Source organism: Stegodyphus dumicola, chromosome X1, assembly GCF_044657685.1.
Source record: "Stegodyphus dumicola isolate Sdum_Otavi_A_Nest chromosome X1, ASM4465768v1".
NCBI classification, from domain to species: Eukaryota; Metazoa; Arthropoda; class Arachnida; order Araneae; family Eresidae; genus Stegodyphus; species Stegodyphus dumicola.
In genome coordinates, this window is record NC_140780.1 from 120,455,529 (window position 1) to 120,577,794 (window position 122,266).

Here is a 122,266-nt window from a genome sequence, read left to right on the forward strand (position 1 = left end):
TTATAAGAATTTTTTTTTACCTCAATGATGCTTAATAAATATTTATTAATACTATATGAAAGGCTATTTTTAAAATTATAGATGATATTATTCAAATTTTTAACTTTTAAAGAATTTCTTTATTTTTCCTCTTTTTTTTAAAAATATTTGCAAAAGTAACTTTTTGCCTTCGCCGTGTTCGTAAAGTCTGCTACTTTTACTTTAACTTCATTTAAATTTAATTGTCTAAAGCTGAGAAAAGTTCGTTTGATGTTTATTTTCACAAAGTTGATAAACAAGACGTTGACACATTCAGTCATGTCCCAGCTTTAAAAAACATATATATATAAACATAAATTTTTACATTAATCCTCTTAGAAAGAATGTTTTAAGTAGTAGTTTTCTCTCGTGTTGTAATATTAGATTACATAAAAAACGTCTTCTTTAATATAGAAATTTTTAGGCTTACAAACTCTAAATAATATGATTAAGATTTTTTGCACCCGATATAATAATTGGGCCACTCGGTGGTACAGGATAAGCGAAGGCTGGAGTGGTTTATTTCTTTTTCATTTAACAAAAACCTTTTAATTCAAATACTTATCCTTTGGACTTTGGTTTAAACTTTATTTATAGTTAAAATGTCTAGAAGCTGTCTTCAGCTGAAACGCATTTAATGCAATTGATATTTTAAAAAATTTGATAAGAATGCAAAATTTATGGAAGTGTAACAGTCTAAAAATCTTAATTTTCTTGTGTCAGCACTGAACCCCCCCCGGGGGGGTGTTGACTCAGGCGAACGCCTGGGAAGTACTGGTTAGGATCTATACCTAGGCAGTCTCAACCTGAGGGCTCTCAGGATAGAGTAAGGCTTGGCAGGGACTGTACTGGTACTGCCTTGTCTGCTTTTGCTCTGTGGGGTTACAACATGCAGATTGATCCAAGGGCGGGGCGGTATTAATCCTGTTTGGCACCCTCGAGGTTGCATTACGTCAGGAGTCGTCTCGTTCCAACAGCGTTGTCAGCACTGAAAACAAATGTAGAACGAAAGAAGGAAAAGGGGGAGCAAAAATTTAAAAGGGAATCTACTTCAAGGAAGCTGGGTGTTCCAAGAGAAAACACTTGGACGTGTACACCAGCAAATAGCAGTAATTGAGTTTGTGCTAACGAAAAAGACAGAAACGATATCATTGCAGATTAAAGTGAAGAGCGACTGGTTTTCGACTATACGGTTGTATAAATTTAAATTAGTTTATAGAACATCATGTGGTATCATAAACGGAGCATCCCATGATTTCTCAGTCGAATTATTTAAAGATTCCGGAATTTATCCAGTGACGTAAATAGATATCAGCTAAAGACGTTTTCCCTCTTGATGAAACCAGTCTTTCCTTTCATCTCAGCCTTCAAAATGCTTAGCCTGTAAAGACTGATAAAGGATCTGACAAATACTGATGAAAGGGATTGATTTGGATTATTAAGTTACGACAAAGCCGGGCTATCTGCCTTAAAGGAGGGATGCCTTCGTGAAGAACTTTCTAAGCGAAATCAGCTCATATACACGTTACACATGAGAAAAACCACGAAAACGCCCCTGCAAGCAGCACGTTCGCCGGGATTCAAACCCCGCAGCGAACTACCAGTATTCAGCGACTTTACTGCTCAGCCACTTGTGGGCCCTTTTGAAATGGAAGGCAATAAATTTATTTAAAATTAATGTCAGAAATACCAAGACGTTTCGAAAAATTGGATACATTTTAATATACTTGCAGAATGCCTTTGAAAAAAGAGCAAGCCATTAAGAAGAAAAAAATAAATTGCATAAAATTTAGTACGCTTTTAATTAAAATTTTTTAAATTTTATATGGTATTTGATTCTTGCGATTTCAAAAATAAAATATTTGACTAAAATATGAATAACATTTTAAGAAATTAAATGTAGGATGGTAAAGTTGTGTAAAGCAATGGGCACAATTATAAAACTATTTAAAGCAATGTATGCAAGTCATCCTAAATTAAAATGTCGAATATACATCTCTCTCATTTATATAGTATCTTTTCTGAACGGAACATTGAAAGGTGTGTTAACTGTGCTTTACTGTATTTTCTCTTTTAATATATGTAGTTTTCAAACGCATCGCAGTCTGGGTCACAAAGTATTCTTCCGAAAGAAACGCTATTCAAATAAATAAAATCAAATTCTGGAAAATTTATATTAATAAATATATTTCAAATGTGCAGTTCGAATGAATGAGTAGAACATTTTAAAATAATAATCTGAAGAGACAATGCAACACAAAAAATTAAAATAAAAGTCTAAAAATTCAAAAATTACCTAAAATAATAACTATGACTAAAAAATATAGTATAAAGAAAACTATTTGAAAAAAAAAATAATAAACGATACACTTTTATTTAAACTACGCAGTTCGAATGAGTAAATATAAATTTTTAAATGAGTTATTTGAAAGAAACCATGAAGCTTAAACAATTAAAATGAAATTCGAAAAAGGAAAAATAATAACATAAAAATATATTATAAAGAACATTATTTGAAAGAAAGAACGATGTAACTTTTTTTCCTCTCACGCACAATGTAAAAAAGAAAAATAGGTTGCCATATATTAAGAAGTTCGCCAAGTGAACTATTTTTGGCGCAAACAGAAAAAAAAGATCGAAATATGTAAACAAAATTGTTATGTTATTTCAGAAAAAGTCCGCTTTTGTGTCAAAATACCTATGCTAGAATAGTTCTATATATAAATCTAATATATATCCTGAGTGGCGCTTTAGAGATCTGAAAAACGCAATTTGAATTTTGACAATCGCCCCAGTAGAACGAGAAATATAGAATTGTCCCCCCCTTTTTTTTTCGCAGTTTACGTATACAAGCACACGCACACTCACTCTGCAAAATAATGAAATCAGAAATAAAAAGAAAAATCAGAGAACCCGAGAACACATTAAGGAGCGAAAATGAAATATTATTATTAATCCTCTCTGCATTTGTATAAATTATTCACGTCAGTTCCAGTAGCTACTTTTAATTTATTTAATTTGCTAATGAAATAATTAAATTTATTTTGTGTACTTTCTCAATTGCCATGTAAGTACTAAATACTTATAGGCTTTTATGAATTACATTTGTGACATATTGTACCATAAAATTTCTTTCTGGGTCTCAAATGTTTTCTATTATTACTAAGAGAAATTGTTATTTAAGATTGAGCTATTTCACCCTCCTCGCCACCTCTTCAAGAATACCAAAATAAATATTTCAAAAATACATAAACAAATAAAATGGTGATACGATCTCTCAGATTTCGTATGAAGTTTGATCAGTGATCGTATTACTCTTGTTCATGTTATATTTTGAGTTGGTTCAGCCGTTTTTGTGAAAGCTTTTCATATAGAATGTTGCATTTAGTTAAGCAAGAAAACTAATTAAACACTCTTTAACACCCACAGTTTCAGTTCATTTTGGTCTCTTGTAAGGATGATAGTCTTGTACCGATATTTTTAATACTGATATCTGTTTATGATTTCAGAATCACTAGTTACTATTAGAGGTGGTAGTCTTGGGAACATATCACTAGAAGAAGGTTCACTGCACTGATTCGAAAACGGATTCTTCCATAAATGTGTTTCACTAAATGGGTTTGACAGTGTGTGTTGAATGTATAATAAATATACAATATAACAGATATATTTCTATAACGGAATAAAACATTTTAGATCGAACTATGGGCTTCGAACAAATTGCCCAGTAATTGTGCTGGAAATTATGGCGCATTTTAACTCAGAAATGAATATTTGAGGAAAGAAATATTATAAAAATATGTTGTAAAAATACAATATTTTAGCTTAATTAATTAGTTAATTATATTTTTGACTTGTATAAAGTTTTTCTTTACATTTATTCTATTACTCAGAGAGATGGGCATTTAATTTAGATCCATTTCCTGTAAGATGCCAAATATAATGGGGTTTAAGGATAAAAAGGGAGGATCATAACGATTTGCGCGAAACCATCTTGGAAAATCTGCTTCTTAGATGACCTTAATTAGCCACAGCTGGGTCAACATCTTATCATTAACTCCTTACTTGACATTTGAAATTAACATACTTCATCCAAGAGGACATTAAACTGAAAAATTAAATTAAATTTTAAAAGAATATAAACGTTCAAGGGAAATTATGGTTCACGAATAAATAGAAAAATTCTTGCCTTGTTCAGCTGAAGAGACTGACTTTTAAAATGAATCAGATGACTCATTTGAAAGTTAATTAACAGTTGTTTCGGGAAATAATGATTGGGGGGGGGACGCTCGGAGCCTCAATCATGTGTCACAAAAACATTATGAAAAAAGCAGTACAATTAAAGCGTGTTAAAAGAGGTGATTAAAAAAATCAAAGCGTATCTTGGGATTGGTTCCAAATGATATTAAGTGGATGAAAATTTAAATCATTTTGGTTTTCCAAGAAAGAGAAGACGTTAGGAAAATATAGGTAGCATTCACGTCACGTGTCAAGAAAAGAAGACTTTATAAGGAAAATGGTTAGCATTCACGTTAGGTATGAAGAAAAAGACGGTGATTTAAACTTACGTCGAGCTAGCAGTGTTTAACAGATTTACCTCTCAGCCACCGGCGGTCTTACGTTTCAGAAATTTCTGAAATAATATTCAGTTCTCTAATCGTAATTGGTGTAAAAAAGATTACGACTTTGGTCATTATTTTACTATAACTGATTTGAACTTCCAATTCAGTCTGGTAATCGGCGTATTTAATGCTACGTAAAGTAGTATTGCTTCTATCGGGCTAAAATGACTAAACTATGAAGCATCTTTCTACAGTAAATTATTTCCCAGAATTTCCTGTATTCTGACCTAATTTTTCAAGAATTAAATTTCCGTTAGTTATATTAAAGTTTTTAAGTTTACATGTAACGACAGCCAAAATATGTAATGGCAAAATAGCAATTTTCGAAATACAGTGTTTGGTTTACAAAGAATTATGGGTGCAATATGCATCCCACAATTTTGAATCTTAGCCCATCTTCAAACAATGGACGATACGGCGATCCGGGAGGCGCGTGGAAACTAGCGCAAGAAAGAAGTGCGAAAAAGGAAGCGTAGTTGGATTGCAGCCTTATTTATAGTAACATTTTTCGTTAATCCGATTGGCTAAGAAGTACACGCAGTGCAGAAGGTTAAGATTATATAATGTGGAATTATTTTTCAAATATGACACAGTTTCGAAAAAGTTACTAGTTTTGTTTAGAATAGAAGAGGAAGTAACGATATTAAAAAGAAGAAGTAAAGGGTTATTGCAGATTTAAAGTATAATTCAAAGTTATATATTTTTTTATCTTACATACACACACATATATGTGATGATTTTACGGATGGGCACAGGAATGACGAAGCGCGGCATCAGAGTCCGGGCGTTGTTTGGCTGAGTGGAATACATCAGAATGATGACATAGAAGGATTTTGATTTTGATTGCACATCTTTATTCAATTCAAATGGCAGATCATTTTCTTTTAGATGAAATTCTCCTAATTACGTATAAAATAGTGTTTTAACTAAATAAGATGAAATTTAGACTTTTGATGTCATAATTATTCTAACAAAGGGGAAGAAAAATGGACAGAGTAGCTCAGAGTCTTGCAGCAGCGATAGGATGCAGTCTGACTAAAAATGGCACGTACTCGGTATTTATACTAGCGGTTACATAACATGCCAGAATGTTCTCGAAAGTACTGGTCGAGGGAAAAGATCCTGAAATTGCGGAAAGTTAATTAGAGGACTTTATAAGCAACTGCCAAAGCAACACTTCCATGTAAGTATTAAATACGGACTTATAGGTTTCTATGAATTACATTTATGCCATATTGTACCATAAAATTTCTTTCTGGGTCTCAAACGTTTTCTATTATTATTAAGAAAAACTGTTATTTAAGATTGAGCTATTTCACCGTCCTCGCCACCTCTTCAAGAATACAAAAATAAATATTTAAAAAATACATAGGTAAATAAATAAATGGGCGATCCGATCTCTCAGATTTCGTATGAAGTTTGATCAGTGATCGTATTACTCTTGTTCATGTTATATTTTAAGTTGATTCAGCCGATTTTGTGAAATCTTTTCATGTAGAATATTGCAGTAGTCGAAATAAAACCCTATTCTGAAATTTCTGAGGAACATCGTAAATGCTTCGAATTACCATCGGACGACCGTTAGAAAGCTGTTGAACTTCTTTTGATTCAGGAAAAATTTCAACTATGCGAAACTGAGGAGAAAAAGCCCATCCGTCGATTCAATTATTTTTAATACTAATGAAAATTGTTTTCTAAAATGGACTTTGTTAGATTTAAAACTGAGATTGAATCCAAAAGAGTGACATAAGTATTTTAAAACTATACCATGACTTTGACCTTCAAATTGTATGATAAATATTTTCTGTATCATAAACTGTAATTATACGGGCAATAAACGTGACTAAGTAACCTTGCTGATATCTAGGTGCTAGATTTAAAGCAGCAAACTATTAAATTTGGGACAGAAATGAAAGATTTTGCGTCCAATGGACTCGGAAATCTTAGTTTCGTTTTACCCTTTTGCTCATCTGGGACAGCATAAGTGAGATGGTTTGGTTTATGTGATTGTGGCAAAACATTCGAAGGCTGTCTGCCTAAGGGCAGGGATGCCTTCGTGGAGAACATTCTAAGAGAAACTGGTTCGTATATACGTTACAGATGAGGAAAACCACGAAAACGCCCATGCAGCCAGCTCTTTCGCGGGATTCGAATCTCTGACTGAACTACCAGTGTTCAGCGACTTTACCACTCGACCTCCAGTTGGGCGCACAGGTAAGGAAGTAAAACAGTTAACATTTGAAAAGTATGTTTTCATTTGCTGTGATTTTCCTACAAATGTTATTTGTTATGAAACATGGATGCTACCTTTGTAAAGGTAGCATCCATGTTTCCTTCTTTTGAATTTTGTGTACGTCTGATCTAAAGATGCCAAATGACCAAACTATCAAACCGAAAGTCCACTTTTTGATTCATTGTTTCAACTGAAACTTTGGTCTATAACGCAGCGTAAAGAGATATTTAATCTTTTATAATAATCTTATATTTATCTAAAAAGCAAAGTTTTATTTTATGCTTATCTTCTTTTATTGTTTCTGAATATGCAACATTGTAGTGAAAAGGTTTAACTAATGAGCTATATTTGTTCTTTTATAATGGATTGGATTGGATTATTTAGTTATGGCAAAGCATACGAGGGCTATCTGCCTAAAGGGAGAGATGCCTTCGTGGAGGACTTTCTAAGGGAAACTGGCTCGTATACACGTTACACATGGGGAAAAACACGAAAACGCCCATGCAGCCAGCCCGTTCGCGGAATTCGAACCTCGGACAGAACTACCAGTATTCAGCGTCTTTACCGCTCGGCCGCTGGTGAGCTCTTTTATAATGAGATGATAATGATATATGAAGTTAGTTGCCTATAACTTAATCATCAGTTCTGTAAAAAAATTAGATTAAATAGTAATGCGAACTAAAAAGAATAACTGTCGTGCTTCACCATTTCCATCACGCTGACCCTTAACCGATTGGTTATACTCCGCAAAATACTAATATTTTCGTCTTTGAGTTAAATTCTACCAGCAATATGAATGTCGGTATGATTGTTTTTATGATGTTGATGATGATATACCGTGAGTGTAAGATTTATATATATATATATATATATATATATATATATAATTCTTCTTGGCGTCACATTTTCGTAGGAACTGGATTAATTGGCCATAATTTAAGTAACAGAATGGTCCGGTAGAAATTACAAAATGCACTTTGTAAAGGTTTTCTAGACATATATTCGTATTTTACAAAATCTGCATATGTGATACTTAGTGACAGTTTCTATAAAATAACACAATGATTTCTCATAGCGTAGGTTTACTGCATAGAACAGACCTTTATTTTCCTCCACAAATATAACTCTACCCGACATTGAAAATGCAACACCAAGAAGGAGTGGCCCGGAAATTATGCAAATTTCAGGGTTGACGCACGTTACCGAGTTATGCGAACGATGTGAAATGTGCAGTTCTCCAGCGTACGTTGAAGAAGATATAAGGGAAAAATCGTACGGAATATTAAATTTTCATGTCCTTATTTCTGCTAGGGAAATCATTGTAGAAAATTTGTTCTTGTCTCAGAGGACGCGTGTACTAGCAGAGAACGCCAGGCCGTCGTCAACGGAGACAGTTCCAGCAGACAGGCGTTTTTACGAAGGGCATGGTGATAGGACTGAAAAAGGCAGGTTGGTCCATACGGCAAATCTCAGCTGACAAACAACTGGGCACGTCCATTGTGCAACGGCTGTGGCGATGACGGTTGGAGCAAGGAAATGGGGCAAGTTTGTGGGGTGCTGGTACTGCCAGAGTGACGTTACCACGCGGGGATCGACGCATCCGCCTACACTCGGTGACGCACCAGCTAGCCACTTCTACCTCCATTCTGCAGCATGTTCAAGACATCCTGGAAGTTTCCAAATCGATCAGAACCATTTTCCATCGATTGGTGGCTAGTAGCCTGCAACCTTGGCGTCCGTTAAGAAGACTGCCATTGACCCCACATTATAGACGTTGACATCTGCAATGGTGCCAGGCTCGAGCGATGTGGATGACGGAATGGCAACGGGCCGTGTTCTCAGATGAGTCACGCTTCTATTTCTCAAATGATAGTCGCCGCGTACGAGTGTGGCATCGATGTGGAGACAGGTCCAATCCGGCAGCAGCTGTGGAATGCCGTACCGCACGACAACGCAGCATCATGGTTTGGGGCTCAATTGCGTATAATTCCAAGTCACCTCTACTTCGTATTCAGGACACTATGACGGCCCAACGACGGTCGAATGATGTGCTGCGGCCAGTTACATTCCCCTACGTTCAGGGTGTGCCCACTGGACTTTATCAGTAGAATAACGTCCGACCACTCACTACTCACATCAGCCAATGTGCTTTGAAAGGTGTACAGATGCTTCCCTGGACACTTTTTTCTCCTGATCTCGCACTAATAGAACACATTTGGGATGTGATTGGACATTATTTGCAGACCCTGCCATTGCCGCGTTCGGAAGACGAACTGTGGCAAATGGTTGATAAGGAATAAAGAGCCATTTCTCAGAACACCATCTGTAGTCTCATTCTCTATGTACCTAGATGTACTGCTTCTTGTATTGCCGTCTAAGGTGGTGCTACAACCTATTGATCCGCTCTGTATTATGCATATCATTTCGAAATACAGATAACTTATTGTTCGTTGCTATCTCTCTGTGTTTACCGAGCGTGATCACTCTCTGTTCACTCCTTCTTGGTGTTACATTTTCAATATCGGGCAATGTGCTTCCAGATGGGGAAAAGCAGTTTATCGAGTAGCAGTGCTGAAAAGTAATTTAATAATGAAAGTGTCCGTGGTATCATTTATGAGCAATATATATTTATGTAATTTTCTTAACCTATTAGTTTTTAGAATTTTTACTCCATATTCAGTGTTATACAGTGCCATATTTTCTTTTCTCTTTTATCATTTTGCTAACAATATATAATGTAAATTTTAATACAGGTTTGCTTTATGAATACAGGCAACACAAGGTTTTGAATAGAGGACCTAATTTTTACAGCCAGAGCCTATGAAACCTAATTATAATTTTTTTTGTTGTATACGGCACTGCTACTTGCCATTTAAAGAAAATGTAAACTTACTTGAACAAATTGGGTTCTGATAAAAGAAACTGATTGTTGAATATAACTGTAACAAATTATCAGAGAATTATTATGATTGGTGAAATAAATATGACATAGTCAACAGCACTTGAGGAATGCCTGCTTAAGGGTAGGGATGATTTCATAAAAAACTGACTCGTATTTTTGTATTACATAATAGAATTCATGCAGTTTCTATGAACCAAATCTTCAGATCGTTGGGAATCGACCTTGGGAAAACATCGCCATTCGGTTGTTAGTCGGATTTAAAGAACCATGAAAAATGAACCTGATCGTAACACAGACAACATAATCTTAAATTTTAAAATTGACACCTGAAGTAATTCCTAACCTAAACAATGTTTTTTTACTTCGCTGCTCTTATAATTTGAAAGCTGCATTTTCGTAATGTAAAATTTATTTGATATGTGGAATAAATTTCAGAAGTTGAAGTAATTTTAAATTTTGTGCAACTTATTAGTTCAGGCTGTGTCTGTATTTCGACTTAAAACACTTTCTATTTTCTCGATAAGAAAGTTAAATAATTAGTATTTGATTGAGAGTTAAATGCAATATTATTTACATGGAGCAATGCCCTGCTTTACTCATTTTCCATGAATAATTTTTCAAAAGTAGCATCCGTTTTTCCATGAACGTTTTCACTGTACAAAATTTCAAGAGCCACAGTTATTCAAAATTTCAAGAACTGATTTATTTTAATAAATGGAAACCAAACCTGTAACATCAGTGAATTTCCCAAATGCTGCTGCAGGTAAGGTGAGAGTGGTTTTTCCAAAGTGGTTTTTCCCAAAATAAATCTAAGCAAATACTTTACAAACTGGTGTGACTACGGTTCAAAAGCGTTCCAAGTTCCACCGTGTTCTTATATTAATATTTGGCTGAATGCTGGAAACGAATAACTGCTGCAAATCTTATTCTGCTCTAAATATTTTCATAGAAAAAGGATCTAAGAATATACTTGACGTAGGATTATCTCATGCTTCCTTGAAAGTCAGTTCTCGCATAAACAGATTATTTTAAGTGGATAATCAGAAGATTACTTCGCATGATCTGAGCTGAATGGAAACACGTATTAACTACACATACGTAATCATACCATTTAGCTCGGGGAGAAACAAAGCATTTTGGCTATCTTGGCACTTAGCAGTAAGGCTGTTTCTAGCATCTTCTCTTGTCAAATTACGTCACTATTATTTGCTGAGAGGGTTTTGGGAAATGTCTCAAAATTTAAATAAAATCGTAGGATTGAAAATTCCAGTTTACAATTCGAGATTTCCATAAGATCATCATGTATAACTTACAGACAACTTCGAATATAAATATTAGGCTATTTCTTTGAATTTTCTACCTAGTTTCTTTGTTCCTCCTTAGATCTGTACTGATAAGTTTGCGTGTACTTCAAGTGAATTATAAGCATAACATTTTCAATAAACTGCGTACCAATTTGGGTGCTAAATGCGATAAAAGTTTGTTATAAAAAGTTCTTGTAGCAAATCATCAGAATAGTATTTACTTCGGTATACCTTAATGTGGTGTTTTGTCTCAATAACATGCAGGGTTTAGGTGCGCAGTTGTATAATAAAATATTTCCCTATTATTTAAGATTTGATAATTTTTAATTTTCGAAAGCATTAATTATTTGCAGGATATAAGTTTTTGTTGTAGTTTATATCCTTTTCTAAATCATGTGAAAGTGCAAATGTGTTCCATTTTATGACGTATTAATAACGACATTCGATTAAAAGTGACTAAGAACTCTTAAATGTAATCATGCTGTAGACGTTTATACCGTATTGCATATTTCATGGCTATTTTAACCTCTATCGTGTCTTTTTACGAGTATGATGCTTATCATACGTGAAATGTTGAAGCTGATTTCGATACTTTCGACTCATTTCTAAATTCTTTACCGATTACTAATTACATCTTTGTTTTATTTTCTGCAGATCGTATTGAAATGGTGTTTTCTTGCATTCGCAGACATTTCTAAACTACGTAAAACATTACAACTATAAAAACTTTATTCATTACAAAAATTTGAGACATTTGTTATCACGCAGAAAGCTTGTTGTGGTCTTCGGCATAATAGCAACTTTAGGTTTTCCGCAGAAAACTCTGTTAGTCATTTTTCTTGGGCTGTAAGAAGTATAAAATAGAATTTTAGCCAAAAAATGCATTAAAAACTCAACTAAAAAATTCAATTCTCATAGTTAAACAACAAATTATGTTAAGTTGCAACGTTTTCCTTCATGACAGAATATATTCTTTAACGTTGTTAAACAGAATAAGGATTGATAAAATCTTTGTTTAATAATTAGCTTCCATTAACAATAAGTGCGCTATTAGTTACATTCTTTTGTCGCAAGTGAGCAGACATCGATGAATTTTGCTGAAAGTGAAGCATTCAAAATTATGCCAAAAAATGGCGTTTTTAACACGTTTCTCGTCAAGTTTTAATCAAACACGAATTATCATGAGCAAATAATTAGATTGAATTTTGTATCTCAATTGCTGGTGATTCGTAAATTAAAATATGGGCCAATTTTTGCATTATAATTTCAGTTATTATTATATGTAATGTAAGGAAAGTTTTACTTACGACTTTTCAATAACGTTCATTGGTACAACAGAAATATATTCCACATACAACTTTGGCTTAAAGAGGAGTTTAAGTGGGTTTAGTGACGATGAATACCATTGCAAAGTGACGCTTTGAATATCTCCTAATTCTTTATCAGTTGTTACAAGGTATTGATAGCGTGATCCTAGAACTAAGTCAGCAGCTCTGCAAAGAAATTTAAAAAAATTACATTTGCTTTAGTGAAAGACTAAATGGTAAAGAAAATATAGTATTTTTCTACCTATGCTGAAGTTTTATGTCTTGAATTTTAATAATGATTTAGATTACAGGGATAGTCATCAAAAGCTGTAATGCAAGTTTTAATTTGATTAATTTCTTTCAAGTAGTTCCGTAATGCCAAACGTTTAATTAAAAAAAAAATCCCGAATTTTTGTTCAAGTTTTCTTCAAAATGTAACCATCGTTCAAAGTAGAAACCTATACATACCAAGCTGATCCAGAAAATAAAGTACCGTTTGCGGGTCTTCCCTGCACATCTGACATCAAGAAGGTCGCGCATGCTTAGTTACATCGTTCATCTCGAGAACGAACTAGCCTAGGCATTTTATTTGCTTACGTTAACGTTTGAAGTCACTGTTTGTAGGCAATCATTTTTAAAACAATCGTCGGCCCTCCAGCTGTGTCATAACAGCCGTTATCAAGTTTTTGAATGCTAGAAATGTTTGATCTTGTGAAATTTATCGTCAGATAAGTGAAACTTATTGAGAAATTAATCACTTGGTTTGCCAAATGAAGTTAATCTACTGCTAAATGTTGTCTGTATTTCGAGTCCACAGTTTTAAAGCACTGTCAAACGTACTAGTATATGTTTTATATAGTAATCTAGGGAATAGTCTTTTAATAGGTTGCTATTTACCGATTATAAATCTGTATATCTTTTTTGGAATCTTGGTGTCACTGTTTAATACCAGAGCCACAATATTGCTTTAAAATATTGCATTATGTATAAGCATTTGAGGAGAATTCTTTTAATTACTTAATTGATAATTTTAGCAATTGCAATACAAAAGTTTAAGATAGAACGTTTTAGCAAGATTATGTAATTGCTTTTATCGCAAGTTTGTGCTTAAAGTGTTGCGATAGACTACATGTAATTTAGTAGTTCCCTTTGCCATTATTTCATATCTTGATTATGAAGTAAGATCTGCAAGATAATTGAAACTTTCATCTTATGCATATAATTATTCACATTCAAAGTTTAATGAAAAAGTGATAAATATGCTGCTGAAGGTTAATAAAGAAAGTGAATATTCCAGCTCAGCTGTACATTGTTATTTTTAAATGAAATTTGTCAAATAAAAGTTAAAAGCACATTTTATTACTCTCTTAATCAAAACTTGCCAATCGCAGTTAAAATTTCAGATATTTTCTGCGTGCTCTCCTACTTGTTTCACATGGAAAATATAGTGCGTGATGTGGTTCATTTTCTGCATGTTTTATATAAAAACGTATAAAATAATTTTTATTTTACCTTATCATTAGTGTTATTTAGAACCTGACTTGAGAGATGATCAAACCTCTAATGGCAAAAATGTTTTGTTTTCTACTCATTTGAAAGAAAGGATAGGGAAACTTGTTTGTCTGTTAGAAAATACACTACCCGATATTGAAAATGCAACACCAAGAAGGCGTGGCTCGAAAATTATGCAAATTTAAGAATAGACGCACGTCCCCGAGTTATGCGAACGATGTGAAATGCGCGGCTCTCCAGCGCACTTTGAAGTAGCTATAAGAGAAAGAACGTAAAAAATCTTCGATTTTCGTGCCGTTACTTCTACTAGGGAAATCATCGTAAAAAATTGTTCTTGCCTCAGAGGATGCATGTAATAGCAGATAATGCCAGGCCGTCGTCAACGGAAACAGTTACAGCAGACAAGCGTTTTTACGAGGGGCATGGTGATCGGATTGAGAAGGGCAGGTTGGTTCATACGGCAAAACTCAGCTGACACATGTTCACAATGCAACGTGTTCACATGTTCACAATGCAACGCGTTCACATGTTAACAATGCAACGTGTTCACATGTTCATAATGCAACGTGTTCACAATGCGACATGTTCACAATGCAACGGCTCTGACGATGATGGCTGGAACAAGGAAATATGGCAAGTTCATGCGGTGCCGATACACAAACGTCAACACGTGCGGATCGACGCAACCATCGACAAGCGGTGACGCACTCGCTAGCCACTTCTACCTCCATTCTGCAGCATGTTCAAGACATCCTGGATGTTCCCAAATCGACCAGAACCATTTGGTGGCCGTCTATTGGTGGCTAGTGGCCTGCACCTTTGGCGTCCGTTAAGAAGGCTGCCATTGACCCCACATTATAAACGCCAACGTCTGCAAAGCCGGGATCGAGCGATGTGGATGACAGAATGGCAATCGTTCGTGTTCTCAGATGAATCGCGCTTCTGTTTCTCTAGTGATAGTCGCCGCGTACGAGTGTGGCGTCGATTTAGAGACAGGTCCAATTCAGCAGCAACTGTGGGGTGCCTCACCGCGCTACAAAACGGCATCATGGTTCAGGGGGCAATTGCATACAATTCCAGGTGACTTCTAGTTCGTATTTAAAGCACTGTGGCGACCTAGCGATACATGGATAATACTCTCCTACCTTCAGAGGGTGCCCAGTGCCCCTTATCAGCAGGATAACGCCCGATCACACATTTCTCGCATCAGCCAACGTGCTCTGCAAGGTGTACACGATGCTTCCCTGGACAGATTCACTGCTGAACCCTCACAAATCAAACACATTTTGGATGTGATTGGACGCCATTTGATGACTCTGCCGTTGCCGCATTCAGAAGATGAATTGTGGCGACTGTTTGGCAGGGAACAGAGAGCCATTCCTCAGGATACCATCTGTTGGATGTAAATTTAATATTTGCATTTCTTTTGCCTTATTTATTTTCTCAGTATTTAATTTTATGTTATGATAATAGTTTCCTTGAACTAAAAAGCATCAACTTTGTATAAAACTTTATTGCTATTTTGAAACATAAAATATTTAAGAGAAAAATTGGCTGCAGCGCAATGCGGCTATTCTACTGAAATATAAACATGAACAACGGTTGCCATTCACACAAACGTAATAGTAAAATAAAGCATGTTGCCAGTAACAAGATTATTGTAAATCATAACATAAAATTAAACAGTGAGAAAATAAATAAAGAAAAAAAGAAATGCAAATATTAAGTATACATCCAACACCATCCATAGTCTCACTGACTCTGTACCTGGACGTGTTGCTTCGTATATCCCCGTCCTAGGTGGTCTTACAACCTGCTGAGCCGACACTATTCTCGCTCTGTATTAAGCCGACACTATTCTCGCTCTGTATTAAGCCGACACTATTCTCGCTCTGTATATCATTTCGAAGGAAAGATCTTTTATTGTTCATTGTTGTCTCTCTCTGTTTATCGAGTTTCACTACTTCCTTGACACTTCTTCTTGGCGTTGCATTTTCAAGGTCGGGTTTTGTATGTTTCTGAGCGTTGAAAAAAATATGCAGAAACTCAGGAAACGAAGCCTTTGGATAAATAAAATAAGAATTTTCCTTTTAGTCTTATCCATCGTGATAGGAATTTCGCTTGCTTTATGCAGGTTTGGCTGCTGATGTGAAAATAGTTAGCGGGTCTGGAATGAGGGTGTGAGAAAGTGCAGTTTTGAAAAAAAACATCTTTTCGTTTATTTTTATTTCCAGCTTTTTGGGCATTGCTTTTATATTTGTTAGTAGACTAATAGTCCAATTACTGGAGATTTTAAGGCAAAACGAAGCAGCTCAGTTAGTTCTTCAGTAACCGTTCTCCAATAATCGAGTTCTCGAACGTAATGATCTACAATATTTTAACTCATTTAATAAACATTCGGTCTACGTAGCCTACTTTTAGTGAGAGCCTCTCTTTGTGAATTGAACTTTGTCTCCCACCGAGCGCTTGGAGGTATACTTGGAAATTAGATTTATTTGGCACGCGTTAGATTGCAATCGTTATTGTATTACTTATTTCTCCTCCTTGGGATGGTTAGGTTTTCCAGACTGGTCAGTGTTGTAGTGACATTAGGATTTACTTTGGAAGCAAGAGAGATTGAAAAATGTGCAATACCTTCGCCGGATATCGAACCGCGGACCTCTGGAATACGTTCCCAGCGGGCAGACCACTACACCATAAAGGCATGCCAAGAAGGCGGGAGAAATAACTTATATACTCCACCTTTTAAAGAGCGACTGGGGTTTTAAAGGACCCAATCGCCAAATTCTGTGTGGGGAGAATAATTATCCACCACCCTTTTAGTTCGAGTGCCACTTAGAGAGACATTAGGATTTTTTTGGAAGTAAGAGAGATTGAAAAATGTGCAACGCCTTCGCCAGGATTCGAGCCGCGAACCTCTGGAATACTCGTCCAGCGTGCTGATCACCACACCACGAAGGCATGCCAAGAAGGCGGGAGAAATACCTTATAGTGTTTCAAGCTGTTTCTTGACCAAGGAAAGATAATTTTATTAGCTGCTCAGTTAAGTGTCCATTTTGATTAATACCTAAGAAACGGCATAAATAGTGTAAAAATTTGCTGAAAAATGAGGATAAGGATAAAAGTAAAGGGGGGAGGAGCAAATTGGAGTGGATGGTCAAATTGACATGGTTTCGTTTTGACATGAGTAAAGAAACAGTTGAAAAAGGGAAAAAAGTCAGAGGCGACGAGATGAAAGATAAAAATAAAATAGAAGTGAGAATACATGTGAGGTATAGGAGAACTATTCAAAGGATTAATTATTCTTGTTGATGTGAAAAAGACTGATATTGATGATTTCTTTAAGAAAGAGAGGTTGGAGTGTCTGTCAAATGGAGTTGAAAGTGAAGGAAGCAATTGACGATCTCTAGCGCTTGCTGTAAACTGCTTGGCGGATACAAATACTACACCCACTGTCTCTGTGTTGGGATCATCCTATCTTCCGCAATTTAAGAAGAGACTGTGGGTCATATGGTTCTGTACTGTGGTCTCAAATATGAAAGAGATCTTGAGCAACTGGAACCGAGCGTTTTGTGTGTAGTATTATCTTTATCTTTACTTTTTTGTAGACTGTTAATCATTGGTGGACGAAGGAGTGACCCAAGTCTACTACAACTTAAAGAAAAGACTACCTTTCATTGAGCATCTACGTTTCGATTCCAATTTTAGATGTTTCTGTGCGGCTGACTCTTGCCAAAACTGGGAATCTACTCCAAGGATTTTATTGTTTTATGTGATGTTTTACCTTGACAGTTCCGTTAAGCATCCTGTAGCCTCTTGGAACTGAAGTTTGTAATTGTAGGCATTGTAATGATTCACAAAAAGGCAAATGGTCCATTTCTAATTTATCGAATTTCTAGATAGCTTACAAATTAAATGCTTTTTTCACTCAAAATTTCAGTTCGAATAAGAGAATTTACCAAGAATTGAAATAGCTGAGCTAGAAAAAAGTAAACTTGACAGCGGTTTATTTGAGTTTTAGTAGTGGATTCTTCCCGGCTACCATAATTCCCTTTCTTGTACGATATCTAGTATCTATCGATGTAATACGATATCTAGTTGCAAATGGCCGTTTTTCATGGTGGAGTAGAAAATAACTTGAGCAGTCGCTCGATTCCGGATGCAGGGCTTTTAGTTGCCGTAAATCATCTTTCTCGTAAACGGGAAAAAATCTACTCTTTATTTACCTCTTAATTTTTCAGCAGTTAAAAAAAAGTAGCCGGCCATTACAATTCAAAAACAGTAGTGTGGGTTAACTTTTTTTGGGAGACTGGGATATATATTTCCCATGCGTTCACTATATTAAATAAGGCTCAAAGAAATTTAATTCGCTAGAGATTTAAAATTTGCTGTTTAATGCGGAACATGCAATGATCGACAGATACTGTTAATTTGTTTTTCGGGTCCCTGCTGATTGAATAATAGACTAAATAGCTTCAATACATTAAAAACCAGTCTCTATAGCCCACAAAATACGCGAAAATGTTAAGGAACTTGAGCCGCCTTTAGAGCACAGATTTAGCTCCAATGATTATTATGAAACTGAATCTCCTCCAAACTGAAATCTGACCTTCGCGGAAAGAGATTGAATGATGATGATGATCGTGTGAAAAACAGCAGTTATGGCACATTTTGAGAACAAGCCTTCTGATTATTTTTTCAGAAGCACAGATTAGCTCCTTAAACTACGTGTAAGATGTATCGAGGTAAAAGAAGATCATACTGAAAAATAAATTATTAAAATTTTCTCTGTGCCTTTTAAAAGTGTACCCGATTGTAAAGCTTTGGTTCTACAGATGTTCTACTTTAGGTTATATATATATTATATATATTACTACTTAAATTCATATATGTAATACGAATATGTGAATACATGTATGTATGTACGTGTTTGTTTATATATTTTTTTACGATAACTGACTAGAACGCATTCAGATTTGCAAAAGTTAAACGATATCAGACTTAAAAACTTTTTTTTCGGAAGAAGTGTCAACAAAAAGTTAAAGGCCCATTCTAAGTTAAAGAGAAAGTACTATACAGCCTTAGAACAAGTTTTGGACGTACAGGCCCAATTTGACCAGGCATTTTTTTCACCCATGTAAAGTAATTCAGCCCTAGAAACTTTGTGTCATAAGATCTTAAGTGTGGTATAAGTGTAATACTTTCATCTCGCAATTGTCTGTTTAAAAATTCCGTGATACAGCGTTTGGGTCTCGCTGAATTGTTTAGTACTAGATAAAATTGCATTGTTTAGTACTTTAGATTTGCTATGTGTGGAATACCACCATTTCTTTGCAAAGAGGAAAACCTAAACGATATTTATGCTGCTACAGAACCAAAAGTGTAATGTATGTTTAAAAGTTATTGAACTAAAAAATAATACCTTCATTTCACAACTCGGTTTTCTATATCTGACTGAAAAGTTAGCTTCCTAACTTTAAGATGTGAGTTCGATCGAGCACAGGTTGAAGGATTCCTATGCCCCTGAATTAATATTAGAATACCGAGTAAGATATTAACGGTTGTGAGTATAGTGTCTGTGTAATATAGGTGGCATTTAAACACCTGTTAAGCCAAAAATCCTTTTGAGATGTTGATCGTGGAAGAAGAGGTTTCTAGAACCTTGGACACTGTTCTGCACGGGCCACCTTGTTGAAATTAGTAGCTTATATTTAGTAATTCACATTAACAGTATAGAATGACTAAATTTCAAAAACGCCAAAATAGTCTTTCGAATTAAATGATAAAATATCTTCTGTTTTAATTCTTTATTTTTATTTTGATCTGATGGATTTAAAATCCAGAAATCTGGCAAACGCTTTGCCTAGAAATTCAACTTTAGAAGAACCTATATGTAATGCCAAAAATATCTTCAGTGTTACAGTTTGTTACAGCATTAGACATAGGTTATATTTACTTACTTATCCTGGACGTGAAATATTTCATCTTGCTTCGATCCAAAAAGAGCGACATCTATAGTACCCTTTACATCTTTGTCTGAAGTTTTAGGTTTAAGGAATTTAATGGAGATTTGGTAATGGTATACTGCAGATAAAAGAAGAAAAATAACAAACAGTTACTCACTTATGGCAAAATATTTAAGAATATATTATTCCCCAAATTTAGACCAAAAACAATGCACTAGTGAGACATCTTAAAACAATGCTGAGACTTATGATTGGAAAGCATAATGTAATTTAAAAGTTATTTTGAAGGACATTTATCATTATATACAATTTTATATTATTTATGCCAGTTATTCTCGTATGAAAAATTCGAAGAAAGGGGAAAGAGTGGAGTTAAGAATTAATCAAACTAATTAATGAATTTCTTCATGTAACAAAAGTTTCCTAAATATAAATGGATTAAGCAATTAAAAATATGAATTTGAATAGAAAATATTTAAATTTAATTTGACACTAAAATATATAACCTGCATTTTGAAATTTGGTTTCAATATCATTGTATATAGACTTTGTTTATGTCATCAAATAATTATTAATATCGTAATGAAAATTCCAAACTACTTGCACCTGCCTTTAAAACTTTTTCCGACACGCTACTTTTTAAAGTTGGAATTTCGATAAAAATAGGTAGGCAGTCTAATTAGACCTAGATGAGTGCACAAGTAAAATTTTGTGAAGATAACACTTATCGTTTTAATTCTGTGGGTGTGCCCAAAGGGCGCACACTGATTGAATAGAGCTTCGAAAAGAGTGCTGAAACGAGCATTGCTGGGAAATGCGTAAAAGAGTAAGAGATTTTGCCTACAATTAAAAAACACTAGATTCTGAATACCGTAGCAGATTTAACATTACCTAGGGTGTGCCACGGGAAGACCTGCTACTCTACAGCCCCATAAAAGGCTCTTTTTTGGTTATATTATGATTACATGCGTATGAATGAAAAAAAAAAACGTAACTTGGGTATATGATATTTACATTGTTTGCATTTCATATTTACACTTCAGTCTACTTTTTTCGTGGTGGTACTTTTCGAAGAAAGTGATACCACCTTTGAAAAAGCATAACCCAATATTGTATGTTTTGCACATGTACCGGGATCCGTATCAGATTCACTATCTGAAGCAATTCGTGTAGCACTTTCAATGCTTCAGAAATGGTCAGACCTCTCCTATCCGTTTTGAAAATGATTAAAAATCCGAAAAAATGAACTAATATTATATCTACAATTAGAAAATATAAACTGTAAAATAAAATTAAATATACGTCTACAACTCAAAACTACTAAAAGCAGCTCTAGCGAAACTTTGAACGAAAGCGAAAGAGAAAAAGAGAACTGCTCTAGGAAAAAACCAAACAACTAAACTGATAAAATTACCCTTGACCTTCAGAAAATCACCCCAAGAATTTGTTAGTTAATAGCCAAACGTCCCCTCCCCCCCCCCCCCGAAAAAAAAAGAGAGAGAAAAGAAGAAAGAGAAAACCAGGAAATGTGTGTGTGTGTATTTAATTACGGCAAAGCACACCAGGGCTATCTGCCTAGGGGAAGGGATGCCTTCGTGGAGGACTTTCTAAGGGAAACTGGCTCGTTTACACGTTACACATGGGGAAAACCACGAAAACACCCATGCAGCCAGCCCGTTTGCGGGAATCGAACCTCGGACCGAACTACCACTGTTCAGCGACTTTACCCCTCGGCCGCTGGTGGGCCTGAAAACCAGGAAATGAAACACAGATGTGGACTCACATTTCTGTTGTCCATGAACTGACCGATGAGATACGGAGAAACAAAGAATATAGTCTCTCAGTTGTCCTAGAGTCTTGGTGTGCCCCGTCTGGGCACACCTCGGGTTCGCTGTTCGATTTTAGGCAAGATTTCAATGTAAAGAATTAAAACTAATATAGAATAAGGAGATTAGCATACAGCCAAAAAATAACATAGAAATTTCTTTTCAAACAATTCCTTTTATACTCTAAAATTCTTTGAAAAATGAGGGTCTTAAAAAACTAAACATGGCTAAAATATATGGACTGGTTTGAGTTGAGCTACCATCTCCTATGAATAAAGAAGGTTCAGAGTAACCTATAGTAACTTCGAAATTCTTTTTCATTCAATTTTTCTGTGCGTACAGAAGGACATTTTTAGGTGTGCCCTAACTGGGCACACCGTACCGCAAAGGGTTAAAGAAACTTATGAAAAGTTATATGCTGTTCAGTTCAAAAGTTTTAATTAGAAAAGAATTTCATTTAAATGCTGAAAGATGTATCAATAAAACCTTAATTTAACCCGCGAGAGCGCGCGTCGGGCCTCTCTTTGGTGAAATTTTTCGACCTTCTCAGTAGCTGTGTTTAAGGTCATGTACTTGTCATTCACAAGCCTTTTCGGAATTTAACCCTTCATCTTATCTCAGAAACTGCGTAACCGGGCTTCCCAGGCCCGAGGCGAGCGCTCGCATTGTCATTTAAAACTGTGGAAGAGATCAGGCAGTTGCAAAAAGGTCTTGCTATTTGAGTAATGACGATGAAATGAAGAGCCTACAGAAACTGTTAGCCGAAGTGTTGACTGATAAAGATACGATTAATGAAGAGGACTAAGAAATAGTTGGTGAAGAACAGTTTAGTGATCCCCAATCGAATTCTGAAGAGGCATTAGACTCAAGCGATGAATCTAGTAATGAATTATGTAATTTTGTGTCCGTCAGCGAATTGTTATCATGTCAAATATAATGTGACAAAATGGAATAAAAAAAGAACCAAGACTTTATGTGAGAACTTTTGCTCACAACATTGTGAGAAAATTGCTCGGGAATGTTTGTGAAGCAAAATTTGTGTCCTCCCCTATGAATTCTTTTCAACTGCTTATGGATAAAATAATAGTAAAAATTCTAGTAGATTGTGCGAACATTTATATCGAATCCATTGCCGTCAAATTTGGAAGATAGAGAGATGCTCGATCCACAAATACTACAGAAATCAGAACATTTATTTGTCTTCTTTACTTTGGAGGACTCCACAAGGCTTCTCACGTAAATGTTCTCTACCTTTGGGTGACTGACGGAACAGTGCTTGACATTTTTCATCGAACAATGTCTAACAAACGTTTGTTATTTCTAATGAGATGTTTATTTGATGACATAAGAGATCGCCTTTCTAGAAGGGAAATTAATAAAATGGGTCCGATAATATATGCCTTTGAAAAGTTCGTTGAAAGTTGCAAATAAGTTTACAGTCTTGGCGTAACGGACCGAAAATCACAAATTTACTGCGCTATGTGCGAGAAAAATGTTTGTGGTAAACACAGCACGAATATTTGCAAAATAATCTGAAATGTTTTATTTTGAAATTATTGCTGTAAAAATTTAATATTGCATAAATTAATACTAAATTTCATTTGCGCTCGAAATCAGTTTAATTTTTGTTGTTAATAATAAATAATTTCAGTCTTAAAATTGTTTAAAATACAATTTTATTAGACTTATTAAATTAAAAGTATATTTTTACATTTTATACACTCTGGTTTTATTATTTAAATGTTTTTCTTCAATTACACAAGCAATTTAATTTTTGTTTTGTTAAGAAATAACGCTTCGGGCCTGCGGAGCCCGACGCGGGTCCTCGCGTAGCTAAAAGTAGCACGCGTCTTCGCGGTTTAAAATCAGTTGAAGTAACGATCTTCCATTGTTTACAGAAAATACGTAAAGATATTAATGTTGCGTGATTATTTTGTAAATAGTTTTCTATAAATCTTGAACTATCATGTACTGATACAGCATAAAAGTAGTTGGTTAACTAATTAAACAAAACACATTAGGCTTATTTCTTTGGCAGGAGAGAGACTTTTGTGGAGAAATTTCTACGAAAAACTAGTTAGTATTTATTTGACCAATGGGGAAAACTACAAAAGCTTTCATGCAGCCAGGCGTTCAAGTACCATGAGCTGAACTGCTAGTGTTTTGTTGTTTTGATATTGGAGATAATTTTTTAAACTTAGAAAAACCTTTGAGTTTCTGAATTGTGTTTAAAGAATTAGTTTCGAAACAGTTATAAATATAAGGAATCCAAGAGTTAAAAATCGTATTTTCAGGGTGTCGATTTGCATTCTGATCAGTTAAAGAAAATATTTTTATTCAAATTTCGCATTCTTAACACATTAAAAAATATTTAATTAATTGCACAGTTATTAAAATTTGAATAGATAATATTACGATTTGGAAACTATCTTCCGATTGCATCATTAGTGTTTGATGGAGAAAATTTTTAATAACTAATAAATTGAAAATTATCACATTTAAAAACTTACGAAGGAAAGGGGCTTTTCCAGAAGTCTTAAGGTAATAGGCTCGCTGAACTTTGTCATTTTTGAAAGATTTATACTCATCCGCTCTCATACCCATGATGGCACATTTTTTAGTGTCTGGTCCACACTCTGCGCATTTACCTTGAAGAAACGTTTCCCAGTTTGAGCACTGATACCCTACTGGCACAATTTTTCTGTAGTTTATAGTGTAGTACATAAAGTCCAGCGCTCTTTGATGGTTACAACTTGCAAATCTTCTGATACCTGAAAATATATTTGTATTAGTTGAATTTTAAGCTTAAGAAGTAGATTAGTTATGGATTTTTAATTACCATCGCAGAAGACTTGTTTATTATTAAATTTTTTAAGGGGGTTTAAAAACATTGTGTTTTAAAAATTATAAGGCATTTCTCTCGCCTTCTTAGCATGCCTTCGTGGTGTGGTAGTCTGTACGCTAGGTGCGTATTACAGAGGTCCATGGTTCAATTCCCTGCGAAGGTGTTGCTAATTTTTCCTCTCTCCGGGCTTACCAATTAACCTAATGACTCTACAGTGGCGCTTAAACTAAAAAGTGTGGTGGAGGATGATTCTCCGCACCTATGATTTGGCGATTGGGTCCCCTAAAAACGCCAGTCGCCCTTTAAAAGGGAAAGCATATAAGGTATTTCTTCCGCCTTCTTAGCATGCCTTCGTGGTGGTGGTCTACACGTTGGGCGCGTATTCCAGAGGTCCGCGGTTCGATTCCCGGCGAAAACGTTTGCTCATTTTTCAAGTCTCCTGCTTCCAAAATACCTAATGTCTCTACAAAATGAATAATGCGAACTCATTTCCATCTAATATCTCTAAATTATGATATGTTGTCAGTTCACTGAAATCCGCAATTTAAGTAGCAAAAGCCAGTTATATAAGCCACTCCCTACAAACGTATTCCCACGAATTTGGATAAAATTCAGTGCAGAGCTATTTCAGTTCCTGAAGGGTCAATATAACAGTAAAAAATAATAATGCAAGGTCATAGTTTTGCGATATACAAATTTTTGAAGATATGCCTCAATCATGAAATAGCAGATTTATGTAGAAAAAGAGGCCCAGTTGTTACTAGTGTACCGTCCGTGTAAAAAAAAAGGGAGCATCAAGTATATACGCGAATTACAGTTGCCATCCAGAAATTTATATGTAACTTGCAATTTTCAGTTTTTTTGGGAGATTTTAAACATTATTTGGGAAAAAGTATTTGTTTACGTAATTTTGAATATCAAGGGAGACAACAGAAACTGAAGTTTGATTTCCGTAAAAATGCTTACTTTTTAAAAGCATTTCTTATATTTAGACGATTACAACCTCTGAAATTTTCAGTTTCATTTTTGCAGAGAACGTTTATATCGATATTTAAAGCTTAGTTCAATTAAGAAATGCTGATATTTATGTTTCTGATGGAAAAAGAAGAACCAGATGGAGATAGATGAAAATTTTGATATCAAGCAATATGCAGATTAATCAGAAATTAATGTAATAGATTGCATAAAACTTCAGAATACCAATTTAAAACCTAGTTAAGGATTTGTCAAATGTTGCAGTTAAAGAAATTGTTTGGAACAGAACCAGAATTAGAAACAGAACTCAATTCATACCTTCAACTAATCCATCAGTTATAAAACTTTTAAATTTGTCTACTTTGCAGCCTGGTTGCTTCCTTCCATTATTTGGGAAAAAGTCTACATGTCCGACCATGTGGCTCATTCCAAATCCTGTGAATTGAAATAAATAATGTTTTATAATACAGATGAAAATTGCAAGAAAATTTATATTAAAGCTAATTGAAAAATTTATACATTTGTTGTAAAGTGCTTAGAGTTATTACTAAGATTTAATTTCAATAAATATGCTGCATTAGACACAATTAATTTTTAGAACGTACGGCGGAGGGATATTTTTCAACTTTTTAAAAATTATTCCCTACGCCAGTGCTTATATCCTAGTATTCAAATTAAGGGCTTTTATTGATACTCGTAAATGCAAATCGAGATTAGTAAAGACCAGTAAAGATAAAAAATTATAATATTTTGTTTCTTATTATGTGTTTGACTGCATTTTAGGGTTTTGTGGTTAATGACCTTTTAACAGACATTTAAGAGCGCATTAAGTTTCAGTAGGGTTATTCCTAGTTCTGTGACACATTTTAGTACATTAGCCCACGCTATGTAATACACCATAATTCTGTGACACTAATAAACTGCGCAACTTATACCAGACTTCTTTATGCTAAAATAGATAAAAATTCTTCATAATTTTACTTTGCATGTTACACAAATGCTTCTCGTGTTCACCTTTGTTGACGCGGTGGCAGTATATATTACGCCAAGCCAGAACCACAGTACTAATGACATGGTTGCAAAAATATTGGAGATCAGCGGAGGACAGAGGAAAATGCCCCTGGGATTAAATCCATGGCAAATGTTCATTGAGGTGCTCTGCAAAAGTTTCCATTAATCATCTTTGCGGTGAGCTGGACAACTGTCTTGTCGAAAGTAGTGATTACTATTTCCATTCAACTGTGGCATCAGCCAGCTTTCAATATGTTCAAGTAAATCCTTCCAATGGTGCGTTAATGCCTGCCGTTCCGTTCTTGCAAAGGCCGACACACTAAACACTTACGAAATACAGGAGGGGGTGAAAAAAGAAAAATAATATTGCGTTTATTTCAGGTGAAAAATTTAGGCTCTGGTTGTGACTTTACATGAAATAAATATTTAGAATGTGTCATAGATTTATGAATAACCCTGTATTTTATGTGAAACTTTAGGTTTCCTCTTTGCTGCTATGAAAAACCGAAGTATGTGTTCAAGTACAAGAATAGCTAGCACGCGCAATTATGTTCACCGTGTAATGCTTTTATTCTCAGCCAAAAACCTCTAACTTACACAAAAATTCTGCTATCGACAATGAAAGAAATTGTAGTTGCGATGGCTTCTTTTTAAAAATCGCACTACAATAATTTGAACAATTTATTACGATTTTTTCAGCCTTTGAGAGAAACAAGCGACAGCATAGAAAGTAATTTGTTTTAAAATTAGTGTGAGTAAAGCTACTTATGATCGTATTCCAAGATACATTTAATTTGGTTAGTTATACAGGTAGTTCACAGAAGTTGATAAAAGGCTTTTCTGCTTAGAGGAAGAGGGAATTCCTCTCTCGAGGAGTGAATTTCATAGTTTCAGAGAAATAATGGTCAGCCTTCTATTTACTTGCTATCTGTTTAGTTTATGAATATAAAAAATTGCATTCATTCAAGTTCTGGTATTTATCAACATTTTCTACATATTTTCTTGTTTAATTTATAAAGCGCATTAAGAAATAACCTAAATTTAAATAAGCGTATATATATATATATATATATTTTTTTTTTAGTTTTCGAAAGCAGGAGGGTAAGAATAATCGTCAAGCAATATGCCAAAAATGGCTGACAACCACAGACTTAGAGGATACTCTACCATGATTTATTCTCTTTCAGTGCAAGTTCTGTTGCACTGACAATTTTAGTTGTAGAGCGTTTGGTTGGAGCTTCTGTTGTACTGAGAGCGCAGTCTGGTTGTGGCGCGTCGAGCAGGAGCTGCAGTATAACTTGGGAGCTAGTGCATTTAGTTACTTTCTGAGATAGATAATGGTATTCATGACACTTTCGGACGAGAAAGAGTGCAGCTAAGATTATTTTAACGAAATTAAAACATAAAAATTACAGTGAACTTCGAATCTGTTGGTTTTGCTTAGTTACAAAATTTCAAATCTGACTCTCGAGAACTCAGAGGCAAGGCGATGGCTCTGTCACTCCCAGTCAGAAGTACTGGTCCAAATTTATGCTCTCAAATGAGTAGCAAAATGACGGGTTGTTTTATCTTTTTGGAAGACGAGTCCTGCTAGTACATGAAGGATGACCCAGTGCCAATTAAGCATTTTTAGAAACATAATCTTCTCTACAATAAAGAAAGCGCCTATGACTTTATCGATGGTAATATTGTAACAACAGAAACCTCGTTCAGTCTTACTCGCTTCATGTAGAATATAAGACACTCAAGCATTACATCAACTGGATACTCTTGAGACATGAGCGATGCTTTTATTGCTGAACATCAACTTCCGAAGAAAATAATTGCCGAAGTTTTACTAGTACTTCGAATGCGAACTGATCATTATGCTTTAGCTGTTGTATCAGTTAGATTTTGAAAGCATAAGTATCTAATGTTTCAGAACGACATTGTTCTCTGTTGACTTTGGGATTGAGAAGTCTCTACTTTCGCAACGAATAGACTTACTTGTGCTTACATGGTCCACAAATGTTTTCCTCTTGCCCCTTTTCCAATCGATTTCTTCTTTTCTAATGAATCCATTTCCAAAAGTTTCTTATGCGATGCTGTAATTATTCTTTGTCTCTGGAGATTATATTTTGTATTTCAGTTGAAATATCCTCTATGCAACCATGGCATGTTTAAATTCGACTAACCAATAGCAGCGATTCATCTCTTAGTCTGAGGGCTGTGATGTATGCAATTTTTTAAGCTCTTAAAAGGTTAAGTTTTAGGTGCGAAAAAAGTGTTTTGTGAGATAAGTTATATATAAAACGAAAGCTTATTGTAAGAGGAATACAGCGGAGTACTTTCTGAATACTTTCAGAGCGGTTAGAAGATTTTTGAAGGAATTATCAGAGAGACGAGATTGTAAATTAGACAGCTTGATTTGAAGCAGTGTTACAATTGTGAAAATTTAGTCAACGTAATGGTATGTCTATAAAATTCAAAATACTGTAAAATTGGTGCAGTGAAATATAATAATTTTATAATAGACTTATACGAAAATTTTTTCTAAATTTAATCATATTAATTTTATGAGAAAATATTTATAACAACTAAAGATATAACAATTTTTGTTAATTTTCATAGATAAATTTTCATTTAGAATATAATAGAAGCCATTATTTATAAAGCGCATGGTATAGTTTCAACTTAAAACCACATGCAATAAATATTTAACTGGTTTAATAATAAAATATAAATATTATCTTAAAAATAAATATATTTCATAATTATAAATTAAACTAGATAATAGAAGTAGTTAAACTAGAATTAAACTTATATTTAGTTAAATCCTTGATATTATATTTAGTTAAATCCTTGATATCTCTACTAATATAATATACGCATTATCTTGCGAAGTACAAGCCATAAAGCAAGATGGCACGTCGTAATAACACGGAGCCAAAGAGGCAAATATGCCCTGACAGCTAAGAGCAATCAGCCAGCGCTCCAGCATCAGAGCAGGATATTTCACAGATGCCAAATAAGGACGTTCCAGCAAAAGAGCAGGTCATCTTACAAGTGCCAAATAAAGACATTCCGACAACAGATGACACTGTTAGTGTGCAGGAAGGGCTAGATTATGTCGCTGATCTTGACGGCTTGGTAGTCACATACGAAATATCCAAAAAAGCATGTAAAAATCTCAAAAATCATTTTCTGAAAGTTCTCAACCTCATTACGGATAAAAACTGTAGAACAGCCAAACTAGAAGGTGAGCTTGAGCAGACCAAAAACATTGAAGACTACGTAAGAGGGATAGTAGTAACGGGAAAACCAATATAGCCAGCATAGCAAAATGAGGACGTTCTACTTCTAGAGCAAGAACTCAAAACAGTAATAAACAAGAACAAGAACACGTTACCATTGTCTATCCCAATAAGGAACTAATATCCGAGGAAGTTCGAGAAAAAGAGGAGTTAGATTTATTCGAAGAAGTCATTCGGGAAAACAAACAGTTAAAAACCATAGTTGAGACCAAACGACCGCAGAAAATAAACCCAAAGATAGTTATGTATAATTTTAATAAAGATCTAGACAAGAAGGATCTACAAAATAAATTAGTTTACCAGAATAAAGATCTGGAAAACGCAAATACTGAGATTCTCTTTTCAATGAAAAGAATATTTAGGAAACACTGGGTATCCTCCATTGACTCCTATTTCTTTCAAAGCAATAATGATAAATAAGGAACTAAACGTCCAATGGACCAAGAAAAATGTTAGAGAATTCCTCCAAATTACGCAGTGTTACAAATATAGGACATAACCACTCCACCAAAAGCTTTACAAAAAATGTGAAGTGTACAGGCTACGGATCTGAGGGCCATCAGAAAAAGTTTGCAAAAAGGGATCCATAATATGTATAAATTGTTACAAAATAAATGTGAAATTTAATTGCAGGGTTAAACGCCCGTCATGACAGTAGTGACAGAAAATGTACATGCTACTTACGAGAGTTACAAAAATACAAACAAAGAATAAATTATAAATACACATACTTCAGATAAAACTACAGCACTCTCGGGGTGCAACTACATACTTAAGAGAACATTTAGAACAAAATAAAGATATAAAAATAGCATGCATGCAGGAACCATACGTAAGAAACAATCATCTACAAGGATTCCCCACAAGATTCAGAAAATTCTACGCAACACAGAACGCCAAAGCGGCAATCATACTTACATCACATCAGAAATCGAAGGAAACCAGCCTTTTCTGAACATTACTGTATACTGCTCTCTATCACAGGTAACTGAGCCTACATTGCCCTCACTAGAGAGCTTAATCACAACAAATGACTCTATCTCAGTTATAATTAGCGGAGACTTAACGGGAAACATCCAGTTTGGGATCCTACCGAGCCAAACTCAAGAGGCCTCAAGATATGTGAACTACTAGCAGCCATGAGTTTATCAGGTTCAATGTTTCTTCTAACCTTCTTCGGAAACATACAATGACCTGACTAGAACAGAGAGCTTACTAAAGCTATGTTCCCAAATTGTAGTAAGTAGACAGGATACAGACGAAGGGTATACAAAACCCTTTATTTTTTCTTTATATACAATGACTTCCGTACTTCGGAATACAATGACCCTCCACTCGGGGTCTAACTTAAAAGATATCAAAATAAAACTAAACTCTAATTTAACTTTAGAATAAGATTGGCCTTATAATAACAGAAAGCGTATGTAGCACAGAGACTGTGAACACTACAATACGTTTAATTTATCAAGAGGATTAAAACCTCTGGCCTGGAAGGCAAAGTAGCAACTGCGTAACTTCTAAGGTAAGCGGCCTGCTTCGAACTCACGGCTTCCTCTCTCCTGCTTGGCAAAAAGGCCACACTTAAATACTTGGCGTTCGCCAGACAACTTTGCATAAACTCCTTCACGCTTATAATTCTGGCCGGAAGTAGAAAATAAGAAGTGATAGTAAAGATTTAAAATAAAATAAACGTTAGTAAAACTTAAGATCCTTACAAGTTTAACAGTCATTAACAATCCAGATAGCCCTTCTACCTTCTCTGGTTCCAAAGGTACATCGCGGGTTGATCTCACTTTAATTCGCAAAGAAAATCCAATCGAGATTTCAAACTGAAAGTCCTGGAGAAAGCAAACCTCAGTGACCATAATTACGTCCAATATGACATCGATAATGTGGACTTACAGAGCAAAAACACCAACAAACTGAAACTGAATCATATAGACTGGATGACATTCAGGGGAAAACTCGCAGAACACTATTCTGCAGTTTCACTACCACATACCATCACGGAAATAAACACATAGAGATCACAACGAAACTCATACATGAAAATTATAAGCGCCTAAGAAAGTCGGTAATTCAAATAAGAACAACAAGCATTATAGAAGAACCCCATGATGGATTCAGGATCTCATGATTACAAGAAAAAAGGTACGAGCACTAAGGCGGTACTATCGCGCCTCAGGAAATATGCTCACCAAAAACAGAGTCATCTACAATAGGGAACGAGCTATCTATAGACAAAAGATCTTAGAGGCCAAAAGAGCCTCCTGGGACAAATTCTGGGAGATCTCTTCTCTGCTGGGGTCCTTTCATCAAGGACAAAAGCCTAGGACCCCATACAATTAAGCTCAATACTCAAACCAAATGGTTCAACCACAATTTCAGTTGAAGACACTATTAGAGAAATTCTCAAATATCACATTCCCGACGGCACTAGGGGCGAAAACACCCAACGTCACAGGGAGATAAGGAGATCAGCAAGCAGCCCTCTAAACACGCCAAATGATCCCCTCTTCACTATCACAGAAATTCGAAAGATCATAGGAACTATCAAAAGAGGCAAAGCCGCAGTCCTGGACAAACTCAATATAGACTTCGTCGAAGAGTTAAGAATCGCAAATGAAGACCGCCTAATATATTGTTTCAGTGCGTGTCTTCAAAAAGGCTACTCTCCAGACACCTGGAAGAATGGCGAGCTTGTTCTTATCAAGAAAGAGGGCAAGACATTAAGCATCCGAACGCATATAGACCTGTTTGTCGCCTTTCCAACCCAGGAAAAGTCCTAGATAAACTAATAACCAGACATCTCAAATTCCGTCTGGAGAAAATCCACCTTATGATCAAAGCGCAATACGGCTTTATGATGGGAAAAGAGCACCATTGACGTGCTTCACAGGCTACAAGAAGAAATACAACACAGCAAGCAGCGATGTCTCCACAAGTGTATTATCTCCTTAGGCGCGGCCTCGGCTATCAACCAACTCTGGTGGCAAGCCCTTAGGGACTAACTCAGACATCTTCAATGTCCTAAGAACCTCTTTCGGATCATAGGCAGTTATCTTCCCAATCGTAAAATCACTTACCAGCGAGATGGGGTCAATGTCACTCACGACTATCACAAAGGCGTCCCCAAGGGTCCAACATCAGCCCAAATTTTGTGCAATCTCATTGAGAACACTGCCCTAGGTCTAGATTTCGAAGGAAACGCTCAAATCCAGCCTACGCCGACGAATATTTCCTAATTATTCAAGAAAAAAAAAACAAACCGAAAGCGGAAAAGTCTCTTATCACTGACTGGAGCCTTAAACTCAAGTTTAAATTCAGCATTGATAAAGCAAAATTAATAACCTTTCAAAAGGGTAATAAACTTATAAATAGCCCTCCCCGGATAAAATGGCAGGGCCAAGCTCTAAAAAATGAAGATACTTTAAAATACCTAGGATTCTTACTTCATAGAAAACTCATCTAGGTACCACACTTAACGATGATACGCGATAAAATATGCAATCTTATCAATAGCTTAAATCGCATCGTCACAAATACATGGAACCTAAAAGGGAAACTTCTGAAAGAACTCTATTTGAGGGGCTTTGAAAGGAGGATCCCTTACGGTTGCCCCATCTGGATGACTAGCACGGTAACCACAACAATACAGAAATTCACTCAGCAGGGTTCAGACCTTAGCGACCTCGGTTTTCCAGGCTGAATCCTTCCCTCAAAAGAAGGCAGCTCTCTGGGAAGACAACACCAATTTTCCATCCATTAGCTTCTACAGGTCAGCACGAGCGTCCTACAGACCGTGAACAAGAATGGCACGCACGCCTTCCACATCTCCTCATTAAGTGAAATGCTTATTACCCTGTCTTCTTCCAGACAAGTGTCTCTATGCTGGGTGCAAAGTCATCAACGTACCCAAGGTAAAGAAAGGGCCGACTATTTAGCTAAAGAAGCCACAAGTCACCCTTCCAGACACAAGATCTTCTTCCCCTTCATGTAAATCTGCTCGATTGGACGACTAAGACACCGATCGACACACCTACTCCATCTTTCTTGTGGTCTCGACTAAGAGGCTCGAAACAGACTTCTATCTAAAACAAGCTTTTACAAATCACGGAAGATTTCCCGCCTTCCTCAGCAGGTTCTGCGTCAAAACGTCAAATGAGCCTGTGGTCTCTCAGCTTCTTCAGCAGGCGTTTCACATTACATTAACGACTGTCCACTTACTTCTTCCATCAGAGCCTCCCTTCTTCAGCTCCAGGAATCGCATAGCCTCAAAGACCTTCTTCAGGATCACTGCGATCACTGCGGACAGCGAGGCGTCAGAACCAATAGAGAATAATTCTATTCTAAGTGAAACATAATCATAGCAGATAACCAGGTCTAGGCACCTGAAGAAATGTAAAGGCAGCAAGGGTCCATTCATGCATATATGTAAATGTCTCTAAACTAACTCATTTTGCTAGCACCCAAAAAATGTAATCAGCTAATGTTGAATCTGTTTATTAATAATAAGGTTGAAAAGATAAACAACCAAAAGAGGTTGCTGTTGCAACGATCAGGTTGACATGGATGACCTGTAGTGCCCACTGAGAGGTGAAGCAGGCAAAATAATAAATAAATAAATAACCAATAACAGTACTGCACTTTTGCTGATCGATGGATGAATTTTAACAGACGACTGATTTGCTGGAAAAAGTGTTCACGTGAATCAGGGAGGAATAGCAGAGCTTTTGCTCGTGCTTTGGTAAAATTTTAGCTTTCCTCTATCAAGTACTACAAGTAGCATTTTTGCAAATGTATAACAGTGATTTATGATGATCTTTTTACTGTTATTTCTGTCCCGGTCAGACTGTGATCATGTGTATGCTTAAATTAGATGATGGTAAGTGATGTAGGTAAGAGTAAATAAATACTCTTAGATAGTAAATGATGTAGATAAGAGTAAATAAATACCGATAAACTTGATATTTGTAGCATCTGAATGAATAACATCTACATATTGAGCATCTGTTGGATCCAGTCTCACACTAGGTGGCATATTCTGGAAGTATGGTTCTGCTGGGTCACAACCTAAGCAAAAATATTTTTTTGTAAGTTGTTATAAAGTTAAGCATCCAAAGAGAATGATTTCAGTCATGTATATAAATACATTAAATACATTGACATTAAAAATGTTTAACAAATTATATGTATTTTGTATGGTGTCTTTCAATAAAAATACGTGAATTTCTGCCTGAAAATCTAAAGAATATTTCCAAATTAAGACGTAATTGAGCTGCTACATTGCAAATTAGGCCAAAATGTACATTACTTTATGAATAATATGCATACTTTTCTGCTAGCTAAAGAAAATATTCTTAAACTTAAAATTAGAGTTTTCAAAATGTCCGCTCTTTTTTAGGATTCATGTGAAACAACAATAAAACCTGTGGTTGAGAACCTCTCTGGTATGATTAATTTCTTAAATTGAAACTCTATATCTGGAACTCACCACCCAGAAAATTGGACTCATCTGTGAATCTCCCATACTAGATTAGCATAGTGAACCATTACATTAATATAATTAAATTCACAAAAAAGTTTAAAAAAATTAAAAAAAAACATAGAACCTATAAAAACTTTTGCAATAATATATAAACTTACCTATAAAAGCTTATATTGTAATATATTCATTTCTACGTAAAACCGCTGATTTTCAAGAAGTCGTTCAAATTAGATTTGTCTCTAAATTAAAATGGCCACTTATAAATATTTTTCTCATATTTGTCATTGAACAGGCGTTCTTCGTTACTGAAACTATTCATTACCTTTGTGTCAGAATCAGCGATGATAAATAAATGGCTAAATGTTTAGCTTTTTTGATTTAGAATCAAACCTTAAAAGACTTAAAATTATTTCTTTGTGTCCAGATGTAAATTATGTATTCATTTTGATGTTATCATAAATTTTAAGCTGTAGTATTTGAAACACTTTTTATCTTAAGTTGAAAGAAAATCTAATTCATTTGCTTATTTAAAATCCTGAGCTCATGACTTTGTTTATAAAGCAACACAAATTTTAATTGAAATACTTTAAATAAGCTCAATATGTGCACTGAAATCTAGTGGCTGACAAAATATAAGGTTGGGGGGCTTTAAATGAGGTTAATTTTGTTAAAAGCTGAAATAACATTCCTGAAAATGAGTTATGTAAGAGTTTTAAGAACAGTATTGCCTTTAAGTTTTATAAAAATTTAAGACAAAAATCTATAAACATACTTTGTCTACATGCTTAAAAAAAGAACTGTAATCTAACAGATATTTGAAGTCTGTTAGATAAAATTTAATGCAAATTTGAGAGAAACTGAGCAGATAATTAAGTTGGAAAATTTTCACTATTCGTAAAGATGGGCTGGGAGATCGAGCTTATTATTCAATGTTTCCCTAGGTTTCATTCTAAAGCACAAAAGTTTGCAACGAGAACTTTTATAAAAGTCGCAATAATTAAACAGCTTAAGGAAGATTAAAGAAAATTCTCTTTAATTAGCTAAGCTTAAAGGAGATCAGGAGTTGCGTTCCGTAATTTGGTGCAAGTCTAATTTGCTGAAAGGAAAACTTGTTAATAGACTTATTCATTTTTATAAGGCGCTTAGTGTTTTTGCCTAGTTTCCAATTTAGTTTCCAATCCTTTATTTTGAATGTGCGCATAAGCTAATTTTAATATTTACTTAAGCAAATTTAACCAAACAAAAGCATAATTGAATTCTTTTCTCTTGTTTTGGTGCTAAATTGGCCCAGAATTATACATCTATTGCATTTTGAAAAATAATTATTGGTATTTAATGTAAAGTTAAAGGAAAAATATAACAGTAATAAAAAGCATCTCATTTCAAAACGAATTTGGTAAGAAATTTAAAACGATTTTTGGGTTTAAAATACCGTACTCTACTTGAAAGCTATGAAAAGGGGGGAAGGAGACTTTACAGGGACACTAAGATCAACAAAGATTTATACGTGTTACCTTAATTCGCTAGAATGCCCTCTGTTATCCAGTTTCAGTGGATGTAAATGATGGGTGTTGTTTGATTATCATTTCAAAGTTGAGAGCTTGAAAAATACTTTCTGATATAATTATTCTCCAAAATGAAAGAATTTCCTGTCTGTAATTACTATAAAGTAATTGACGTCATTTCATTGCCAGCAAGTGAGTTAATCGTTTGAAATGAGAAGAAAAGGCAGGTAAAACCCTTGAAGAAGGGAAGACTAAAGAAAACTACCCCGCAAAACGATTTGCAGCCTTACTCGGCTGAGCTTGAAAGAGTGCTTAGTTGTAAGAAATGAGAAGCAAACAGCAGTTACACTTACTGTTTTCAGGGGGGTTGTACCTAGCAAAAGCAAAGAGAAAGATATACGAGCAAATAAATCCGTACAAAAAATTGATAAGAAACCGACGTCTAAGCATGTACAGTGAGCACACGATAATAAAAGATTGACTGTGTAAAAATGGCATAACGGCCTCTTAAGTGGTCAAATAACAATCTCTTCGACAACCAAACAAAGGAGTGATGTATTTTCAGAACGGATGAAACAAGACATTCTGAGTCCTGTAGTGTTCAGAGAGCAAAGTGTACTTCTATTCTTATGATTCTGGTTTGCATCCCAGCTCACGCAGCGCTTGAGCTGGAAATATTTGTATGTGCAAAGAAAGATGCCGAAACATTTGTTAAGATGGAAATATTTCCTTTATTTTTCTTATGTTCTGAAATACCGATTTCATCTTTTAGGACCCCAAAGGCTCTTGTGACCTTGAAAAAGCAGAAAAACAGATGTTTTTTTTAAAAAACCAGATAATTGTGAATGCCTGCACAATGGTCAGACCTTAGAAAGACTTTTGAATGAAACTGAAACAGAAAATGAGTGCAAAGAATACAGAGCATATATTATAGTTAACCTAAGCTATAATTTCCGGCTGGCAACATATAAATTTAACTAATGAGCTTTGAGTAGTAAGTCTTGAAGATGCGAACTTAATAAAGAAAAGACTTTCACTTTGAGAGCACATAGAAGTAGTATCAAATTCGTGCCAAACTTGTTTCAGAATATTTTTCGTTACAGTGTGGGCAGCAGTATCAATCATCAAGATCATGATGATCATGTAATGATCACGTTTGTGGATAAAAGTCGAGCGAACTGATATCGTTTATGTACTCAGAAAGCTGAAACTGGCTGTGGGAAGCATTGTAACTTACGTAATGCTTACGCGTCCCGAAGGAGTACGCTGTTAAAAAATCATGACATTCTATCGAAACAGTTTGGTGACATACAAATAATTAAAAACTTTTATATTATATGCGTCAAATTAATTCATTTGAAAGCGGTACAGAATTACGCTCGTCTGGAAGTACTTTTACATCGATTAATATGCAATAAATATTTTTATTGTTTGAATATTTTTGTAACTATTATTTCTTAAAAAAGGGTATTACTTTCTCACCTGTAATTCTGCCGAGTCGTTTCAGCCGGTCTCCAACGTAACCAGCAATGTGTGCACCCAGACTATGTCCAATTATATGACAGTTTTCTCGTTTTATTCCAGCATATTTCTGAGGAATTATAAAAGAAATTTTAGTCAAACATTCATAGTCAGTTAATAGTTGTCATTACAGTGTTAAATATAACAATAATTCATTGAATCTATAACTACAATCGAGTACCGGTTCAGCGGCCACTGAGTTGATCACACCACGATGGTCGTTCGAAATTCACAGCGGATAGGTGAAAATTCATTTTTGCTATAGAAGTCTCTGTATTTGTTTTCATCATTAGTTAGTAATTAAGTAATTGTTCATTTATACTGAATGAAAAAATTGTAGTGTGTTTGAAAACTTAAGTGAAGACGCAATTCATTTAAAAAAGAAGAAATTTTGGATGTTCAGATGGGATTCTGAATGCAGGAAATTTCAATGCTTAGGGAACTGAAAGGGATACCTTCTCATGCAATAAATCCATCTTACATGAGACATTTACAGAAACGTTGATTTCGAACTATGTTCTGTATAAAGCATTCAATTTAAAATTGAATCCCTCATAGAAATATTAAGTATATCTATATCTATCTATATATACATATATATATACTTAATATTTCTATCTTACGTATCTTGCTTCGAGCATATGTTCGAAATACTCTTCACCAATTTAGTGCTTTTGCCCACACATGTTCTGGCAACCTTACGAAGCCTTTTACCTGTATTCTGGATAGCAACAATGATGTTCACTTTCAGCTTTTTCCAAGACGTTTTTATACATAGTTTGTTTTAATTACTTACACAAAATGTTGTCTAAAATGGTAAGACTTGGATAATTTGAAGGGCTTTAGATATGATTCTGTTGCCAAAGTACTACTCCAGAATTCTTATTGAGGAGTCTGATGCATGACATGTCGCACCATCATGCCAAGAATGCTGTTCATTTTCCTACAATAAGCAGAGAACATTTAGACAGTATCTTGATAGATTTCAATGTCAGTGTTTGATTAAAGGAACAGAAGTGTTTGATTATTTGCCGACACGAGTTTTCGAAAGGTGCAAAAGAAATTTGATAAATAGATGCAAAATTTTAGGGCCCATATTCAATAAATTGTGCTACAGACGTGTTCATTGTGACGAAACTACGTTTCTTCTCATAAATCATGCCTCACCAGACGAAAACATGTCTCATGTTATCATCTCACATCCGTGATAAAGGCATGACTTAAAATGGAAATGTCACCACAAATGGAGCTGTTACAAAACAAAAATCAGAGACACAACACAGAGTGCGACATTATTAGATACCTATTGCCCATAAAATAATCAAATCAAATCCCTGTTTCTAAAAAATTTTGATACTTGAATAATCAAATCCCTGTTTCTAAAAATTTTATTCCCCTGTCAGCAAATTTGATAATCAACGGAACAATACAGAAATAGATGATGGTCAATAAGAGCAAAATAGGAACAAAATTATATATTCTCAAATGTGCAGATCACATTTAACTCTTACACATTTAAAACTTAAATTAAACTAAACATTTTTATACTATGATCTTTCAACAGTAAAATAAATTTAGGATAATATTACTGAAAAATTATTGCGTCTTATGTTCGATTCCAGTTCGAATGATTTGACTCAATGGTTATTGTTTCATGCATTACATATCTCAAAGTCAAATTTTCGTATAAAAGATTTTCTCTCAAGGCAGATAGTAGTTGACTTGTTTTACTGAAATAAAAGTTTTAAGGGTTTCTCTCTTTTTCCCACTTGACTTCGTGGTGTAATATAAAGCACGCCCGACTGGCAGTCGGAAGATCCGGAGTTTGAGTCCCGGCAAGGGTATAAAAATTAAACAATTTTTTCTGCTTCGAAATAAACTAATGACTCTACAGGTTATCCTTATAGCATGCGATAACTGCTTACGCAAGCGATATATTATTATATATTTACAATTTTACAAGTTTATATCGTTTATAAAACTACTGTGCAAATGCTAGGTAAATATTGTTTTTAAGAAGATATATAAAATAAGTGTGTCTTTATTCTGCTTATGATGCATTTAATCTTCATTCTGGAAGGGGGGTTAAAAGATGGCCTGAACCAAAAATTTCCATTTTGAAAACCGTTCTTTACTGTCTGTAAAATGAAGATTGCACGAATACCTTTTACTTCAAGCGCTGTTGCTCACATTTACATACATGTATAACTGAAGAGTTAATAGAAAATGGAAAGGAAAGTGGAGCTACTGGCTTTGAAATATTGCCAGGTTCATATTCATAATAAAGACACAATATATTTCCTATATGTATCGCTTCCCTTCGGTAGATTTCGAAACAGTACATAAACTCAACTTACTGAAACAAATTGACACTTCAAAGACCGTAAAGTCTACCAGGCAGGACTAGTTTCTTTGAAGACATAAACATACTTCAGAAATTCAATTCCATTTTAGATACTTTACACTCAATGTATTCCTAACAAAAATGATATCCTTTTTAAGAATTGCCACTTCCAGAGGTTGCATTAAGTGTATATAAAAATAAATTTTTCTGAGGGTATATTTTATTTACTAAGTTTTAGAATGCTTTCCTGGCTGTAAAAAATTTTGAAAGAAGCCACTGAAAAAATTTCTAAAATATCATAAAGTTCTAGTACATTAATTATTAGAAAGTTTTGCATTTAATTTTATTGGTAATACTAATCCCACTTTAAAGCATCTCTTATAGAATATGTGAAATAAGTGAATCATTCTTTTAAATTCCTGTGTAACAAGCTACTCGTAATTTGTTATTGTGAAAAATTTCTTCAAGTTTTATATTATGAGTAGGTAACAACTTTATTTCAGCCTGTATTTCTAAGATTATTTTCGAGAATTTTATATGCTGCCTAAGATGTCACGAATATTAAGTTTCTGTTAGGATGCCAAGTAAAATCGAGAATTTCAGAAATTATTTAATCGTTGTTAAAGTTAAAAAACATTTTTCGATTTTTATTTCATACTTAAACAATTTTAATATCACTACCTGCCATGAGAAATAACTCGAAAAGCACACATCAAAGTACTGCAAAATCCAAGTCAGAAAATTTAAACCTCATAATACCGCTCAGATTTGTCTAGATTTCCATAATAATAGAAGAGCAGTTTCTTAAAGCTACATAAAGTCGTACTCTATTGCCTCTCGGTATCAATGAACAGCTTTTATGCCGAAAGATCATTTTTATAAATTTAAAAATGTTTTAATATTTTACAAAGGAGCTCTATGTTCGCAAAATATAACGTATCTAAACAATATTAATTACATTGCCAGAAACTGAATCCTCTAGAAATAAGTTTCCATTAAAAATATGTATAATACAATGCTTCTTTAATTACTTGATTACCTACTAATTATTTGAAAACCTCTTTATATCTGACAGAATTATTTTTTTATGTGAATGTGAGGGGAATGTTAGCTAAATTTAAGCCGAAAAATTTTCTGCGTTATTTTTAGCGTAAGTATCAGGATGAGAATGTTTTGTCAAATTTCAGTTATTTATCTAGTTACCTCAGCGTGAATACTTCCCTTTTTCTACAATAAAATTCTTACCCTAATTATACGATATCGTATTTGATCTTCAAACTGAAAATATCTTTATGTATAAATCCTGCAAGTACCGAAGATGCAAAATCTGTTTGAATAGAAGTCTTGTAGAATATCGTTTATTAAGAGAAAATCATTTCGAACAATGCTTTTTACAGAAATCTCATGAATATGCATGTTTTCATTAGAAGTCGAAAAACAAAATGAGTGATGTTTGTACGCATTATTTTCTCACTGTTATATTATTGGATACAAGTTTTATAAATTAATATTCGGTATTTTCCTTTTAATCTTTTCGTGTTTATTCAAATTCTACAAGGAAATAATATGCATGTTTTATTAAAAATACTTACAAATTACATTTTTAAATTTTTATTACCATTAGCCTTTTAAATTATTTTAGCTCAACGTAACTGAAATTAATTTAAGCTTAGTTATAATTCATCGTGTATGGATGCGAAATACATTATTAACTCGAACAATACAGACCTTTAAATGAGGTATGTACATTTTCGGAATATAACAGTTACAATGCTATGGAAAATGATAGAAAATTGTAACGATTTATAATGGCACGCAAAAAGACCGAAAATCCGGTAACCAGTGGTTCAACATTTCTGATAATCCGCCACGCTTATCCCCGACTTTCGTGGAGTATGAATGCATTGAAAGTGTGTCATAGGAATGACGCGATACTTTTAAGTACAAATAATGTTATTCTTTGTGCACATTTGACTGAATTATATTGGCAATATCGAGGAATTTTAGGCTCGGTTCATACAAATGCAATCTTTACTATTGCTGCTGCTTGTGAAAAAATATGAAGAGCCTACTTTTACAGGATTTTAACAAAAATTGTTGCTTAATGTCAGGAAGTATAGTTCTTTTCAAGAAGGTAAAAGTACTGATGGTCCTATTATCAGCCAGTCTGAAGTACTGAATACGAATGAGAATGTTATATGGTCCCCTAGCTGTACAGAACTGAATCAGATTCCTTCTGACCCCTTAGACGGAGTTATCGCTCGTCTAAAATATAGTTGAGAAGTCTTAAGAAGGATGTAAATAACCCTTTTTATTAAATCTTGAAACGAATAGAAAGCACAACTTGTGCCAAGTAAATTCTGCCACTTCCAGAAATTTTAAAGTAACAAAGTTGGAATTTCAAATTTATGGAATCTTAATCGAAGACTGTACAAACTAACCTAAGTAAGCTGGTTCAATATTTTAATGCTGGGTGATAGAACGTAAATTGCAGGCGATTCTGCCAAAAACCTACATCTAAAACATTCAGAACTCTGAAATACTCTATTATCTTATTTGATACTATCTGATTTGATTTGTGACTTAAATAAATACTCTGCCATCTAATTTGCGTCCTGATGAAGATTACGGAAAGACCAAGTTACTGTAAAGGTTTAAATGATAAAAACCGGTTAATAATTATAAAATACCTTACAGTGTTCATTCTAACAATTCACTGCTCAAAATTTTAAAAAAGCTAATTAGCCACTACAGCATAGGGTAATCACTGTAGCATTTGAAAAATAATGAATGCTGAGTTCATGAAGGAAGTAAACATTAATCTTATGCAGTGGGTTTCAAAACACAATTGATTTAAGAGAATACTAAATTTTGCTCTTATTTTCTAATGTGCTCCGATGCTTTAAAAACATCTGTAGGATTAATGCAATGCAATTTTGTTTTAAATTTTTCATTTTTGTAATATGTTAAATAACAACTATAAAATCATTTCCACAGCATTATTAAGTCCAATAACCTGCCATATTTGATAATCTGCAATTGTTAAAGTGTCCCGAGCGTGCCGGATTATCTGACATATATTTTGCAATACGTACTAGAGATGAAACTCCAATCATGATTTAGGCTACTTTCCTCTTTTTATATTAATGTAAAATTTTCCAGAATCTGTGATAACTTTTGCCGTTACTGAGAAAAGATTAGTATTAACCAACCCAATAGTTCTAAACATTGGTTCCAAATCGTGTCAAATCCGTGAGCTGTTTAAACAAGTTAAGTGCCAAGTATCAAATATTAGTTTATAAGGTATTTCTTCCGACTTCTTGGTGTCGTGGTCTGCACGCTGGGCGCGTATTCCAGAGGTCCATGGTTCGATACCCGGCGAAGGCGTTGCAAGTTTTTCATTTCTCCTGCTTCCAAAAATACCTAATGTCTCTACAGTGGCGCTCGAACTAAAGGGGTGTTGGATGATGATTCTTCTCACCCAGGATTCGGTGATTGGGTCCCCTGAAAATTTCAGTCGCTCTTTAAAAGGGGGAGTATATAAGGTATTTCTCCCGCCTTCTTGGAATGCCTTAGTGGTGTAGTGGTGTGCACGCTGGGCGTGTATTTCAGAGGTCCGTGGTTCGGTTCTCGGTGAAGGCGTTGGATATTTTTTATCTTGCCTGCTTCCAAAAAATACATAATGTCTCTACAAGTTCAAATATGGTAAATGAGCAATATTTATTGTGCTGCCTATGCAGCTGGAGCAATAGGCTTCGTGTGTTAATAGTAAAACCGCATGCTGCATTAATTTAAAAGTATTCAAAATACAAAATTATTGATAAATTCAATTATTACAAAAAAAAAAAATTGGATACAGGAAGAATATCATATTTTAACATTGAACATCGTGTAAGTACATCCGTACGCACTAAGTTCAATATTACCTACTATATGAAATTTTTTAGGTTATTCAACATTATCCTAGAATTCTCTTAACTGTTAACTTAAGTTTTTCATTCTGAAAGTCACTTTTGTTTTTAGAGCCCCTTGCTGTTTTCGTCTAATAGTTTTACGTAATTACGTTGTGCGTTGAAAATTGCATGAAAATATGTTATTAGTCTTGGTATGTTTACTATTAAATAAAGTTTATTTATCTATGAGAATATGATTTAAATTTTTGTCGTGTTGTTCTGATTTCTTGACTGAAATTAAATCTTGAATTTAATTAATTTAATATTCTGCGAACTATGAGTATTCTTTAGGTTTAGTTCCTGTTATATAGTTAAAGTCTGTAAGACCAAGTTAAAAAGAAAGATGCAATGCTAGAATTAATTTTCAATTAATTATAGTATTAACTGAAAATCTAGATAGTAGAATTAATTTTCTATTTATTTCAGCCAGAAATCTGAAGAAGGGGAGAAATTAGACGATTTATTAAATACATGATGGGAACTAAGACAAAATAGAAATTGGACAAGAAGTATTTAAAAGAGAAAGATCAGTATAGCAGGTGAGATCAACAGTATTTTGAAGTACACTATATAAATTTCGGTAAATGTAAGCGCAAGTTGAAAACATTTGAAATGAAATAAAAGTATAAGAATAGATTGTAATTGAAATGTAGAAGCATGTCAGAAAATCGAGGAAAAAGGAACAGTGACAAAGAGAAACTAAATCTGTAGAAAGAAGTAGGAAGAGTTCGAGAGAAAGAAGAAAACTGATAGAGAAAGGCTGATGTACCAGATTCAGATTTCCATCCCAATATAAGCTCCCAACTGCTGACAAAAGAAATGCCTTGACTTTCTCCATTTGCAGGGTATATAAAATGCAGCTGAAATGCTACGGAAATTTGAGAAATAAAATTACGACAGTAAGCTTTACGCATCTCTTGGAAAAGGTTATACAGTTCTTACTTTCAGAAAATATTTAGATATCTAAGCACCATTATAGCCTAGATTTGCATTTCAGAAAATAGCAACTGAACTTTTCCCGAATTAAACCAGAAGTTAAAGACCAAGAAAATTTCAAGAATAGTTTCTTGATAAGGAAATTTAGGAGAGTTGACTTTTTTTTACATCAAGAAACTAAATATGTTTAGAATATATATATATATATATTCTTTGAAGATGGTATATGGAAAGTTTTTTTATTATAAATTATTATATGTATATTATATATATATATATACAGGGTGATCTTTTTTAAAGTGACAGTGTTTGGAGCGCCCTGTAATGCGATCTAATAGCCGAAATGGCCTCCAAACTTGGTATTTAGACTAATCAAGACATAAAATCGTACAGTTAAATTATTAATGTTTATTTACTACATTAACTTCCCCGGTGAGGAATTAGACCACATTCAATGTGAGCAACGTTCTCAGAAATAACACCGTGCATTCTGTGCACAACGTTCTCCACAGCCATATGTAACATATCACGAGGAATATTTCGCCCTGTCTTTGGTATGTTGTCCTTTAGAATAGACAAATTTGATACTCCACCAACATTAACTTGAGATTTCAAATAATCCCAGAGCCAAAAATCGCATGGCGTGAGATCAGGGCAACGAGGCAGACATGCAACTGGAAAACTGCGACTTATGACGCTATCATTGGTGAAGTTTTGGCGCAACAGATGCTTTACCTTGTTACTAATGTGTGGCGGAGCAACATCTGCATAAAGATTGTTTGTTGGAGACGGTTTCTTTGCTGAAGTTGTGGAATAACAAACGTTTGCAGCATTTCATGGTACCTTTCTGCATTTATGGTGCACGTTTGGGGTTCTGTCGGAGTAATGGTCTCAATCTCAAAAAAGAATGTCCCAATTACGAATTTGGCTGTGAAACCACACCATACATTGACTTTTGGGGAATTTAATGGGATTTCGTGCACGGTATAGGGCTGCTCAGAAGCCCAAATTCGGCTATTTTGTATGTTTACGGACCCATTGAGATAAAAATGGCACTCATCTCCCCACAGAATGTGCCATGGGAAAGCATCATCAATTTCTACCCTGCCAAAAAAGACAGAGCGAATGTCACTTGCTTATCATAATCACTTGGTTTTAGTTCGTGCAAGCGGCTGATTTTGTAGGGGTAAAATCCAATAACGTGCCGCAAAACTCTCCATACCATGGAATAATTCATGTTCAATTGTCGAGCTACACCCCGGGCGATACTAGTACCAGCAATGGTTCCCTGCGATCCTTCGAATATTGCAGTTGCCACATCAGTTATTACATTTTCTGATACTGGTTTACGTCTTCTCCCAGCTCGAATGGTCAGTGACCCTGTTTCCTCGAACTTCTTAATCATTTTCTTAAGACCATTCAGCGATAAAGGCCCCTTTCGTAATTATTTTCTGGTTCGAAATTCCCGAAGAGCTGCAGATGCATTACATTGATTCATGTAATACAGCTTCACCATTAACACACGTTCCGGTAACGTGAGAGGCATGTCCATTAGAGCTCGTTTACTTCAGCTGAGATTATTTGTCGGAGCTGTCTACTACTTGCTTTTATAGCCCCTATTACATTACACAACATTTGCATTTTTCTTTGATACCCGTGTTTTATGCTAATTCTCGTTATTGTAAGCTACAGAAGCGCCACAAAATGCCCTAGCGGCGATTTTTGGAACTAGTTTTTTTTTTTCCCACGGAATCCTTTTTCCCATGTCTTGATTAGTGTAAATACCAAGTTTGGTGCCATTTCGGCTATTCGATCGCGCTACAGGGCTCTTCAAACACTGTCACTTTAAAAAAGATCACCCTGTATGTTCTATATCTATATCTCTTTCTGTCTTTCTCTATAAAATATATATTATATATATATATTTATATTTATATAATGAACATATATAAAGTAAAAAATCAGTTCAAAACCTAATCCATTTGCTCACTGATAGCAGCAAAAAGTGCTAATAATAATGCGAAATCAAATAAAAAAAATGAAAAAAATAAAAAATAAAAAAATGAAAAATTCCTCACATATTGAATTCGTAAAACATCACATGGGAAAACAAACAAAAGAAAAAAAAACAGAAGCACAGTAACAAACTGCAAGATATATGATGACAAAGTATGCCAAAAATGAATTATAGCAGCGAAATGACGTTAAAGACACTGAGCAGATGCAAGATGGTGCTCCTCCACACATCGCCACCCGTGCTCGGCAAGTGCTGCAATATCACTTTCGAGATAGAATCATCTCCTGCAACTTGGCAGTTTTGTAGCGACCACGATATCTTGGCATCACTCAATTTTTGATGGGTTTCTGAATTATCAGAAATCTAAGATGTACACATCAAATACACGAAATTTGCCATAATTCAAAGATGGCATAAAACATAAAGTTATATAGAATCCTTCTGCAATGCAATGCGTTATTTTAAATTATTAAATTATTGTTAAATTAAATTATTTTTGTTTTTTCATCTCCTCTCTTGTGTTTTAATTCGTTCTTTTGAATACTCCTTTTCGAAAATGTTTAACACCGGCAGTTTTCGCCATACGTAGCATTTTTCCAGCGCCGTTTATGGTTGTTTAGTGAGCTGATCAATAACAATATCTGAAATTTTATTTCGATAGGGTGAATGGATAAGCCGCGAATATCTCTGCCTCCGAAAAATAGCAAATGTTTTTTAACTGCGTCATTTAAACATTAATCCCTGTCACATACATTTTATATAATGCTCATGACACATGTACTTATATAATAGGAAAAATGTTTTTATTTGATAAATAATGTTAAATTTTGCTAACGAAAATATTAATTAACCAAACGAAATAAACTGGAATTATTTGTCACTAACATCCATCTTATTATATAGGCATTATTCTTAGTTTCTCCGCCTTGTTAGCAAATAGTGTGCTGCTTTCTTGTTTACTAAAATATATTGCTAGGTTAATTTATGCTAGGTTATTTTAATATGGAAAAGTACAGCAGGGTTACCTGCCTAAGTGAAGAGATGCATTTGTGGAGGACTTTCTGAGAAAAACTAGCTTGCATTCACCTTACGCATGTTGATAGCCAATCATGTAGCCAATCCGTTTGCCTGGGTTCAGATCTGGGTCAAAGTACCAGTATCCAGTGGTCTTAATGTATTGGCTACTGGTGGGGTCAAACAAATTGTTATAAATATGTGAAATATGAATGTAATTATTGAAGAAGGGCTCGTGTTTTGTGCCAATTGAGTAATGTATCTTTTTAATATAAGAATGTTTTGTCACGAATAAATTCTCAAGTGCTCACCCGAATATGATTACAGTTACATCTTTACGCATCCACTTCATCATCACGTTCTAAGTAACCCAACTGAAAATATCACTGTATGTATATGAGTCGGCTACTGCTGGACTCCCTAAGTGAAATTTCTCTAAGAGGATCATCCATGATTCCAGATTATTAGAGATTTTAATATCAGTGTTCACATGTTCTTTCAAAATAACTGGTCAGTTGCATGGCTGATCATCTGTAAGTTGTTGTTCCCATGAAAGGTTTCATTGCATATTTATTTATAATATAGAAATGTTATTAATTTAATATTGAATTAAGAAATATTTTATTATAATTAAGAAACACAAATAGTTTAAAGATTTATCCTTTATTTAGGAGCAAGACAGGAGCTACCCTATCTGTGCACTCCTAGATTATCGCCTTGGTTTGCGCAATTGTAAAAACAGCTGCAGTATTACAGACATACCGGGTAAGTGATAGTAAAGACAATATTTATCTCTGCCGCATTGATCGGTATAATGGTTAGTTCTACTGGTTAATATACGCTAGGACCGTTTTCAAATCCTGGGGATGTCGAGGATTTTTGCAAGTGTATATTGTCTTTGCAGCATGACGGCATTTCAATACGCGGTGAGAAGAAAGTCCTCTAAAGAGGTTTGGTGGCAGTGAAAGAAGGGCGGTAAACCCTTGGATCGGTTCCCTGGGGATTCTTCAAAACTGGGAGGAAATTATGCAAATTAAGATTGTCACCTGTGAAGTGCCCAATGCTAGTGGCAGACTCTCATTGTCGCGAAAAAATTAGTGGATTCGTTCTGTTCGATGTTACTGTGAGACAAATCACAGTTTATTTTTCTCATTCAAAAGGAAAAGCAGACAAGTTAAGAATTTTTTTTTTCATGAACTTAGAAAGTTATGAATACTAATAGCAGTCCACCTCAGAATCGTAAAGAAGGAGATGATGCACATAAGATTCAATCTTTACAAAACAAATCTAGGATTATAGGCAGGAAAGAAAGTGACTGAAGAAATCAAAAACCTGTTATCGAATGTCGCTGACGAAATTCATAGCCCAGAATCAAAATGACACAAAGCTCAGTTTATTAGCCAATATTATTAAATCCTCGATTTAAATAGAAACATTAGTATTTAGAACGAGCGATGTTATTTAGCCTTAGTGCATCAATTTTATGCTGTATGTTTTATCTGTAATAATCGGGATATAGGAATTTGTTATTTAATCAAGAAACTGATGCTTATTTGCAGTTCGTGGGGAACTCAAAAATGCGACAAAAAATACCAGAAGCTGAACGTGTGATTTGAAACTTTGAGTCATGCCACTCGCAGTTTATACTACTCTTGTACCACATTAAATGAAATATGCTTACAATCTGGACAACTATATGCATCTTCCAGGAAATATCATATTCTAAATACATCCTTCTTTCTTAATGGGGGCCCACCAGCGGCCGAGCGGTAAAGTCGCTGAATACTGGTAGTTAGGTCCGAGGTTCGAATCCCGCGAACGGGCTGGCTGCATGGGCGTTTTCGTGGTTTTCCCCATGTGTAACGTGTATACGAGCCAGTTTCCCTTAGAAAGTCCTCCACGAAGGCATCCCTCCCCTTAGGCAGATAGCCCTCGAGGCTTTGCCATAATCACACACACACACACACTTTCTTAATGGACAAAAACTAGCAGCAAAATATACCAGGAGTATTTCAAAAATTGCACCTTTCTAGAATTCCTTTAGAAGGTAATTCCTTTCTAAAATACTGAAAAATGGGAAGATTTGTCTAATTCAGACTCTTAAAAGATAATGATAAATGTTGGTAAAGCTCTGCAGAAAATCTTCTGCATAAAAAGAGCATTAAAATCCCAAGGGAGGAAACAAATTCTTTAAATAAAATAATAGATGTCTTAAATAGAAATAACTGTCTTCTTTGATAATAAATGGTTCCTATCACCTGAACATTGTTCTATAAACAGAGTAGGGAGCTTTTGAGCCATGAAACAGAGCAGTGAGAATCATCTCGCGTTTCGCTCTTAATATTTTCATTTAAAATTTAAAACTTCATTTTGTTGGGAAATATATTATTTAATTATTATAGCGTAATGCAGTTTCATTTCTTTGAGAACTGGTATGGAATATCGAACCATATTATTTTAAATGCCTTGCTTAGCATCTTTATTTTTTGATTTTATTTTACTATTCTTTTCTTCCTGTGGTAAGTGTTTTCAGCTTCGCATATTTTTTATTCTTTACTACATTTGTGCAGTCAGCAACATTTACATTTGAATGTCTCATTATATATTAAGCTTTTATAGTTAACATTTGGTTGAAAAAACTACAGACACTAAATATTACAAAAGTGCTAAAATTTTATATAATAAAACATTATGTGGTAGTAATATTTAGTTGAAAAACTGTAGACTCTAAATATCACAGAAATGCTAAAATGTTGTATCACAAAACATTATCTTAGTATTAGATTTCTTATTTGCCGTCCATTATTGTATAGTGTTTAGGGGAGCCAACTGCTATACCAAAAGGCCCGGGTTCGTATCCTGGAGAAGCCATGACTGTAACTCTCCGTCCCTTCATAGGAGGCAAAGGTGGCACCACCTATTAGGTGCCTCCATAGTAAAATGACCACCACATCTGCTCTTGGTTGTGACCAAGCCGAAGTCGGCTGAGGGGGCCCTCCATTGGGATTAAAAAAAGTTTCTTATCTTCCCGACTTAGAATATCAAGAATTATACATTTTAGATTATTAAAATTTTTAATTCGCAAAACTAATCTTGTAATATAGTTTTCAATATTGCGAGACATTTAACTTACCTCCAAAGTTGTGATGATTAGTGCAACTTCTGCAGCCACTACTCTGGTATTAGCTGTTGCTTGGTAGTAAGGAGCTTTATTCCCTCCACTCCAGTCAACGATTATGATGTTATAATCTCCGTGCAACAAGAATTCGTCTTTCATTCTCTGAGAAATAAATTATGCACACTTATAAATTCAATGCTCCATAAGTATTACATATCATAAGCACGTTCCATAAATATGGTGCATACGATAAAAATGTCCTGTTTTAGGTTGTATTTGTGTAAAGCACTACAAAGCCACTCATATCAAAGAAAAAATAAAATAATATTTCCCTAAGCAAGGGAAAAATACTGAACACTGATAGAATGTAATACTACATTCTATTTCAGTTAATTGCTTTATAGCCATTTGCAAAACTGTTGAAGTATTTCCCTTTTATAGTCAGCTGCGTTTGTAAGCCATATTTTCGAAACGTTTTCTAAATTAACGGAACAAAGTCTTAGAAACACCACAACTCAAAATTTTTTGATCTGTGGTTACTGGTAGAAAATGCTAAATTTTTAAGTTTTATGTGGATTGGCGATCTTACCTCGCTCTCCCTCCCTCCAAAAGGTTTGGATTACAATACTTGCTTTGAGTTCTCAAGTTTCATGCAACAAATTCACGATAATTAATTTATGAAATAATTCCGAAGGAAATAATTTTTCGTGATGAAGATGAAATATTTCACTACTTATTATGGCTACACTTGCATGAGTTACTGTTATATCTTTATTTACTTTATTAGCGTTATTAACTTAAATTAGTATCAGGGAAATTAGTTAAAGGGAATTTGTCATTTTTTGTAAAGAAAATGTATTAATATGTCAGATGCATCAATAGGTACAGCTGATTAAGAGAATGGCAACAGTTAGAAATTTCTCTTGCGTGCAATTAAATTGAGAAACCAACAAATATAAATGCATTACATCAAACATGAAATTTTAATAAAACGATGAGAAACAATAAGTAAGTTTTGCTATTTAACATTGATGTTTTTAATTTAACCTCAAAATTTAACAGTAGAGAATAGATGTTAAAATCCTTCCTTAATCTTTCCACTTCTTGTCATCGTTGTATTCCGTTTTGTTACGACACCTGGACATTTTTCACCCACGTGGCTTAAGAAAAATTGTAATTCCATAAAGTAAAGTTTAATATTTATTTTTTATCATCTGCGCACTCTGTCAAATTTCCAGTTCTCAAAGGGGTTGTTATTTGACGTTACCTAAGACGTTTAATTTACCTTTTAAATTAAAACAGTATATTGCTTAAATAACTGAGCTATTGAAAAGAAATATAATAATTTATTTGCTATGTGCTTGATGATTATCGTTTTCTTACTTTTAAATAACATCCTTACTGCTGTAATTTGTTATGCATCTAATTCATGTTGTTTATGATAAATCTGATAATTTTCATAAATATTTGCTCTTTCATTGTGATTAGTAAAAATGCTTTTAACATCATATATTACTTACCTCGCTCCAGAATAATCTTTTATTTGCAAATTAACAATAAGATTTTTATCATTCACTAATCTATCGCTTATGCTAGACATATTTCGAGAAAGAGTATAAAATAATTACTAATTTGCTTCCATATCTAAGTTATTAATAGCAACATTACTATTTAGTTTTCCATTTCGGAAAACGATGTAATGCTTAATGAATTTTCACCCACGTTCTTTCCTCTAAAGACTATTTCTATTTATTTTAATGATTTATGACTTCCATTTCCTACTAATAAAGTTTCTTGATTGCTGTTAATCTTTTGAAAAGTAGGAAATTAATTTCTGTAAAGAAGGAAAAAAATATTAATTTCCTAAATTTCATCTTTTGTTTTTGAAAAATTAATATTATGTTTAGAACTCTATCAATTTATATATGTTTAGAACTCTATCAATTATATATGTTTAGAACTCTATCAAAGAACTCAATAGAGTGAAAACTGTAACAACTCTTGAAAAGCAATTAACTATATGTCATTTGTTTGTTCAAATTTCTTTACCACATTCAGTACTACTGTTACTGTGCTTTCTCAGCGTTTATAGAAAGCAGGACGACCGTAACAGAAAAGCCAATGTGGGCGTTACGGTGGTGAGAAACAGAGTCACCATTAGCTGTACAAAGCAGTGTCAGACCTAAGTTAACAAACAACTTCCGCTTGCACAATCAATTAAATGACGGCTGAATTAGCTCCAAGAAACTAGATTAGAAGAAGATAAATCGAGTATAGACTCCAAGTAAATAAATAAGACGTCCTGACAGCAACAACAAAGATAAAAAATGTAATAAAGTTATTGTTAGCTGGAGAGAAAACGATTATTATGTCTCGAGTTGCGCAACATATGACAGAAATATCTTTTATTAAATATACTAATACACCTTTGTTACCGTCTCATTGAATGGCAGATTTTTATAAAAATTATCTGAGTTATATTACAAATGGGCCAGTTAAAGATATTAGAAGTTATATCACTCAGGTGCATTATTAAAAATGAAGTAAAGTTTATTAAGAAGTAAACATAATTGCTTTTAAAGCTCTCACTTGTAGAGTCGTTAGGTTATACCGATGCAGGAGACATAAATGCTTTCGTAGTCATTACCTCCCCCAAACGCGTCGGACGTGCTTCTAGTTACACCAAGAAGACACTCGGAAAAGATAGAGAAAATACTTTACATATTACCCCTTTCAAAAAGCGACTGGGGATGAGGGGACCGAATTGCCAAATCCTGGTTAAAAACAACACAGAGAAGATTTCTAGAAAATCACCAGATGTCTACCAAAGACTATCAATGTACTATACTGGGAGAACTGGAAATGATGCAAAACACATCGTACCAATTAAAAATAAAAGAAAAAAGATTATGCATTGCAATTTCATAGAGAATTTTCAAATGATTTATGAAATCCATGTTGCAGTTGGCCATGGAAGACGAAAGAGAAATGATGAGAATTTAAGCCAAAGTATCAAAACATTACGGTAGAAATTGTCATTCTTTAAATCTTTGTTAAATTTGTAAAAATCTTACAATCTTCCAAACAATGGTCCTTTAAACCAGTTAAAATCAATGGATTGAATTTGAGATGTCCTAGCGATCGGATTGACATTCATTCACAAGCGGACTGAAATTATAAATTTATAATGGATTGCGAAGACTTTATTAATTTAAGAGCTTAAAGAAAGCCAACGGGAGAAAACATTTACAGAATGCATTTAAAAGTATTTAGAGAATCGAGCATCTTTCAGAGTGTCAATAATCGGGAATTCGGTAACAAAATTATTAAAGTTGGCGAAATGTGGGATGATCTCAAAATTGCTCATGAAAAACAAGATATATAGTGAATCAAAACTTCTATATAAGAGGAAACCAGAACTTGGAAAATATATTATCCATCTGGCTTAAAACAAATAATAACCAGAAGGAATAAAAGTAATTCAATTTAAGGAAAATGGGTACATAACTCAACAGATGACAATCCATTTGAAAACATATTAAAATATGGTTAAAATAGGACTAAATCTTACAACCTGAATATTATAGCTGTCATAATTTCTATTAAAATTTAATACTTATGTAAACCATTTACCATGCATGGAAATTTTTATTTAAGTCTTCATACCTTCTGTTAGGAAACTTTGATTTCAGTTAATTTTAAATTCCACATATTGTAATACGTCTACTTAAGAAACTGTAATTTAGGCGTTTAAGGACTTCAATATATTTTTATTACATTCATCAGACTTCACTTATAATTTCGAATATTTACCAGTAAATCGGATTATTATGCGTTATTTAACAACTAACCAAAAGGAATGATTATTATAAACAATATCCTGTTATTATAACACTAACTAGATTTACTCGCATTCAACCAAAACATACATTACTCTCTCTCTTTCAGTATGTAAAAGAAAATCATGTAAACGTTTATGTTTTTCCATTTTTTTCATCTCGTTACATTATATTACGCCACCAAAGAGTTAATAATAAAAGTGACTTGGCAAGTGTTTTCATTCCATAACTCACGAAATTTTTAATTATCATTCACGATGGCAAGCAGTTTAACAGTTTTCTGAAGTAGTACATTTCGGTGTAGCATATATTATTGACTTTATCATTCGACTATGCATTGCTGAACTACTTGACTATATGCATTGCTTAATTACTTGAGCGATTTAAAAGCAATATCAATGTCCTTTAATGAACTATATATAAATTATATATAAATTTACTTTTTCGACATTAGAAGCGTCCTTAGAAAATCTTTTACAATATTGTTGGACTATTATGTTACGTACCGCTATCCTGCATTTAATACCCATGCATCTTGATAATAGTTGTTTTTGGACGAAACTAGGACCATTTATCTTAACATAGTGGTCTCTCAAATAACCAGTTCTCGAAGTATTGCCATTTGGAAAAGCATAAGATCTTTAGTTTATCTTTTAACATTAATCAGTCTACAGTTGTTTAATAAGCAGTCAGAAACTGATTAAATTTGAAATGCTATATACCAGGCTGCTGGATTAAAAGCAATAAACATGCTATTTAAGTGAATCCTAATTTTCATCTTTTAATATTATGTTTTAGTGATATAATTTAAAATATATTTAAATTGTGATATATATCACTGGAAACTATGAATATTTGCAGAATTGTTACTGTTAATGAAAGGTGCTTCTAATGCGCTACATGACGTATTTTGCTACAGGATTATTCGTATTTTAATTTTTATGTCTAATTCATCCGTTTTGTAAACACAGTTAATTAATAAAATACTTATACAAACATTTGCACTGTGACTGAAATTAGTAGATATCTGTAATATAATCCTATCCCTGACATATACCAATAAGTATTTGGACACCTGTGATAGAAAAGAAAAACTAACTTTATTCAAAATAGTTGGTAGAGCCTCCACGAGAGGTAATTACAGCGTGGACCCTCCGGGGCATACTTTCCACAAGTCTTTGTATGACAGCTAGTGGTGTTTTCTTCCACTGGGCTTGGAGAAGACATAGAAGTTCCTTCACCGATTTTGCACGGGTAGTGCACCCCTGAATTCGGCGATGCAACTCGTCCCAGAGGTTCTCGATAGGGTTCAGGTCTGGACTCTGGGCAGGCCAGTCCATTCGATGAACTCCATTAGCACCATACCAAGCCTTAGTTAACGTCGAAGCATGACAACTGGCATTGTCGTCCTGAAAGTAACAGGGGTCTAACCCGTAAAACTGCCACAACGTAGGAAGCACATTGTCATCCAAAATATTGTAGTAGGCATTGGAGTTGATCTTACCATGAATGGGGACCAAGGGTCCCAGCCCATACCAGGAGAAACACCCTCAGACCATAATTCCACCTCCGCCGAACTTGACTGTTTGCACAATGCATTTTGGCAGGAGACGTTCTCCAGGTAGACGCCAGACCCAGACCCTGCCATCCGAACGTAAAGGATGAACTTCGATTCTTCACTCCAAAGAACCCGTTTCCACTGATCTACGGTCCAATTTCGATGTGCTTTGCACCACGTTAACCGAGCAGCGCGGTTGGACTTTGTTATCAAAGGCTTATGGGCAGCAGCGTGACCATGAAAACCAAGCAGATGTGCTTCCTTACAAATGGTATTCATTGAAACAATACTCCCGGATGCCTGTTGAAACTCCTCGCGGATGAGGGTCATCTGTTGGGTGAGGTTCTTCTGAATTTCTCTGGACAGCACTCGTCGGTCTCTATCTCCCAGTTTCATTGGTCTGCCGACTTGGGGCACATTCCGACAATCACTGCTCACCTTCCACTTCTTAATCACATAGGCCACTGTCGATTTTGGGTACTTCAGATCGCTAGCTATGTCTCGGATCGGCCACATTTGTGATACCGATAATTATACCTTTCTCGAAATCAGAGAGCTCCGAACTGCGAGGCATCTCGCATGCGACTAAAGCCGATGCTGTTTCCTACATGTTATATACTGGCAGAGTCCGTGACGTACCTTAGAACCGCAGATATCGTTATTTACATAGGTGTCCAAATACTTATTGGTAGTCAGTGTAGAATAATAATTTGCTCGCCGCTGACCGCAATGAATTTTGGTACAGCTTTTATACCACCAGTTTTGTACTCGTATTTCATTATTTTTATTTGCATCCAGATTTAAAAGTGATAGACGTATAATATATTTCTGCACCTTTTAATGTTTTTGAAAACTTATGACAGTAAAAATGAAAGATAATAAATTCACTTTTATAGACTTAATGTCTTTTACTTACTGCCATCCAAGGTCCAAAAATTTCGCTGTCCATGAATCCATGAACAATGAACTTTGTAGGATTTTTAGCATCTAAGTTAGATTCTGAGATGGATTTCTTGTTATTGGGCAACAGCTGTTCTGGTTCTTTAGCGTTGCGTCTAGTATAAAGAAGGCAACGTGTGTTTATGGCGACTCTGTCATTTGGCAACACATTAATGGGCCTATGAAGTATGTGCTTGAAATCAGGAGTTATTGCAAAACATCCTAATTCTTTCATGCAAACTTCTTTGGCTTCTGTGTGTATAGAAACAAATAAGTAATATGTGAGGTTACAAAAATTTAGTTTCATTTTTATCAAAGATAAAAATAATTAAAAGGCAAAATAACGAAGATACAGTTCTAGTTCGCTTACAGAAGAGAATCGCAATTAATATCCTCTCATGATGTTATTATTACACATTAACACAGCTAATTTTGTGAACTGACTTGAACTGAATTGCAGAGTTCATTTAAATATTATGTATATATTTTTTAATGAATAAATGCTTGAGATCTTTAGTATTAATAGTATATTGTTAATTTATAATTAAATGTTTAATATATAATCATGTGCGTAAATAAACATTGTGTATTCTGCATTATATAATGTTCTTCTGAAATGATCTATTCATTAAATAAAGAAAGCTAGTTTTTTAAACTGTATCTACAATAGCAACAAACACATATATAATAAGGTAGCTACCGCTAAAATTTAATTAAAAAGCCGTATTTACATAATTTAATTACACCTCGTAATTCATTACTTTGTATGAAAGGAAAAAAAAAAAAAAAAAAAAAAAACAGGTATGCTTAGTTTTTACTGGTTACTAGTAAGTAAGATTATGTACTTAGCAATTACAGTGCTTTCACTGCATACTAATTAAATTTGTAATGTAGAAAAGAGAAGCAATTCTTAAAAACTATATAATAAAAACGTTTTTGAAGAGTGGTTCCGCTAATGATCAACTTCTTATATTATTATCTCTACAAAATAAATACGCCAGTGATTCCCTTGACTCTACGTAAATAAAATACTTATCAATCACTAAGATAATTTTCACTTTTCGTTGGGCAATAAATTAGCTACTTAAACGTTTAGAAAATTTTTCGTCTTCTTTACGTAATGAAGATAATTTATTAGCTGAAGTGAATAACTTAATGAACGCGTTATGTTTCATGATGTAAATTTACGGAATTTTATTTTAAATCTGCCAGAGGAAAATAAAAGTATTCAAAACTGCTGCCACTTTAAATGTGTTTTGCGTTAATTTATTGTGCATTTCTTGTTTAAATCATATATTTGTCGTTATATTTATTTCTTCATTCTTGTTTAGGTAGTGTATAAGTCATTTTTACAGACCCAAAATAAATGTTTCAATACCAGCATTATTGCAATTAAATATGAAAAATCAATTCTTAGGTTGTAATTTATGTAGTAAGTCGAAAGAAATGTCAGCTATTTATTAACAATGACTTTGATCTAATCTGAAAAATATGAAATACTCAAATTCCGTTTTTCAATCTCTTTACTAAACGAAATATTGAAAATGAATAAATTTTGTATTAGTGAAAAGCAAATGTTTTATGAAATTAGTTTCACAGAGTTTCTAAAATGTTGTGTTGCACTAGTATATATGGTTATGACACTTCAAACAAGCATAGCTGCAAATTTTATATCAGGCACTTCCAGATGGGTTCTTAAACTGTCAGAAGAATGTTCCAAACTGCCACATGAAATGATTCAAGGCGAAGGAACAAAAGCTTATTAAATATGAAACAAAAATTTCAAACTGAAGTGAATGTTTTCTGTCAGAGAAATAAAAATTGTAAAACGTCATATACGATTTATCAAAGTTATACATACGAATGTCGTAAAGCACAACTTATCATATTGACTGTGATTGTATTTTTTGATACTGTATTAAGGTATTAAGAAACATGTTATTTGATTTACTTTGTGAGTGCTTACTTTAAATAGCTTTTCCATGGCATTGATTTTTCTTATGGTAGATAAATTAGGTAGTTTAGTATGGGAAAACAGGAATAGGTTTTCTTCTGTTGGAGGAATGCCTTCATAAAGGATTTTGTGAGGATAGAGCTGACTCGCATTTGTCCTCATAAAACTTCACTTAAGGAAGTAACGAAGATACCATAACACCTCTAAATTAACCCAACGGAAAAGGAATCGGAGACGCAACTGTCAATGTTACGATATTTTATCTACTCGGCTGATGTTTAAGATTTGTTTACTATAGATATGTAAGGAACTGATAAAAAATACTTCTATCTGTTTGCTGCATGTTATATAGACAAACTAAACAAAATTTAAGCTACGATTTTCAAATTTACGAGATATAGTTCTGGGGTTAATAATGTCAAGTGATAATTGCTGTGCACACAAAGTTCTCAACTGCGTAGAAGGAATGATAAAAAGATATCGGTAAAATGGTATCAATCGGCGAAAAATTAAAGAGTAAAAAGATATTCCTCTTTTGGTATCTATCACTCGCATGCGATAAAGCAGTTTAATGTTTGAGTTTATTAATTTCGATATATATTTAGGCTTATGACATTGGAAAAATACGTATGCGCAATATTCATAAAGTATACTGATATTTAAATAAACAATATAACTTTAAAAGATATTCAGTTTTGTTCCAAATTAGTAATAAGTGGATCAAAGTTTTAATAATTAGGATGTTAACAGATTTTTAAATAATTGCGGTGAATGATTTGATAAATATCGTATTTTCAGTAATTCTGATTATAAAGCTATATTAAATTCCGCAATTTTTGGATTTGCAAGATTATCATAATACTTTTCAACATAGCATTTTTTATTCAGGTGTTTAAAACATAAAATTAGGTTGCAGTTTAAATTTAAAGAAAATATTCTAGCATCTTGTTTCTCAATAAATATAGTAGCTTATTACGTTAATATTAATAACTATTTAAGAAAATAAAAATGTTTCTTTATCTCAGTAACACTATAAAATTATTATAATTTATTATTATATTTTTAGTGTCAATTATAAAATCCTGTTGTTTAATTTTGAGGTTTAAATTTGAGGACGGATAAGTTTTACTACCTTTTGAAATTTTTCAATTTTTAAAAGCATTTACACCATAACTCATAGTCTTTAAAAGAATTTACATCATTATTACAAAAAATAAAATGTGTTCGTAATGACGTGTATCACACATGTTAGTCGAGAATGTGTTGTTCTTTCTTAGATGCTGTTCTTTTTTAATTGTATAAATACTGTTCACTTGTTAAAACAAAGAAAAATTCTTGATTGAGCGAAATTATTATATTGCTAAATTCCGCTGCAGGATAGAGTCCTGTGATGTATGCAGTTTTACTGTGGCATATTTTTAATGTATAATGTAGTTTGTAATCTCATGTGCAACTTTGTTGTAACTGTTTAAAAGAAAAACACTTTAAATATTAGAGGACATATATGGCCTCTCTAATTATGGCAATAAATGGGAATAAGTTAACAGTTTTTATGTCCATGTCTGTTTCTTTTTATTTTATTTATTACAATGCATTAAATCTTGCAAATTTTAAAATTATTTTAAAAATAAAAGTTTTAGAATCCTTAAAATGTTTAAAAATCCTCGGCGTATGATTTACATCTACAATGTATGGGTCATCCTATAAATAATGATCACAGGTTCCTCTTCTACAGACGCAAATTTGTTCCTGAAGAAGAAGGTACGCGCTCGAGATCGGTAAGATTGATTCAAAATCCTCACCAAACTAAGATTGTTTTCTTTCTCCTAATTGTAAGTTTTACGTTGGCATGCTTCTCTTTCATTCTGATAGCTAAATAATGTTTGATTTTTTATAAGTGAATTTCTATAAATAGTGGCAAACTCAGGTTTAATATTAAAAATTTCCATGATATCAATACTGAAAGATTTTTAATTAATTATAAAGATAATTTGAAATAGTGTACCATAATGATGATTTCAAATTTATTTAAAATACTTTTCATATCAAATATAATTTCTGAAAATTTCGAATAGTTATATAAATGGGAAGTTCATTAAAAAACTTGGAATTTTGTTTGTTGCGGTCTTATATGCTTACACCCTGCAATTATTTCTAACGATGTTCCTTTTACAAAAATGAAATATGTTACTTCATCATAAGCGCAATTAGTAAGAAGATACGGTGGCTTCCAACAAAATTACGTATAAGAGAAAGTATCGAGAAGTTGTTTTATTCTCCTAATCAACAACTAAGAAAGAACAGAAGGGAGGAAAAACTCTTGGAGGAAGAAATGCTATAAATTAAGACTAAAATGTTTTAAATCACTTTGATTTTTTAATATTAAAGCTAAAAGTTAGCTCAATTTTAGCCTATACTTCAACAACCAAATGATGAAATGGATCAGATATTTGTAAATCTATTTTAAATGTAAAATAATTGATTAATAAAGGGTTAGGGTTAGGGTTATTAAATTATGGCAAAACACACGAGGGCTATCTGCCTAAAGGGATTGATGCCTTCCTAGAGGACTTTCTAAGGGCATTGATACAAAGGAAGGCTTATTTATTTTAGGATGAACGCCTATGAGTAAAACATTGAAGAGTTAACTGGAATGTGTTTAATTTAAAGATGAACACACACACAAAGGTCTACAAAACACCTCTTCCCGTAATAGAATAAAAAATATGACAAATGTAGCGATGCCGGAGGATTCTATCTACTTGCCTCAACTGGTTTTAAAGCGCAGTCAATGCAAGAGCACTTTACTTATTTTACGCACATTAAAAATATAAATTTATTTTATTCTGCCCAATTTTTATAATTTTTTTTAATCCATGCAGTTGGCTAATTGACTGATAGCATTGTTTCAGTGTCGCAGCATCGATATAGCATGCTCAGATTAGATTGATTTTGGCCAACATATTTATGTTATAAAGTAACTGTATGAAATTGGATGTAAGTCAGAAGGAGAAAGGTGAGAATAACGCAACGGTAAACTTAAGATAATATTATGTTATTCTCATAGTTACGTTAAAATATCATATATAAAAAGACATAAAAGTTATAACAGGGTAAACATTTCATCTCATTAAGTACAGTGAATGACTTCTATCAAATGACAGCATCCCGTTTTGGCAACGACGAGAATGTGGCTAATGTTGTTACCAATTAATGTTATTTAAGGATACTGCAAAGCTTCTATCTTCTTAAGTTATGGATACTATGGATATGTATCATTTCTGATTCCAGTAAGACAAGGTAGACAAGACTACTACTGTATAAACGTAGTTTGTGCAACATAAATTTCGGCAGAGATTAACTTTACTGCCTAAATGAAGAAAAAGATGTTGACATTTTTTCAACAACCTCGGCCCTCCGAACTAATATTCGCTGAGTTTTTGCATTAATTTACCGAACACACTGTGCCATAGTATTGGAATTAAAAGACTCCATCAGAGTTGCAGTCACTTTTATTTCCAGGCGATATTTTACAATGAGCAGTAGCCAGTTTTCAACTGCGCTTAGAAGAATGTGTGTTGCAATGGGGCCATCTCATGACAAGTGGTTATATTCAAACACCTAATGATAAATAGCATTCCTGTAACTTCTTTTTGACACAGAATGTAATAAAAATGGTAAATTAACACATTTCTTGTCTCATAATATATGATTTTATTGATACGCTAAGAATTCTACGCTGCCGCCTAATATCATTAATTTATGATTTCAAACATAATAGGCAGAGTAAGTATCTTTATATTAGGCAAAGAAATTATTTTCCCCATATATTATTAGCAATTAAAAAAGCATCTGAATAATAAAATATGAGAATAATCATTACTTTCATGAGAATAATGAAAGTAAATAAAACGTTAAGTACTAAATTATGTCCCATATTTCATGAGCATATTGCTCTACCGGAAATCGGAGGCTACGAAAATTTAAAAGTCTATTTGTTGCATAGCATGGTAAAGTTTTTTAATATGGCAAAGCACATGGGGGCAGTCTGGATGCCTTCGTAGAGAACATATTAAGGGAAGCTGACTAGTATTCGCATTACGTATGAGGAAAACAACTACACGGAACGAAAACGAAACACCTAGCCAGCCCGTTCGCCTGGATTCGAACCGGAGTCGTACTACCAGCAGTCAACCGTCTTAACCACTCTGACACTGGTGGCACTTGAAATGTTAGAAAGGATCTAGGGAAAGGAACGTTATATTTTTGATATTGTTTTCTTTCTCTGAGCTTTTATCAATATGAATCACGTGAGTGTTTAATACAACATTGACAAAGAATTGGAGAGATTGAAACCACATAGTTTGCCCATCTAGAATATGCATTCATGGTAAGGGTAATTAAAGAGGAGAGAAATAATAAATTTAAGTACTTAAAAGAAACAGCCCACCAACGACCGAACGGTAAAACTGCTGGTAGTACGATACTACTGGTAATTCGATAGGAATTAAAATTCTTGAGGATGGGCTGGCTGCATGGGAGGTTTCGTCATTTTTTCGACGTATAATGTAAGAATATGAGCCAGTTCCTCTTCATAGATATGTACGAATGCATTCCAGGTAGGAATCTCTCGTGGACTGAGCTGTAATGTGAAAAGTCTAATTATAACTTACAAAAATCAAGTCATGTCAAGAAAAACGCAAAAATCTAGATTAAAATACTCATCTCTAATTGTTACATTACAAAACATTTGTGGTAGATTCGCAAATTTGTTAAACCCTCAAATTTAAAAGGCCTCTTTTGATTATAAATAAAACGTAACAAATTTCTTTAGTCTATAGAGAAGAATTATATATTTTATAGTTTAATTTTGCATTAATCCTTTATACCGATACCGAAGATTACAGATAATTTTAATAGTCCCCTTAACTTAGTAGTAATGACCTGCCTAATATAGTAGTACATTATTTGTAATGTATATGACAAGTACTCTCTATTTAATTGTAGTGTTTTAGAAATATTCCCTGTTTCTACTCTGCTTTCCTTCTGATTGTATATCATTTGATCAAGGACCTTGTTGCAATATGATAGGAGTAATCTACACCTCGAAAGAGCTTCCGGGGTGATAATGTTCGTGTTTAACATTCCCCTGCTTGCTCTGGTCTGCTCTAATTTTCGTTCTGTTTGCAGTTGCAGCTAAAATAGAGTTTTTCTGATGACGTAAGCGACAATAATGACTTGAAGAAAGAACGGAATATTTTACTGGCTAGTAATAGTGATGAAAATGATGCTATAGAAGGTGATTTAGAAAGAAGTTAAGAAGATAATGTTCAAACAGAGAAAAGAATAACACATAGCACACGTATAATAGAAGAAAAATTGAGGAAAACAATAGACACAAAGTTTAGTGAGTGTGAAACGAAATAAGACAGTTTGGACGAAAAATAGCTCACAGAAAGGGAAAAACCAAAGTTCATAAAATTACAATCTCTTTTTGAGACAAATTTCTCGAGTTATCTGCTGAATATTTCATGGTATAATATATATCGTGCCTGGTTTACTGTACTGCGTTATTGAAAATTTCCGACAGCATTTAGCAGAGCATTAGCATTGGAAATATATGCCCATGCCGTTGTAACAGTAAAATTATTCATTTTTAAATACTTAATTTAATTAAATGTGATATAATTATCTTTTTATTTGATTAATTATTGTTTATTGATTAATGCATGCAACTGACGTTCTGAATTTTGGTTAGGGCTTAGAAAGCGACCGCGTCTCAGCTTAAATGCATTTGTTCATGTATAAAGGATTTAGATACTTTGTTTCTTTTCCTGTGAAAACTAAGATATGTGATTGAACGTACTTAAGTTTTCAGATAATGATATCTAGATAAATGATAATTTTTCTATTGAATTAGTGCAGAAAGGCAGAGTGACAATGGCGTGATTGGGACATTACTATTTTTATGGCCTTGCCCGATATCAAAATTTCGATATGCTATGAGTGGAGTAAAGGTTTTCTTACTTTTTAACCGAATTACTTGCTTTTATAACAGTTATAATTCAAATGAGAAATAATTTATGTTGCCAAAAGTAATATAGTATAATGCATCTATAACACGTGCTTAGTATATGAGTAATTTTTGTTCATAATACGAGGTCTGTTAAAAATATTCGAAACTTTATTATGTATGGGCAGTGAAGCACAATGAAGCAGACTTAGGCGTAATAATACTGTAGGAGCAATTGATGGCGTAGATGTAGAAATATTGCATTCCGTTGATGGTGATCCGTAATGAAGAACAACTTGGCAGCCAAAGAAGAATAAATATTCATATTTATTTCGATAAAAATTTGTGACCACAAAGAAATCGGCACACTACGCATGCCTTTTCAAAACCATTTACATTTTGGATAGCTTTTCGGTAAAAGGAGAAGCAGCAAATAGCAGTTCAGCTAGGCGGAGGTACAGAATGCAAGTCACTTGAATGAGTTAGTTTCGGTTTTTAGTGCATTTGACTGAATAATTAAAAATACCGTGAAAAAATTATTACAGGCTATTTGAGTTTATATACTATATATAATATATATATAACTTAATTTATAGTTTATATATATTAAGGACACACTAATTTTTAAAACTTGCCACTTTTGAAGTACTTCCCTCTTCGTTTGATGCATTGTTCTGAATGATATGGGCAATTCTGACAGCAATCCTGGCAACCTTCTTTTGCTGGATCGCGTATACTTCTGTTAGTAATTTTTCTTTTATCTCATTTGTCGTTGGTTGCGTTGGAATTTCGTGCAATCAAAATTAATTTCAGCTTTGAAAAAAGGAAATTTTTACAAAGGCTAGCAAACGCAGTTGTCTTTGTTTTGATACAAAAATCGATAATAAAAAGGTTACTTCGCATTACTGAGATGGAGAAGCTAAGATTTTTTTTATCCGCAGTTTAAGTTTTTTTAACGTTTTCTTTTAGCCGTATCAACTAACATAATAGCAATGACTAACTGATAGTACACCGGGGGAAAATGCATATACCCTCCATGTCTTAAAGGATAGTTAACATGATCTTGATATTTAATATGATCTATTGCGTCTTTTTACTCATTAGGGAGCTTCTTCCAGTTCATTGTTAAGGCTTTGTTGAAGTGTCGAAGATATAAACTGACATCTCCTCACCAACTATTATTCGTTTTATGAATTTTTATCCTCATTTACGTGAAGAAAAATTCCAATCAATGATGTTTCTGACGTTAAGTCAGAAGAACTAAGGCGAAATTTTACAATTTGGTGCACTTCCAATTTCTCAGTCAAGATGTGATGATATCATTCAACTGAATGATGATATCATTCATCTGAAATGTCATATTCACCAGAGGTATCTCCTACAGTAGTCGCCAATATGAAAACAAGATTCCACAAATTTTAAGTACATGAATTTCGTCAGCTGAGGTTGATGGGCGTTCTGAGTGGAAGTAATCATCGGTTGATTGTCGGTCATCGTTGTATCGCTTAGACCAACGATTCTGAACAGGTGGTACCCACGAGAAAAGTAGTTGGTGCACAAAGAAACAAAGTATTTTTAACTATTAAATTCAAAACTTAACTACCCCAACATCTTCTTTAAGATTTTCCTCTAACACTCGTAAATTTATGCGAGCTGAGCATTGTTCATGATCAATAGTCGCTCATAGACCCTTAGCAAAATAAACAGTTTTTATTTTCACAAATATTTTTTTAACCATAGACATAACAAAATTTTTCATTAATGATGTTTTTAAAATGAGTAGTAGAAATAGAAGGTTTATTTAGTAGGAAATAAAAATAAGTTCCTGCAGAAAGATAATAATATCTCATTTATTCTTTTAGAGTTGATCGATTTATTAAGCATGTCTATACTTTACGTCGCCACCGTTTCCGGGCTCATATTGCTCTATTTTCAATTATAATAATTCTTTTTGTGTCGATTTGCCGTCTCTAGCAGGAGGTATTTTGTTTTCTTGTTGTTTTATATTCTTTACTTTTCTATGCGATTTGAGAATACCGTCGTTTGTTTTTGAAGAACTCATAATATATTGTGGATTTAAGTATTGGTGAAAAAATAATAAAACAAACCTAGATTTGCAAAATGAAAAAATGGCTAGGACTGACAAAGCGGAAGAGTGATGCTACACTGGTGATGGATCCAGGACAATCTACTACGAATATTGAAAAGAAAAGAAAACTTGTTTAGAGAAAATATAATGAAAATTATTTATCATTTGGATTTTCTTGGAATGGAAAAGAAATGTACTCTCATCCTCAATGTGTTGTTTAAGGTGAACTATTTTCCAATCAAAGTATGAAAACAAAGTTTCTTAAAAACATAACATAGTTCTTAGATAAGCATGCCAATTTAAAGGATAAATCGAAAGAATATTTTAAGAGGAAATTATCGGAGTTCAAAAATAGTAAATAAGTAATGAAATGTTTTGTTTACTTGAAGTGACAAAGCTTTGGAAGCTAGTTGCCTAGTAAGCAAGCTAAGGATAGCCAAGACTATTGGAGAAAGCCTTATATTACCAGCTTACCAGCAGCTAAAGATATTGTTTTAACATTATTCAATGAAAAAGAGACTAATGAACTTAATAATATTCGTTTATCAAACGATACAGTAAGTTGATGAATTTATGAAATAACAAATTTCATAAAAGAGACACTTATTTAAAAAAATAAAACACAGTCAGTATTTCACGTTGCAGTTGGATGAAAGTACTGATGTAACGAACTTCCTTCGATTATTAGCTTACTTATGTTTCGAAGAAGATAAACGAATTGACGAAGAGCATTTATTTTGTGAATCTTCGTGATTGAGCAACTGCAAATGAAATTTTCAAAGTAATTGAAAATTTTAATTATTATATTATGAATGAATTTTCAAAGTAATTGAAAATTTTAATTATTATATTATGAATGAATTTTCAAAGTAATTGAAAATTTTAATTATTATATTATGAATGAATTTTCAAAGTAATTGAAAATTTTATATCCAAGAATGGTATTCCTTCGAATAAGTGCATTATTCACGTAATGACGGAGCTCGGGCTTTAACACGAAAACATTCCGGTGTTATCTCTTAAATAAAGCAAGTCGCACCTGAAACAAAATTTACTCACTGCTCGTTTTGGCTACTGAAGCATCGTGAAGCTTCAGTAGACAAAATAATCTCCGAAAACCTGAAACTCATTTTGAATCAACCTGTGAAACTAATTAATTTTATTAAAAGCCGAGCTTTAAATTCAAGAATATTTACGATTTTATGCCAAGAGATGGACAGTATGGAACGCTTTTGTTAAATTCCAGAGTAAGGTGGCTGTCCAGAGGCAAAGTTTTAAATTGTCTTTCCGAGCTTCAATCAGAAATTAAAATTTTCCTCTATGATTAAAAATTTGAATTGCAGAAGTGTTTAGTTAGTGAATTATGGTTGCCGCGTTTAGCATATTTAACTGGTATTTTTGGAACAAAAATGAATTAAATTTAAGATTTCAAGTGTTAATTTGTTTACGATTAGAGAGAAAATATATGCAATGACAAAAAATCTCCAGCTAATAATCAAAGAATTTGGTAATAACATTTGAAGCTTAATACCACTTTTTGAAAGTTTTCTAACCTAGTAAAGTAATTTGAAAATAAAAGAAGAATTAGCATCCGAGATTAAAAGTCATTATTTTTCATTGGTAAATAATTTCAACAAGTATTTTACCAGGGATTATGAAAAAAGAAATTGGATTAGAAATCCATTTTGTACAAATGTTTCTGAAATTTTATCTCACGAAGAAAAAGAACAGTTGATAGAAATTTGTGATGATTTCAAAAATAGTACACTTGTTAACTTTTGGCTGAACCTAAAAAACCAATTTAAAAGAATTTCAAATAAAGATATTAAATTTTTATTGCTTTTTCTACAACCAATTTGTGTGAACAAGAATCTCCTCTGTTATATTAGAAGAATAAATACAAAAGAAAATTAAAAATGGATCCTAATTTACAGCTAAAACTAAGTGAAATAAAACCAGATATAAGAAAATTGATTTCTCTTAAACAGGCTAAAATTTCGCATTAAATTTTAGAATTAAAGTATTATAACTTAAATTTTGATAATTAAAATGGTAACTAATTTTAATCTAATATTTTTTATGTGTGCATATTTAATATAAATAGCTAATAGGTTGTGCAAATGGCAAAAAATTATTTTTTTAATATTTCTATTCAGAAATTGAAAATTAATCATTGTAAAATGTAGTAGTGATACTAAAGTTTTTGAATTTTTATTTAGATTGCACGTGTTAGTCAAAAGGTTGTGAACCGCTGGCTTAGACCATTTATAGCAACGCCTTAAGTAGTGATCACTATAAACTTGTTTCAACATCTGATAGATCTCGGTAGTTCGTTTATCAGATTTAACCCAAAATTTTATGTTTATATGCTATAAACTAATACAATTTAAAAATCGCAGCTTAGATATAACAAGCACTTAAAGAAAGCATAATAATGAAAATTTAAATGTGAGAGGTTTGGCACCTGAGAAGAACTTTGTCAAAGTCACTAATATACAAAGCGTTATACTAGATATCGCTAGAAAATTGGGCTGGATCGATGTTAAAAATGTTCAGGAACTTTTTGAGCAGGCTTTATATGCACTTTTTCTCTAAATAAGTTGTGATTGCATCACAACTTATTTAGAGAAAAAGGAATCAGAGCCGTAGCGTACGAGGAGGCATGTTTGAAACCAGCCAATTGGGAAATGTAGGTAATTTTTTTTATCCCCACCTCCTGCCCCCGGTTTCAGTATGTGATAAAACTGTCATGTTTACGATATATTTTCGAATATACCCATGATAGAAGGCACCACCCGCATGCGCTTACCACGCACGACTGAGTGCACTGGCTTATGACTTACATTTAGAATTTCATGCTCCTTAGAAAATGGTTCTTTTTATTTTTATTTAGAAAGAGAACAGTACTTATAAGTCGTAATGGTAGTAAAACAAACATTTTTAGCCGATTCACAAAGTCGCAAATGAGTTGACAAATTTTTGTGAGGTTGTGAATATTCAGAAAGTAGCGAAAGTTCTTGCGTAAAATTATATGCCATATGTTAGAAATAGGATTTTTATTACGAAGACAAACCATTTAACATCAAAGTAGTTAAATATTTTAATTTAGAAATGATATTCATACATGAAATGCCAAAAGGCATTCTATATATAGTATAATGCGGATATTTGAAGGTTGTACGTCGAGAGTTCATAGGAATATAATATTTACTGCATGAATATTTTAGATAAGTCTTTCTGAACAAAAACATTATTCCCATCCTATCCCATCCCATCTTAACCACGCAATGCTGATACTCATTTTAAATGCATATACACTATTTACGCCATTATTTTACAAGCTGAAATGCGAAACGAGTTACAATCCGCATCTATCGGTTTTACCTATCTTCTGTTGCTTAACGTATAATTAATTTACGATGTTTTCCTAATCAATTAACTCTGATGTAGTTCTTTTTGTTTCCTGGAAAAGAATTTTGAGAGTTAATTTATTAATTTGAGATTGAAGGCTTAAGCCGAAGGGAGAAGAATTCTAAGCTTTTTTTTTGTTAAGCAGAGAAATTATCTAATTCCAGATTCTTACACAAAATTCATTAATGTATTTTTTCTATGGGAATTAGACTACTAAACCTGATTAGTAACTAGAGTAAGGCCTGATTATATTTAATATGCACTTGTTACAAAAATATTTAACATACACTTGTTATCTTTTCCCCTAATTACAGTTCTAATTTTGTGCATGAAAGATTATTTATTACTCATCATTGTTTTTAAAATGTTAAAATGTTATGTAAATATCAACAATATTTTCCTATATACTCCCTCTCTAGAACTATAAAAGTCAGTTGAATATTCTTTATATGCGTACTGAAATCTAAAGGCTCAAAGCTTAGAGTGGAGTGATTAGTTGATTATGGCAACGCACTCCAGAGATACCTGTTTTAAGCGGAATGCCTTAGTGAAGAGCTATATAATAGCAATAGGATCATATTCATATTATGCATATAAGATAATAACCATGTAGCTAGCCTATCGTTTTGCAGGGATTTCAGTCACAAACGAGCTTCTAGTGTTTAGTAGTCTTATTCGCTCGGCGACTGTAAATCTTGAGAGTTTAATCTTTACTAAAATATCTTGACCCTAATAGTTCTTGTATAATGAAACAAGATAAAAAGTAAACTAGAGATCACATCTTTTACAAAGATATCTTTGTAAAAGAATATAGGCTGTTGTAACCTCAAAATATTCAAAAAGTGTGAATTTAAAGTATTATGTGTTCTAAGTCTGTATTTCGTTACCTTTTTAAATAAAGCTTAATTATATCTCTTCAATGATTTAAAGGAAGACAACTGTTTTTTGTATGATGTATGAAAATTGTAATTCGCCATTATTTTGTCTGCCAGAATTAGAATGGTGTCGTGAATAATGTCATGGACTGATGTAAATGGTGTCATGACTTGATAGAAATAGCTATCCACTATCAAAACACACTTACAGCTGCAGTAGTTGAAGCTTTGTGATACATTGTTAAGGATTTATTACAATCAGAGTTGCTGTTCAAGCATGCACAAGGAGATACACAAAATCCAAATGAGAGAAGGTAAATAATGTGATAGTTTGTCGTGTCCCCCCCTCTAGAAAACCTTTTGAACAGTGAAAAATTCTAATTAAGAATTAAGAAAGGATAATAAAGCTTGAAAAATTAAAAAAAAATAAAAACAGAGCCTACTGCTTTTAAGGTAGCTGCTATGAAATGCTTCTATAGAGAGAGAATGACGAAGGTACCGATTTACAAGGCTACAAAAAGTTAGGTAGAAAAAACAATTTAAAAGGAAAATGTTTAACGATAAAACTAAAGATAATAATGTAAAGTAGGAACCAGCTGTATCTTAATCTTAACCCGATAAGCCGCCCGGGTGTCCGCCCCTGCTGTCACCTGTATCTTAATCTTAATAAACACACTTTAAAATATAAAAATGAATTTATTAAAAATGTGATTTATAAAGATTCAATGCATTTTTTCTCAGAAACTAACATTCTGTAAGATTCTAGCGAAGTTACAGCTAATTGTAAGGCTAGATCTTAACTTGAACTATAAAGCGACTACGTATTTGCTAAGTTCAACCGTATCAGTAATACGACGTAAGAAGGGTGAAAAGACCCTTTTATTTCAACTTAAGAATAATGGGAACAGATCGCACCCCTGATGCGTACAAGGCCTCGCCAATACTTTTGGCGGTAACTTATAAATAGAAACGTAAAATTAAAAACTAATCCTAGGTTGAATAAATCAGCCGAAGATGCACAGAGATATTTAAACGAGTAGTGTCTCTTGACTAAAACCAAGTCTAGGTTAATTGTCTCTTGGCTAAAACCACCGACGTAGATTGACTGACAATTAATATACCCGGTCATAAAATAGCAAGCTTAAGTAACAGAGAAACAAGGTAGCCGACAGATAGAACATGGTCTCAACACGCTCTGTCTGAAGTAACTCAGGCACCAGTTTAAATAGTCGCTTTCTACCCTATTTTGCATAAAGCGCGAAACTAAAATCTCGTTCTGGCAAGATAGCGAGGTTTAAAAGCGAGAGATTATAGATAAGGTTACTTCCAAAGTAAAATAAAGTGTTAGTAAAATTAAATAAAGCCCCACAACTTATAGGTTTATTTAATTATACTCTAATATATACTGAAATGAGCTCCATGCTAGTCAACTTTTTCCTGTAAAAAAATATGTTTTTGTTACGTTGTACAACTCAAAAATTTGAAAAAAGAAAGAAGATCAGAATTTTGATTAAAACCCGTTTGAGTGTAATATATTGTGATGTATTCGACATAAAAATATATTTCAGATATAAATTTATAATGGATTGAGGCCTAGGACATTTAAAATATCTACTCGACATTGCCAGTATAGGGTGTTGCAAGTTTTACGCCGAAAAACCTAACTCCGGATAAATTATTTATGTTCTAGGACTTTATACCTTCAGCCATAACTAGGCTCTTGGGCTTCAATGATTTTAAAATTCTTTTCTTGAAAAGTGAAATAGTTTCTTACATTAACCAGAATGTTATTTTTTCTAAAGGAAATGATAATCCGAAATTTAGCTTTGAAACAAATTATGAAAACTAATGTATTCAGCATTCCAATGCGATGTTAATTTTTTGATAATTAACTTTAGTCTGGTAATAAATGTTTTGACTTTGGTAAAGTGATTTTCACTATATTGCTGCTAGTTTTCTAGCATAAGGATATTTCTAAATATAAGATAAAATAAATAATAGTGTTCTGATTGCATTAATTTGAATATACAGGCATTAGAAACTTACCAAAAATATTCCATAGTGCAATAATTTAGATTTATGAAAAGCAATTTCTTAATTGCAGTTTAGCATGAATTAAAATACTGAGATTGTTTTACACAACATAATCCTCCATGCATGATGTGACTTAATGTTTACTCCTTATACACTTCAAAGAAGAATTTTATTGTTTCAGTGTTCATATTTATAGAAAGGATTTGAATTTGATGATGTGTGATGTTTGCTTTATCTTTTTAACATTATCTTGTATATAGACAGTCGTGTTATGTTCTTAGCTGAAGCCTCATCATTGGGCGAAAGGTGAACTCAGCAAGCAGAAAACTGCAGTTTCATCTAGATTGTTGTACATCTTAGTTCCCAAGTTGTTGACTTTTTTAGGTATTCCCGGAATTCTGCATGCCTAAAATATTTAACTTATGCTTTATCCCCTGATGAAAATTTAAGAAATCAGTAAAGTTTGAAGTTAATATTAAGAACTGCTATTTGACAACAAAATAGTCTTCTCAAATTATCAATTAAAAACCTTTATTGTTCATATAAATGAGGCATAATGGAGATTCTAGTCAATATTTTCTGTTCTTCCAGCAGAATAAACTAACATTTTAATCAAAATTGCTTTTACATCTTCATTTGGAATTGGATTTAATATTTTTTATAAAATTTTAACGCATTAAAACTATTTACTAGCTTTATTTATTCGCTCTGTATATATATATATATTCATCTTTGATATCAAGTCAACACTTCGCCGACGTTTCGACATCCTTTCAACATAGAAGTTGTCTTTTAATATGAATAAACATTCTATAAATTCGTGTTTGAATCAACTGTCAGCAGAGGCTATTTTTCACCTATTTTTGAAGTTTGAAATTTTTAAATTTGAAAAATATAAAACGTTTTATTTGCATTAACACATATATTTTCAAAGAATAGAAACATAAACGTCTATATTTTAAGACCTGTTATCGTATACTCATTAAACTGCCCACAATGTCTAAAGTGTAATGGAATGTGAGTAAAGGTGAGGCCAGGTGAGTGAAGAAGAAATTCCATTCAACAAGAAACTGGTTTATAACAGCAAAATACTGCCAATAAGAATGCTTATCCTTTTGTATCATTAAAAAAATTTCCAAATTTACTATTTCCTTAAATAATACACAAAAAAGAACGCAATATCTTCTGAAAGTTATGTATCTCACATGATATGAAAATAGTAAGTAGAAATGATTTTGCATCATAGGGCAACTAGACCGTTTTTCGAACCTTAAATAGAAACTATTGACACATTAAATTTTTGACATTATAAATGTTTCTGACAACACTAAACGGAATATTCTTTTCATAAAAATGGCTGATAATGATTATTTCATATAAGCTATGTTACAGTTCATTTTTGTATATTAAAAATCGAAACTTATAAGCAAATGATTGTTTAAATTTTCTTATAGATACTGCATGTTAAACGATAAATTAGAATTTAACAAAATCATATGCTTTTATCTACACTAAGTGTCTCGCTGGTGCGTAATTTAAATATTTAGTTAAATTATTAGAATGTTACACTACGACGATGAAAGTATCTCTGAAAGGAGAAACAATTCATAAATACTGATTATAAATTAGCTTTGAGCCCTTATAATTCCTTGGTCCGTAAAACCCACTTGTGTGCACACAAAATATGCATCTCGAATAAAACATAACTTAAGTATTTCGTATAAAATAAAAGTGGTGGCTTGTAAAATATTTCTTGTTTTAAAGAAATAAAAAGTGATGTAAATCTTATAAACTAACATATATGACTTTTAATCATTAGCAAGCTTTTAAATTGAATATAGATAAGATTTAAACATTTTAATTAGTAGTAATTTTCTGTATAGTTATATTTATTTGAATGATGTACCGACTAAATCTGTAAAAAATAGTATATGAACGTAAAGTATGAAAAATAAGCAAATAAGTAAGTAAAACAGCAATTTAGAATTTTTACACTTTAAGATCTGCTTTCGCTCAAAACGAAAGCAATTAATTTACGATATTTATAAAGCGGCTTCAATAACTGGAAACATATAATTTCTAAATATTGTGAGAAAAAACAAGCAATCAAAGTGAATGTGCCTGGATAAAGAATGTCAATCACATTATTGAAAATATACTATGAGTGTGAAAACCTTCAAGACACAATTTAGGATAGAATTTATATAAAAAAAAATTGAAGCATAGAACTTTATTTCTATTTAGCCTTCGGCCTCCTTTCAGTTTAATTGTGTGTGTCTGGTTTCATTCAATAGAAATTCTAAATGCTTCCATAGAAGCTAACTACTACTAGTATGCTCCTTTGTTTCCTTGTTATGGTTCCTAAAACTTATAAAACACTATAAAAATTTTAATCAATAATGTAATCAGCTAATGCTTTCAGAAAAAAAAGGAAGAGGTCAAATTTGGTCTGTAAGAAGATGGTTAATAAAAGTTATATATTTCTTTGCAGTCAAAAGTTTGGCATTGTGAGTAAGCATTGTGAGAAAGAACTGCAAAATTTCGTTACGTAGTACAAAGTTTTCTGGCACAATGAATCCTTAACACAATGAATTTCTTAACGCAGTGAAATATTTTCAAACGTCAGATCTGTAGCTTTTTTGGAGAACATGGAGTCTACTACACTCCCTTTACTGTAAAGATTCCTTGTGAATTACTCACTGCCAATAACAAATATCATCAGCGATGTCTTTACAAGAAGTTTCTAGAAGCGAAATTTGTGCGACAGATGCGAATTTGTTTTTGTTTTTATAGATGGCTGTTTGTTTGCTTCTGTATTATGATTAAGAGATCAATTTCAGTAGTTAGTTAATGCTTCTTAAAAATATTTGGATTATTGGCTGCCATTTCATAACTTATTACGGTTTCCTTTCAGACCTCGAATCCATAACAGCAAATGTTGGCTTTATAAATTCAGATATAAGATTCCATTTAAATATCATTTCACAAGGAAACGTATGGATATTAAGCAAATCAGAAAGTAAAGCAGTAATTCAAACATTTTCTGATTTTAAGAATTGCTTTCATTCGTTAAGAAAGGGAGTTTATTTACAATATTTATAAAGAAATTACAATAACACGGAAATATATATTTAAATCAAAATGACTGCCGCCTAATAAAGAATTCCGTCATTTGCGTTATTTTAAATACTTCATGAGTTTCATAAAGAAATGGTGATCCTCTTTTTGTCTTTGTTATCACTTTTGCCGTTTGCTGCTTATGTTATTTACATTTAAGAGACAATGTCAATCTGAATTTAAGTAATTGATAAAATTAAATGTTTGTGTTAGTTTCTAATAGAAAGCCCCTATATATGTTTTAAGCGAAAAATGATACGGTCCCTTTCTCAGGAAACAAAATTGGTCTAAATTATTATACTCATTTTTCGGAATAACTTACTTCTGAAGATTGGAGATTATGCCAGTGGTCTTTTTAAATACATTGAATTTTTTTATTTGAAATTAACTAACAAGGTCGAACTTTGTTATAGTGTAGTGAAATAAGATTATTACTTATTTAAAATAAATTGATAAATAATAAACTCTTCTATTTAAACTTCGTCTTTTGTAAAATATTTAGTACAAGGCGCAATAACTGATTCTAGGTAAATTTATTTTTGGTTAAAGCAGATGTTTCAATTTAACCTCATCCTAGATCTTAAGTAATTTTTAATGATTTTACAGAACTCGTTTACTTAGAGCTTTGCATTTCGCGTAACGACAAATGATGATCAGTAGATCATTTAAATGTGTAGAATGTTATTAAAAACATAGTACAAGCCAAACATTGTTGATCAATTAAAATTTTCATAACCCAAACCCCACGTCAAAAATTTGAATTGCATTATTCAGTCAAAAAAATTCGTAAAATATATTCCTTTTTTATTAAAAACTTACTTGCATGGAATTCTTCGTTTTGAGAATTTGATATGTTACTGTGCAGGACATAGCTATGAACCTGAGACAACACCGCCAACAGAACACAACTTGATGTAACCAGAAGTGACTTCATTGACCTCATGGCGGTGGCATCCAGTAGGCTATGTCTCCCAATTATTTCCAAACATTTTTATAACAGAAATCCAATGCGTCAATGATAAATAAATCATTAAAGATAACATTTTGCTTTTGTTTCAACAGGTTTAATGATATGTTATCAAGTATACTTCTATTTATCAAACGAAACGGATGTCCGTGAAGTGTTTATTGTCTTTTTAAAAAGCATACTTTTATGCTCAGATTCTAAAAATTACAGTTCATGCCTCTAATCCTGAAATTATAAATAAAAATACAAAAAGTAAAAATATTCTGAAAATATGCATAAAATGTACATAAAATAGTAGTTGCCGTTTTCTCTGTGCGTTCAATATATGTGTTTCTAGATGTAATCAACAATTTAAAAAATATATCAATGTAATAAATGCGTCCCGGTAAATATTTTATCTAAACATTTCTTCTTAATTTTTCATGGAAGACATGCGTTACCTTTATGGAAATTTGCAACTTCCTTCGGCTCGATTGGATTGTTACGATGTTCACAAAAGATGCGGTCAGTCATATTTCTTGAGCTGAAAAACAAAGAAATTAGTAAAGGGTTTTAATAAAGTATAAATTCAAGACTTATTTGTGTAACAATACTTTTAAAAGTCTCAAATGAGCTGAGTGTGAGAATTGGCATCTTAAAATACCTTGTATACCTAAACAGATTGATTAGTTGGTTAATTACTTGTAGCTAAGAGCGCGATTGTTGTTTGCCTAGGAAAAGGAATGTTATCGTGAAAGATATTCTTAACGCACGATGGCTTGTATTTGCATTGAGTATGGGGAAAGCAACGAAAAAATCTATGCAGCCCCATCATTTAGCTTTTGAGAGTAGAATCTAGGGTGAACGATCAGTATTCTTCCAAAATACATTTTGCGACAGATGGTCCTGAATGAAGAGATTAAACACAGAGGTGGTTTTAAGTATATGACGAGTCTGATGTGGTGACTATTCCAATAGTTTTTCTTATAAATATATTAACATGATTCTTTTTAATAGGCAACATAGAAGATTGTAACAGAAATTCTTAATAACGACAGGTACAGGAATGTAATTGATTTAAAAATTTAATTTAACGTTACATAAGTAAATTAGCACACGCTATTTATTCAAATTAATGTAATTTCCACAAAGAATTCCTAAACGAGAACGACCCGTGAGAAGAGGTTCCAGTCTTATACATATAATATGAAATTTAATATTGTTGTAGTGCCATCAAGTTATTTCGATGCTGGAACATGAAAAGTGTTCAATACCCTTGCCAGGATTTCAACTCCGGACTTCCAGTACTTCCAGTTACAGTCCGAAGGCATGCGGAAACGAGAGAGAAAATACCTTACATACTCCTCTTTTAAAGGGTGACTGTGTATGTGGGGACCTGGTCGCCAAATCCTGGTAGTAACGAATTATCATCCGCCCCCTTTTTATCCGCGGTACTCTCGCCATGATTCGAACGCCGGACCTCTCGTACAGCCTTCGAGTGTGCTTCCAGTTACACCACGAAGGCATGCGGAAATGAAGTGGAAAATATCTAATGCTGTAATTCTAGAATACGTAACTTATTAGGCCGCAAAAGCTTGCAAGAGTTTGGATAAGACGGTCCTCACACATAGTTTGATGTATTACTGGTTAATAACTCACAACATTAAGATAGGGTGTTTCAGAAAATGCTTATCCGAAAGATTTTATATGCAGGTGCTTTATGTATACACAAACCTGGTATACCTGGTATACAAAGGTGCGAATAATTCTTAGTGAACGCTTCATGATGTAAGACGGTAAGTAATTGATTGCCGTGTTTCGCCTCACTCAATAGGGCACTACACGTCCAGCAACTTTGCTTCCACCGTATTCGGCGGAAAGACAGGCCAAAAAAGCCACCACTTTCTGACACAGAGTTACATGTTAACTGCCACCAGTCCCACGCTTACCAACGACAGCATTAAAGGTTTCACTGTCTAACCCATCTCACCAGGCCCCTTGGGTTACCATTCCCGGTTCTCGTTCTCACGGAAGAGTATGGCTATAGTTTTTAAGCCTGATTCTCTAACTGGTCGTAGATAATATCCTCGCCAGTAATACGCGGGTGGTTCCGCACTAGAGGGTCTACAAAGAACACGGATCGAAAGGCTAACCGTGACCGGGTGCAGATTCCTTAGTTTAGCGATTTACAGCCAATCGCCCCTTGGTCCAACCACATTAAACGATCTTCCTTCGGGTTTTGAAACCCTCAGACTTGTGTTTTTGTTCCCCCAGCCCCAGAGGGCTGCTGCCATAGTAAAATACTAACTCTCTGTAAGTAAGACGGTAAAGAAATGAAGCATTCCTCTTTTGTAAACTTATATATAACTTATATATTATTGCTGCATATCGACTCGGCAATTCTGATTCGAGCCTGCACAGTTTATTTCTATGCAATATCTTATATCACAGTCAACTTCTCTACAAGTGACGCCAGAGCTAAAAATATTGAAAGGTGAATTCATTACCAAACCGATATGATTAACGGGGGGCATTTGATCTTCTTGCCTTTTGCTTCTAAAGGGGGAGGAACAAGTAAAAAACTATAACTCCCCACTTGTGTATGCTTATTATGTAATGATTAGGGAATTAGTGCAGAAATGCGTAAGTGTTGATCTCGAGTCTGGGAAGTACACGGTGTATTTTTTTAAAGATATATCGCTCAAAGGTAATCTTTTTACTACGGCAGAGTCATAAAAATATGATACTGTGTTAGTGAAACCGCAGTTACATATGCAGTTTAAGTCTCTATACATACATTTTGTCCACAAATGTTACTACCCTAGCTTTATTTTCGATACCGTTGGTTGGTATAAACTTTGACATATAAAAGTATTTTAAATGGCGCAGCTATTCATGTTCTGACATTTCTAAATTAAAAAAAATCAATTTTGTAAAAATTATTAAATCTAACATTTATGCGTTCCGTTGGTTTCTGTACACATATTTAAGAAAATATTATACTTATTATAAGAAACATAAACCTAAAAAGTGTGACTTTCTTACTACAAAATCAAAAGAGGTATTTAGTTTTAAAGTTGTGTATCATATTCAGGGACGCACACAAACTGAAGAGCGAAAAGTTTGCATTTGTATTTGAATAAAAATAAAATGCCAGTTTAGAAAATCATTTCTCAAGCTAATAGATTAAGTGATGTGCATTTCTATGAATACTGTAGTGAAACGTATTGATGAAAATTATTTTTTTTCATCAAAAGATCTTATTTACGTAATTTTATAAAACCTTTTTTCTCCAGGAAACACTGGCAGGCTTCACTATTGCCATATTTTCTTCTCGTAACCTTATTTGCAAAAATTAAAAATTAAAATTATTTTAGTTCAATGTTTTTTTTGTAAGGTTTTTAGATTAGGATTCTAAAGTAATAAAGCTGCATGAAATTCTTTTTTATCCACTGGCGTGCACTTGTCTATTCAGCATTGGCCACTCCTAAGACCAGAAGTGGTGACCATTTTATTGCGGAGGCACCTAATAGGCGTCCACGGGTGCCTTCTATGAAGGGACGAACACGTACAACCATGCCTTCTCCGGGATTCGAACCCAAGCCCTTCGGTAGCATAGTAGCCTCCCCTAACGACTTCAATATCTGGGCGGCACATGAAAACATTAATTACATATTTGTAGCGTTTGAAAACTTGCAAATTATTTGAGTGAAGATAATTTCGGCATACCTCTTGTAACAATATTATAAATTTAAGAACATTAGGCACTGGAAATCGCAAAGAAAATAATTCAATGCTAGTTGAAGAAAATAATCAGTCTCGAATTATTCTAGTTTATTTATTTGTTAATCGACCTCTCAAAGCAAGTTAAAAATGACGTCAAAAATTGCAGAGTTTGAAATTATATCTTTCTTTCAATTTTTGTTGCACGGGAGACAAATTTCTTTTGTGCTTTAATTTTTGTAATGACCATAACATTCTCTTAAATTTAAGTGTAGGCAACAGGGGAACGTATAAACAGTTAAATTTCGTATTTTGATTAATTTAAAAATTTAAAATTTGTGGATTGTAAACTGAGTTGACTGCTCCTTTTTATAATAAACCCACAAAACTAATCTAACTCTAATAATCTTTTAAAGATAGTATGTCGATATGTTTCGTATTCGAAATGTCAGATAATGCTGGATCTCGAATAATGCTGTACCTTTCGGATAATGCTGAAGACAAAAGTCCCTCGGTTAAGCAGTCTAGAAGAAATTGCCCGAAGCTGATTGTTGGTTTCAGTAGCATAGATGCAGAGCGGAAAGGATATCTTAGATTCAAATACATAGAAACGTGAGTCTTTATGAATGTGTATGCTATTCATATTCTACAAACATTTATATAATGATAATATAAAGAGAGATTTATATCATTAAAAATCCAGTGAAAAAAAAACCTGCCATGCTTGTTGCAAAATGTGCGTACTATTTTAGAAATTAGAAATATTTAATCAAATAACTTAATGCCTGCCTTCGATATTTTAGTTATATTCATACGCGAAATTGTTATATACTCGACATATAGTTTGGACGTCATGTATGGTAAATAATTCAGGGTGTTTAAAAGATGAGCTGAACCACTTCAAGGTAACATTTTTGATTTCTCCTAAATCTTTCTTTATTGTCGTAACATAATGGTAAGTGTTACCACGGATTATATTAATACAATTAAAATTGAAAGTAAAAAAATAAAATTAGTAAATATCTAGAAAAGTACAGTTCTTTTTTTATTCTTGAAATAGAGCAAAATATTAATTCATTTGCATGCATTATATGTGCATGTATTCTCTTGCATTACTCATTAAATATGGGAAAATGCATTTGAAGGTATTGCAGCATTAAAACCTACTGCATAAAACACACAAACTGCAGTATCAAGGACATACATATAACATACATATAATAATTTTTAAAATAAGTGATTTTTTGTAAATACATCATTAAGAATCAAACATAACACTAACAGAAAATGAACAGAATTATGAATCAATAAGAAAAGGAATTAATCCGTGTAAAATTAATCTAAAATGAATAATAAAATTAACAAATCATAAGAAAATTTAAAAAGTTGCAATAAATAAGATAAAAAGCAATAATAATTCTGCATTACATGACTAAAAAAGACTGATTCAGTCAACCTCTTTCTCAAGAGGATAGACGTAACTGAATAAATCTTGTCAGCCATTTTTCTGACTTGCCATCAAACATTGATAGAGATATTAGCTTGATACAAATAATACATAATTAAATATAAACAGCATTTGTTTTCTCGCCAGTTTTAAATTATATACAAAGTTTTTAAAAATGTTAGAAAGGAATGAATCATAGGGTAATATATTTCTTAAATTTTGTTATTTGGATTGTACGATAAAATATATATATAATTATTATTGATGCTTATTTCTAAAGTGAATAATTATGCAGATACTTCTATAAATTATTATTTAAATTTTGTTTGAGGAATTTAAAAGTTTCGTAATAAATATTAATTAGCCAATAATTTTTCTTGTCTTTGCTCGGAATAAGTAAAACTCTTGAATATATTATTTCTAAGCCACTTCTATTTTAATTTTTTTAATCGTTTGCCTTTTAAGGAACAAATATTTAAAAATCAGGAATAACTCTTTAAAAAATGTAATTTATTTAAAATTTAGACTATTTTGCGTATCAGTTTTTCTGAAAACTTTAGTGAGAAGTTAATTAGTATTTTTGAGACAAAAACTAGCTTAGTAAATTCAAAGAATTCATTATTAAAGGAAGCTTATTTGTTAATAAAATGAGTTGTATTAAATATTTAAGCTGTGTAATTATTCAATTGTTTCTCTCATAATGTATACTAATCAAATGCGCTGTGCGTCACAAGAAAGAAATTTTCAGTCAGACAAAAATCTTTTTTTGTTAATTAGAAAACTTTGATTAAGATTTTATTTGGAGCACTTTTATTAAAATAAATAACTAAAAATAATTTATTATTTGCTATTTTAAGCCTTTAAATAATAACGAATCCTGAAAATAAGTCGTATATGCCTCTAAAACGGTGGAAGTTGAATTTATTTATTTATTATTTATCATTATTATTATTTATTATTATTAGTTCCGTTCATGAGTAGCGTTTTTTCAGCTTGTCACAGACCCACGCCTGAGCTGGCAATACTAGCTAGTATAGTAATATAGATACTATTGAGGTGTAAGGTTATTTGTTCTAGAATAAGGCTTGTGATGAGTAGTTAATGCTAGGATGTGTCATTGAAAAGCTGTGTTGCCGTAACAAGAATAAATCCAGAAAAGATATAATTCTATTACATTGGTTCTGTTCAAAGTGTTGTGAAATGGCTTATACATCTCACTGACAATGACAAATACGAAACAGACTAGACAGTTGCATTTGAGTTAACTTGATATTTGGAATCACCCTCACCCATGACCAGCGCGGACTTTTTCTTTACTCTTATACGTTATGAAACATATAACTAAACATACTGTCTTAAGTATATTTATGGTACTTCGGTAATAATTGCTAGTTCTATCACATCATCATTCTTTACTGAAAAAATATTGGATAAATATGCTTTCTGACGAAATGTATATACAGAGAAGAGCGTCATTTTCGAAGATAATCTTCCTTTCGATATCATGGAATGGTTAGGAAACGACTAAATTTTATTGCCGTTTTTGTTATTTGAAATCTTTCTGATTTTCGCGTGTTCTGGCTCATTCAGTATCATTTAATTAATTTATTGATCCTCAGGAATTGCTCGAGACATTTTGAAGAGTACCTTCCAAACCAAAGGACACTTAGCGAATTGCATTACCTTCAGCATCGTCTAGTTTTTTCCAAATTTTGTACACTTTGGGTATATATTTTGATTAAAGTTTGTTAAGTTTGTCTTGTAAACTCCAGCTACTGAAACTTCTCTCAAACGTACTATATTAATATACTGCGAGTAATCCTGCATTTATCCTGCATTAGCAAGGATATATGTCAAAATGGATTATCCCCCCTTTAATGCATATTTAATGTTGCATATTTAAATTGACCTGCTTTGTTCAGTTGATGAAAACTGCATTCTTCCCTATTATATGTATGTATAAAGATATCTAGTGAAAGCTTTCTCCTTGGTTTACAAATATTCCTTAGTATTCCACTCATATCAACATATATGCGAGTGGCTGAAGGTATTTTAACTGAACTAAATATAGGTATTTCTTTGAAAATTTATGAACTATAAAAAACAAATTTTATTAAAAGGGAATCTGCTCATTTTTTATGTTTAATGTAATATATTTCATAATTTATTTATAACAAAATTTTTTACAAGTCACATAGTTTAGATTGTCTCATGAAATTCAGTAGCAAGAATTACAAATAATTGATTTGACAGAGATGTGAAAATGATAACATGGGTATTTACTCCTTTTGTACACGTCCTTTGTCGTCTTCTAAAGATCCGTATAGAACAACGTTAAAATAACTTTTGACATCCTCATAAGATAGCCAGGCTTAAAAATTTCACATCTACATAGTGATGATAGCCTAAAAAGAGAGGTAATAATGTGAACCTTACTGTGAAGTAATTAACAACGTTAGGACAATGCCGCACATGAGTATAAATGTTTGCTTGTTGATCTATTATTTCAGCGGAAATTTCTTCTTTTTAAATAATAAATTATTTCTTATATTGTAAAGGTGTACTTCGAAATTTTATTTTCATCATTTCATTTCTGTTTGCTAAATTGCCATCTTTCTCTTGCACACTCACTTCTTCATTCAGCTAATTGTTTTAGCTTTAGCAAAATGAGTGAAAAGGTTAAAATATGCTATAAAGTGAATATTTTACTTTTTAAACAATCAAATTATAATATATATGAGATACATCTATATAATATCTTGCACGCTACTGAAATTGTACTGAAATTGTTTCCCTATATTGCAGACGACACTGGGCATTACGCTGAGTTCTGCAGCCACTTACGCTTGTGATTCGCCTGTTTCCAAGATACAAACAATTCTCTACCTCATTGCGTCATCTACACGTTCGTGGCTACTCGTGTTACTTGACAACCTATAAAATTTATCCAATTATTGTGAGAAACACGGCGAATGTCGTGATGGATACCTAACACGCAAATCGCGAAATAACCCTCGTACACTTAGTATATCCCCTCTACAATCATAACTCCGCAGACATTCATGTATTCGCCTATGTATTCGACTCTGAATATTTGCAAAATTTCTTGGGTGCATAATTGTTCCCTTTGGTTCAATACTTTTCGTAAAATGAACCATAATCTGCAAATTCTCTTAATTCTGTTCACTTGCGTATATGCACTGAGAATGAGTATAGTCTCATGCAAAAAGCTGTAAATACGATTAACTATTTAAGACAATCCATTTTACATAATTTAAATTATTGTTGTAACTAAAGACAATCTCTTTTACATAATTTAAATGATTGTTACTTGTAGAATTTCAAACTATTTATGTATAGATTATTTATGTAGGAAAGTAACAGCAATGCTTGTATTTTGCTACAAAATTTACTGTCCAGTTTTAAAGTTTTATTTCAGAACACTGCCTGACTAGATACATAGAAGTTAAAAAAACTGATAGCATTACCATATAAACAATCTTAGTTTTGCACTTGAAAAATGTGATTATGGTACACAAGGCAGTTTAGAGCCCTTTTGTGTTCCTGCAAAAAATGAACTATATGTACTTTGTATATGATATTCAATTTTCTTTGATTTCAAAAACTATACATAAGTTATTGAAAGAAAAGTCACAGTTATATGCAGCGTGATTCTTAATTCCTTGAAATATTTTTAAAATTCATAATAAATTAACATCAATGCCGATAACAAATTTTATTATACCGAAATAGAAGCGAATTCGCCTATTTTTTCATTTAATATATTTCACAAAAGTTTACTTGTCAAAATGTCCGCTTTTGTTTAATACAGCAAATACCAGTGTGGTAATCCGTTTCCTCTTATGTGCGCCTAAGTGTGTCACGGTCGAACAGAGTCATAGCGCTAGTGATACGACTGCGGAGAAGCTAGAAATTAATGTGAGTAGAGGTAGGTACACGAAAAGTAAGATCTTTTAGACATAGAAAAAGAGGGATAAATCCGATAAATGGAGTAACCACTGCAAAAATGTCTTTTTCTTGATCTATGAGACGTTTCTATCTTTGTGATATATTTTGATTGAGTAACTTTTGTAAATAGTTTTCATGACTGTAGCAAATTTTGAATGAGATACTGTCAAGCGGTTTCTTGGTAATCAGTTATAGACCTGTCTTGTTGAAAGATTTTCTAATCGGCATAAAGGTTACCAATACTGGCTTCCATACCAAAGGGCTCTGATGTTTAATGCTGTATGCCGCTTGCACGACACGGGGCAAGCCGAAAGCCTTCTCAAGTGGTTTGGTGGTAGGAGAAGATTTATGGACCCTGTGATACGTCTTCTAGAGAGTGTTTGTCTTCAAACTTTAGACAGGACTGTGCAATTAACGCAATGGGATTTGTTCCTGTGAAACCATTAGAGAAGTTTCAGTTTTCGCCCACTCTCTTCTGCTATGTTAAAAAATGTGATTATTACTGTTTTCAAGCAACTATTGCATCACCCAGCTTTTCATTGTTTGGAAATAAATCCTCTGAATGATGCATAGATGTCTGATATATCAGGAAAGATGAACACTATGAGCATTTGTGAAATATATGAAAGAAATTCAATAAGTTTATCTCTATTTAAATGTAATATAATTTACTATCAGTTATATTATTTATTTTGTTATAATTTTTTAAATGTTTCGCGCAACTATGAATGAACGTGCATTTATACAATACGATTTATTACTACAAATTTATTTTATTTCTCAATAATGTAAAAAGTATCTAATAGTGAATTATGATCGCAAATAATGAAACTAATCCAAGACAGCTTTATTTGAAAATAAGATCTGTTGTATCTACATGCTACAAATTTTATGATTTTAATTCATTTCAGAATTAGTTCTAAAGCTGGTAAATTGTAACGGGCTTCGCTTAGAACTAATCTGTATTTTTAATTTAAATGTGCATTAACTAAAAGGATAGCCGAAGTATCTGTATGGATGGCATCGACAAAATTAGCATCAGAGGGATCAACTCTTACACTTGTAGGCATATTCTCAAAATATGGCCCTGCTGGATCACAGCCTGAATTATAGAAAAGTATTCTCTGTTAGTCAATTAACATAGAAAATAGAGCACTACTTAGTCAATATAACATAGCCAAATGTAAATATATTGCTAAGCAAGATGCATTCCAGGACCACGAGGGGAGCAATGTGATGTGATAGATTTTTAGTAATTTGAAATTGATATATTTATCCATTAAATAAAAATTATTTTGCAAATTACAATATTTCTGTTCGTAAAAATGAATGCATACGAGCTCGCTGAAGTACGTAAGTAATTTTTTAGAATTTTTTTATATATTTATTTAGAAAAACATTTAATTACAAAGAGAAAGGAGTTTTCTTAAATTTAATGCTGAGAAAACTTTATGTTGACAAAAAAGAATGAAAAGTGCAGAGTCACTAGGAAATTTGAAGTAGGAAACTTGAAATTCGCCGGTACTCAAACCTGGACTTCTCGCGCCGAATGTGCTACCGTTACACCACGAAGGCGTGCTGGAAGGAGGGAGAAAATACCTTGTAAAAAGATTAAAATAAAAAAACCATTACTAAGAAAAGTAAATAACATTAAACAGTGAGATACTGTTAAGACCTCAAAACTCTTGTTAGCCTTATTCAAATCAATTAAATAAATGGCCTACTTAACTCCAGTATCTAAAATAAGGGAGTGACTAAAAATTTACACCCTAAGATAAGTATGAAGGGTGATTTTAATTAATACTTTTAAACAATTATAATAAACCAAAGAACTTGCAGAGCTCTTTTATTTTTCGCTCAGATTTCGTTAATTTGTGTTATGTAATTTTGAACGCCATTTCTGTTAACCATTGTATTTGCAGAGTCGTAATTTAAAGTAAAAATTCTCAAATAGCACATACTTCTCTGTTTAAAAGTAATTCACAGGGTTACTTCCCTGAATTAATTACTCGAATATTTACACTTTATTCTGAAGTCAATAAGAATATTTCGTGCAGATATTAACGTTTGGTTCTTGACCCAGGTTGCAGCAGAATGTCTTCAAGAACTTCTAGCATATAATGAGGTGCTAATAATGCACGATTAATTAAGCTTAGTTAACAGTAATATCACGTTTTTTACAACACATGGTTTCATTTTCTAAGCTTGTTATCTTGCTGTAAAAGAGTCTAATAGTAGATACTAAAGCTAAATTATTTAAGGGACTTTAAAGTTATTTTTAAAATCCCGGATCACATACAAATTTTATCACAGTTTACTTAATGAAATGGGTCACCTCTAACGGTACAGTGGTTTGACAATACTGGTTGATTTTCATGCCTTTGAGTATGGGTTAGCACCTATTAAAAGGCGCTGATGTTTGTGGCTATACTGTCTTTGCGGCAGGAAGGTACTTAAAACAGTCGTACCAAAAATCCCCTGGACATAATGGTAGGAAGAAAGAGATATACGAGATCCGCAGAATCTATTCCCTGTTAATGCTGTCGGCCCAAACTAGGAAGGAACGTAGGTTGGAGTATTTAATTAAGCAATTAGGATGTTTTGCTTTATATAAATACCTCAATCTGGTCAGTATAATCTTTCTCATTGACGTGAAGTGGATGATCCAGTTTGAAACTTGATTTCTTTTCTGAAGTTGATTTTAACTTCTCAGAGAGAAAAAAAAACTAATTATTAATCAAGTATTGATCAATCTGCTTGCAACGCAACAGTATAATATGGCAGGAGAAAATGCTGCTAGAAAAATGTTAAAACGATCAAATATTAATTTGTACCACTTTAAGTTATTTAGGTGTTTAAAGAATGTAACTAAATCATAAAATCATGTGGAAAATGGAGAGCTGTTATCTTAGCAGTTCTAAAGTGCAGCTGTGAATGAATGTCACACTTCTGGTTTTCTGCAGGTCTCAAATTCCAAACAAATTGTTTGAGTTATTCAGAGAGAATTTTTTTTTCTGAAATCATTTACTTACTGCATAATTTTCTCAGCACTACGAAAGTGATCATATATAAGGTCTATGTTATACAGAACTAAAATTATAAATATAATATCATTGTGTCTCGTTTTGTGTTCCCATGAGAATGGAAAATTAATTTCCTTAATATTTTCAAGCTAAGATTAGGAATACAGATATATTTAATAAAAATTTTAAGCAATGTTTTATGGTTGATTTTATTCTACAGAGTCATTACATAAGAATATAAGATCCTCATTTTATTCATTATTTCTTATCATTATAATTTACATTATAATTAATTAAATTCTAATTCATTCTAATTTAAATACCGATTAAAAATATTAAATATTCTTCGAAGCACATTCGCTGATTTTCTTCACTCTTTTTGTTAAATATTTCTTTCAAATGCAGGGAAAAAAGGCCCAGTTAAATAAGTTTTAACATTCTTGATGCTTAAACTTTTCAGATACCTAAAATATTGAAGTTTGAATTAAAAGAAAAACTAATAACGTGATTTTATTTAAAAGAAGATCAGATCAAAGCAATCTATAAATATAATGCAATCACTTTTGTAAAGTATTCTGTCATGTATTTATTCCTCACGTGAACTTTAAACTCTCACTATTCAAGAAGCAATTAAAGTATTATAACGTGAGGTCAAACTAAGTAAATGCATTACAATTTAATGTAAAGTATTTAAGTATAATTCACAAACATTCTCAATATATATGTTGATTTCAAGCCCCACGCGATAAGGGACGTAGAGTTTTCAGATGACTATTTTAAGGGGAAAAATGTCTGACATTCGTCCCAATATATTAATAACATTTTGAATAAGTCCTAAAGTCATAAACTGAAATAAGTTAACATTAATTGCACCATATTTAATTTCATTAAATAAGAAGCACTAACTGTTCACTTTAAAACCAACTCTGATTTTCATTTCTTCGTGACAATTTTTTTTTATAACAAAAAGTACAGAATAAATCATAGAACTGAAAGTCTTCTTGATAAAACGTGCTTTTGAATGGTGCTTGGCGGAAGAAAGACAAAAATCTGTGAGCAAGTGTATTGGCGATGGAATATTTGGCTACACACCTATAGTTTTTCCAAGCGTTCCCAATATTTGTTCAGCATAACCAGCAACGTGAGCTACAAGACCTATAATGTGAAAGTTTTCTCTTTTGATTCCTACATTTTCTGTGATTTGATTCCTGTGTTTTTAAATTTTTTGGTTTTAATATAATTGATTTTCTAAACATACTTAATTCTTCAGAAGCATAAATCAAAGTATTTAAAAACAGTTTAAGATAACAATCAGTAATTAACTTTATGACTCATTATAAAATCGAGAAATAAATATTAAAATAACATACTAGGAATCACACTTCATACTGTAATCTTTCGATAAATCCTAAAACACGAATAATGTCCGTTTTTCATGTCTTGTTTTACTGTAAAAATAGAAATTTTCAAAACCTCAGCATACGAAAAAATAAGGGCCAAAATTAAAGATGAACATATATCCACCCATTTTATTTTGTTTACTGCATTCAACACTATTCTTGAGTTTATTGAAAAGGAAATATCTTTGTGATCGGAAATTAGCTTTATAGAAAAACTTGTAAAAGTATTATCTCCCTTCAAGCAGCTTTGATTTGAAAAAGCCACATGTGAAATGCTTATTAGTTTTATTTCTGTTTTAATTTTTCTAACTTTCGAATGTATGATACCTTTCATGAAAATTTCCATTAAATTCAGTAAAAAGCTCAAATGCAACTGAATAAAATGATTTATCTTTAAAGCTTTGATCAGGAAAGTAATTTTTGCTCCAACGGGTTTTATGCTGCCTAATAGTAAGTAGGAATGTTTTCCGAACTCCAGTCAATGATAATGATATTGTGCTCCCCGTATATAAGAAGCTCATTTTTTAGGTACTATGTAAGATGCAAATTTTAATTGATCAATTTCCATTAATAAATTAATTTTTAGTGATTAATTAGGAGAGCACACACATTTAAAGTTTATTAACTGTGCTTTGAAGGAATGATTATTACTGACAGTTTCTAATGGAAACGTTTAATTTTATAGATAACAAATTAAATTTGATTCTGTTTTCGTAAAATTCATATTATGCAATGATAGGTACAGAAAAATTAAAAACATATAATAAGTAAATATTATGCAAAAGAGAAACTTAGGAAATTCTAGAAGGGAACTGCATTAAGACATTTGTTCGTTCAATTCCTTTTCTTGTTAGATGTCTATCTTTAATTATCAAAGAAAAAACTATTGTCTTTTAATTAAAAAGGAAATTTATTTATAAAAAAGCAGTAAATTTATACTAGAACTCTGAAAACATTTAATGATTACCAGTTTATCTATTTATTTTGTATCATGAAATGATACAAAATCAAAGCCTTTAGTTCTTCAAACTTACTAAAATATTTCATTGAATTCAGAATATAAAAGTTAAGATTTGGTGTTTGTTCTGAGCAATATTGTTATGTGCCTAGTTGTGAGTAGTATTTTGTGGGCTTATATTTTAGTTTCTCAACATTAAAAAAAATTAAAATCTTAATCAGCAGTTACTGATTAAAGTAATTAATAATTTTGATTACTGCATGGATTTTAACATTTCTATTATATGGGAGTTCTTATCATATAAGAGCTTTAGTTTTTAAACATAAAAATAAGAGAAGCTGAGAAAGGAGAAACCGGACGTCAGAAGAAAGAAGGAGTTTAATTTCACATTTCAGTTCCTTTTCAGAAAGAATGCATTTCACATAAAAACATTTTCTTTCCCTGGGCTGTCATTTCCTTACTCCAGAAATGTAAACAATTTTCATGTCCGTGTTTTCTTAAAAATACTTTAGAATTCTATTTTGAATGCTGCCGAGGTTCATTTGTATTGCATCTACTGTAAAGATGTTTCAAATTTACTGAAGAGCCTTGGAAAAACATGTAAAATCTTCTTGTTTCTATTGATTAGAACTTTTACTGTTTGAAAGCGGTGCTGACTAGAATGTTAAATTTTCATATTTTTAAACTAATACCCAAAAAATGTTAAATATTAAACAGCTTCATTTTACATCATAAGTTTTCATATGTTATTAATTTTCATTTCAAACTTATTTGTTCTAGTAATTTTTGGTATTTCATCAGTTAATGAGTTAGCTGATAACGTAGCATCCAAGAAGAGTCTGCTGCAATGAACATTCAAGACTTTAATTTTCAATTACGACGATGCATTTAGAAGTTAGAATGAGATTTTGCGTTATGCATCGTTTCGTGATTTGCAGATAGAAGATCAACTTAATTGTTGTTGAGGCATTAGAAATTAGCAATGGTTTATAACGGCGATTTTCATTCGATTGAATATAAAACTCAGCAGTTCAGTAAATTTTATTTTCAAGTGTATAATTTATCTGAGTCAGGGTCACTTACTTGCTCCAAATAAGTTAAAAGGGCCGGCACTACTACGGTAAATCATTGAAAATAAAATAGGCAGACTTCTAAAAGATCCTTGAAATCCTTTCATTTCTTCCTAGACAATAAGTTGTCTGGTATGATCACACTCTTATTGAAGCGTTTTAGAAGAACGAACCTGGATCACTAATAGAATAGATTAAAATATGTATATAGGACTGCTGAAATACTGTTCAGGTCCTGCGTTTTTATAAATATATATTAAAGGAAAATGCCCCTTAAAATAGTTCCTTAAAAATTGATCACCGTAACATTTCTAAGAGAAACAAAATAGCTATTTCTTAAATATTACAAAATTTTCTTGAATGTTTCCATTGTAAGGCCTTTTTGTATATTTTTTTTGATTTATTTTCAGGCATTTAACAAAACATTTAATGGTATAGTAACATTATGAATTTCATGCTCAAATATTTCAAAGTGAAATCGTTTGAAAAAATTCCTTAGTATAATTTTGATGTTTGTTTATGCTTGTAACCTTGTAACAGGATCTGTAGAGAATTCATTTCAGGTACTATTTCAGAGTTGAAGCAATCATGGTTTGAAGATTATGAGCATCATTTAAATATAGTCTAGAAAGATCAAGATGAGTTGGGCACTACCTGAAACAAATTAAAATTTCTACTGAAGCGTTAGAAGAAAAAGAAAGTGGTTAAAGATATCTTAACTATTTTGTTTAAGGTATGCCTTTGAGTACCAGAAGTTCTGACTGAAATAAAAGGTAAAGTGTGTGATTGAAACAAACAGAAGGCAGATATTTTTTCTATCGGAAACATCACAGCAAATCTAGCTTGTATTCACGATTATAGTATGCAGAAAGCAGCAAATGCATTTCGATGAGGTGTTCTTAATCTATCCTAACATCATTTCGAACTAATACTCTAAAACCAGTAATTAGTTTATTTGGTAGTTTATACTATAAATATTTATTGAAAGAAATAAATCAATTTTATAAATTTTCTATTGAAAATTTATGAGCTTTATTTAGAAAGCTAACGTATGAATTTAAGCATGTTTATGTTCCCATGTATTATTATTATAGCTGCAGGATATTATATTATAGCTGTAGGATATGCATTATTATTATAGCTGTTGGTTAGTAAGGATAATAATCTTACGCGTGTAATTTATTTAATGCATGTTATTTAGTTATGGGAGTATTAAAAAAATTGATATTATCTTGAAAATTATGTTTACTTATTGATTCACTGAAATAACTGAATGTAGCACATTAGGAGCCACTGTAAAACTCATTGTGACCAGAATTACAGTATAATAAATCAAGATATTCATGTTCAGCAATATCTCAGCTAAACAAGTAGTATAAAAGTTTCGCCAATAGCTTGAATTGCTTATATAGTCACTTATCACAAGACCCCAGTTTTGTTTTACTTTACTTTTCTTTACAAGAAAAGTAGGCAAAAAGTAAAAAAAACACAGACTACTTTTGCTGTTCGCAAAAGACAGTTGATGATTTGTAAGTGGTGGACATTAAATGTTTGTAGTTTGTACATTGAATGCATTCTAAGAAAATATACAAAATTTCCAGTAGAAGTTTGGTTTGATGATTGGTTTATTTCACTGTGGCAAAGCATGCGACGGCTATTTGCCTAAGGGAAGAGATGCCGTCTTAGAGGACCTTTTTAAGGGAAACTGGCTCGCATCCACGTTAAACATGTGGAAAAACATGAAAACACCCATGAAGCCAGCCCCTTTGGCACTGAACCCAGATCGAACTACCAGCATTCAGCGACTTTATCGAATGGCCGCTGGTCGGTCTTCATGTAAATGAAGTCCCTTAAGTACATAGAAACTACTAAAGCATAAGAAAATTAATTGAATTATTTTTTTTGTCTAATTTGTATGATGTTGCATTTTTAATTAACTATTATATTGTTAAGATTACTCTACTCATGCTTTCATTTACGCACCACGCAAGATAAAAAATGGAGAGAGCGATAGTTAAAAGTAGACAGTGGAGAAATGCTTAAAGCCATGTGGCAGAAGTAGAAAAGGCGAACCTAATTCCTGCGCTTTAAAAGTGAGGTCTTTGTGAAAAGATTTGTTTCATAGGGAATGCCATGTGCTTGGGAAGTTGCTAGAAGTAGGATGAATACTGTTAAGCCCTGGATTTGAGAATAAACAGTATACAGAATAAAAGGATAACTGAATTAAGAGATATCATCAACAACTGCAATGTAACCTGTCCACCACAAGCATCATTACTAGTTTGTTCACTGAATTGACGCTTGAAATTAAGTGGATTACTATAAACTGCATTCGAGAGCATTTTAACTTGGAGGATTCATTTGGAGTTCTAGAGTTGCTTCTGACGAGTGAATTAGAGCTTTGCATTGATGGATAGTGTGTTTCATCTGTTTAAAAAGATTTCATGTCTTTATAAATGGTTACTTTTTCTAAACCTGAGACTGAGTTCTCAGTTCTAACAAGTTTTTACACTTAACACTTTTCTTCTTTCTTCTCCTCAAATTTATAAAGTAAAATTTTCAAGTACATTTTTAACTCATAATTATTTTTCGAAATTAAATTGAACCGAATTAGAGGAAAACAATTTTTAATGTATACATTTTAAATTTCAATTTTAAAATTGTACTTCAGTGACTTATAATAATAAAAAAGCTTAATTTTTTTAAAAAGTAAAGTCGATTACATTGGCACTTAAATATTCATTTTCGATTCCGGTTTCGTTTCTATTCCTACTTAGTCAATAATTTCAGTACTTTAGTTACCGGGAACTTAACTACAGGACGAAAACTTAGTGAGCTTGCAACAATTCAGCGTGAAGCGTTTTAAATAATCATTTTTGTAGAATGCGAGGTATAGAAATGTGCACTGTGCTTCAAATAAAAATTGATAAGTTAAATATGTCGAAGGCACTAATTAGTATGAGCAGGCTAATACTGGTGTTCAAAATAATGTTTAGGAAGAAAATAGCTTTCAGAATAAAGAGGTGGGGTAATTTCTAATCATTCCTTTTTGATTTTGTAATTATTAGAACATTTTACAAGAGATTTTTCGTTTAAAATTTGTTTAACATGCTTATAATAATAATGTACAATACCTCAAGAGCCATTTAAATCATCAGTCGGGTCTCGGTAGCTTATACCATCTATGAGAGATTTAATTTAAACCATTACGTCATAAATAAATGAACATATAACGAATTGAGATTTATTTTTGAGACAATTAGACACATCGAATTAAACATTATTGGTGATTAATCGTCTATAACTCCTAGTTACAAACACTTAGATGAAATATCAACCGATATATGCATATAGAAACAACCCACAGGAACAAAGACAATAGCAAATAAATAGGTGAGGAGTTTGTTAGCTTGGGATTGGAGGATGAAGACAGTTTTGTATTTCTCTTCAGTATTTAAGAAGTTCGGCGTCATTAATATGCTTTAAGTTTTGTACGTATGTGTGGAACAAACAGTTACCAAACGCAGCGTAAATTATTTTATATATTTAAATTTACATCCATACAATTTCTTTTCTCTGTGGACACATAAGTGGACATAAATTTCCATTATTCACTTTAATACACATTGTAACAAATACAACCTCTTTAGAATATTTAAAAAATTAAAATGCCCATTCTGATAAAAGCTTCTAAGAAATATTCCATTTCTTGAATATATGTATTCCCTTATGAAATACTTTTCAAAGATCTTAAGTTTTGAGTTCGGTTTGAATAATCTCCACTTTAGTCTGTGGGGATACCAATATACATTTTATATTATCGTTGTTCCTAGCATTCTAGTCAATCCTGGTATATTGTTCAACTTTTCAACAGATTTATTTTCATATGTAACTAATAAACCTAGAATGAGGTCTCATGCAGAAAATTCTGCCCAAAATTATTCTTTAACATAAAATTTTATAACTTTAAGTGCAATCATATTCATAAAAAATTACATCGGAGGTTTCTTAATTGTAAAAGAATGTCAATAGTGTAAAGTTTTAATGTTATTATTTCCAGAAATGACTTCGTTGGTAATTTTTTAATTTGCTTTTCACAAAGCTTACGAATTTGAGAAGTTCGTAATTTGGGGAGTAGCTAAATATTTTAGGTCTAAACAACTGAGCATTAATTTGTCTTTATACATACTAAGATATATATATAAACAGGATTAATGACTCCAGATACTTAATATAGCATTCCTATCACCTATCATAATGCTATTTGTTCTGTTTATAAAGGCGAAGAAATACAGAATTCCGAATTACAAAATATTATGTTGGTTAAATTTGAAGGAAAATAGGTTACTTGGCCATATGTGATTATGATATTACTATTTTAAAAATGATATGTATTGGTGAGAATTCCATTTATGTGTGATAACGTAAGAATTGAACTCGTGAAGAAACAAAAATTTTAAAATAACATCTGTTATTATTCTAGATCCTTTATCTTTTGTTTTAGACTGGCAATGCCGTATGCTGTTTTTATTTTACATTTTAAATATCAGAAACGAAGCCAGCTATAACTAATTCTGTGCTACATAAATGATTGGTGTCCCTGTGCCTTTAGATATAATTATACAATAGAAAAAATAATAAAAAAAGCATTCAAACATCTGAGAACAAAACATTTTCTGGCTTTTCTCTACTTTAAATTGATATTCAGTTTTTTTCTAGCATCGTATATGTATCTTAAAATTTCAGGAACTTATATGTTTTCTTACAATATTTAAAGTTACTTGAAATTATGAAATAGTATTTGACGCTGGTAAACCTTTAGGGGCGAGTATATCATTGCAATAAATATTAGGAGTTTCAATAGAGAGTTAATCAACTTTTTACCTCGAAATTACCTTCTGTCACAATTATTAAAAGGGTAGACAAACACTATTGCTAACAAAAGTGAAAAGAATTTTCCTAATTGAAAAGAAAAAAAAAAAGAATCATGCACGATTAAATTTGGATTAACAAGCGTATTTACTCAAGAAAAGCTTAAAATGTTAGTTTCTCTAATTATCATTTTTTTATTAGTCAGCAATTTAAGAAGCTTTGGCGATTAAAAAAAACCTTCCATATATGGACTGCGTTTGGATTTTGGAAGATTTATAAAACACTAGAGCAATTATATTTAATTTTCATCTTTGTTGGTTAAATTCAGCTTTATAATTACGGGACAATTAGATAATGGAAAACTGAAAGAAATTTGCGATTTGCTAGTGTGTTTGGGTTTATCTGCTTAAGGCTTTTTTTTGCTATGAAGTAAGTTTTCTAATTTTACGTTATTTTATTTACTTGTAGGTTTAAGATGATTTGAAAGATAGGGAACTTAATATTTATTTGAAATTAAACTGTGATAGAAACAAACTATATTACAAGATTTCTATCCCTTGTTAGAGTGTTCGGTGTTTTGGGGGTACTGCAAGGGAACATTAGACGACGAATCTTCATTTTGAAGCTCGAGAGATGCAAGGTTTTGTTTTACCAGCACCATTATTTCTTTTAATGAAATTTACAAAAACCTTCAAAAAATGCGAAACATTTTTAAAGAAATAAATCAAATATTTAATTAGTTTATTATGAATGCACAATACGCCATTTTTACAGTGTTTCCAGACCAACTAGATTTGAACTACATCAGGGCTCCGGAATCAGCAACATTTGTTCGTCTTTCTAGGCCAAGCAAAATCAAGTTTGTTGCTAACATATATAAGTATTTTTAATTTTGCCCGTTGATTTAAGTAATTGGAAGTGATAACGCATAACAGCTCATAATATTCTAAGAAACTAAAAGTTTAATTTACATTGGCGTTCAAAATTAAGATACATTTCGCTATGATCGATTATATCCAGAACTGATGGGCAGTGTTTTAGAAAATTTGGTGCGTACATAGGTTGACTGAGCACAAAAAATTTATGTTATACAACAGTCATGGCATGCACAATCATGCGTAAGGCTTATCCATGCTAAAAGGTCTGAAACAGAGATTTCAGATCGAATCAAAAGGAGACTATTAAGGGATATGATCTGTTCTAACAATAATACAGCTTCCATAATGTAATTATATAGTGGTAATGAGATAGTTTATAAAAAACCTTGAAGTATTGCAGCAACGTCATTTTTAGGTTCTGAAGGTTTCTGAGAGGAAGAAGGTCAATTGTAATTGTCCTCTCCAGAGTGTCCCAGACATGTTCTGAAGGTGTTTATTTCTATAGAACTAACAGGCTAATGCATGGTTTTAATATCCCCATTTTATTGAAAACAACCCTCTAGATGAGCCTATGTGAACAAGCGTTATTCCATAAAAATGGAAGGAGCTCCAAATGCCCTCTTGAAAAGGCGAACGTAAGACTTAAAGATCGCGTTTTTTTGTGAGAAAACCTGCTTTTTGCGGCCTGCTCATTTCTGCGCATCAGAGACCCCCGTTAACAATAATGCAGAGAACTTCGACTTTGGACCATGATTCAACGTAAGTATTGATTCTTCACGTAACTTTATCTGATAAGATTCTCACCAGTTTTCTCCTGGTTCTTACTATGAGGACCAGGGATCCGCTAGTTTACCTAGACCAGATTATTTGGGAAGGCATCATCTTGAATGGATGCACAGAACTTCATGTCTTTGACAGCTACGAGTTACAGCGAAGAGATTTAAAGCCCTATATTTGCCTTTTTAGGAGTACAGATGACTCACAGTTCATTTTAAGGACTGAACAACCAGATTCTCAGAATTAAACCCTTTACAACACATTTGGAATACTCTTTGAAATGCAATTGCATTTTCGTTTCTCTTCCGTGAACTCTCCAGGACCTGGAAAAAAATTGCTAGTCACATTATGAGAGTTTTATGACTGTTAACAGAGACTATATCCCCTGTTAGCCTTCCTTTTTGCTCGATCTTGCGAACCCTATTTTAGACCTTTCTACTTGGATGAGCATTGCACACTATCATGAATGTGTACACTGACTGCTTTGCGGTATGTTTCGCTTTTGTATTATATTTACCTATGTCCATACCGAATTTCGTAAAAAGTCTTAACCAGTTCTAGACATAATCGACTGAATGTCAAAAATTCTCTTAAATGTAATGTGAACTTTAGTAGATTAATGTGTTTAATTTGTAAATTGGCCGCCTACTGCAAATATGTAGTCTATGAATATTAATTACAAGTATGCAGTAAATAAATATTAACAATGAAATAGTTAAGTTACTGTACCGGCTAACTATTCTTTATTCATTTGAGCCACTGCGTTTTTATATTAAGTGCATTTTTTCTAAAAGCAGACTAAAGAGAGGTAATGCTATTTTCTGAGTCTGTAGAGTCATTAGGTCTTTTTGAAGAACAAGAATTGAAAATAATCATTGCCCTTGCCGGAATTCGAACCCTGGACGTCTCGAATACGCGTTGAACATGCTTCCATTTGCACCAAGAAGGCTTGCGGAAAGGAGGGAGAAAATACCTTACAAGTTCTCTTTCTAGTTAGGTAATTTCTTTCTTACATATGCAACGCAACTGAAAGTAATGAAGTTTGTGTTTTGTGTTAGTAATATAATCCCTATCAAGTTGATTTTTGTGCTTGATGTGTTTATTCTGAAGAATATAATATCAATTTTGATAAAATGTGCTATATTTTTCAAAGTGTGTAGTTTCTGTTGATATAAAATAGAGTTAACTAGAAAGTAAAATTCTTTCTTTTGTATTACAGAAAATGTGATAAAAAATGCTATCTAGTCATTTTGACTTTTCGCAAATCGGATATATCAACAATTTTTGTGAATGTCGGATGTATGATTTTAAAGAAATGTTTCCAAGAAACTGAAAATATTTTCCTTTTCACCTAGACGTAACTCCGTTTTAAATAGTCTATTGAGTTATAGTTCAGGTTTTAACCGAAAGACTTTTGTTTTCCAGCAAATAAGATTATGACTCATGAGCTATTAATTTGGAGACCTTGCAAGGATATTCAGTCTCGACTGCTCTTCAAAATTAATTTTTCCCTAAAAATTTACCATTGTAACGAACGCTAGCAAACAGCCTCATGTACTGCAGCGGCACCTTATCGGACGCTATTCAAAAACACCTACGCCCGAACTAAGTTAGTTTGAGTTTCGGCAGAAAACTATGAACATGAACTTTTTATTTTCATTTGAGTAATATTTCTTTGTGTTACTTCTTGTTAGTTTTGTCATGTAACTTTCTCTATGTATTTTTTGTGTTTAATTAAATTCCTTTTGTTAAATGTTAAAGTTTGTCTGGTTTATATTTTACCAGTTTTGTTTAACAACTTTACAGCTAGCCGTGGTCACAACGCTACATAAAAGAAAATGGCTGCCCAACGGTGGGCCTCAAAAATTTAAAATTATTCTAAAATAAAAGTCGTACTCTTTCGAAATATTAAGGATTAATCCAAAGTCCTTGGTTTTAGTGTGAAGCATTTACACAGTAGGTAGGAGATTTATTTTGTTTAAAATTTCATCATTGGTGATCGTTTAACATAGAGTGAAAGTCTGTTTTATTTTATAAATATTTAAGTATTAACCGAAACAATACTTAACTAAGATTGCATTTTGATCATTCGGAAGTTAGAAGGTGTTAAATTATATTATTACAACCCATGATATTTCAGTTATGAGAAAATAAATATGTATCTTTAATTATATAGTACATACGTATTTTGTTTAAAGAAAAAGAGCAAAAGTAGTTCTTTGTAATGTCATTAAAATTTGTAGAAATGATTTTATATTTGCATTGATATTGTTTATAAGTGTTTAAAGCTTGATTCTTGTTTGTTAAATGGTTAAAATATAACTGAAAACAAAACTTGCTTTTGAAATAAGTGTTACGTATTTTATTCCATCTGAGAGATTGTTGCCAAATAAAGATTGTCCTTGAACAAAAGATATCACTCGTAAATAACGATTCTTAAGCATGATTCATACCTGAATTAGAGTATGTTTATCGTAATGAATAATTTATTGAGATAAGCGGTGTCTGTTATTGCAAAATATATTGCTATTTTCCTTTTTATTTATAATAACTCTTATTTAGAATTTGTGTCGTATTAATATGCTTTCACGTTCATTATTTTAAGAGTGAAAGATTAATGATGTTGGCAGCTCAATAAAACTAGTTTGGTAAATAAAAAATATTATTTTTATACGAATGTGTAAAGAGTAATATATGATTAGAATTCTGTGAATTTTGATATTGCTTACGTGGAATTTTTGAAAGTATATTCCATTGCTATTAAATTAAACCCTCATTGCTTAAACTTACATATAATTAATGCTAAGGATTGAATTTGATTCTTATATTCGGTCATACTGTGTTACATTTTAAATAATTACTGTTGAAATTATTTCTAATTTTTTAAGATATATGTATATGTATACAAAAGCAATTCTGTTTAAGAAACTTCTGATTGCAAAGGTGTTGTTATTGTGCATTTTGTGTTCAAAATATATTTAAGAAATATTAATATTTCTTTATTGTTCTAAGTTGTTACTGAAGATATATTCGAAATCAAAAAGATATAGTAAATTTTAATAGTTTCTCTTTCCCTATTCTTATAATTTCTGCCAGTGATATTAAATTAGAGACTTTTTCAACTATTTAAAGGAAAAATCTTTACATAAATCCTCTTAGAGATGGCGTATTTAGGCAAAGGCCGCAAAGAGGACCTTAAATTACTAGCTTTAGAGCTTGGATTACAAGTTGCAGATAACTTAAAAGTTGTGCAATTGAGAGATCTGATAACGAGTTCTAAAACCTATGATGAAGAATTTACAAAAAATATGTTAAGCAATATAATCGATGATCGCATAAAAGCCGAAAAAGAAGCTGAATATAGGGCTGAAAAAGAAGCAGTAGAAGCAAGATTAGCCAAGGAACGCGAGTTTGAATTAGAAAAGTTTAAACTCCAACTTGAAGTTAATAAGAATATGCCAAAGGAATCTGTTTCTCAAGTAGATCAGCCTAAATTTGATTTGAGTCGCATTCTTCCAAAGTTTAACCCAAAGGAAGATGAGATAGGACTTTATCTGACCATGTTTGAGCGTCAATTGAAGTTCGTAAATGTACCTGAAACTGACTGGATCCCATACTTGATTGGATCATTACCATCTGAAAAAAATCAATTAGTTGTTAGAGAAAACGAAGAGGATTCTAAAGATTATGCAAAAGTAAAAGCTATGCTTTTGAAGCGATATAGATTCACAGCTGATAAGTTTCGACAAATGTTTTCTCAGCATAGAAAATCTGCAGAAATTACATGGAAGGACTTTGCTTTTGAATTAAAATCTTATTTTGAAGTATGGATTAAAGAATTGAATATATCTAGTTTCGAGCAGCTACAAAACTTGATCATTGCAGATCAAATAAAGAAAAGAACACCTTCTGAGGTAAGAGAACATTTTGTGGACAGTTTATCAGAAATGAACAATTCGTTGGAGCTCACAGAAAAGCTCGATTATTATGAAAATGTAAGACATGGCATGAAGAAAAATGGATCTTCCAATGCAAAGAAACCATATTGTAAAGAAAATATTAAATTTGTTCCAGAAGAAAAACGTAAAACTAGTAATCCTAAAAACGTTAACCAGATTAAAAATACAAACGTTGACAATTCAAAATTTGCTAATTCTAGACAAGAAAGGAAAACTTCTATTCATTGCTATGGATGTGGATATCCCGGTTTCATACAATCAAAGTTTCCTAAGTGTAATAAGTTAAAAGAAGAAGTTAAAACTGTCGTCAATTGTGTAAAATTGTATGCAGCTGAATCATCCGATCTACTGTCCAGTTCCATTTTTTTAACTGTTTGTGGTGAAAAAGCGGCTTTTTGCGCTGATACAGGAGCATCGAATTCTATTGCAGGAGAAAGATTTTATAAGTTGTTACGAGATCGAGGATTTAGATTTAAAACAACAAATCTTACGATGGTACTAGCTGATGGCAAGGAAAGAAATGTTCAAGCTTTGACAACAGTGGTAAATCTTAATGTTGAAGGAAAGATAGTCCGTATGAAATTTATTGCTTTGCCAAAAGCAAAAGGTAACAGGACGTTACTTGGAACTGATTTTCTACAGGCTGCGGGAATAGTGCTCAACATCCAGAATGGCACTTGGTATTTTAGTGAAAATTCCCAGAAACAGTATCCCTTTTACAAAGAACCATCTGAAACTAAAGAGACTCCAAACGTACTAACATCTTTGAAAGTAGCATCTCCAGAAACAGAAACGTCTGCTGACACTCCTGTTGCAATCCCGGAAGCAACCGAATCCGTGAAGTTGAGAGATTATGAAGGAAAGCATTTGACGAGAGAACAACTGAAGAAATTAAATTCATTGTTAGAAGAATATAAAACTAGCTTTCAGCCAGGGGGAGAGCCTACTCCTTATATTGAGCACAGAATCCAGACCGGAAATAATTTACCTGTTGCCGAGCCACCATATAGAATGACACCCGCGAAGAAAGATTTGTTATAAAAGGAGCTAGATTCCTTACTAGCTCAGGGTATCATTGAGGAATGTGAATCACCCTATGCGAGTCCTGTCGCGTTGGTCCCTAAACTTAATGGTTCCATCAGACTGTGTATAGATTATCGAAAATTAAATTCCCAAACCGTTCCAGATACCTATCCATTACCAAGAATGGATGATTTGCTAACTGAAGCCAAATCAACGAAATACATGTCTACCATTGACCTAAGAGCAGGTTATCATTAAGTTTATGAAGCAGATCAAGAGAAAACTGCCTTTGTTTGTCCATTTGGTACTTTCAAGTTTTTGAGAATGCCATTTGGGTTTCGGAACGCGCCTGCAACTTTTCAACGACTTATTGATAAATTTAGATCAGGGTTAAAAGTTGTTTTTGCATTGTCATATCTCGACGATATCATAGTGTTATCAGAAACATTTGATAAACATTTATCAAATTTGAGGAAAGTGTTTGAAAGACTTTCTGTGTTTAAACTAAATGCTAACAGGAGCAAATGCCATTTTGCTTGTGACAGAGTAAAGTATTTAGGTCATTGGATTACAGAAGACGGTGTAAAGGTAGATGCCGAGAAAGTATCTTCCATACAGAAAATTCCTAAACCAACATGAGTAAAGGAAGTTCAGTCTTTCCTACAGACCTGTTACTGGTTCTGAAGATATGTCCCTAATTTTTCTGAAGTTGCTAGACCCCTTAGTGACTTAACCAAAAAGAATAAACAGTGGACATGGGGTGAAACCGAACAAAAAGCATTTGAAGAGTTGAAGAAAAGGTTGATTTCACCGCCTGTGTTATCTCAACCTGACGGAAATAAACTGTTCATCATTAGGACAGATGCCAGTAATTATGCTTTAGGAGCAGTTCTTATCCAAGGAGAAGGCCCAGAGGAACGTGTGATTGAGTATGCAAGTCGATTGCTAAGCTCAGCAGAAAGAAATTATTCAACTACCGAAAGAGAAGCTCTTGCAGTAGTTTGGGCTCTTGAGAAGTTTTGCGGTTATATAGAAAACCAAGAAATAATAATTGCATCTGACCATCAACCTCTTAAATGGCTAATGAGTATTAAATCACCATCTGGTCGTTTGGCTCGATGGGCCCTTCAAATCCAGTCATATCCTCCAAAAATTGTCTACACTCCAGGCAAATCCAATGTTATAGCAGATCTTCTTTCTAGACCATCTTATGCAAATAATGACTTTGTTTGTGATTTAAATGCTGTTGCTATAGATTTACCCTCCCGGAAATCTAAAGACATTCGTGAGGAACAAATGAAAGATGAAGATGTAAGGAAGATTCTAGATTTTTTGAGAGTGGCAAAAAAGGTGAAAATTATGCAAATTGGACTAGTAGAGGATATCTCATGAATTAAGGAGTTTTGTATCGTTACTTTTCCGACACAGACTCTGAAGAGGCTCAGTTAGTTGTCCCTTGTCAAGAGCGATAACGAGTCCTACAGTAGTATCACGATTTCCCCATTACAACATTGTGGAGATGAAGGCACGTACCATAAGATTGCCTCCAGGTATTACTTTCCTGGTATGAGAAAGTATATCTCAGAATACGTGAAAAATTGTGCTTAGTGCAATCGGTATAAACCAAATAACCAGAAACCTCTTGGATTACTTCGAACATCTGTATAGACACAAAGGTTTGAAACACTTGCTATAGATCCTTTTGGCCCACTTCCAGAAACTCCAACTGGGAAAAAAATGGATTTTTCTTATTGAAGACACCAGTACAAAATGGATAGAGCTCTTCGCCTTGAAAGAAGCCACTGCGAAAAATTGTGCAAAAATCTTAACTGAAGAAGTTTTTTTACGTTATGGTTTACCCAGAAGGTTGATTAGTGATAATGGCACACAATTTGTTAGTGCGGTAATGCAGAAAACCTGTAACTTCCTTGGTATTAAACAAGAACTTATTCGTGTTTATCACCCTAAAGCGAATCCCTCCGAACGAAAGAACAGAGATTTAAAACCGAAACTAGCTATACTAGTCGGTGATGCTCATGATACTTGGAAAGAAAAACTGCCCATGATTCGTTTTGCCATGAATACAGCAATATGTGACACTACAGGTCATACCGCTGCTTATTTGCAGTTCGGAAGAGAACTTAGAACGACGGATGACGTTAATCACGATTTAAGAGCACTTATTGTAAACGACAACTTTGTTGCTGAAATTAAGCCGTATCTGAAAAAATTTGCTCGTTTGACACCTCAAATCAAGGAGCGTGTCAAACAAAAGCAAGACAAAAGAAAGGAATACTTTGATAGAAGACGTAGGCAAACTTACTATCAGCCTGGTGATAAAGTATGGATAACTATACATCCAGTCAGTAAATCCATACTCAAGAAAAATAAAAAAAAAATATGCCTAAACAAGAAGGTCCGTATCTAGTGATTACTAACAGATCTCCCACAACATATGACATTACAGATCCTGCTAATCCTGATCAAGTGTTAGGTATTTATCATATCAATATGATGAGACCATACAAACTGCCTCCATCGAAAGACCAAGGTCCTGTGACTCCCATAAGGAAAAGAGGCAGACCTCGCAAAATTGAACTAAACACAGACTCTTTGCCGGGATGTCGTCAGAGCCCGAGGGGGAGTCTGTAACGAACGCTAGCAAACAGCCTCATGCACTGCAGCGCCAACTTATCAGACGCTATTCAAAAACACCTACGCCCGAACTAGTTAGTTTGAGTTTCGGCAGAGGACTATGAACATGAACTTTTTATTTTCATTTGAGTAATATTGCATTGTGTTACTTCTTGTTAGTTTTGTCATGTAACTTTCTTTATGTAGTGTTTGTGTTTAATTAAATTCCTTTTGTTAAATGTTAAAGTTTGTCTGGTTTAAATTTTATCAGTTTTGTTTAACAACTTTACAGCTAGCCGTGGTCACAAAGATGCACCATCAAATTTGCCAAACATCAAAATGAGCCTTTTTATTATAAAAATCCCAGACATGTAACAGTTATTAATATATCTCAAAAAAAGTGATTTAAAAAATCACCTGAAAAATTTTGTCTCATTTTGTGTTTTGTATATTGAAATATTTCATGAGAAATAAAATTATTTTCTTTTACAAGGGAAGTTATGTTGAAATGCGCAATAAGTTAACTCGAAATAAAAGAAATATTCTTTAATTCCAGATCAAATTATGTTTCGAGTTATTGCTCTACACCATATTTATATTTTACTTTCCATTTTAAAATTTTCTTGCAGAGTAAACTGAAGTTCTAATAATGCTGATAAAATGAACGATGGTTAGATCTAGACTTAAACTAACTACTTGCTGTTATTCTCGTATATCTTGACAAACTACCGGAGATTCCTGAAAGAGTGCTAACGCATGTACAGATAAATATAATCAGAGGATAAATATGTATTTCTTTAGAATTCTGCTAATTCATAAAATAAGTAGTCAATGCAATCCAAACCAAGCTTTGTGCAAGTGGTTAAAGATAAATCACATATAACACACATAATATTTCAGTTTTATAGTTCTCTTTCAGCAGTGCAATGTACGACTGCTCGCGAATAAGCAAATTAGGAATCAGATCTGCCGTTCATCAGCTAATCGCTTGCTTTCTTTCTTTATGGGACATTAGTGATCTTCCTAATGACAAAGTAAAATGCAGGTAAATATAATAAATATAAAATTAATTTAAATGCTCGCACATTAATCAAATAGGAAAGCATTTTTCATAAATGGTTCTAAAAACTTTTCCATGAAAATTCAGTTCAATACTTCAATGCGGTTTTGAAAGTGAAAACAGAAAAAATATGTTACAAAAATTATCACGTTTAAGAGACGTGGGAGTTATCGCAATTTTGACTGTTAAATTTTCATTGAAGTCGAAATAATGATCAATGGCAAAATGTATCTTCAATAATTTATTAACTGTATATTTCTTAGAAAAACGGCTTTGCTAGTTTAAATGTTGCGATATCAGTTCTTTCTGTTCAAACGTATTTATTTTGTGATTGCATAAACGCCAATTTTGTTTTATTAAACGTTTGTCTTAATTTAGTACAAAACTCATTTCCAAAAAGCTTTTTCTAAGCGTCAAAGTTTGCGAAGCGGAAAGGCGTTCAAAGGTACTCGCATCTTCCTTATTATTAAATTTTATTTTTAGTGGCGCGCACCAGCCATTATAGGCGTTGGATACTACTAAATGTCAGAAACTGTGGTCACTCTATTATGGAGACACCTAATAGGTGAGCCACTGTTGCCTTCTATGAAGGGACAGACAATGTTTTCTCCATGCTTTCTCCAGGTTTCAAATCCGGACCTTTTGGTACGGCAGTCAAACCCACTAACCACTTTCCTAAAATAAGGCTTTAGCTGGTGGCTTTCCAACATCAAAATTTGTTATTTGTTTTAAATTGTATATTTATGTTGCTACGAAATGCCGATGCCTTCCATATATCATCCTAAGAAAATACGTTTTATTTAAGTTTTATTATGTGCTGATTTTTTTTTTTTTTTTTGCTGCAGTTTTAATATTATTAAAAGGAAAGCCGCTCCTATAGCCCTTTCTCATTCTTTCGATATTTCGAATTTAAATCAACATAATAAGATTATTTTTCATAACTAGGATAATTTTTCATAAGTACTTGGAAGTTTAAATTTGTAAGATATTTATTTATTTAAATTAACCAGTTAGTATTTTATATTTAGAAACTTTATTGTCAATTCTTCCTCTCCGTTTTCCTGCCAGAATACAGATTTTAGCTCTGCGTATTTAAATGAGGTAGAAAGGCATCGTATTAAAAGTTAGGCTTTCAGATTGCTTTAGACAGAGTGTGTTCCGCCTGCTGAAGGAAACGTTACTATTTGGATTTCTCCGAAACGTTTCCTGTCTGCGGCGTTAGTTATTCTTGACGATAGTGCTTTTCACATCAGTGTAGGTTTGAGCTAACTAGCGAGATAAATATTTCTGCTTAGCCTTTGGCTAGCTGAAGACTTAGATTTAACTTAAATTTGAATATCATGCTTTTGAGTTCACACCCCCAATGCTGGCTGGCTTTGCAAACACGAGGATTGCCTTCTGCTGAACTAATCTGCTGAACTCTTAATAAAATGGTCTTTTACACCCTTCTTACGTTCTGTTGTTTATCTAGCCATAGCCATAATTCGCTATGTCTAGATAAGCAATAGAATTATAGTTTGGTGTATTTAATTATAGCAAAGCACACTAGGGCTATCTGCCTAAGGGGAGGGATGCCTTCGTGGAGGACTTTCTAAGGGAAACTGGCTCGTATACACGTTACACATGGGGAAAACCACGAAAAAGCCCATGCAGCCAGCCCGTTCGCGGGATTCGAACCTCGGACCGAACTACCAGTGTTCAGCGGCTTTACCGCTCGGCCGCTGGTGGGCTCTAGAATTATAGGACTTAGTTCTATTAGAGTACTTAGTGTATGCTACCAAAAAGCGTGAGACTGCCCTAATTTAGCAACATAATCTGCTAAATACATTGCACCGTACTTTCTATTAATTTTCGTTCTCTTTCATTTGGTACATTAAGAGTTTCTGGAGCGAAAGTTTTTAAAAAAAAATACTGTGCTCCTACTGCGAACCGAATAAAGGTTTTGATAATATTTTTCCTGTTTAAAAGGTAACCGTCAGAAGAGGCTACCGTCGACCAACAATTTCCAGTTAGTGATGAATGATCATCCACCTCTTTTAAGTAGATCTTCACGGAAAGATATAGAAATTTGCACTCATATCAGAATCGAACCCAGATCTTCAGACTGCGAGACAGATTAATGTCGAGGCTGGCAATTGCATCATAAAAATATATATGAATCTTATCTTTAAATTGCGACTTCATTTATAATGCATTTTTTTTTTTTAACATTTCACAAGTATTTCAGCATTCCTGTGCATTTCAGTTTTAGATTTGTATTTGCAATGCTCATATGAACTTTCATCAAAATAAATTTAACTTTTATAGTTTATTTTCATGTGAATTAATATTTTAACATATAAAACATTTTAAATAATGAAATTATAATAAATGCAAATAGTATAATGTTCATTAAAAATAAATACTCAAATATAGGAATTTAAATAACTTTAAAGTTTATTATTCAAATTTTTTTCTGAATAGACTTATTTTTGATTTTTTTAGCAATCGTACTTAAGAAAACACAGAATATAATTACAAAGGACCTTCTGTAATATACTTAGCAGTTTTAAACATTTTATTTTAACTCTGGCGAACGGTATGGAAGAGACTATATAGTTTGTTTGGTGCTTTTGTTGAGCTTAACATAAGCACGAATAAATTTCCCTTAGAAAGTCATCCACGATGTCATCCTTCCCCTTAGCCAAAAGGCCTTTTATGCTTTGCGTACTTTATAAAACAAATGATTATCATTTTATAGCACATTTGAAGACATTACAACTTCGACTAACACTTTTAATACAAGATCATGTGAAAATTTCCGCTCTGTTGAAAGTACCAGGCCTGTGTTTAAATGCCGCAATCTCTTACACTTTGTTTTAGATGAACTGTAAATATCTCCCCTTGTGATACCATTGTTTAGATTTTCTAGGCGTTCTTAAATAACATATTAGACATTTTGCAAATTATTTTGAAAAGCTATCTTTAAAGAGTGAAGCCCGAATATCATGATTAAGAGCTTGCTGCTTTAGATTTATTGAAAACAACATTGTATTTAATAAGGAAAAACACTTCTTCTTCAGTTAATGTTTTCACTTCTAAAGCATATAATGTTAGACAAAACCTAATGAACAAATTTATAAGAATATTTGAAGATAAGATTATGACAAATCATCTATTTAAGAACTGATTCAGTTTACATTTTATGGTAGTAAATGTTTCATTCAAGATATTTTACTAAATACTTCACACGTTCTCTTTTACAAGCGTATGTATCTCAGTTTCTGGGCTGTTTCTGAAGCCTTAAAACTATGCACAAAAGGTATTTCGACCAATAAAGATCTGATATTTTTACAGCACGCCACCTTGGGTCGAGTCATGCGGAATTAAAATTTAAGTTGCTCGAATCTGGTAAAGAACACGAGTACAGTTCGCTTAAAAGAACAGATATACTCAATGAGAGCTTTCTCAAATAAAGTGGCTCGTTATACATTAGGAAAATTTCGAAAGACACCAATGCAACAATAAGCATCTTCGTCTAGGCTCGAACCCAGATCGACAGTACTCTGCGATGTTAACTTCTTGGCCACTGGTGGGCCCATGTGCAATTAAAAGATTTTGCAGAGACATATTTTATTTCAGCTTTATAATGGAGCTTGTAATAAAAGTTTATTTTTGCTTTTAAAATATCTAGGATTTTTCTCTTTTACATTAGGATAAAATTTTATAACAGAGCTTCTCCGATCTCTTTTGCAATATTGTTCTAATATTTGTATTAAATGTAGGTATTGTGATTAATATTTGGTATCAATGTGTCCGTTTTCACTTATGATGCATATTTATCCGAATTTATATCTATATAAGCTTAATAAACCTTGTAACCCAGTATTCATAGCGAATATAAACTAGCTAGACGTCAATAGACCGTCTAAGGAATTGGTCTTAAGCCTCAATTAAGACAAAGTCTAGAAAAATGGGGTAAATGACCCTTTATTAATTCAATATAAACACAAATGGCACCGACTCGTGCTTACAAAAGCCAACACTTTTAGCTTAACTCAAATGGTAATAAGTAACTTAAAACAGAATAGAATAAAGCTCGCCTAATGGATCTTCACAGGTAACTTAACGCGTAAGCAGACTCTGGCTCGTAAAAGTCGGCATAAGCAAGCTTAATGGCTAGAAGCGCTCAACGGAATTTTTATTAAATCAAACATAACAACGTGAAAGTCAGGCAGGCAGAACAAGCTCTCTCTCTCTCTCTCACTAAATTCTCCTTCCCAAACCTTCCCTTATATACTAACGTTTTTCTACCTCATTTGAATACACACGAGCTAACTCATTTGCCTTCTGGAAAAAAAGCGTAGGTTGAAAACGACTGTAATAGGAAGTTGCTTCATAATGAAATTGACTGTTAAATAACTTAAATAAATACCCGCAGCTTAATAACTCAAATTAAGAAAAAAATTAAATTACAAATAACAAACCCCAATTTACGCATAATTTTACTGCCGTAAATTGGTGCAAATTTAAATATCTCACACAGTTTGGTAATAATGAAAAAAAGAAAGGGCACAAATATTTTAAAATCACTATAGAAAATAACTGCGAACATATTCAGATACAATCAAATGGGGGAGAGAAAAGGACTCGCCTTTTTCGGCCTTTTTCTTCAGGGGGTTGGTACACCAAGAAATGAAAACAAATAAGAGTGTTTTTATGCTAACAGATGCAAAATTAAATTTAATATAAGTCTGTTTTTAAGCTTACAGATGCAAAATTAAACTTAATACTATATACATAAAATCAAAACCAAGCTGTGTATCCACTACCAAGTCGGAAGCAAAAGTAGACTACAAAAAAGAAATTAAAGAAAATAGGAAGGAAAAAAATGTTTTGATTAAAATAAAAATATAAAAATTAACAACTTTGAGTTGAAACTGGAAAAGTATTTTGAATAATGTAATTTTCTCTAGTTGAATCCAGGAATAATAAAACAATATCTCATAATGACAAAAGTTAAAATTCACACAAAGAATTTAATACAAGACTTGAATTTTGCAAAAAATCAAGAAAAGAATGTTTTCTGAAATTATTTAAAATTTAGTATAATCTTTGTTGAAATAAAATAAGTGCGAAAATAAATCTCCCTCCTTTGCATTTTAAAAAAAAAAAAAAAAAAAAAAAAAAAAAAAAAAAAAACATATTCGGCTTACATAAGGAAAAGGGCAATTCCAATTATCCGGATGGATTATCTCTCTTCGAATATCTGGATGGACTGCTTTACCTGGAGTACTAGTGCACGTAAAATCTAAGCCTGAATATACTCTTACATTCAAGAAAGACGTAAGAACAATCTGCTCATAAATTAACCTAAACTTCTAGAAGATTTGTATTAAAATTAGAGACAATTATTGAAGTAAAACATTATTATTGTAATTTACATAGCAAAAATGACAAAAAAATTAAAATCAAAACTTTATAATAAGAAAAATAGATATTAAAAAATCTCTGATACCTTAAAAACAGTACAGCACTACTGTTATAACACTACGGTGGTCATCTATACACCCAACCTTCACTTTAATAATGCATAAACTGGGATACGAGCTAACTCAAAACGAATAAGAGAGAGACCAACTCATGAATAAAAACAAGCCAAAATTACTTAAGATCTGGAAAATTCCAGCACTAAAGCAAGAAAATTTTTCGACACGTTTGATTTTCTTACCCTTAAAATTTGAAGTGACCGACTCTTAAAACAGAAGCGGAAATATTTCATTCTTACGCAGTCTATATCGTTCAATAATTCCTGCGAAATTTCAATAAGACTGATGCAAAATAACTTTCATGTTAAGATACGATAACATGACAAACAAGTATTAATTTAGAAGTCAAACTTCTTGAACGAGAGGATCGCTGAGCTTCAGCTTGGGAACGAAGCTAAGGTTTATTCTCTAGAAAAAGGCTGTCCTCAAGGCTCTGTATCCGGACCTACTCTTTGGAACATAATAATAAATGATCTTTTAAGTCATCTCGACGGTTGTTTAAAAATTGCTTTTGCAGACGACTTACTATTAATTTTCCAAAGAAAGATTTTGAATAACATTCTTTTAAGAGCACAAAAAGTTCTAGATTTTGTCTCCAGTTGGGCGATTTTTCATAATCTCACTTTTAATCCTTCAAAAAGTAAAGCTATGCTTGTTTCCAGTACGTTTGATGAAAAAAAATATTGCTCCTTTGATGCTCGATAATTCTCCGTTGGAATTTGTAGAAAATGTTAAGTATCTTGGTGTCATTCTTGACCAAAAATTAACATGGAAAAAGCACATTGAATTCCTTTCTGCTAAATGTGAAAAAAATTATTAATGGCTTTCACCGAATTGCCAAAAATACTTTTGGGGTAAGCTACGATGTTAAGAAACTCATGTATAAGCAGTGTATTGTACCTTTCATTTCGTACGGCTGTCGGGCTTGGGGACATGTTCTTGCCAAGAAGGTTAAGAAAAGAAATTTAAGAAAGATTGAACGGAGAATTCTTCTTCGCATTACTAGTGCTTATAGAACCTTAAGCTATGAGAGTACTTTTGTTCTTGCAGGAGTTCCGCCTATTGATTTTGAAATTGCATATAAGAATAATATTTTCGAGTCATTGGCAACTGATGTTTTGGAAGACTGTATTAATGGAATTGTCCCCTTCACTGAACTTCCTCATCCCGCTACTTTAGAACCCATAAATTTCTGCGATTATAAAGAAACTGCTGAAATAAGTTTTCATATTGTTTTCTTTACAGATGGCAGCAAGATGAACAACAAGGTTGGCCTTGCATTTGTTCTTTTTGAAGGCCATTCCGAGGTTTGTTTTTTTAGACACCGTATACGGAATGAACGCACAGTTTTTCAAGCAGAACTTCTGTGCATTTATCTTGCGTCAAATGGATCCAGGATAATGGGACAACATCCTCAAAGTACCTTATTTGTTCTGATTCTCGTTCTTCTCTTCAACTTTTGAACAGTATTATCAGCTGCGATAAATTCGTTATCAAAATCCTAGTAACTGTTAGTTCACTTAGAATTAGAGGTATTGATATCTGCTTTGCTTATGTGCGTGCTCATCATGGTTTCTACAGAAATGAAAGAGCTGATTTCTTAGCTAAAGATGCCTTAAATTTACCCATTGATATCAACATTAGCATTCCAAAGAGTTATTGGAAGTTTTTCATTATAAAAAGCTTTTAGCTATGTGGATGAGGAATACATTTCATCTTGTAATGCTGAAGTCACCAAAAAGTTCCTTCCTTCTGTTTACCATAGACTGAATTCCGAGTCTTTCCTTTCTTTAAATTTTAAAGTGTGTCAGTTTTTATCTGGTCACGGTAAATTTGCAAGTTACCTGTTTCGTTTTAATCTACGATCAAACAGTTTATGTAAATGTTCAAAATGAGTTTCTCAGGATATGGAACATTTGATTTTCTCATGCCCTACATTTGATGGCCCTAGATTATGCTTACAGAACGATTCGAAAATGTTCGGAGTGACTTGGCCAGTGAACTTATCTGTTTTCGTGAAGTCCAGACTGCTGTTCTCTGCTTTTGTTCGCTTTATTTATGCATTTAACTTCTAATGTTTATTTATGCATGTAACTTTTAATGTTTTAGTTAACTTACTTCTGTAAGTCCCGTGTTGTACAGATGTGGTGCACAAGGAGTCTGTATGTTCTCAAAGGAAAGAAAAAACATCAACAAAAATCAGCGTTATATTTTCAAATTAAAAACTGGACAGGAGTTAAGCTACTGGCGCCATCTGTTGACAACAGGAGAACTAAAACATTATTTCCTTAAAGACTGAAGGTAACGATGGATTGGAATTAGCGTCGTTAACTAGAACAGAAAGATTTTTTTGAATGTGAAATGCTTCTAGAAAATACAGTTTACCAATGGAAGATGTTTTTTGAATAATTTTCGTTGCAGAAAATTTGAAAGTGTGATTTTCGTACCAGCAATACTGGACAACAGAAGACTTCCGTGCTTTCTTTTTTCTAACATATGCCTCATGTTTCTTAACGCGAAATTTTAAGTTTCTCTTTGTTTAACCAAGGTAAATTAAATGACACTGGCAAGGAATCCTGTAAATACCCCAGGTATTCATATCCGGAATGGGATCCTTGAGTATGGAATACCATTCTCGATATGAATTCCTGGGATATTTACCGGATTCCTTGCCAGTGTGGTTTAATTTAAATTGGTCAAGCTAAGACAGCCTTAAAATTTCGCATTAAGAAACATGAGGCATATGTTAGAAAAAAAGAAACACAGAAGTCTTCTGTTGCTCAGCATTGTTGATCCGAAAATCACACTTTCCATTTTTGTGCAGCCAAAATTATTCAAAAAACATCTTTCATTGGTGAATTAGATTTTCTAGAGGCGTTCTAGAGGCGTAAAAAATTTTTCTGTTCTAGTTAACGACGCTAATTCCAATCCAACTTTACCTTCAGTCTTTAAGGAAATTATGTTTTAATTCTCGTTTCATCAATAAATGGCTCCAGTAGGTTAGCTCCTGTCCAGTTTTTCTTATCTTATCTTATCTAATAACTATATCTTATCTTGTTCATTTGTGCTTTTTGAAGCTGAGGATGATAGTTCGGTAAAAACATCGAAACTAGTCCTGTAAAAATTTGAAAATATAAAGCTGATTTTTGTCGTTTGACTTCTAAATTAACTTTCATGTACTATTCAGCTGTCTTAAATTTACTCATGTATGCTCAAATTCTTTTTTATAATTTCTTTATTGGTATTTTAGGATAATTTCAGTTAGTACTTAAATTTACTCATTACTGAAAATGGGATGAATCCTCGAACTTTAGACCAAAAAGTTAAGACATTCGCAAATGTGACTCTGTAACTCTTGTCAGTAAACATTTTTTTCTTTATGTTGCTTAAAATAAGAAAATTCAGGAAATTGCTTTTATAATAAATATAATTTTATAAATTCTTTTCATTATCAATAATATTATTTTGTTTTAAAGAAAGGATGCTTCGTACACCTGCTTAAGGTTGAAAAATCTAATTAAGTTGCCCCCAGTGCAAGTACAGTAAGTCTATCTGCTATAATTTTGAGTAAACGAAGCATTAATTTAAATGTAATAAAATAATAAGAATAGCAAAACATTTTCATTGGCTTCGTAAATCTTGTATATGATAATAGAAAAAGATATTTATGTCTTGTAAGAAAAACATATATCATGAAAATAACAAAATGGAATATGCGATATTAATCGGAAAAGTATACTGTTGCTTAGCATGCGCTCAGAACATTTTGAGTAATGCTGCTGTGCTATATGATAGCATTATGAGGTATATTAGAAATCATCCACCCTGGGATAAATAACCTTGGATGTTGCAAACCTTGTGAGGTACGAGTAGAAAAATATAGGAAGTTTTAAAATATGAATGACACATAAGAAAAATATATTTAAGAGCACGTCATTTTTCTTGACAAGTGTCATATTGCGGCTGGTGTTTCAACATGTCTTCCATTTCTCATAGACAGCATTGATAGACTTGGAAGAGGTTTGCCTCGCTTTATTTTAGGAAAGCCATCTTAAAAAAATTGCTCTCGGACTGTAATTTTCTTTAAATTTCGTAGAAAATGATCCAATATTTTTAAACCTTTTGGCCCTGTAACTAATGTGTGTCAATATTTATAATATAATGTACTAACCGGAAGAGAAACATCCCAACGTAAATTTAAATTTAGGCAAAAAAAGCACACTTGCATATTAATACATAACCTTGCATATATTTATAGCATATATTTTGATTAAAAGTCTCTTAATTTCGAGTGCGGTCAGATAAAGGTCCCTCTTCTTTAGCAGAAAACTCGTTTGATATTTTTTGCTTAATTTTTATTTACTTTACTGTAAAATGTCTTTTTTGCTTGCACAAAAGCTTTTTTATCACTTATCTACACCACAAAGCGAATTTGCTATTCACCCTACTTTGGTTGTTTGGCTAGTAAATCCACTCTTTCTTACGATTCAAACCGAAGTCATGGTAAAACATAATTATTAAGAAGATAATTATGCTCAACCATGAGTATACTGTTTATTTTTTTTTTTTTTGCTTTGCTAATGTTTGGGTATTGTAGTAAATTAGCAAGAGAGACATATACTGTGTAGTTCTGAGTTTACCGTCCGTGAGAATCAGAGTATGCAGTTCCTATTGCATGATATTTTCATACATTTTCAGGTGCTTGAAACATGATACGTCTTCCCAGGAAATTTAACATTCTTTATTTCGACCTAATTAAACGAACTTTGATTTCCTTCTGTACTTCTGTTCCTTCTGTACTGTGGTTTCCTTCTGTACTTTGGTTTCCTTCTGTACTGTATTACTTACAAAATTTTACTGAAACAGGTTCTCACTGTTTCTATTTCTTCTTCTGACGTTAAAAATAATCTGATATATATATATATATATGTATGTATGTATGTAATGAAAACAAATTTAGGGACATACCCAACTAGGAATACTGAGACGTAGAAGCGTAGCAATGTTGTTTGGAGTAGATACTTAATGCTTGGAGCATCGACCCATATTGAAGAGGAAGCTGAGCCGGATTCACATTTGTGGCAACAATTCATTTGGCACTCTAATCGTGCCTATTAATTAACATTTACATTTTTGAATGCTATTGAAATAGGAAGAGAGCACAGCGGCGTTCAAGCAGCACGGAAGGTGAAGCTGAAAGTGCTCATTTATCCAAGATGGAGCTTATCAACAGAAGGTTTTGTGTTTAGGATAGAAGAGTTTCAGTTCTCAGAGTTCACGTTCCCAATTAGTACGTCATCAGCGTTACGCAAGCTTCGTGGCATAGATTAATCTAGAAATGACGCAGTCCAGAAATGTTTTTATTTTTACAATGAAGATGGAAGATGGGCTTTTATTAATTTATTATTTGAAAGAAAGATATTTTATATTTTACATACTTTTAGTCCACAGGATGTGTACCTGCGTTTCAACACTAAAATGGAAAAATTATTCTACCAGTTATAATAATCAAGAAATATACATGGCTTTGTCATTCTATGTGCGCAGTGAATGATGGGAAAAGTCCAGTTTCACAGAAAGTTTTAATGAAAGTTTGTGCTCATTCGTAATCAAATCTTCGTTCGTGTTCTGCGCAATATCTAAAACAATATATGTCTTGTTTAGATACAGATTTGATATACTGTAAAATTTCTTAATCAAAATAAAAGAACAAAACTTTTAATGCATTTACGTAGTATAAAAGGAATAATAGGAGGATGTTCAACACAGAAATTAATATATTGCTTAGGAAGAATATGAAAAAAATATCTTATTAGCTTTTTAATTCTTCTTTGCTGAAATAATCAAATTTAAGCTGTCCGAAATTGAGATAGAAATATTCAAATAATTTATGAAAACTGCAATGGTTTATTCACACTGCTTTCAAACTTATGGCGAAGGACTGCATGTAGAACTAACTAAATTAAAAATTCTGATTATTTGCAGTTGTGTTAAATGCACGTTCTGAAACCTCTGCTTTATACTTTCAAACGTCATCTAAATATTCAATTTTATTTATGTAGTAAAGGTTTAGCGTAGTAATTGAACTGCTAATAAAAAGGAAATTTGTTTTGAAGATTTAATATCTTCCAATCGCACTGATTTCTAATGCATAAATCTGTTCTAAAATTCCTTCTTGTATATAAGTGAGATTTTTTATTATCATTTCATTCTTTTAATAGATGAGGATATAAATTAATTATTTAATTTCATTCATAGAATGTAGTTTCAGAACATAATTAGTTAATTTTATATGAAATGAAAATTTCTCTTGAAGAATTAACGCTTTCAAATGGTTTTGGTTTCTTATGAATGTTTTGCACTTTAGGACGGTATTTTATAAGATAAGTCTACTTTTCACAATTTGAAGATGCAGCTGAAGTATTTAATTTCATTAATGTAAAATTTTAACATATCAATTTAGTTGCTAATATGAAGAAATTTATCTTGAATATTTAATACTTTAATCGCAATTCTAACTTTAGCCTACTACTCACCCAGAAAAAAAAAAGACAACTCCTTTATTTAGATTTTTCTGTATCTGGATAGATAATGATCATGGTTATTGCAGATATCTTGAAATTCTAATTTAATTCCTTAAATTTGAGAAATAAGCTAATATATGTTACAAAAATATGTAAATTACTTCTAGTACTACATAAATTTATAAGTTTGTGAAGTTCATTTTGATTTTGCCAATGAAATAGTAAACGGCGCAGCTAGAGTTAGGACTTTTAGATAATCCTGTAAATATAGTTTAAATGATGTTAAAAATATAAGGCGTTTTACATTTCAAAAAGGAACTGTGACGGATTGCGATATTAATTAAAATCCGTTAATTTGCTTGTCATGCTCATGTCAATCGTGTCACCGCCTTTAAGAAATTCAATGTGAAATTTCAGCCTTGATAAACAATTTAATTATGGAAACATTTTAGCTTCGGATAGAGAGTTTCGAAATGATTCTTCTCTTTGGCCTGCACTAACATTTCTGTTCAGAATGCAAAAGCTACCATGACCGAGGAGATTAATAACTCTAAGTTTGTTTGATTTTACCGCTCGAGTAGGGTTTAATTTAGCAGTCATCAGCGCAAACGCTATGTGTTTACTTAACAAAGGACAATTTCACCAGCAGGCGCATAATGAGATTTTGCCCGTCATATGAGCATATATCCAGCTCTAGGAAACATGAGAGTGGCCGGCTCAAATCTTGAAATATCCGTCCCAGCTATTGAGCTTGTATCACAATCGATTTTGCAGCACTATTCAAGTTAATGCACTAGTTTGGTTATAAAAATTGATTTGTAAATTGTTTCAGTCCTAAGGAGCTCAGAACTCTTTTATTTGCTCGTGCATTTCAGTTCGTTCACAATTCATGAGAAATGTTTTAAAATAAACTAGAATAATATTAAGGAATCATAA

General features: G+C 32.8%; 1 protein-coding gene across 2 annotated transcripts; it reads right to left on the minus strand.

Moving 5' to 3' along the window:
* Window positions 1-11,786: 11,786 nt before the first annotated feature.
* LOC118189880 (pancreatic triacylglycerol lipase-like) lies at window positions 11,787-78,515 on the minus strand. 2 transcript variants are annotated; one of them, XM_035360578.2, is made up of 10 exons: window positions 78,359-78,515; window positions 58,024-58,298; window positions 51,726-51,872; window positions 38,290-38,398; window positions 34,771-34,887; window positions 25,829-25,945; window positions 24,201-24,461; window positions 19,859-19,982; window positions 12,387-12,572; window positions 11,787-11,923 (listed from the first exon to the last, which is right to left on the minus strand). In XM_035360578.2, exons 1-10 carry the CDS (start codon window positions 78,480-78,482, stop codon window positions 11,815-11,817), a joined length of 1,569 nt encoding a protein of 522 aa, XP_035216469.2. In that variant the 5' UTR covers window positions 78,483-78,515; the 3' UTR covers window positions 11,787-11,814. The 2 variants fall into 2 exon arrangements, with proteins under 2 accessions (XP_035216469.2, XP_085663434.1); XM_085807308.1 differs by lacking the exon at window positions 58,024-58,298 and having other exon boundaries at window positions 78,359-78,504.
* Between the last annotated feature and the right edge of the window lie 43,751 nt (window positions 78,516-122,266).

Bases quoted from the DNA above. Each gene is read 5' to 3' on its own strand.
- LOC118189880 (XM_035360578.2), bottom strand. From the start codon at position 78,482: ATGAGGTCAATGAAGTCACTTCTGGTTACATCAAGTTGTGTTCTGTTG. The intron at 34,888-38,289 runs GTGAGAAAGTAA...ATTTTTGCTTAG, and splicing joins ACGACTCGGCAGAATTACAG to GTTGTGACCCAGCAGAACCA. The intron at 24,462-25,828 runs GTATGAATTGAG...ATATATTTTCAG, and splicing joins AACTGATGGATTAGTTGAAG to GTATCAGAAGATTTGCAAGT.